Below are 120,398 nucleotides of genomic sequence, written 5' to 3' on the forward strand. Positions count from 1 at the left end.
AAAAATGCAGTGAACGAGGTGAAGTACTGGAAACAACGGTACCGTCTCGAACAAAAGCACACTGCTTGCCTGAAGAGGGAACTTGGCTTCTTTAAAAGCAGAGTTAATTGAGCTGCAGTTGAGTTCACGTAAGTTTATTGCTTTGCGTCTGCTGTGCTAGTCCAGAATTCTAATACTAAAACCATAAACAGAAGACATTCAGAATAAAACAGTGAAAAATGTTTTTTCCTCATTTTGTTCAGTTTTGCACATGAACGTAAAACATCATTTGTGGTGGCACTTTCCCCTCAAATGTTGAAGTCTTTTTTTTAAAGAATAAAACCATATATATAAACGCGCATACACAGTAGTATTCAAAAGCGACACAAAAATACTTCAATGAATGACTTCTATAAAAAAGGGCGCTGGTATGTACATTGTCAGGCATTCATGCCTTTATAGGCAGAACAAGTGCTGCGCCTTTTATTTTGTTCTGCTCAATAAATAATCCAATTCGAAACTTTGCAAGCAATCTTCTAAACATATTATTGATTTAGGATTTATTTATACTCTAATCTGGTATTTAAATTAATCTAGACGGGCTTCTGACACTTATTGTGTGGTATCCATCATTTTTGTAGTGATCACAAGTTTATCTGATAGTATATTCCTCCATGCTTCACCTTTAATGTGATTCAATATATGCTTTAGTTTTCTTGTTTGATTGAGTAACTTAAATAACAACAAACGTCAAGAACTTTCAGCATCAAAAATGAATAATAAGCAACTTATTTCAACTTCTATTTCTTTGTGATGACCAAGTAATCATATGACCCAAGTCCCGCACTCAAGTTCTAATCCTTGCACTCTCCCTCTCTGCATGATCAAAATAACATCCCTGTCAGTGAAAATGAAGTTGGTCTCAATTTACTTCAGCACTGACTTGGATCTTTAAACCTTTTTTTCTATATATACACAAAATGACTTCAATGAATCATTTTCGGTGTGACCATGACTTCCATTCTTTCATGACTAGGTTTTACTTGGTGTATCTTGTGATTTACTTCAATTATCCTGTAGATTGCAATTTATTTTTATTTTTTTCTTACTACCTCAAAGGTCTTTTGATGGGGTATTACATGAGAGAGCAGGTTACAGAGCCTAACATTGCTTCAGTCAGTGATTTGAATACTCAAGGGTCACAATGGAGCACAATGTGCCTGGGCAATTCATTCCATTCTTTCGCAGTGTGCACAAAAATGAAGACAGATGTGTAGATATGCGGGCAGGTGCAAGATAGGTGGTCTTTCCATGGTTTGTGCGGATGGAGGTGTGGTAGACAGGGATGATTATAGACTCGTGCAGAACAAGAAAAATAAATTTGTGATTAGTTTTGCGATATGATGTCGGTTAGTTAAAGGAATATAGACACCTAATTTTGATGCCATGTATCCTTCTCTACAATAATGTGGAAGACACTACTACGCATGAATCACCATGTGAAATTTGCCTACGACTGCTAAATAATTTATAACGCAATTTTTTCTGTCGTGCTTTTTCAGTTTCGGTTTCAATAGCCGAACGATGGCTGTGACGTCAAAGAGTGCTTTTTTTGTCTCGTGAGGCATGGGAAAACGTTCATATATTAATCGCTTGTTCAAGATTTTAATTTCCTGCAGTGCTGACGCCAGCCTTCCTCAAGAGCCGGAATAACAACGTATGTGGAAACAGCGATTATATGAACATTTGACACCTTGACGTCACAGTGTTCATTTGGCTGTTGAAACCGAGACAGCACAAGAAAGAAATGTGATTATAAATTATTTAGCGGTCGCAGGTGAATATGAGATGGTAATCCATGTTTAATAAAGCCTTATGCATCATTGCAAGAAAAACACACTCACCCAAAATTTAGCTTTCTATACTCCTTTATGTTTGTGAGATGACCACTGCTGCATTTTAGTTCCATAACACTTTTATGCTAAGAATAAGCAGAGAAGATCAACCTAGCGGCGTGGTTTTGTATTGCTTCTAATGTATTATAAATGTTGTTTTTATTACGGTGCCAAACAGCCCATGCATACTCTAGTTTGGGCAGCACAAACGTTACATAGGCTAATGATTTCAACGATGGCGGTTAAAAGCTTACAGAGTATAGAGCTTATAGAGTACCATTTGTAAGGAACGGCCACTCTTCATTTCCTTGTGCTGAGCTTGTGCAGCACATGGATCTGCCTTCTCACTGCCACTGATTCCAACTTCGCTCGAAACCCAGCAAAATTTGTGATGTCGATCTGTTGTGGCTCTTATGTTGTGTATATGATGTCTCCGAATAGTGGTGGAACTGTATTTGTATGGTGAAGTGAGGGGAGTATGCTCAGAGAATCTGTGGAAATGATGCTGTTCTCGGTGTTATCATTTATTATTTTTCTACAGCCACAGAGAAAAAGTAACACTCCACAGAGAAGATGGACACACACACCGAGATAGCTGTACTGTTTTTTCCAATTGTCCTGTACCACGGCACTTCCAATGTAGCATGCCACTTTTGAACCATTGGCACTAAGCAATTTCACACATATGAGCCAAGTTGCGAGCTTTACAATGTACTACAAGATTACAATGTTTTTCACAGGCATTAGTCCCACTATTTTTTGTTTTAGCAGCCACGATCCTTGCAGCTTATCATGAACACCTTATGTAAATAGAGAAGGTTTTATCAAGTAGCATCAGCATAACAAAGAAGCTAGTCTAATGTGAAATGGTCACAAACAGCTGGTATTCTGACAGATGAGACAGATTAAAAATGGTATAAAAACAGTGCTCCACAAATATTATGCCATTTATATCCAGCAGAGACAGCGCTCTGAGAAATGGTTGTGAACTCTTTAGTTAGCTCTCGTTTCAAACTGTCAACTCATAAAGCCAACAAACTAACACACACATCAATCTGAGGTTGGACACCTGCTTTTCCTCACCTATTTATGCCACTAACACAGCTGGAACAAATACAAAATGATTCACACAACAGCAAGTTTCCTCAATTGTCAGACAAACATTTATAGGTTCAGTGATATACATGAGTGAATTTATATTGATTGTCACAAAAAGTAACCCACTCAGGCTTCAAGATTAAAAGGAATCGTTTCACACACTTTTAGACCCCCAAATTTCATTGAGGCAAGCTGAAAAACGGCAGCAGCGATAAATATTGGATATAAAGTTTTTGAAAGTCTCGTCAAAAGTAAGTGACGTCATTCATGAATGCTGCGATTTTGCTGTTTTTCATTCAAGTTTGTGAGCGTAGCAGACTCTTGTTTCTTGTACAGGAAAGACTTTGAACGACATTGACTAGAGCCATTAGGAACCAATGCTAGTCCTTGTGTCTCTTCTCCTTGTGGTTGATTAAATATTTCTTCCGACTGAATGTCTTTTGGCACAAGTCACACTGGTAGGGCTTTTCTCCCTTATGGGCCCTCTCATGCCTCCCAAGGGCTAAACGCGTCGCAAAAGCCATGGGGCAGAGCTGGCACTGAAACGGCTTTTCACCTGTGTGAGTACGGATGTGTGCCACCAGGTTTTGCTTGAGTGCAAAGGTGCGACCACAATGTTCACAACAGTAAGGACGCTCGCCTGTGTGTGTGCGCTGATGTCTCAAGAGGCTGGTTTGATGTGTAAAGCTGTTATCGCATTGCAGACAATGGTAAGGTCGTTCCCCAGTGTGAGTGCGCACGTGCGTCTTCAGAGTGGCCATTTGTGTAAAGCTGCTACCACATTCGTCACAACGATAAGGATGCTCGCCCGTGTGAGTGCGCTCGTGTGCCTTCAGATTGCCCTTTTGTGCAAAGCTGCTTCCACAGTCATTACATTGGTATGGGCGGTCGCCGTTATGGACTCGGAGATGCGCCACTAGCTGCGATCTGTGTTTGAATTCCTTTCTGCAGTCGGTGCATTCGTGCAGCTTCTTTCCTGTGGGTTTACCCCGGTGGTTACCCATGCCGGAAGGAGTAGACTTCATGCAGTGGCTCACAGGGCGCCTTTCAGGGGATGAATCTTGCACGACAGGTGTTCCCTGGGAGCCCTGGGTGACAGCTGAACCTGTGTTGTAGAGGCAGAATACTTTAAATAAAATGCCAGACCCAACAATCCACACTTCACTTGGAGTTAGGAAAAAAGTTTAATGTGGAGGGTGCACTCAATAGCTGTGGATGTTGACCAAAAGTTTTATTCAACAAATCGGCTCTAAGGAGAGTTCAGGCCTGAAACAAGATGTCTCTACAGTAAATTCTGCACGCACTCAAAAAACACATTCAGGCTGCAAGAAAAGTTATTGCCACCAAAAAAAAGGGCAGCCTTTCAATCCATCCAAACTTGATGCATTTGATCACTGAACTTACATTATTGGCATCATGACCGACATTGTCCAAAGTCCAACCACGTGGGCCATATAACTGAACAAGTGGCAGTCAACTATGCTAAGGCCAATGCGCAATGCCATTTTTTGTTTTATTAGCTCCTCAGATAAAGTCTAAGGAGGCCAAGGCTAAAAACCTGACAAGGCCTTGGTCCCTTATATAATTTCTTGCATCAATAAACAGAGATCACAGCAGTGACAGTTCGGTGAGTACTTCACATATCACTGTCACTCACCACAGTTCAGTAAATTGAAGCTTCTGTATCTTTCAAACTGGTCTTTCAAAGACACCCTTCAGGAAACATATATGGAGAAAAAGTGCCGATTCTAACCTGGCAAGTTCTGTCCAGAGGAAACACCATGCTTGCGGTCCCTGGAGCTCAGGCCTGCATGTGAAAAGCAGATTACATCCACTGACACAAAAGATTCTCTTCAGTGCAGTTAGAGCATATTATATTTACTCGTTTAATACCTGCGCCTTGAATTTTAGGAGAAGTGAAGAAAGAAAAAGCTGTCTTGATCGAATTTCACAATGCACTTCTAAATAGGGATCAGTTCAATGCACTCTTCTGAAAAAAGATTAAGGTTACCAGCCTTTCTAACACCATGGATGGTACAAATGAAGCACAATCTATTGGAACACCATGATGAGGTGAGGTCATCGGACCAACGAGCGTGGGAGCTGATGAAGACAATGGTGAATTTTCATGGTGCAAGGGCAGCTCTGGCCAAAAAGCACCATGGTGGAAGGCACTTTCGTCTACACAAGGTGGGGTTAATCACCCATTTTCAGGCATTCTGCCCAGCAGGAGCCAGGGACAAAGCTTGTGTATTGTAGCACTGGCGGGTATCCAGTGGCACTGCGAATCCAACACCGCACAACCTACATGTAAAGGTGCATGCTCCAGTGGCTAGACCACCGATGTAGAGTGAACATGGCAATAAGTTGTGAATAAAAGTTCATGGTCACCTTATTATCAGCTGCTGCATTATTCTGGGCAAAATCAGTCCACTACTGGTTTTACAGAATAGTTGTGGTGCATGAAGGCTTGACTCGTGAAAGGGCACCAGTTGGGCAACCAAAAAAAAAGAACACAGTGGGTCAGCAAATCTGATAAGACTGGTGCTACCTTGTAGAACAGATGTGCAGAACAATCAGTTTTGTGAGAAAACTACAAACTTTCTCACAGTACTAACTATACACATAACTGTCACCTGCTCTTAAAAAGCCTCAAAATGGAATAGAAGATGTCAAAATACAGGCTAAATCCATATAGCAACAAATACTGTTTTGAAAGTGTAAGTAATGCTATGCATATCACAAAATGAGCTAATTCACTGGTGATTAACCACATGGAACCATATCATAATCTTCAACAAAGCAGAAAAAATGCACATAAAGCAGTGAACAGCTGCACATACAGTAACATAGAGAATATACAGCATGATACTGACAGGACAGGTTTTGCGCAGCTATAGTTTTCACAAGGCCAGAACCAGCAGACAAAGCAACAGTGCAAAGTGGTGAAGTCACATTCAATTACATTAAGATGAATTTTCATACATTTGAGACCATACAACACAACAAAGAAGATCAAGACTGAAGGGTCAAACACAGATGCACGAAAACTGATTATTCCAGTGCATGCAGATCTTCGTCCTTGATTTTCTGCTTTGAAAAGCAAGAAAAAACATTGAATCAATTTGCACACTAAGCAGAACGATCACACAATGTCCAGCATAATTGCATTTTGTCCTTCATATGAAGTTTAAGTTTTTCACAGTGACCATCACTTCAGTTCCACAGATCTTGCTTTGACCTTTGTTTAACAGGATGGGTTCTAATTCACCTTACTTTGCACCAAAATTAAAGGCGTCATTTTCTACAATTTGAATTTTTATTTAAGCATAATGTTTCGGAATCAATGATCTTCCTTTATCAAAGTGAGCTCCAGCTGCTTATTTTTCAATTCTCTAAGTCACAAAGTTACTTTACGAATGGCATGCAATGTCTCTGTAACACTGGCTTACTTTTTTCCAAAAGAATGAAACAGGTCCTGAACATTGTAACTGCCCTGAAACATACCAGTTTGACCCAGTCTTCTGGAATGCCCCACGGCCATTAGACCTCCTTGCCTCTCCACCCCTTTTTAATGGAGTGCCTGGCTTCTCTAAGATAGCTTCAAAACCAGCGGGCACTTGTTTGTTAGGTCCCACTCCCTCCATGGTGCTTGATTTTCAGTGACCAAATACATTGATTCTAATACTAGTAGTGCTAAGTGCCCACCGCAAGAGCACACAAGTCGGAGGTTGCATTTGATTGCTGTACATGGTCGCATGCTCTGTATGGGAATCTCATTCAGAGCATAATTTAAACTGTTCAGCCAATGTACACCAATGGTTTCTGCTCGACAATCTTTGGGCCAAAAAGAAAAAGAACCTGGTGCCCCCTCAGCATCAGTAACATCTGAAGCTATCCATTATTCTCGTTATCCCCTCCTTCCCTCTCCTTTCCCAACGCAGCTGCCATTTCCGCAGAAAAAAATTAGTTTACGAAACGAGTTCACTAAACAAAACATTTCTTTCGAGGGCAATGCCAATATTCTTCGTTTAGTTTCCATTAATTAATGCAAATACATCAAAACCATTCTCATCTCACTTTGTACGTAAACACAATGCACTGAGACCACTGCACATGCAATTTATCAGGTTATGAATATGAAGCAATGGAGACATGGAAGGTTGGCTGGCATGGTGCTGAAGGTTTCTTCCTCTGGAACGCTGTACACATTCCCTTATCAATAATGCCCTGCAAAATAATGGAGAGAAATGGAGTGTCACTTTACAATGAACATAAATGCCACAAGCACCAGCGGTTTTATGCTTTTGTGTAAACAGTAATGCACAGGGCAGTAGCAATCATTCACAAAAACGAGATCCGACAACACATTGTGTCATTTTCTTTCTTCCCTAAGCACAAAATGTGAAAGGATATGGTCAGAAATAAAGTACAACTGGCATTGTTGTGCAAAATAAGAGAACAAATACATGAAAATGATGTTTTCTACCAGCAATGCCAATTGTGGTATATGCAATGCAATGTCAATTGTGGTATATTTAGCACAGCTGGTCTGAATAGTTGTACAGCACTTATAATGCATACAGCACTTATAATGCAGTACGTACATGTCTTTTTGAAATGCATCTGGTTGTGTTTATGGCTTAAAGCAAGTACAAAGCCAGATACTACTACTACTACTGAAGATGCGAAATTACATGTTTTCAATCATAAGACACAAGTGAAGTAAGGGTTGGAAGCATTTTGAAAGGTTAATGCTTGACAGAGGGGAGTAGCAGGACTACATATGTCTGAAGAAACCAGAGCAAGACAGAAGACAAAAAACCCAAATGCTAATAGCAGAGGTGCCTACATGCTCTATATATTCAATAACCATAGATTGGCACAAGTGTTATGAATTGGGCTTGCTGGTTACCGACAGCAAGGAGACACCACGAGTGCTGCGCATCAACTACTTTTATTCCAAGGTGAAGAACACATGTTATAATATTATAACAGGTTTGGCAAGCTAAGGACAACAAAAAAGATAATTTAAACGTGGCATGATGGAGAAAACGGCACATGCCCAGCTCAGTTGCTAACAAGATCTCAAGGGGGAAGCCACAAAGAGCAACAAAAATTCATAACAGGTCTATATAACAGCTAAAATGTAATGACAAGGCATGCATCAGATACATAATGATGGTGTGAGAGGAAGCAACAAAAGGAGAAAGACAAGTGTAAACAAGAAAAACAAAAATTCACAACAATGTATAAGGAAGCTAAAATCTAGCGTCAGGACGCACGTCATAAATCCGATGATCTGGAAATGCGGCCTCCTTGGGAAACAGGGTGATAGATGGTGTGATCACACAGAGTTGTTCTTCCTGTGATCACACAGAGTTGTTCTTCCTTCTAAATCATGAATGCTTCCCATATATATGGCAAACCTACATATGCTATGACCGTTCTGGAATGAAACCAGTTGATAGCCAGCATTCGTGGCGTCTCCTTACTGCTTCCAGTCCTTGCGCTGCTTCAAATGCGATATACTGGCATCCCTGTGTTGATTTGCAATAGCAGATTACCTAACTTCAACAGCCATAGGTAATAACAGTTATTTGCAGAGGAGCAGCACTTCGAAGATAGACAAATACACTGGGTGCCAGACAGGAACTGTTTTGTTACTGGAGCAGGCATACGTTTTATGACAGTATGAAAAGGGTTGCAGGTGACAGGAAAGATTGCCATGCTTGAAATCTTGTTTTAGTGCCTGTACCAAGTTCCATAAACCACCAGAGTGGACCCAGAATGGACATACTCGACTTTTTTCTTGCCTGTCAAATTAACACTGCACCTGGTTGTTCATAACACCGTAGCAAACTAACTCATTCATTGGGTGCGGGATTAGGATAACAAGAAGATACAGATACATAATAAAGTAAATGCAGTGTCTTTTTTGCCAGCACTCAAGATCACCAGGCCCAAATTCATATTGGACACGCAAACGAGTGAGCAGTTAGGGGAATGTGAGAACAATTTGCTTGTCTCAGACCTATATTTTCTCAACCCGTTTATTGTGGGAGCAGCAGATGATCTTGACTGCAAAAGAACTGTCAATGCATACAGCTCAACACACCCAAAAGCGAGATCAATGAACACAACAGAAATGCCGCAAAAAGTCATAGACCTGAGCTGCAAAATGGCCTGCAGACCGTAAAGAGGTGCTGTCAGATCAAGATCCACCGTATTCATCACAAATTATCCAGTATTTTGATGTGCCTAACTCGGCACATAGTGATCACAAATTCAGAGCAACAGATATGCAGTTTGAAGAGAAATGAGCCTGAGGATATCATCTGCATAGTTTGGCAGCAGTTGTCCATGCAGGTTGTTCCCCCAGAACCTAGCACTCCTTCTGGGAGTACGCTTGATTTCTCTGCAAAAAGGCACACAGAAAAGCATAAAATACAAAAGGGAAAGCCACAATTACACAAAACAAGAGTTTAATACTGCAGCCACTTGTAGATGGAACAGGCAGAGAATATTTAGTGTGATCGATGGGCATCATGGCCCCATAATGTCGGAGAGGCAGCCACTAATAAGCAGGAATACATTTTATATTGCCAAGAAACCATGGCAGCGGAGACTACACTCATGCATAGGATGCCGATGGTGTGATGCATATAGGCAAAGCAGGTGCAATTTTAGATGCACACTCCTGGCAAAGGTTAAACTCGGATCCACTGCCTTAAGGAGGTGTCAGGAGCCAGCAGAGTGCACCCTAAATTGCAGATCAGACATGTTGAGGCAGCTACCTATTTTATCAGCACACACAGCCTCATGCATCTCAAAGCAAAGCTTTACTTGTGTATGTGATCTCTCGTCTTGATAATATGCATTCAGGGGTACAAGGAAGTGCTGACGTCAAAAACTAAACTAGAAAGCTCATTCTTTCTGCTGTGGGCACTGTGCCTGCTCTGTGCCCTTGGATTTACTTCCCAACAATGTCCTCCTCCCTAGTTACTTTAACCAACAAGAGAGGGCACATGCGTTGCAGCAACCCTAGCGCTGATCGACGGAGTTGACTGTTACAGGCATTGAGGAGACAGCGCTCTCTCTTTTTGCCTCAGAAACTCATCGCATGAAAACATGTCAGCGTGACATTCCACGAGGACTTGCGGAAACTTTTCCAGCCACTCGTACTCCCGACGCTAACAGTATAAGGGAGGCAGGACAGCATTTTTTAATCTTTTTCGCATCCGAGCTTGCAGCTTGAGTTTACAGTCCTGCTCAAAGTGTGCATAATACACACGCTTCTTCTCTTTACCCCCTCTAGCCATAGTTTTCACTAGGTGCGTGTGTTAACAGCACTGCTGTCTAAGTGGTCTTTTGGTCCTTGCTTATGTGAGCACCCAGGGAATTCCCAAGTTGTTGCCAATATCCTCCCCCTTCTACTGCGACCACATGCCGCCTGGCTGTGCTATAGTGAACATACAATTAGTGTCAGACTAGAGAAATGACACCACACTACAGTAGTGTCTGTTTAGAAACAATGATTTTTTCTACTTTAGTGGTTTAGTTGTGGTAGCATATCCCAACATCTTAGTTTTCAAAGAATTGAAAAGTGAAGGAAATCGATAGACAATGCAGCTAAGCTAAAATTTATGGACCCTAGAATCAATGAGTGTACAATCACTGCCATCATAATGACATCCTCAGATAGCTGTCGGACCCCAGATTTTTCTAAAAAACATTAGTCATAATAAGTTAGACTTTTTAATGAAGCGCAGAGCCATTTCCTTCATTTGTTGCGTTCAGCAGTGCTTGCATGAATAACCCTACATACAGAAATAAAATGCTTAGATATACTGCTGCAAAAGCAGCAGACACAGTACTCCTTTGGCACACCAGCACAGTTCAAAACAATGGTAGTGCAAATGTCCACCCTAGTTAGTCCTGTAGCGTTGATAAGACTGATAATCAAGTGGTCAGCAGAGCATCTGCCGATGTGTACAGCATTAGGTATGATTATGTACATACATTCTTAAATGTTGTCTAGAGGAACAAGTGATTCTAACATAAAACCAAGCAGCTTTATGAAAGCCTTAAAGAAACCATTATGAAGCTAGTTCTTCAAGAAATTTTGATCTTAACACCTACAAGATTGCCTAACTTAATATTGCTAAAAGTTTGTATTATCATGACACATTACAACCAGAATATGATTTGTGACACATATATAGGCTATTTAATTTTGGCATAATGAAACGCTCACATAGCACTAATCTGTGTTACACTTCAAAATGTGACCTATCCAACTTGAATTCTGTAATATCCAAGTTGAAACCAAAGTGACTCAGTCTATGAGGGATGCCGTAGTTAGATCTCCATAAACCTGGGTTTCTTTCATGTGCACCAGCATCGCACAGTATGGGCCTCTATAATCTCGCCTCCATCTAATTAGACCACCGTGGCCGAGATCGAACCCGCATCTCTTGGGTTAAGAGCCGAGCACCATAACCACTGAGCCACTGTGGCAGCCAACTAGGTAAATTAATATTGGTGAGAGTTCTATTACCATGACAAATTGCAAACAGTATACCATTTCCAACAAATATACAAGCTATCTAATTTTGGCATAAAGAAAAGCACAGATAGCATTATTCTGCATTAAACTTAAAAATGTGGTCTATGGAACTTGAAACCTTTAATTAAAACCTCAGGATACAAACCTAATCCAAGAAGCATCTGAGTAGGAATATTCATTTCTGACCATTAATTTGAATCTTTGCGGCCACATATATGTATATGTAACTAAAAACTATGATGATATTACCAACCATGGAGGAGACAGGAAGCTCCAAATCAAATTTGAACATTGCTACATTATCACTGCTGACTTAACAGAAATATTAAATACTATCTCACAGCTTTACTTATCATGAATGATCAGAGGGTGGTAATGCTTTCTGGCCAAATACACAGCTGTAGAGATATCAGGGGATGATGGGGCACCCCAACATTACGGTTGTTTACCATGCTACTGCCAGACTCGCAGCCTACTATGTGACCCTGTGCTCTTTCAAAAAAAATTTTGACTTCCAAAGACACATCTCTGTATTGATATGTGGTGGATTACGCTGTGTCATCCGCCGCATTGGCCAAATCTATGGGACATAAAAGGAAGCTCAGTGCAATACAGGTGGTTCTTCCTACGCCAGTCATAGAGTGTCAGTGTCTTGGAACTCGAAGCATTGTGTCAGAAATGGGATACCAACGAAAACATCAAGTGTGAGAGGTACAAACTTCATAGAAGAGAGGATACTGCAGCAGAGTTGGCCGGTGCCACTTACTTTATAGTCGGATACAACTTAAGTCTGCAGTGAAGCTCCGCCCAAATTCAGACCGGCGCACAGAATTCCTCCACGACAAAAATGTAGGCCATTGTTAAAACTTCTCTTGTCACCTAAACAAGAAGCTAACCAAGAGAAAAAAGTTATAAGCTCTAGAATTTTGATACCTGGCTTGTTTAATAAAGTCAAATATTAAAAAGCTTATTTCGTTCACTTTTATGACTGGCTAGCAAAGTAATACAGTATGCCGCAGACTGTGACCCAGCGTTAACTGCTGTTTTTTTAAATTGTATCCTACTATAGCAAACTTGATGTCAACTATGGATTTTATCAGATGCCATTAGATGAGCAACCGTCCCAAATCTGCATCCTCAGTACACTTTACGGGCTTTGGCTTAAGCTCCGCATAAGAAATATTTCAAAATGGAGTCAGTAAAGCACTGGATAGCATGCCTAAAGTGAGAATGTACATAGACGACATATTGATCTCGGACACAACAAAGCTGAAGTACGTCAGTCATTTTAGGGCAGTGCTTAAAGCGATTCACGAACCAGGTTTCACCCTGAACAAGGAGAAGTATATCTTTGGTGCTCAAGAATTAAAATTCCTGGGAGACGCAATCACAAAGGAAGGAATTAAGATGGATGAAAATCTCATTCAGTGTGTTCTCAACTTTCCACGACCATCATCCAAGCACGATGTGCAAAGGTTCTTGGGAGCAGTGAGTTACTTAATGAAGTACATTGCCTGTCTGCTGGAAAAGATGAAAGCTCTGCAGAGTTTAATCCAACATGACTTCGCTCTTCCAGTGGAACATGCCTGTGGAACACCAAAAGAAAGAAGTCTGTGAACCCAAGACTCCTATACTCCATTTCATACGAAGCAGGCAATGCTGCCAAAGCTAGCCTGCCTGTTCACGCAGGCTAAGTCTGCACCCAGAAAGTTGTTTGCCAAACAATAAAAGTGAACACAACCATATTTTGTTGCAACAAACCTTAATTGCCGAGGCTGGCACCTATTGGATTTTGTTTTACCTCTTGCCACCATTTCGCTCTGTGACTCATCCAGTCTTCGAGCAGCAAAAGTTACACGAGGCGATATGACACCAGGTTGGCAAGGTGAATCACTCAAACTCAATCCGTGTCCGAAAAGTGGTTCGCTCTGAAAATTACAGCCAGAAAGCCTGAACACTGAGCAATTCACAGTTTCCACCGTGCTTTTCAATGATAACACTTCATTTCACACTGCTCTTAGTTTTCGTCCTAACAATCATCTGAGTTTTGAGAAGAACGAATGATATGTGGCGGAGTATGGTTTCATGAACAGACTACTTCCGCATTCTCCGCAGCGTTGCCAGCTATGTATGAAACGGAGTACAAGCGCAGGAAAAAATGAGAACAAAGTAATTAAGGCGCAAATACAGAGCTGGTCAGACCGAAATCTGGTAGGCAACACTATATAACTTTAGGGTCAGTATCCATGAACTTGAGGCAAGATCAGTTTGCCTTAGAACCAGGAAATATATAGAAGAATGTACAATCAGGGAGATATTTGAGCAGCATCGAGGAGCAGTGCAGAAAATATTAAACATGTTCTGGTAGACTGCAAACCTACTCAACCAGATGTGAGCGAGAACATAGTCAGCCATCCAGTAGCCTTGGGATTCAGCGATAGTGAAAGCAAAATTAACAGGTGATGTAAAAGTAGAATGGAGGAATTGCACAAAACATCACAGAAATTGAAGAAATACAGCTTAGAACATGAAAAACTGCCATGAATAGCAAAAAATAAACAGAACAGGATTCAAAGTCTGAAAGAAGGAATTGGCAGTACAAAACAAATAAAACTCAACACTTTATTTTACAAGGCAAGGTGGCACTCACCACTGGCCTGATAAAAAGAGGATGACAATAGTTATCTATCTTGGGGAGACTTCTTCCCTTACTGAATAGAAGCATCAAGCGATGGTTTAACATAGCTGGCTGCAGTTCCTCTAGAATGTTCTTACCCTGGCTACTGTTACTCCTGCAATGATTGCAAAACGAGGATGCAAAAAACAGGCCCAGCAAAAAAGAAACACCGAAAAACGAAACCAACATTGCTCAATATGGCAGGTAGTCCTGTATTTTAAACTAGACCATTTAGTGCAATCGAAGAGTACCATGAATTTTCAGTCCTGTGTAGCGGCTATTGGGACGCGGAATGAGGATTTTATACTTGTATCCCATACGAGCAAGGAGAAAGGGACTTCAATATAGAGAAAAAAGGCTGGTGATATGCCTAAGTAGTAGCTGTTTGTACCAGTTTTCGGAGTAAACTGCTGGCTGCGGGTACCGCCATCGGGATATGGTTCGCCAGCTTCCACAAGTCATGATAACGCACCACGAACAAGGTTATCACACATACCGCCAAAGAATTCATAAAGCATCTCCATTTTCACAACAAACCTATAGATTGCTAAAGAGCAAAGCGTTGCATCTGCTGTGCAATTAAGGAGATAGAAGAACGCTGACATCCCTTAAGAAATGCGAACGGAGCGATCTCCACGAACGTGTAATCTTTGCTAAGGCACGCTACAAGAAATATAAGGCATGGAGACCTCTATGGCAACCCAGTTATTGAGATGGTCGTGGCTGAATACATGTACGTAATGAATTTAGTTAAATTAATGCCAATTACAGCTTTGTGGCCTATTGTGTCTGCTTGGCCACTGATGCAAGTGTTAAAAATAGCAGGTTTAAAGAGATAGCTCCAGCAGGTTTCACCAAAAGAGGTACGCCTGCTGTTGTGGTTATACACTTATGTGGCTTTCATGTTACTGGTGAAGGCATTAACAAGCCCGACTCTTTCCTGACTGTGCGACGACATTTGTCCAAGCGTGCACAATGACGGACCGTGTCCTCACTAGCACATGCTGCAAGCATGACGTTCACCAGGTCGCACGCACTTCCCCTTCCTCTGCAGGCAGATAGATTTGCTTCTGCAAAGGTTCTTTGTTACACAGACCCACAAGACATAAAAACCAAATTAGTAAAACACAAATTGAGGAACTGTACAACCGGCAACGCACAAAAGTTGTGCGATTGTTGTTGCCACCTGCGATGCAGCTTGCATCCTGCAAGTATGCTCATAGTAGTAGTAAGAGGTTGAATAGAAGAGGAAAGGAAATGAGCACGGGCCTGTGACTGATCAGTTGTCACCACCACCAGTGGCGGCGTGCAGATAGATAGGGAAATAGGTAGAGGGAGAAAGGAAGGAGAGAAAGAGTATAGAGACGTGCTGTAGTGACCATCTGCTGTGGGCTAACAATAGCCGACCAAGCCTGTGTCCTCCAGGAAGGTAAGGAGAGACCAGAGGGCCTTGGAAGCCTTGGGGCCGGTGAGAAAAAGAAGGGCACTTGCCGTGTCCGAAGGTAGTCCTAGGTCCCTGTATCTGGAAGCCAAATTTGCCTGGTGAACGGCAAAGGCGGGGCATTCGAGGAGATGATCTGTTGTCTCCTTCGAGTGGCTCCAGCGGGGGCAATCCGCAGTGAGGGCCAAACAATATTGATGGAGTCTAGCCCCGGTCCATGAGCAGCCAACCCGGACTCTGCCATCTAGGGATCTCCTTGTCCGGCAGGAGTTGGGGGGTGTCCCTTGGGCAACCCTGGGGTTCTCCAGTAGCAGCTGCCGCTCTGTGATGGCTTTGGCAGCATCCAGGGGCACCACTGCAGTGGCGTAGAGCCTCAATAGGCTGCCTTGGCCAGGAATCAGCAGCCTCACTGACCGGGGCTCCGAAGTGGCTGGGGGGATCCAAGCAAGGGAGATGGAGCAGCCACGGGAGGAACAAATGCTGTTGAGCCTGGCTTGCTAACAATAGGGAGCCGGCTCTTGCAGGAGCTGGAGGGCCACCCTGGAGTAGCTCAGGATGGTGGAATGGGAGTCCAGGATGTCAGCAGCCAGGCGGAGGGCAGCCAGCTGTGCTGTGGTGGAACTGGGCATGAGAAGAAGCCTGGCCTGCCGGCTCTCTCCCAATGAGGGGCCAATGCAGGCAGCTGCAGCAGACGGGCAGGCCCCCGTGAGGACCGACCAGTACACGAACAGCTGCGTGCAACCAGCCGCCTTGCGGGTACAGTTTAAAGAGCATGTGATGCACTGCATCACAAATTTCATCCCTTTGAGAAAGAAGGAAACATGCAAGCACAATCCGTGAATTACTCGAGAAATAATCCACATGAACGAAAAATTAATAGGTTAAGGCAACGGAATAGGCAAAGAGCAAACTGCCGGAGGCCAACTTTCTGGGGTGAGGCGGTTTGGTCTGGTGGCAAGAGCACCCAGAACCGGTGGCACAGGTCTGGTCATGGAAGGGGAGGAAGGTGCTCAGGTTGCCCTCCCACCAACTGCTCGAGTGCCAGGGGAATCTTCCCCATCCGTGAATGGGGATGGATGAGGAGGCACTCCAGGAAGGGGCATCGGTTCAGGGCGAGATCAAGTCGCCCAACATGTCAGAGTGCTGCCCGTTGGGCCTGCAGCACTATAGGCTACACCACGGCCTCTGCAAGTGTGGCAGAGACCTGGGAGCCCCGGGAAAGTCCCAGGCACAGACGGACAACAGCCCTCTGGGCTCCAGCCATGGCCTGGAAGAACTGCAGCCAATTTGTGGGGCGATGCCGTTCCTTCTGGCCAGGAGCCTCCAGATGGCAGCACAGACCCTGGCTGCCTGCCTGCAGGTCTTGACAACTGGCCGACACTTGAAGTGACGGTCAATCAGGAGGCCCGGGTAGTGGCAAAAATTCCGCCATGGGAGCTCCCGGCCTGCAATGCTGAGGCAGGTCTTTCCTGGGAGTGCTCCTGGTCGAGTGTTGAGCAGCATGGCCTCAGACATGGTGGAGGAAAGCTGCAGGCCAACTCGTTCCAGGTAGGAGCTCACCCTGTTAATGGCTCGCTGCACGTTCTTGATGACCTGAACCCCCTGGCGCCGTGGTACGCGGCACCAAAGAGCAATGTCATCCGTGTTGATGGCAATGTGGACGGGGAGTCCCAGGCCATCAGGAAGGCAGCAGGGCAACTGGGCCATCACCAGGTTGAACAGCATGGGGCTCAGCACACTACCCTAGGGGAACGAACTGGCGAGGACCTGGGAGACGCTACTAGCACCTCCTGTCCGGATGCAGCACGTGCGGTATGTCAGGAAGCCCTGGATGTACCCCCGGAGGTTGCCAGTGACACCAAGGCAGTCCACAGCCTCAAGGATTGCTTACATGGGTGATGTTGTCAAATTCCCCCTTCACATTCAGGAGTGTGAGGCAGATAAAATGGCGGGAGTGACGTGCCTCCTCGATGCTGAACCGTGACGATGTCTGAGATGGCTTCAGCGGTGCAGTGTTGCCTCAGGAACCCAGACTGCTGCTCAGGCAGAAAGCCGGTGACCCCAGTGATCCACTCCCAAGGCCAAGGATTCCAGGAGCTTCCCCGGGGGCGATGTTAGTGAGAATGGCCTGTATGACTGCAGGTCAGCAGGTGGCTTGCCAGCCTTGAGGACCGAGACCACCAGGGCCGTGCGCCCGACCTCCGGTAGGCAGCCTCTTGTTCCGACCTTGTTATATGTCTGCAGCAGGCTTCTCTACATGGTGTCATCAATGTTCCAGAGCATCTGACACGTGGTGGCATCTGGACCAGGAGCGCTGCGGTGCTAGGAATGAGCAGGGCAGAGGTGAGTTCCCCTCTCGTGAGAGTCGTGGAGCAGATGGCCGTGATGTCAGCAGCATGTCTGCCGGTTGTCTGGATGCTGTTTCAACTGGGGTAGAGACCAGCAGGAGGAAGCTCCCGAGGGAGGAGGGCCTCTGCCAGCTTGTCAGAGAGCTGGTGGTAGGCGAATCCACCAGCCACTGCGATGGCCAGGTAAGAAGCCCGCTGGATGGGAGGCTGCAGTAGCAACCACAACAGGCACCAGGCCCTGGCACTCACCCTGGCGGCCACCAGAGAAGTACAGATCCCTTCTTACGACTCCCTGCGGCATCGGTTGGGGGTCCAACGGTAGTTCGCATACAGCCAGTTGTGCTCGGTCCAGTGTTCAGGCCTGTTCGTGCGGAGGACCCTCCGCTCCGCCCGGCGCCGTTGAGCTCTCAGCTGGAGGAAGTGGAGATCTGGGACGGGCTGGTTGGGGGAACCTCGCAGCAGACCTTGGCTGCCTCAGCACACCAGGCCACGTGTCAGCATGTCGTCCTGCATTGGGAAGCTGCGGAAGAGGTCCTGAAACTTTTCCAAGTGGACAACCTTGCACCTCCGTCCATCCACTCTCTTGCCTGGTTTGGGAGCCAGAGTGACAGGGAAGTGGTCTGAACCCCAAGTGTCTGCCGAGGGGTGCCATCCATAAACACATCACGGCGACCCAATGGAGAGGTAAATGCACGTACGGACGCCCCCTCGACGGACAAACGTTGGGAATCCAGTGTAGAAAACATGCAGCCCAGTACCGCGAAAAGCCGAAACTAGGTCCCGGCCACGAAGATCCGACCTGTGGGATCCTCAACACGAGTGTGCCGCGTTGAAGTCCCCGCAGAGAAAACAGTCGCAGCCAAGCAGACTGACCAGCTGCGGCAAGGATTCGGCAACCCAAGGGGTCCGAGGATGCACGTATACACTTGCCACACCAGTATCAACCCGACCCAGCTTGACCCTCAAACAGACGAACTCCATGGGGGCCACTACCGCATCACTCACCAAAATCTCCATCTGGGCCAGAGACCTGTGGACGAAGATGTCTGCCCGGTAAGGTCCAGGAGGATGGCTGTCCTCTAAGCATGGGTCCAAACAGGAGGGCTGCTGACAGCTGGACCTGCGACCATAGCCGATGGAGCCAGGCAGGTGAAGCTAGCTTGTTCCGCAGCAGGTACACCTCCTGGAGGGCCAGGACGTCATATTCCTCCAGCCGGAAGCAGTCGTGGGGCTCGGAGAGATGGGGACGAAGCACATGTCCTCCGCATTGATGGCAATGTGGACAGGGAGTCTTAGGTCATCAGGAAGGCAGCAGGGCAGGTGGGCCATCACCAGGTTGAACAGCATGGGGGTCAGCACACTACCCTGGGGGAACCCTCTGGTGAGGACCTGAGAGACGCTGCTAGCGCCTCCTGCCCAGACGCAGCACGTGCGGTATGTCAGGAAGCCCTGGATGTACCCCCGGAGGTTGCCAGTGATACCAAGGCAGCCCACAGCCTCGAGGATTGCTTCATGGGTGACGTTGTCAAATACCCTCTTCATATCGAGGAGTGTGAGGCCGATGACATGGAGGGAGTGACGTGCCTCCTCAAGGCTGAACCGTGATGATGTTTGAGATGGCATCAGCAGCGCAGTGGTGCCTCTGGAACGCAGACTGCTGCTCGGGCAGGAAGCCGGTGACCCCAGTGATCCACTCCAGTCTCCCCAAGGCCATGGATTCAACGAGCTTCCCCGGGGCCGATGTTAGTGAGAACGGCCTGTATGACGGCAGGTCAGCAGGTGGCTTGCCAGCCTTGAGGACCGGGACCACCAGGGCTGTGCGCCAGACCTCTGGAAAGCAGCCTCTTGTCCCGACCTCATTATATATCTGCAGCAGGCTTCTTTGCATGGTGTCATCAAAGTTCCGGAGCATCTGACACATGATGCCATCTGGACTAGGAGCACTGCAGTGCTAGGAATGAGCAGGGCAGAGGTGAGTTCCCCCCTCGTGAGTCGTGGAGCACATGGCCATGATGTCAGCAGCATGTCTGCCGGCCGTCTGGATGCTGTTTCACCTTGGGTAGAGACCAGCAGGAGGAAGCTCCCAAGGGAAGAGGGCCTTTGCCAGCTTGTCAGACAGCTGCTGGTAGGCGAGTCCACCAGCCACTGCGATGGCCAGGTAGAGAGCCTGCTGGATGGGAGGCTGCAGTAGTGCCCACAACAGGCACCAGGCCCTGGCACTCCCCCTGGCTGCCACCAGGGAAGCACAGATCCAATCTTACGACTCTGCGGCATCGGTTGGGGGTCCGACGGCAGTTCGCATCTAGCCAGTTGTGCTAGGTCCATTGTTCAGGCCTGTTCGTGCGGAGGGTCCCCCACTCTGCCCGGCGCCATTGTGCTCTCAGCTGGGGAGGTGGAGATCTGGGACCGGCAGGTCGGGGGAACCTCATAGCAGACCTTGGCTGCCTCAACACACCGGGCCACATGTGTCAGGATGTCGTCCTGCATTGGGAAGCTGCGGAGGAAATCTTGAAACTTGTCCAAGTGGACAACCTTGCATCTCCGTCCATCCTCTCCCTTGGAAGTGGTCCGAACCCCAAGTGTCTGCCGAGGGGTGCCATCCATAAACACATCACGGCGACCCAATGGAGAGGTAAATGTACATGCGGACGCCCCCTCGACAGACAAACGTTGGGAATCCAGTGTAGAAAACATGCAGCCCAGTACCACAAAGAGCCAGAACTAGATCCCAGCCACAAAGATCCGCCCTGTGCTATCCCCAATGCGGGTGTGCTGCGTTGAAGTCCCCGCAGAGAAAACAGTCGCCGCCAATGAGACTGACCAGCTGCGGCAAGGATTCGGCATCATAAGGGGTCCGAGTATGCACGTATACACTTGCCACACCAGTATCAACCCGACCCAGCCTGACCCTCAAACAGACGAACTCCATGGGGGCCACTACCGCATCACTCACCAAAATCTCCATCTGGGCCAGAGTCCTGTGGACGAAGATGGCTGCCCGGGAAGGTCCAGGAGGATGGCTGTCCTCTAAGCATGGGTCCGCCAAACAGGAGGGCTGCTGACAGCTGGACCTGCGACCATAGCCGATGGAGCCAGGCAGGTGAAGCTTGTTCCGCAGAAGGTACACCTCCTGGAGGGAAAGGACGTCATATTCCTCCAGCCAGAAGTGGTCGTGGGGATCGGAGAGATGGGCACGAAAGCTCATGGCAGTTCCACTAGAGGAGCCGTGGTCTGGGAATCACCCGTGGAAGGCTAGCCATTGTGGTTTGGTTGACGCTGCTGGGCCTGCACCATGCTCAGTGGTGGCTGGCTGGCTGCTGGGTGGACTGCTGTTGAGGGCTTGGAGGGTTGCAGCCAAGGTCGTCGTCAGCTGTTCCTGCTGGCCGCTCAGGGGGAGAGGTGGTGTGCCGGTCTGGGGGAGGGAAGGTCCTGAGCCATGTCGAGGGATCGTGGGATGCAGGGCCTGCAGGGGTGGCCTGGGGGAGTCTGACATTGATTGCCTGACAGCCTGGGCATATGATTTCTCCCCTGTCCGGAGGTTCGACCGGATGGCCTTCCATGACACAGGCTCCGCAGCAGCTACAACCGCTTCTGCCGCACGTCGTTCCTCCTGCCAACAGGGGCAGGCCGGATTGTCAGCTGGATGGCCTTCGCTGTAGTTCATGCACCGTGGTGCAGAGGCATCACAGGCACCGATCTCCTGGTGGCGTACGCAGCAGCGGCAGCGCCTGGGGTGAGTACAGGTGGCAGTCACGTATTCAAGGCGGCTGCAGCGACTGCATTGGATAGGGTGCGGCAGGGCTGGCCGTACTGGCAGTCAGAATTTGTAGAGTCACATAAGATGGTGATTGTAGCGCCCCAAAGCGGATCTGCAGGGTGGTGCCCTGGCCGCGCCGTACTCCCAGGATGGGCACTGGGGCTCCAGACCTGAAGGCAGTTCAGCCCCCCATATCAACAGGAACGCTGAGAAGATAGTCAGCCTTCCAATAGCCTCCGGGTTCAGTGGTATCGAAAGAAAAATTAAAATGCGATGTAAAAGCAGAATGGAGAAACAGCACGAAACGTCACAGAAATGAAGGAATACATCTTTGAACATGAAAAACTGCCATGAATGGCAAAAAATAAACAAAACAGGATTATAAGTCTGAAAAAAGGAAGGGGTAGTACAAAACAAATAAAACAATTCGACTCTAACTTACAAGGCAAGGTACCTCTCACCACTGGCCTGATAAAAAGAGGATGCCAATAGTTATCTATCTAGGGGAGACTTGCTCCTTCAGTACTCTGTTTTACTGGATAGAAGCAGCAAGCTATGGTTCAACATGGCTGGCTGCAGTTCCTCTGGAATGTTTTCCCCAGGCTACTGGTACTACTGCAATTCCTGCAAAACAAGGACGCAAAACAGGCCCAGCAAAAACAAAAAGACGAAAAACGACATCAACATTGTTCAATATGGCGACTAGTCCTGCACTTTAAACTAGACCATATAGTGCAATCGAAGAGTACCATGCCTTTTTCAGTCCTGTGTAGCGGCTATTAAGACGCGGAATAAGGATTTTATACTTGTATGCCATGTGAGCATGAACAAAACGGACGACTACAATATGAAAAAAGCCTGGTGACATGCCTAACTAGTAGCTATTTCTACCAGTTTTCAGCACAAACTGCTAGCTACAGGTACTGCCATACGGATATGGTTCACCAGCTTTCACAATTAGGTCGCGATAATGCACCACGAAACAGTTGTCACATACCGCCACAGAATTCATAAAGCATCTCCATTTTTACAGCAAAGCTATAGGCTGCAAAAGATCTAAGTGTTGCATTTGCTATGCGATTACAGACATAGAAGGACGCAAAAATCCAATAAGAAATGTGAACGGGGCGATCGCCACGAACGTGCTATCTTTGCTAAGGCCTGCTACAAGAGAAATAAGGCGTGGAGAGCTAACTGGCGACCCAGTTAGTGAGATAGCCGTGGCTGAAGACATATACGTAATGAATTTGGATAAATTAATGCCAATTACAGCTTTGTGGCCTATGGGGAACCTGCGCTGCCAAGGTGGCACTGCAATTGTTCCGTTCAGTGACTCAAAACTGCTTTTGTCAGCCGCTTGAGCCACCGCAAACGCGAGAACACATTCTGCGCGATTAGATACCCGCGTTTGGCTGACAGCATTCATTGCCTAGGTTCTCTCGGCATAGCCCAGATAGCCGACACACGGCACGTGCGCCTTCGACAGAGTGCGGAGGCTCACGCCAATAAGCGCCTGAAGGTGGCACGGAAAAGTACTAAGAGTACGACCCAAAACATCTTAGGTCTCCTCGATTTGGCTGCACTTTCTGTGCCAGTTCATAAAGTGGGACACTCTCGCACTCGATTTGACAGTGCAGCTAGTGCCACCTACACTTCGGCACTCGATTTGGCTTCGTTCTGCACGAGTTCTTCTGCACAGCTGCACTAGCCTCCTGGCGAGTTCTCTTCTCGTGAATGTAATGCAATGTGCTTGGCGCGCTCCGTAGCAGACGGCTCCGCGGCCATGCTACGGTGGCTATGCCTGTTTTAGTGAGCGGCGTTGAGACCATGGTTGAGATGGCCGCGTACCCGTGAAAGACGCGGCATCCGTGCCGGGCCCTCACCAAACAGCTGAAATGACAGTGCATGTACGTGTGGGTATGCGCGCGCGTCTGTGTACGCGCGTAAGTGTAAGGTGCAGATTGTGAGATGTTTTATACTACGTGGGCGATCGCAATGTTTGTGACTCGCTGCGACATCAGTACCTCCGCTTAAGACAGCGACTGGGCTTGAGGTCTCTGTCAGCCCACACCTTCGCCTGCCACTTAGCCTCTGACAGTCACGTCGCTGTCCCCCTCCACCGAAAATGAACACGATTGAGTTGAGTTCGAATAGAGATCAGGCAACTCTTGGCGGACAACCGCAGTCACTTTTCGATAGAACGGAAGCAGCCTGAATCATGCGTATGGACTGTAAAAGATCGTCTCGAGCGGTAATTTGAATAACCTCTCGAATTCATTGTTGACTCTTCAAAGTTCCCGTTGAATCAGTGACGGTCGAGCGGCCTGTGCCACTTTGCACAACGCAACAGAAAGAACGGTGTCAAATTCTTCACCACTTTTGGAATTAACAAATTTTATAGCCGCTCCACGAGATATGCCACTTCGAGCAAATTTGCACAGCGTTCAATGCGGCTAGCACAATCTCGCGCATATGTGAAAACACGCGACAAACACCAACACATGGCCGCAGCAGACGAAAGTTTCTGCACTTTTGCACACGATTTGGCCGCTGCACCGACAGCACTTGTGTCAGGCTACACTCGCGCCGCAAGAGCTGGCACTAGACTGACACGGCAGTTTTATGGACTAGTGCAGAAAGTCCAGCCAAATCGAGGAGACCTCTTGCTCTTCCCGCTAGGCAGTGTGTTATGGGGCTGCAATCGGCACCGCAAACTTCAGCGCGAGGTCCCCGTTGTGTCCACTTGCCCACCGACGCTAGTGTTAAGAATAGCAGGTTTAAAGAGATGACTACGGCCGCCTTCAACAGAGCAAATTCGTATGCTATTGTGGTTGGACATTTCTGCGGCTTGCATGTTACCAGTGAAGGCGTTTACAAAACCGAATCTTTCCTGACAGTGCGGCGACATTTGCCCAAGCGCGCACTAAGACGGAGCGCGTCCTCACTAGCGCACGCTGCAAAAGTGACGTTCACCGGGTCACACGCACTTACCCTTGCTCTGTAGGCAGCCAGATTTACTTCTGCAAAACTTCTTCAAACAGACCCACAAGACACGAAAACCGAATATGTAAACAACAAATTGAAGAACCGCAACAACAGGCAAAGAACGAAATTTGTGCGATTGTTGATGCCGCCCGCAATGCAGCTTGCATCCTGCCTGCACGCTAGGCGTGGACACGTTTAAATATAAACATCATAAGAACCACGTAGACAGCCTCAATTAAATGACGCAGCAAAGTGTGAACTGTGCACATTGTATATTTTTTTTAAAAAATGGCTGTCAGTTGCGACCTTACAGCGCGATCGAAACCAAAACCGAATTTTGATGCGGTTGGTTTCGATATCGCACTCGATGGAGCACAATCATTCAATTTTATATCCGAAATTTATAGCTGGCTGAGCTTGTACGTGCGATTATTTACTCGTTGCCACTGCGTGCTGCTTGAATAGAAATCGTGCGTGGAGAGACTTCTCCACTCTCTTGAACCTACATTCCGCCGATGCATAGCACCCAATTTTTTATTTGCTGAATGCACAGTACTAGAACCCGTCCAGCTCGCTGCTACACAAACACAGTTAACGGGCTCACTTTCAAAGCCTACAGCGCAACACACGCGGAGGAGATTGCCATTGCTCTGGCTCTCACGAATCCCAAGTCAAAACACATCATCCCCGACTCGCGAGGGGCCTGTCGGAACTACGAGTTGGGCTGGGCTCCCCCGCTTGCCTGGCGCATACTGGAATATCGCTGTCGATCTGAAGATCCAACTCCACGCAACCTGATTTGGGCCCCCGGTCACCAGGGCCTCCAGGGAAACGAACAGGCCGATCAGGCCGCCCGCGCACTCTCTCCCCGGGCTATCTCCCTGTCCTTGGAAGGGTACTCCCAATCAGACAATCTGGCCATTACATTCAAACAAATCACCGATTACTACAAGGAGGAGCACCGGCGCTACCCGGCCCCTTGTAAGGGTCTGGATCGCGCTGACGAGCGCCTCCTCATCAAAATTCTCACTAACACTGTACTGTGCCCGGCGGTGCTTAAACACTTCAATACATCCTTTGATGGCACGTGCCAGTTCTGTGGGGAGGTGTCTGACACCTTCCACATGGTTTGGGCGTGTCAATTAAACCCATCTATCCCCCCCAACCCCAACCCCACCAGAGAGGACTGGGAGGCGGCCCTGCTCGGCTGTCAAGACCTGAAGAGCCAAAAGGCCTTGGTTCAACGGACGCGGGCGGCGTTGCTTGCCAATGGGGCCCCGGAATAGGGGCTCCACCTAGTACTGTGAGGGGAAAGGGCCAATAGGGTCCTACCCCAATCACCTTTCTGTAAAAATTTAATTGCTTATAAATGTTTTTCACCACCACCACCACCTACCAAGCGCAACGCATGTCACGCGTATCGTGAACTCTTTGCATGGCCAGGGCCTTTGCAACAAGGACCTGATCATGCGCAGAGTTTTAAATTATGGCCCCTTGTCCGGACTTCATTCCGGAAAACGCGAATAGGTAACGATATGCAAAGAGATCGTTTGGAGCGTACGCTTCGTTGCGGTTGTAGGCGCGCTAACGTTCTGCTTCGGCAATTGTTATGGATTTCAGCGCATTCGAACGTTGCTGTGAAAAGGCGTTAGTTGTACCCTAGGGTGCGAGCTCTGTCCCCTTTTCATCAACTTATAGAAACCTCCGTACAGAAACTTCCCTTAAAGAAATTATTATCCTGGGCGCAGTCTAATGCAGAGTAATAATTAAAGACCAAACATCGCTGACAAGAATTAGCACACGTGTTGTCTTGCGTTGACTTTTATAACGTACGTATAAGCGACGACTATCACGCCCCAATCAAATGATATAAATTGTTTACCTTTAAGAAACCTCTGAGGTATTTAAAATCTCAGTTTGTTAGCATTTCTTATAAAAATTTAAAAACACAAGACATGCATGTCCGCAAGTGCGCTTTCTCCAATGAGCAAATTTACACGAGTGAAAATATCGGAAGACACTGGAAAGTGTTTTTTTTTTTTGCACATGAGCATAAAATACGATATAATGCCTCAGAGCATGAATTTGGGCTAGGTGTAATGGAGGATGCAGTAATGGTTAAAATAATGAACAAAGGCTAGCCGATTTCATAAAGTCCAGTAATGAACGATGGTGTATGGTTCCTGCGTCCAGGCTATATATGAAGCAGGGTTGCTCAGTATAAAGACCCGCTACCTTCAGGTGCCTGATCCTTGTAGGCTAAATTGCGAGCTGTGCAGTCCCAACACAGCAAATGGTGAATGTCGGCTTCAATGTCCTCACGTTTACAAATTGGACACCCAGGCCAAGGAAAAAAACCTCGACACCAAGGCCACTTCAGAGTGAATCCATGCCTTTTCAACAATAACATACGTAGAGACCAGTGCAGTGCCTTTTATTTTATTTTGCTCAATTAATATCTGAAATGTAACTTTGCAAGCACTGTTCTGAACATGTTATTGATTTATGAAAGATTTTTTAAATTGGGAATTTCAATCTTCTTGAGCGGCTTTGGCACTTAATTATTGTGACCTCTGCATCATTTTTACAGTGATCACAGGTGCATTCCTCCATGCTTCACATTTAATGGGATTCAATATATGTTTTACACCGTTTTCTTACTTGAGTAACTTTAATAACAACAAGCACCAAAAGATTTCAACATGAAAACTTAATAAGTAAATTATTTATACTTCTATTTCTTTTTGATGCCCAATTATTCATATGACCTAAATCCTGCTTTGCAGTTCTTTTCTTCGCTCTCTCTCCTTCTGCTATAGATCAAAGGCATCTGTTTTATCTCATTTCTCACTTGAAGGATTTTTAAACGTAATTTTTCCATATATTGTCTATGGTTTGGTGAACTGAGGCGTTAATTTTTGATTATTTCGGTATTTTGGCGGTTCTCTTCGATTATCATTCCAAGGATTCGGATGGAACGCACTTGTCTAATTACTTTTCCTTGCACTTGCATGCTTATGTTGGCTGGCGGGAGGCTGGATTTCTGTCCTCTAGGAATGTCTCTTTTAATTAGGAGTTCCGATTTGGGATGAGAACATTCAAGTCCTACCGCTTTAATGTAGGCTTCTATGGTATCGACGGCCCTTTGTGGGGTCTCTTCTATCTCCCCATCATTCCCCTTCGTAATCCAGAAGGTAATATCGTCGGCATAGAAAGTGTGTCCGAGATCAGTGATGGCCTCGAGGTGTTTCGGTAGTTCTATGAGGGCCAGGTTAAATAAGAACGGCGAGAGTACCGAGCTCTGTAGGGTCCCCCGACAGCCCATGCGTTTAGGATCCGAGATGACCCCACTGAGCGATATCTCTGCCGTCCTTTGGTCCAGAAATGATTCACTGTAATTCAAGGTTCTGAATCCTGGATTTAGCCTCAATAGGTTAGTGAGGATGGCCTCGTGTGACACGTTGTCAAAGGCCTTAATTGTTTAAGCCTATCCGAGGATAGCTCTCGTGTTCTTGCTTTTGGGGATGAATGTCGTCAACTTGCCCGTTCCTTCACGTCTGAAGCCCAGCAGCACCACAAAAGCATCCGTGACCCATCTGCTCTTGTTCCGCCTTACCCTACTGACTCCTTGGTCTTGCTGTGGATCCCGTCTTCCAGTCCCGGCCTCTCCTCGAAGCTCGTAAGCCAGTATCAATCAAGGGCCTTATCGCATCATCCAGCAAACCTCTCCTTTAAATTACCTCACCGAGCCCCTCCAACCGTCCCCGGATCACCGTCACCATGGCTGCGAAATTGTCCACGTCGATCGCCTTAAATTGTACTATGATCCCCTCATCGTCGCCTCTTCATAAGTCGCTGGTCTGTATACTCCCAGCCACCAGGATGGCTTCTTTCGCCCAGGGGGTTGTTGTTGGACAGAAATGAGGCTTTGGAAGTGCCAGCGGCCGGTGACAAAAGAAGATGACGACACAATGTGGGTGTTGTTGAAGAAGCCGACGACGTGCCGAATGCTAAAGACGCTTCTGTGTCGTGCCCTTACCGGATTCCTGGTTTCTGAAGGACCTCTTGGTTGAAGGCCAGTTGACGTCTTATACTACAATATATATATATATATATATATATATATATATATATATATATATATATATATATATATATATATATATATATATATATATATATAGCCTAAAGTACATTGCTTAATTTAATATTTGATGATTTATATAGTGATGGGGTCAGCATATGGAGCAAGACGTGGCTGGGCAAGTCATTCCAGTCTTTCATAGTGCACACAACAAATGAAAACAGATGTGCACATGTGGGGGCAGGCGGAGGACATGTGTGGTCTTTTCATGGATCATGCGGCTGAAGGTGCTGTAGACAGGGATGATAACATACTCATGCAGAACTTGATAATAGCATTTGTAGTACAGACAAAGTTTTTCGATGTGACCTGTGAGTTAAATTTGTGAGAAGAGCATTGCGTTTTAATTTGGGAACACTTCATGATAAGAATAAGCAGAGAAGATTAACTATAGCGAAACAGTTTTGTGTTGCTTTAGTGTATTGGAAAGATTATTTTGATTAGAGTCTCACAGTGTGCATGCACACTTGTTTTGGCCGTACAACTGCTGCATAGGCTAAAGATTTCAACAATGGTAGTTGAAAGAAGCGTAAAGGATTGGGCAAGTTGGTCAGACATGCTTAACGGAATAATGGCGCAGATCAAGTGACAGGTGCAGATCAAGTACTCTCTTGCTGTCCTGTCACTTGATCTGCACCATTATTCCGTTAAGTAAGGTAGTTGAAAGCTTACAGAGTATAGAGCTTAATTTGTAGAGTAGCATTTGCAGAAAACATTCACTCTTTATTGATATGTGCTGAGCTTGTGCAGGACAACGATCACCTTTCTCACTGCCACTGATTCCAACCTTGCTCGGAAACAGGCCTTGTGGTAGAGCCTCCGCCTCGCATTCAGGAGGTGCTGGGGATCGACCCCAGTGCCACCGGGGACCGGCCAGTTTTCTAATTGCAAGCCGATTTGTGGCCCTTTTTTATTGTTTAGTGCCACAGCACTTCCAATGTAGCTTGCTAATTTTGAAGTATCAGCATAAAATGCAGATTCCTCATATTTTTTGCTTCCTAAATATTCTTGCAACAAGTAAGTTTTCAATATAGGAGCTAGGTTGCGGTCAAGTACAGCACCAGGGTGACTATTCTGTTCTGGTGAGTAAGTGCACTCTCGGTTCTAGTCACTGAGATCATGTAGGCCACACACGAGACCTGGTTATGCAATTCTATCGACATGTAGAGTTTATTCTGTAATTTTTTAAACACGGTGGAGAATTTCACGACACTGGGATTCGAACCTTTGTCCTTTTGCATGTGAGTCCGATGCTCTGCCTCTATGCCATTGTTGCCCTTCTTCCTAGTCAAAATCAAGAGGAAGGAATAAGACTGGGCAAGACATGTAATGGAAAGGCAAGATAACCGATGGCCTTTAAGGGTAACAGACTGGACTCCAAGTGAAGGGAAGCATAGCAGGGGCAGCAAAAAGTCAGGTGTACGATGAGATTAAGAAGTTTGCCGAGTTAGCGTGATGACAGCTGGCACAGGATAGGGTTAATTAGAGTCTCAGATATGGAAGAGGCATTTTTCGTGCCGTGGGAGTAGTCAGGCATGATGATGATGAAAAATTCCTCTAATATATGTTTGACCGTTGTTTATTTCTTCTGAAAATGTGTTAATGTGAGTTATGTGCCATTTGCACATACAGTTTCCAGAAAGGCTGTGTGAGCAGCCAAAACAGTTGGAGAAGCAACCGCTGGCCTGGCTTGGCAGGTGGGCGAGTTGTGCAGATTCTCAGAGATGCCATTTTGTTTTCTTGCTAAAATTAAAGCCAAAGGAAAAGCCACCACTCCACTAAGTAAAACATGTTAAAATGTGGCAGTAACCTTCAAAACAGGTGAACAACTCCTTAAGCCACACTTTCGGTCGCTTCCTCACCTAGCAGGTGAAGCAGCCTGTCGGATCAGATACTTGGCTCTCATCTTCAAAATTGTACTCACAGCGAACAGCAGTTTCTTATTAATTTCAGATAATGCAGACAATTACTAATGTTTGTTAATATCTCAAAGAACATATACCACAGTAATGGCTGCCTTGTGGGAGCTGTTTGCATATAATTAGGTCAGTAGCTTACATGCAGGAATTATTTTCAATCCCTCGTATAATTAAATACAGAAGTCTTTGTGGATACTGACATCATTTATGTGAAAATTAGGAGTTTGTTATAACATACAAGTTATCTTGGCTCTGATGCATTACACTAATTCATCAAAGGCACATTCCAATTAGCATTTTTCATCGCAACAATCAGTTTTACAATGAAAACTCGCTGCTGCCTTGCAGTTTTCATTCTATTTTTAATTTAAAATGGGATACGTTCAGAAGATAGCACGGCACAGGGGGGGAACAGAATTACCAGTAGCAAACACAGGAAACTCTGCCTACGGTCTACCAAACTTATGCGGTCATCTTTGTTAGCTTGCCAGAAAATAAAATCTAGCAGACTGCTGCAATTTTTTCTGCTGCAGCATCAAGTCTTTCTCACATCTGTTGAAGATGAACTGCGAGTTTTCCATGTAGCCCTCCTAACCACCTTTTCTCTGTTTGATGCTATTAAAGTTTTGAAAGCAACGTTCACAGGACGGGATGCTCTTCTTGAAACACAAATATTGTTGGCTTGATGGTGGGAAGCATATTGAGTTCCTTCTTTGCATCCTTTGTTCTTTTATGATTTCTTTGCAGGCACACGCTGACAGCAGCATATTACTTTAGGCTGCATTCATAGCCCAATTCTCATCGTTCCACTTTTCTCATTCATTGTTGCTTAGATTGATGCACCACGCCCATGCTTATAGTTTTCATGTCCTTTAAGTAGTGCCTTCCTCATCAGGAGGCTCATTGACTTTGCCATGCGTTAGGAGGATGTATGTAGATTGACAATTAAACCAGCGTGCAGTTCTTCCTGGAGCCCAAGCGGATGCAGACTGGCTGCTTTATTGTCCGTTACTCCAGCTGTTTTAACTGTCCATTTGGGGTTGTTATTATTTTGCCCTTTTATGTTTTTTGGACACGGAGGAAAGACTCAAAGGATAAATTAAGCGTATCAGAAGGTGTGCTCTTAGCCTGTGCATCTTGCATGGTCAAAGGTCTCCGAATAAAATAGCAGTGTTTAGGGCCACTCTGTTGCATTGCGTAAGGTGAACAATAATGTGGCGGCTTCACTGTGACTTCATGGAAGCATGGTGACTTGTATAAGGATTGATGAACATTTTTGCTTCCTTTTTTTGACTCTAACTACTTGCACAGCACAACGAAGGCCTCTTCCACTGACCTCCAGTCAACCTTGTGGTTTGTCAGCATGAGCCACATCATCCTGGCAAACTACCTACCTCCTCATCTAACCAAACTCATTGCCATCCACTAGTACGTTTCGCTTCATTCAGGATAAGAACCTTGTGTAGTATGACCCAGAAGCTTGAAGAAATGTCTGGAAAACACACTACTTGTGTTTTTAATATTCTTTAGTTCTTTCAACTGTAAGTTTTTAGAATTGAACAGAAGAAGCTTTTACTTCCGGCTCCCTTATGCAGTGTCATTGGGTTATCAAATACAAAAGAAATGTTGTTGCAGTGGGTCTTTGTGACATATAGTCATATATTATTGGGGTGTGTAAATAGTGAAATTTTAAACTACAGATTGAATATGAACATCAAGAAAAAATTCCTTTGAATATATCGCATCGAATATTGCATATCTGTTTAGTAAAAAAAATTTCAGGAATGAATCAACTATGTATGGACATCGCAACCCAAGAAAACAAAGTCAGAGTACCTCAGCACCATGCAAAAAAAAAACAAGCAACGTGCACAGCAATGTATACTTCTTGATTAGGAAACATATAACAGTATGCAACCTGTAATGTACGTGATCATGCTCAATAAGTGAAAAATTGAAATCCATGAACTGACACTTAAGTGGCCACTAATTAATAGCATGATGGGCGGTAAAAGCTTCCTATCTCGTATTTCAGGACACCAGAAGAAATTCCAGAACAACACTATGGTCGCCACATCAAAGGCTGCCTTTCCCCCTCCCCTCCCTTTTTCAATAAAATAACTGCCAAAAATGCGGTGACAGGTTGTGAGGACACTCCATGTCCCAAACAGCGAACAGCAAGTGATTGGCATGCTGAAAGAACAAAGTGGACGTAAAAGAGGGAAACGCACCCTGGCATGAAAACTGTGAGAATGCCAGTATGAAGCAACTGTGGCTCAACTCAGACAGGATATACAGAGTGAAAGCTCTGTCAGAAAGCACTGCAATTATATTAGCGAGAGGAAATCCCGGCCGTGATGCGTCATGTGCCACAAGTGTAAGGTCGAGCTTCCGCTAAGCGCAAGAGAAAATCACGTGACACATAACATGCCGCAACTGGCGAGAAGGCGCGGCCGAGCAGCAGCCAGCAAAGTGGCGAACGTGACTGCCAAGCGCGCTGCTGCGGTGTCGGCGAGTCGCATGGCACGATGGTATAGCCACGAGGAGCGCCTCCTGTTAGAGGCCCAATAAAGAGCCAGTTGACCTTCAGATTCAGCATGGGTGGAGTAGAGCCTTTTCACTCTATTGTAGGATACATCTTAAAAATTCGTTTGAGGCACTTAGATTTCTCTTAACTGCGGGAGGGCGAAAGCCGTTTGTGACTCATTGCACTGATTTGAATTTTCAGCACTTTTTTAAGCGAAATTTATTGCCTCAGGGCATATCAATGATGGGTGAAGGTGTGATGAATGATGTAATAGTGATTGAATGAATGAAAAAAGGCTAGCTGATTTGATAAAATTCAGTAGAGAAGGATGCTACGGTCCCTGCGTCCAGGCAATGTATGAAGCAGGGTTGCTTGGTGAAAGACCCGCTTCCTTCAGGTGCCGGATCCTTGTAGGCTTGAAAGCTGGGCAGCCTCACAGTAAGTGATGAATGTCGGCTTCAATGTCCTTGTCTTTACATATTGGACACCCTGGCCAAGGAAACAAATCTCGGCACTGAGACCACTTCCAAGTGACGGCAGGTGTGAGGGCAACCCCGATCCGTATCCTCCTAAGCGCAACCTCCACTGCACGGGTAATAATAATAATAATAATAATAATAATAATAGGCGCACGGGTAAGACCGCGGGGGAGGGTTACGGCACACGGAAGAGTTCCGTGTGCGGTTCCTTTCTTGATGAAAGGAGGGTAAAGTTGTCCAAATGAAGGAGCCGAGGCAGTTATGAGTCTGGATTCGCAAGGCGGGTCGCTAAGTCTGCCTGCGTGGCTGGAGGTCAGCAGATCTAGGCCTGTGGGACCCACTCAATACGTACTGCCTGCAGGATGCGTGCCGCGAGCATGTGGATGTCCTGACTTATATCTTTGGACAGCGGCTAACACGTCGCAGGAACTGGACAACTTGACGGGCATCAGTGCGGAAGACCACGTGGGCCGCAGGGAGCAGAGTGCTTCTTGAACTGCAACGAGCTCAGTACAAAAGGACAAAGGGGGTTCCGTAAGCTGAAACCTAGAGGTTTGATTTAGGGCAAGTCGCCATGGGCAGTATATTGCTGTTGTTGCTGCGCAGGCTTGTATGCTTGCAGACAACAATGGATCCTTCACGCAGGCTAGCATCTTGTTGCTCAAATTTCTGGCGAAGCAACGATGCCGAGTTAGCAGATGTTGGTCGGCGATTATCTGTTGCCTTGTTGTCACTGAGCTGCACAAACTTCTAGTGGGGGAAGAACTGGCATTGGCGGCAGAAGAATTGAGTGTGACGTTGCATAATTAAGTCCTCAGTCCATGCGTGGAGTGCGATAGACTGGCCTTAAGGCTGCGTGCATCACGGCGCTGCTGCACCAGCTCGTGAATAGTTTTGAGCTGCGCATTCTCTTGTAAAGCTATGACTGGTGTGATGCGTGTGAGGCACGTAATGGTCCTCATAGCCTCTTGGTTCACGGCTTCAAGGTGATCCCATGCATAGGGCTCTTGTAGGATGTTGAAACTGGGCTTGATAAACAATACGTGGCTGCAGAACTGCCCTCACCAATTGCCGTGCAACGAACGAGCCTGCGCCACCCGTTTTAGGAGCAATTCTTCTAATCAAGCCCAAAGTCTAAATAGCTTGCTTTTTTGCAATTGAGAAAGCCATGTAGTCGCTGATTCTATTAAGCCAAGGATTTTTACACTCGGACTTTCCTGTAGTGGAGTGCCTAAGCAAAGACGGATTGGACTTGCAGCAAGTTTACGGCATCCCCAGCGGTTCGCAACCGCCGTGTATGTTGTTTTATGCACGGATAGCTGAAGCCCAATGAACAATGTATAATTAGAGATAACATTAATTGCATAATTAAAGGTAACAGAGGCAGACTGAAGGGCAGCCTCCTGTGTACGGAGATCTTGGTGAGTAGTACTCCACACTTAAATTTATGACGGAGGAGAAGAGCAGCGGGTGCAAGTATGGCAGGGAGATCACGTGACATCACAAGGTCACGTGACCTAATATGTAGCGGACGTATGCAAGTATGAGCCATTAAAGGCTATCACCTTAAAAACAGCAGTTGCTGACACTGGGCCATGATCAACGGCACTTTGTATTACTCCGCTGGCCAAACTATTAACAGTAAATGAAATCGGCTTTTTAATCTTTAACTTTTTAAATGAGCCTGGTATCGATTCTACAGATTATTTTTTTCTGGTGATCAGTTTCTTGTTTAGATGAGAAAACTGTTAACTACGAACTAATTTTTTGTCGTGTAAGAATTTTGTATGGTGGTCTTGAATGTGGGCAGAGCTTCACTGCAGACTTAAGTTGTATCCGGCCATAAAACAAACTTTATCAGTGACAAGCGAGTCAGGGTCTAAAAGCGGTGTAGCCGTAGACTATAGTAGCAAATGTCAGAAACCATAATTATGGGTCTAGGCTATTTTTTTGCCTAGCAACAAGGGCCCTCCTATCATTGGCATGCCTTCAGCTATGCACATCAGATGTGCACGGTCTGCAATGCACCATGCAATAGGTGGGATGTTCACGCTGCTGCCTGCACTGTCAGTGTTCCACAAGTAAGCCTTCTCATTCCAGATGAAAATGGAAGTAGGCATTCCAGCTGGAAATCGAATTTTCCGGTTGGATTTGCAGCTGGTTTCCCAAAATTCAACTGGAGTTGGCATTTTACAGCCGGAAACACAAGCACAGTTTGTGCAAACGCAGTGTCAGGTCACAGCGATAAAGAGGCATCCATGTCCAGCAGCGGAACACAGAGCGCTTCTGTGTGCAGAGCTTGTGCAGGAGAAATGAGAGTGATGAAGGAATTCACCAGGTATTTGTAGGTATTGAGCTGCTTATGAGGGGAATTATTTGAATCAGAACAGCACCAGCAGCAAGGTTATTCAGAAGAGAGGGGTAAGTAGATGGTGTAATGTCAGATGAGCAGAGAGACTTCAAACATGAAACAAAAGGATTAGTAAGGGAACAATTCTGAAAGTAAATAATGATTGACATCTTCACTCAACACACACCATATGAACAAGTTTAAAGTGGTGATAGCCCAACTTTTTGAAAGTAGAAAGAAAATCTGCCATGCCCTATGAGTAAAGTAATTAGAGGATTCATAGTTAAACGGATGGAAGGAATATTGAGCGTATTAGGGATTCAGTTAAATAATTCTGTGCCGCCATTTTTCTCTTGCCAATGAGTTCGGCATAGAAGAAGTGAATAATGGTGTAAAGGGGAACGCACGCAACAGTGTGAAAGGGCAGAAGTATGTGAATCGCTATATTGCCCATCATTACCAGCAGCCAGGTCGGCTACCTCATTTGCAGAAATTCTGGGGTTGCCACAGATATCACATAAAAGAAATGGACAAGAGAAGAAAGCGATAGAAATCTTTCCAAATGGAAATTATTGTTGGGGGTAAATGAAGTAACTGAAGACAGGGCAGAAAGCAGAAATAGAGAAACAGCGTATAGATTAAACTGGGCATAGAATTAAGGAGGGTAGCTAGAAAAGTTATCCCTGGCTGCTTCTGGCTTGTCTAGGGTTGTAATACTGTTTGAATCTCTTTTGCCTGCATTTTTCCAATCAGTAACAATGCATGGCTCTTTGACCCTGCCTTTAGACAAAAGGCTGCTGTGCAGCCGAAGCCGTGTGGCAGTTTGTAGTGCCACTCCATTAGTAGAGGTTACTAGTTTTAACAACCTGCCCATGTTTGTCTCAAAGGTGAAGCATCAATATGCCCATAGGAGGCCAAACAAAATAACAGGCTTGGGAACATGCAGTACCTGGTGCACGTTATTTCAATTAGCAGAAACGTAATATTTCACCAGTGGCAGTCACCATTGTAAATTAACCACATATTGCTTTACATACTCTGCAACAGGCCAATTGTTATGATTTTATATCCCTGGCTTTTTTACTCTGCAGTAGACATTAGACAAAGTGTCGCACTAACTGCAGTCCCTTCTCAAGTTGCATGTGTGTTCTATCTTTTTGGTGCAACTGATGGGTTGATAAGTAGGTTAACAAACTGATTTACTACAGTGTCAGTTGCATGCATCATAATAATTTCAAGATCAAATGGATGTGTTTCTTACAAGTAACCATATTTGACAGTGACTGTGTTGAATTATGATGAAAACCTATTTAATGGGGATTTGTCAAAAATGCAATGAAAGATTAGTGAAATTTGACCTTTTCTTTTTCTGGGATGTGCTGTGTATAGTTCAAACATCTGTACTGCATTTTGGGAATCTATTTATGTTTAGGCCAGCAAGAGGTGCAGGCAGAAAATTCTCGACGACACTAGTGAATCGGAAGATGAGTCTGTTGTGTCTTCACATGGATTGAAAAATGCAGTGAACGAGCTGAAGTACTGGAAACAACGGTACCGTCTCGAACAAGAGCACACTGCTTGCCTGAAGAGGGAACTTGGTTTCTTTAAAAGCAGAGTTAATTGAGCTGCAGTTGAGTTCACGTAAGTTTATTGCTTTGCGTCTGCTGTGCTAGTCCAGAATTCTAATACTAAAACCATAAACAGAAGACATTCAGAATAAAACAGTGAAAAATGTTTTTTCCTTATTTTGTTCAGTTTTGCACATGAACGTAAAACATCATTTGTGGTGGCACTTTCCCCTCAAATGTTGAAGTCTTTTTTTTTTAAAGAATAAAACCATATATATAAACGCGTGTACACAGTAGTATTCAAAAGCGACACAAAAATACTTCAATGAATGACTTCTATAAAAAAGAGCGCTGGTATGTACATTGTCAGGCATTCATGCCTTTATAGGCAGAACAAGTGCTGCGCCTTTTATTTTGTTCTGCTCAATAAATAATCCAATTCGAAACTTTGCAAGCAATCTTCTAAACATATTATTGATTTAGGATTTATTTATACTCTAATCTGGTATTTAAATTAATCTAGACGGGCTTCTGACACTTATTGTGTGGTATCCATCATTTTTGTAGTGATCACAAGTTTATCTGATAGTATATTCCTCCATGCTTCACCTTTAATGTGATTCAATATATGCTTTAGTTTTCTTGTTTGATTGAGTAACTTAAATAACAACAAACGTCAAGAACATTCAGCATCAAAAATGAATAATAAGCAACTTATTTCAACTTCTATTTCTTTGTGATGACCAAGTAATCATATGACCCAAGTCCCGCACTCAAGTTCTAATCCTTGCACTCTCCCTCTCTGCATGATCAAAATAACATCCCTGTCAGTGAAAATGAAGTTGGTCTCAATTTACTTCAGCACTGACTTGGATCTTTAAACCTTTTTTTCTATATATACACAAAATGACTTCAATGAATCATTTTCGGTGTGACCATGACTTCCATTCTTTCATGACTTGGTTTTACTTGGTGTATCTTAAGATTTACTTCAATTATCCTTTAGATTGCAATTTATTTTTATTTTTTTCTTACTACCTCAAAGGTCTTTTGACGGGGTATTACATGAGAGAGCAGGTTACAGAGCCTAACAATGCTTCAGTCGATGATTGGAATACTCAAGGGTCACTATGGAGCACAACGTGGCTGGGAAATTCATTCCATTCTTTCGCAGTGTGCACAAAAATGAAGACAGATGTGTAGATATGCGGGCAGGTGCAAGATAGGTGGTCTTTCCATGGTTTGTGCGGATGGAGGTGTGGTAGACAGGGATGATTATAGACTCGTGCAGAACAAAAAAAATAAATTTGTGATTAGTTTTGCGATATGATGTCGGTTAGTTAAAGGAATATAGACACCTAATTTTGATGCCATGTATTCTTCTCTACAATAATGTGGAAGACACTACTACGCATGAATCACCATGTGAAATTTGCCTACGACTGCTAAATAATTTATAACGCAATTTTTTCTGTCGTGCTTTTTCAGTTTCGGTTTCAATAGCCGAACGATGGCTGTGACGTCAGAGTGCTTTTTTTGTCTCGTGAGGCATGGGAAAACGTTCATATATTAATCGCTTGTTCAAAATTTTAATTACCTGCAGTGCTGAAGCCAGCCTTCCTCAAGAGCCGGAACAACAAAGAATGTGGAAACATCGATTATATGGACGTTTGATACGTTGACGTCAGCGTTCATTCGGTTGTTGAAACCGAAACAGCAGAAGAAATGTGATTATAAATTATTTAGCGGTCGCAGGTGAATATGAGGTGGTAATCCATGTTTAATAAAGCCTTACGCATCATTGCAAGAAAAACACACTCACCCAAAATTTAGCTTTCTATACTCCTTTATGTTTGTGAGATGACCACTGCTGCATTTCAGTTCCATAACACTTTTATGCTAAGAATAAGCAGAGAAGATCAACCTAACGGCGTGGTTTTGTATTGCTTCTAATGTATTATAAATGTTGTTTTTATTACGGTGCCAAACAGCCCATGCATACTCTAGTTTGGGCAGCACAAACGTTACATAGGCTAATGATTTCAACGATGGCGGTTAAAAGCTTACAGAGTATAGAGCTTATAGAGTACCATTTGTAAGGAACGGCCACTCTTCATTTCCTTGTGCTGAGCTTGTGCAGCACATGGATCTGCCTTCTCACTGCCACTGATTCCAACTTCGCTCGAAACCCAGCAAAATTTGTGATTTCGATCTGTTGTGGCTCTTATGTTGTGTATATGATGTCTCCGAATAGTGGTGGAACTGTATTTGTATGGTGAAGTGAGGGGAGTATGCTCAGAGAATCTGTGGAAATGATGCTGTTCTCGGTGTTATCATTTATTATTTTTCTACAGCCACAGAGAAAAAGTAACACTCCACAGTGAAGATGGACACACACACCGAGATAGCTGTACTGTTTTTTCCAATTGTCCTGTACCACGGCACTTCCAATGTAGCATGCCACTTTTGAACCATTGGCACTAAGCAATTTCACACATATGAGCCAAGTTGCGAGCTTTACAATGCACTACAAGAATACAATGTTTTTCACAGGCATTAGTCACACTATTTTTTGTTTTAGCAGCCACGATCCTTGCAGCTTATCATGAACACCTTATGTAAATAGAGAAGGTTTTATCAAGTAGCATCAGCATAACAAAGAAGCTAGTCTAATGTGAAATGGTCACAAACAGCTGGTATTCTGACAGATGAGACAGATTAAAAATGGTATAAAAACAGTGCTCCACAAATATTATGCCATTTATATCCAGCAGAGACAGCGCTCTGAGAAATGGTTGTGAACTCTTTAGTTAGCTCTCGTTTCAAACTGTCAACTCATAAAGCCAACAAACTAACACACACATCAATCTGAGGTTGGACACCTGCTTTTCCTCACTTATTTATGCCACTAACACAGCTGGAACAAATACAAAATGATTCACACAACAGCAAGTTTCCTCAATTGTCAGACAAACATTTATAGGTTCAGTGATATACATGAGTGAATTTATATTGATTGTCACAAAAAGTAACCCACTCAGGCTTCAAGATTAAAAGGAATCGTTTCACACACTTTTAGACGCCCAAATTTCATTGAGGCAAGCTGAAAAACGGCAGCAGCGATAAATATTGGATATAAAGTTTTTGAAAGTCTCGTCAAAAGTAAGTGACGTCATTCATGAATGCTGCGATTTTGCTGTTTTTCATTCAAGTTTGTGAGCTTAGCAGACTCTTGTTTCTTGTACAGGAAAGACTGAACAACATTGGCTTGGGGCATTAGGAACCAATGCTAGTCCTTGTGTCTCTTCTCCTTGTGGTTGGTTAAATATTTCTTCCGACTGAATGTCTTTTGGCACAAGTCACACTGGTAGGGCTTTTCTCCCTTATGGGCCCTCTCATGCCTCCCAAGGGCTAAACGCGTCGCAAAAGCCATGGGGCAGAGCTGGCACTGAAACGGCTTTTCACCTGTGTGAGTACGGATGTGTGCCACCAGGTTTTGCTTGAGTGCAAAGGTGCGACCACAATGTTCACAACAGTAAGGACGCTCGCCTGTGTGTGTGCGCTGATGTCTCAAGAGGCTGGCTTGATGTGTAAAGCTGTTATCGCATTGCAGACAATGGTAAGGTCGTTCCCCAGTGTGAGTGCGCACGTGCGTCTTCAGAGTGGCCATTTGTGTAAAGCTGCTACCACATTCGTCACAACGATAAGGATGCTCGCCCGTGTGAGTGCGCTCGTGTGCCTTCAGATTGCTCTTTTGTGCAAAGCTGCTTCCACAGTCATTACATTGGTATGGGCGGTCGCCGTTATGGACTCGGAGATGCGCCACTAGCTGCGATCTGTGTTTGAATTCCTTTCTGCAGTCGGTGCATTCGTGCAGCTTCTTTCCTGTGGGTTTACCCCGGTGGTTACCCATGCCGGAAGGAGTAGACTTCATGCAGTGGCTCACAGGGCGCCTTTCAGGGGATGAATCTTGCACGACAGGTGCTCCGTGGGAGCCCTGGGTGACAGCTGAACCTGTGTTGTAGAGGCAGAATACTTTAAATAAAATGCCAGAACCAACAATCCACACTTCACTTGGAGTTAGGAAAAAAGTTTAATGTGGAGGGTGCACTCGATAGCTGTGGATGTTGACCAAAAGTTTTATTCAACAAATCGGCTCTAAGGAGAGTTCAGGCCTAAAACAAGATGTCTCTACAGTAAATTCTGCACGCACTCAAAAAACACATTCAGGCTGCAAGAAAAGTTATTGCCACCAAAAAAAAGGGCAGCCTTTCAATCCATCCAAACTTGATGCATTTGATCACTGAACTTACATTATTGGCATCATGACCAACATTGTCCAAAGTCCAACCACGTGGGCCATATAACTGAACAAGTGGCAGTCAACTATGCTTAGGCCAATGCGCAATGCCATTTTTTGTTTTATTAGCTCCTCAGATAAAGTCTAAGGAGGCCAAGGCTAAAGTCTAAAAACCTGACAAGGCCTTGGTCCCTTATATAATTTCTTGCATCAATAAACAGAGATCACAGCAGTGACAGTTCGGTGAGTACTTCACATATCACTGTCACTCACCACAGTTCAGTAAATTGAAGCTTCTGTATCTTTCAAACTGGTCTTTCAAAGACACCCTTCAGGAAACATATATGGAGAAAAAGTGCCGATTCTAACCTGGCAAGTTCTGTCCAGAGGAAACACCATGCTTGCGGTCCCTGGAGCTCAGGCCTGCATGTGAAAAGCAGATTACATCCACTGACACAAAAGATTCTCTTCAGTGCAGTTAGAGCATATTATATTTACTCGTTTAATACCTGCGCCTTGAATTTTAGGAGAAGTGAAGAAAAAGCTGTCTTGATCGAATTTCACAATGCACTTCTAAATAGGGATCAGTTCAATGCACTCTTCTGAAAAAAGATTAAGGTTACCAGCCTTTCTAACACCATGGATGGTACAAATGAAGCACAATCTATTGGAACACCATGATGAGGTGAGGTCATCGGACCAACGAGCGTGGGAGCTGATGAAGACAATGGTGAATTTTCATGGTGCAAGGGCAGCTCTGGCCAAAAAGCACCATGGTGGAAGGCACTTTCGTCTACACAAGGTGGGGGTAATCACCCATTTTCAGGCATTCTGCCCAGCAGGAGCCAGGGACAAAGCTTGTGTATTGTAGCACTGGCGGGTATCCAGTGGCACTGCGAATCCAACACCGCACAACCTACATGTAAAGGTGCATGCTCCAGTGGCTAGACCACCGATGCAGAGTGAACATGGCAATAAGTTGTGAATAAAAGTTCATGGTCACCTTATTATCAGCTGCTGCATTATTCTGGGCAAAATCAGTCCACTACTGGTTTTACAGAATAGTTGTGGTGCATGAAGGCTTGACTCGTGAAAGGGCACCAGTTGGGCAACCAAAAAAAAAGAACACAGTGGGTCAGCAAATCTGATAAGACTGGTGCTACCTTGTAGAACAGATGTGCAGAACAATCAGTTTTGTGAGAAAACTACAAACTTTCTCACAGTACTAACTATACACATAACTGTCACCTGCTCTTAAAAAGCCTCAAAATGGAATAGAAGATGTCAAAATACAGGCTAAATCCATATAGCAACAAATACTGTTTTGAAAGAGTAAGTAATGCTATGCATATCACAAAATGAGCTAATTCACTGGTGATTAACCACATGGAACCATATCATAATCTTCAACAAAGCAGAAAAAATGCACATAAAGCAGTGAACAGCTGCACATACAGTAACACAGAGAATATACAGCATGATACTGACAGGACAGGTTTTGCGCAGCTATAGTTTTCACAAGGCCAGAACCAGCAGACAAAGCAACAGTGCAAAGTGGTGAAGTCACATTCAATTACATTAACATAAATTTTCATACATTTGAGACCATACAACACAACAAAGAAGATCAAGACTGAAGGGTCAAACACAGATGCACGAAAAGACTGATTATTCCAGTGCATGCAGATCTTCGTCCTTGATTTTCTGCTTTGAAAAGCAAGAAAAAACATTGAATCAATTTGCACACTAAGCAGAACGATCACACAATGTCCAGCATAATTGCATTTTGTCCTTCATATGAAGTTTAAGTTTTTCACAGTGACCATCACTTCAGTTCCACAGATCTTGCTTTGACCTTTGTTTAACAGGATGGGTTCTAATTCACCTTACTTTGCACCAAAATTAAAGGCGTCATTTTCTACAATTTGAATTTTTATTTAAGCATAATGTTTCGGAATCAATGATCTTCCTTTATCAAAGTGAGCTCCAGCTGCTTATTTTTCAATTCTCTAAGTCACAAAGTTACTTTACGAATGGCACGCAATGTCTCTGTAACACTGGCTTACTTTTTTCCAAAAGAATGAAACAGGTCCTGAACATTGTAACTGCCCTGAAACATACCAGTTTGACCCAGTCTTCTGGAATGCCCCACGGCCATTAGACCTCCTTGCCTCTCCACCCCTTTTTAATGGAGTGCCTGGCTTCTCTAAGATAGCTTCAAAACCAGCGGGCACTTGTTTGTTAGGTCCCACTCCCTCCATGGTGCTTGATTTTCAGTGACCAAATACATTGATTCTAATACTAGTAGTGCTAAGTGCCCACCGCAAGAGCACACAAGTCGGAGGTTGCATTTGATTGCTGTACATGGTCGCATGCTCTGTATGGGAATCTCATTCAGAGCATAATTTAAACTGTTCAGCCAATGTACACCAATGGTTTCTGCTCGACAATCTTTGGGCCAAAAAGAAAAAGAACCTGGTGCCCCCTCAGCATCAGTAACATCTGAAGCTATCCATTATTCTCGTTATCCCCTCCTTCCCTCTCCTTTCCCAACGCAGCTGCCATTTCCGCAGAAAAAAATTAGTTTACGAAACGAGTTCACTAAACAAAACATTTCTTTCGAGGGCAATGCCAATATTCTTCGTTTAGTTTCCATTAATTAATGCAAATACATCAAAACCATTCTCATCTCACTTTGTACGTAAACACAATGCACTGAGACCACTGCACATGCAATTTATCAGGTTATGAATATGAAGCAATGGAGACATGGAAGGTTGGCTGGCATGGTGCTGAAGGTTTCTTCCTCTGGAATGCTGTACACATTCCCTTATCAATAATGCCCTGCAAAATAATGGAGAGAAATGGAGTGTCACTTTACAATGAACATAAATGCCACAAGCACCAGCGGTTTTATGCTTTTGTGTAAACAGTAATGCACAGGGCAGTAGCAATCATTCACAAAAACGAGATCCGACAACACATTGTGTCATTTTCTTTCTTCCCTAAGCACAAAATGTGAAAGAATATGGTCAGAAATAAAGTACAACTGGCATTGTTGTGCAAAATAAGAGAACAAATACATGAAAATGATGTTTTCTACCAGCAATGCCAATTGTGGTATATGCAATGCAATGTCAATTGTGGTATATTTAGCACAGCTGGTCTGAATAGTTGTACAGCGCTTATAATGCATACAGCACTTATAATGCAGTAGGTACATGTCTTTTGAAATGCATCTGGTTGTGTTTATGGCTTAATGCAAGTACAAAGCCAGATACTACTACTACTACTGAAGATGCGAAATTACATGTTTTCAATCATAAGACACAAGTGAAGTAAGGGTTGGAAGCATTTTGAAAGGTTAATGCTTGACAGAGGGGAGTAGCAGGACTACATATGTCTGAAGAAACCAGAGCAAGACAGAAGACAAAAAACCCAAATGCTAATAGCAGAGGTGCCTACATGCTCTATATATTCAATAACCATAGATTGGCACAAGTGTTATGAATTGGGCTTGCTGGTTACCGACTATTATTGAAACAGAGCGAAGACAAGACACAGCAAGGAGACACCACGAGTGGTGAGCATCAAATAGTTTTACTCCAAGGTGAAGAACACATGTTATAATATTATAACAGGTTTGGCAAGCTAAGGACAACAAAAAAGATAATTTAAACGTGGCATGATGGAGAAAACGGCACATGCCCAGCTCAGTTGCTAACAAGATCTCAAGGGGGAAGCCACAAAGAGCAACAAAAATTCATAACAGGTCTATATAACAGCTAAAATGTAATGACAAGGCATGCATCAGATACAAGATGATGATGTGAGAGGAAGCAACAAAAGGAGAAAAACAAGTGTAAACAAGAAAAACAAAAATTCACAACAATGTATAAGGAAGCTAAAATCTAGCGTCAGGACGCACGTCATAAATCCGATGATCTGGAAATGCGGCCTCCTTGGGAAACAGTGTGATAGATGGTGTGATCACACAGAGTTGTTCTTCCTGTGATCACACAGAGTTGTTCTTCCTTCTAAATCATGAATGCTTCCCATATATATGTCAAACCTACATATGCTATGACCGTTCTGGAATGAAACCAGTTGATAGCCAGCATTCGTGGCGTCTCCTTACTGCTTCCAGTCCTTGCGCTGCTTCAAATGCGATATACTGGCATCCCTGTGTTGATTTGCAATAGCAGATTACCTAACTTCAACAGCCATAGGTAATAACAGTTATTTGCAGAGGAGCAGCACTTCGAAGATAGACAAATACACTGGGTGCCAGACAGGAACTGTTTTGTTACTGGAGCAGGCATACGTTTTATGACAGTATGAAAAGGGTTGCAGGTGACAGGAAAGATTGCCATGCTTGAAATCTTGTTTTAGTGCCTGTACCAAGTTCCATAAACCACCAGAGTGGACCCAGAATGGACATACTCGACTTTTTTCTTGCCTGTCAAATTAACACTGCACCTGGTTTTCATAACACCGTAGCAAACTAACTCATTCATTGGGTGCGGGATTAGGATAACAAGAAGATACAGATACATAATAAAGTAAATGCAGTGTCTTTTTTGCCAGCACTCAAGATCACCAGGCCCAAATTCATATTGGACACGCAAACGAGTGAGTAGTTAGGGGAATGTGAGAACAATTTGCTTGTCTCAGACCTATATTTTCTCAACCCGTTTATTGTGGGAGCAGCAGATGATCTTGACTGCAAAAGAACTGTCAATGCATACAGCTCAACACACCCAAAAGCGAGATCAATGAACACAACAGAAATGCCGCAAAAAGTCATAGACCTGAGCTGCAAAATGGCCTGCAGACCGTAAAGAGGTGCTGTCAGATCAAGATCCACCGTATTCATCACAAATTATCCAGTATTTTGATGTGCCTAACTCGGCACATAGTGATCACAAATTCAGAGCAACAGATATGCAGTTTGAAGAGAAATGAGCCTGAGGATATCATCTGCATAGTTTGGCAGCAGTTGTCCATGCAGGTTGTTCCCCCAGAACCTAGCACTCCTTCTGGGAGTACGCTTGATTTCTCTGCAAAAAGGCACATAGAAAAGCATAAAATAACAAGGGAAAGCCACAATTACACAAAACAAGAGTTTAATACTGCAGCCACTTGTAGATGGAACAGGCAGAGAATATTTAGTGTGATCGATGGGCATCATGGCCCCATAATGTTGGAGAGGCAGCCACTAATAAGCAGGAATACATTTTATATTGCTAAGATACCATGGCAGCGGAGACAACACTCATGCATAGGATGCCGATGGTGTGATGCATATAGGCAAAGCAGGTGCACTTTTAGATGCACACTCCTGGCTAAGGTTAAACTCGGATCCACTGCCTTAAGGAGGTGCCAGGAACCAGCAGAGTGCACCCTAAATTGCAGATCAGACATGTCGAGGCAGCTACCTATTTTATCAGCACGCAAAGCCTTATGCATCTCAAAGCAAAGCTATCTTTGTGAATGTGATCTCGGAGATAAATTCAAAGTGACCGTTTTGATAATATGCATTCAGGGGTACAAGGAAGTGCTGACGTCAAAAACTAAACTAGAAAGCGCATTCTCTCTGCTGTGGGCACTCTGCCCGCTCTGTGCCCTTGGATTTACTTCCCCACAATGTCCTCCTCCCTAGTTACTTTAACCAACAAGAGAGGGCACATGCGTTGCAGCAACCCTAGCGCTGATCGACGGAGTTGACTGTTACAGGCATTGAGGAGACAGCGCTCTCTCTTTTTGCCTCAGAAACTCATCGCATGAAAACATGTCAGCGTGACATTCCACGAGGACTCGCGGAAACTTTTCCAGCCACTCGTACTCCCGACGCTAACAGTATAAGGGAGGCAGGACAGCATTTTTTAATCTTTTTCGCATCCGAGCTTGCAGCTTGAGTTTACAGTCCTGCTCAAAGTGTGCATAATACACACGCTTCTTCTCTTTACCCCCTCTAGCCATAGTTTTCACTAGGTGCGCATGTTAACAGCACTGCTGTCTAAGTGGTCTTTTGGTTCTTGCTTATGTGAGAACCCAGGGAATTCCCACGTTGTTGCCAATATACTCCCCTTCTACTGCGACCACATGCTGCCTGGCTGTGTGATAGTGAACGTACAATTAGTGTCCGACTAGAGAAATGACACCACACTACAGTAATGTCTGTTTAGAAACAATGCTTTTTTTCTACTTTAGTGCTTTAGTGGTGGTAGTACATCCCAACATCTTAGTTTTCAAGGAATTGAAAAGTGAAGGAAATCGATGAACAATGCAGCTAAGCTGAAATTTATGGACCCTAGAATCAATGAGCATACAATCACTGCCATCATAATGACATCTTCAGATAGCTGTCGGACCCCAGATTTTTCTAAAAAAACATGAGTCATAATAAGTTAGACATTTAATGAAGCGCAGAGCTATTTCCTGCATTTGTTGCATGTCCACCCTAGTCAGTCCTGTAGCATTCATGACTGATAATCAAGTCGTCAGCAGAGCGTCTGCCCATGCGTACAGCATTAGGCACGACTATGTACATACAGTCTTAAATGTTGTCTAGAGGCACAAATAATTCTAACATAGAAGGAAGCGGCTTTATGAAAGCCTCGGAGAAACCATTATGAAGCTAGTTCTTTAAGATATTTTGATCTTGAAACCTACAAGATTGCCTAACTTGATATTGCTAAGAGTTTGTATTATCATGACAGATTACAACCAGTATATCATTTGTGACACATATATAAGCTGTCTAATTTTGGCATAAAACAACGCTCACACAGCACTAATCTGTGTTACACTTCAAAATGTGACCTATCCAACTTGAAACCTGTAATATCGAAGTTGAAACCAAAGTGACTCAGGCTATGAGGGATGCCATAGTTAGATCTCCATAAATTTCGACCACCTGGTTTTCTTTCATATGCACCAGCATCGCAGAGTATGAGCCTGTAGAATCTCGCCTCCATCTAATTCGACCGCCGTGGCCGGGATCGAATCCGCGTCCTTTGGGTCAGCAGCCGAGCGCCATAACCACTGAGCCACTGCGGCGGCCAACTAGGTAACTTATTATTGGTGAGAGTTGTATTACCATGACAAATTGCAGTCAGTATACCATTTCTGAAACATATACAAGCTGTCTAATTTTGGCATAAAGAAAGGCACAGATAGCACTAATCTGCGTTAAACTTGAAAATGTGGTCTACAGAACTTGAAACCTCTAATAAAACCTCAGGATACAAACATAATCCAAAAGCATCAGAGTAGGCATATTCATTTCTGACCATTCATTTGAATATTTGCGGCCACATATATTTATATGTAACAAAAAACTATGATGGTATTACCAACCATGGAGGAGACAGGAAGCTGCAGAATAAAATTGGAACATGCTACATTATCACTGCTGACTTACCAGAAATATTAAATACTATCTCACAGCTTTACTTATCATGAACGATCAGAGGTGGCAATGCTTTCTGGCCAAATACACAGCTATAGAGATATCAGAGGATGATGGGGCACGCCAACAATACGGTTGTTGACCATGCCACTGCAAGACTGGCAGTCCATTATGTGACCCTGTGCTCTTTCAAAAAAAATTTTGACTTCCGAAGACACATCTCTGTATCGTTATGTGGTGGATTACGCTGTCATCCGCCGCATTGGCCAAATCTATGGGGCATAAAAAGAAGCTCAGTGCAATACAGGCGGTTCTTCCTACGCGTCAGAGTGTCAGCGTCTTGTAACTCGAAGCATTGTGTCAGAAATGGGATACCACCGAAAACATCAAATGTGAAATTTACAAGCTTCATAGAAGAAAGGATACTGTAGCAGAGTTGGCCGGTGCCACTTACTTTAGCAAACTTGATGTCAACTACGGATTTTATCAGATGCCATTAGATGAACAACTGTCCCAAATCTGCATCTTCAGTACACTGTACGGGCGTTGGCTTAAGCTCTGCATAAGAAATATTTCAAAATGGAGTCAGTAAAGCACTGGACAGCATGCCTAAAGTGAGAATGTAGACGACATATTGATCTTGGACGCAACAAAGCCCAAGTACGGCAGTCATTTGAGGGAAGTGCTTAAAGCGATTCATGAAGCTGGTTTCACCCCGAACAAAGAGAAGTGTATCTTTGGTGCTCAAGAATTAAAATTCCTGGGAGATGCAATCACAAGGGAAGGAATTAAAACAAATAAAAATTTCATTCAGTGTGTTGTCAACTTTCCACGGCCATCATCCAAGCACGATGTGCAAAGGATCTTGGGAGCAGTGAGTTACTTCAGAAAGTACACTTTCTGTCTGTCGGAAAAGAGAAAAGCATTGTGGAGTTTAATCCGATAGAACATCGCTCTTCGAGTGGAGCAACTCGCCCATGGAACACAAAAAAAAAATGTAAAACAGACTCCTCTGCATTTGCACCGCAGTACACTGAGGACTGTTTGCCGTCGAGGTGGGTTATCGATGTTACATATTTTATTACTTTCTTGCTTTTACCAACTGTGCTTAGCTGTTTAAGTTTTTGTCACATGTTCATCTTCCTCCAATTGTCCCCCCTGCAATAATGCCCTTGTGGTGCTGCAGGTACTTGTATAAATAAAAAATATACTCCATTTCCTTCATAGCCATCAAAGCTGCCACACCTAGCACACCCATTCACACAGGCTAAGTCCGCGCCCAAAAAGTTGTTTGATATACAACTAAAGTGAACACAAGCACATCATTGTGACAAACTTTAAGTGCCGTGGCTGGCACCTCCTGGACTTTGTTTTACCTCTTGCCGCAATTTCGCCTTGCGACTCAATGCATCTTTGAGAAACAAAAGTTACAAGAGGCGATGCGACACGAGGTTGGCAGGGCGAATCACTCCAACTCAATCCGTGCCCGAGTAGTTGTACATTCAGTGAAAATTATAGCCAGAAGGCCTGAACACAGAGCGCCTCATAGTTTCAACCGTGATTTTCAATGCTAATACTGTTTTACATAACTTTTTGTTTTTGTCCAAACACTCGCCTGACTTTTGAAAAAAATGAATATCTGGTGGAGTATGGGTTCACAAACATACTACTTCTGCAATCTGCAGCATTGCCTGCTATTTATGAAACTGAGTACAAGGGCATGAAAAAAATGAGAACAAGAGAATGAAGGCGCAAATATAGAGCTGCTAAGAACAAAATCCGGAAGGAAGCGCTATATGGTAATTTAAGAGTCAATACCCATGTACCCGAGGCTAGATCAGGTTGTCTCAGAACCAGGCAATACATAGAAGCAAGTACAAACAGGGAGATATTTGTGCAGCATACAGGAGCAGTGCAGAAAACATTGAACAAGTTCTAGCGAACTCTAAATCTACACAACCAGATATCAAGAGAGAACAAACCATCCTGTAGCCTTGGGTTTCAAGGATAGAGCAAAATTATCAGGCGATGTGAAAGCAGAACAGAGGAAATGCATGAAAACTCACAGAAATCGAAGAAATACCACTTAGAAGATGAGAAATAGCCACGAACAGAAAAAAAATAAACAGAACAGGATTAAAAGTCTGAAAAAAAATAAACCGGCACTCTCCACCAGACTGATATAAAGAGGATGCCAGAAGTTATCTATCTAGATGAGATTTTTTGGTGGGTAGTACAAACACACATCCCTTAATACATTGTTTTTCTGGAGAGGAGCATCAAGCTATGGGCCGGCATAGCTGGCTGCAGTTCCTCTGGAATGTTCTTCCCCCTGGCTACTGGTAGTCCTCCAATGCCTGCAAAAAGAGGACACAACAAAGAGGCCCAGCCAAAAAAAAAATGAAAATCGGTTTTTGGGAAAAGGAAATGGCGCAGTATCTGTGTCACATCTCGGCGGACACCTGAAGAGCGGCGCCGTAAAGGAAGGAATAATTTATACCACCTGGGGATCTTTAACGTGCACTGACATCGCATAGCAACGGGCGCACGGCTTAGCGTCTTGCCTCCATTGAAACGCGGCCGCCGTGGTCGGGCTCGAACCGGGGTACTCCGGCTAAGTAGATGAGTGCCCTAAAAACTGAGCCACCGCGGCGGGCAATAATACGAACCCAGCATTGTAAATACGGCAGGTAGTCCTGCATTTTCATGCAGGCCGTTTAGTGCAGTCGAAGAGTAGCAATCATTTTTTATTCCCTTGTAGCGGCTATTGGGACGCGGAATAAGGATTTTATGCGTGTGTGACATGCCAGCACGGAGGAAGGGACGACTTCTATATGGAAAAAAAAGCCTGGTGGTACGCGCGTTAACTAGAAGCTGTTTGTACCAACGTGGTTTGTACCAGTTTCCGGCGTAAACTGCTGGTTACAGGTACCGCCATTGAGATATGGTTCACCAGCTTCCACAAGTCACCATAACGCACCATGAACAATGTTATCATACATGCCGCCACAGAATACATAAAGCATCTAAATTTTCACGGCAACGCTACAGATTGCAAAGGAACTAATCGTTGCATTTTCAATGCGATTACACACACACAGAAGAACGCGGACATGCCAGAATTGTGAACAGCGCGATCTCCACAAACGTACTATCTTTGCTAAAGCCTGCTACAAGAAAAATAAGGCTCGGAAGGCTCACTGGCGACCGAGTCAGTGAGATGGTCGTGGCTGAAGACGCGTACACAAATTAACGGTAATTGCAACTTTGCAGCCTATGCGCCTAGTAGCCTACTGATGTAAGTCTTAAAATAGCCAGCAGGTTTCAACGGAGCAAATTTGTCTGCTATTGTGGTTAGACTTTTCTGCGACTTTCATGTTACTGGTAAAGGCGTTAACAAGCCCGAATCTTTTGTGACTGTGCGGCGACATTTCGGCAAGCGCGCACAAACACGAACCGCGTCTTCACTAGCGCACGCTGCAAAAGTGACGTTCACCGGGTCGCACGCATTTCCCCTTGCTTTGTAGGCACATACATTTCCTTGTGCAAAGCTTCTTCTTGACACAGACCAACAACAACAACAAAAATAATATATATGTAACAACAGATCGGGGATCTGGCACAACCGGAAACGCCCGAAATTTGTGCGACCGTTGATGCAGCCCGCGATGCAGCTTGCGCTAACATACATGGTCCCTGCCAGGTTAGCGTATGCACGTCTATATAATTAAAAACTTTATCAAGACCACGTGGGAAACCTAAAATAAATATTATTGCAGGAGAAAAGTTTGACCTGTTGTAACCTTCCAGAGCGATCGAAACCAAAACCGAATTTTGGCACTGTTGGTTTCGATATCGCACCGATGGAATCTAATGCATGAATTTTACATTCGAAATTTATATCCGCGGCTTAACTTGTACGTGCGATGATTTATTCGTCGCCACTGAGTTCCGCGCGAAAAGAAATCATAAGTGCAGATACCTCTCCACCCTGTTGGAACTACATTCTGCCGAGGCATTGCGGCCAATTTTTTTATTTGCTGAATTCGCAGTACTCGAACTTGTCCAGCTCTCTGCCACCAGGCGCAACGCATGACTCTTGCATGGCCAAGGCTTTTGTTACAAGGACCTGATCATGCGTAGAGTTTTACAATACAGCTTTTGTCCGGGCTTGTTTCCAGAAAACACGATCAGGTGACGACATGTAAGGAGATCGTTTGGAGCTACGCTTCGTTGAGGTTGTAGGTGCTCGCTAACCTTCTACATCGGCAGTTGTAAATGATTCCGGCACATTGGTTGTGCAGAGAAAGAGGTCGCACCCTAGGTTGTGAACCATTTGAATCAGGACAGCACCAGCAGCAGGGTTATTCAGAAGAGAGGAATAATTAGATGGTGTAATGACAGATTAGCAGAGATACTTCAAACGGGAAATGAAAGGAATAGTAAGAGAACAATTCCGGAAGTAAATAATGACTGACATGTTTGATCAACATACCACATACGAATAAGTTGAAGATGGAAATAGGCAAACTTTTTTAAGTGTAGAAATGTAATCTACCACGCCCAGTGAGTAAAGTAATTAGAGGATTCCTAGTATAGACGTATGGAAGGAATAATGAGCATATTACGCATGCAGTTTAATAATTCTGTGCCGCAATTATTTTCTTGGCAATAATTTCGCCATAAAAGAAGCGAAGAACGGGGCAAAGGAGAAAGCATACAATGGTGTGAAAGGGTGTAGAAGTGTGAAAATGGCCATATTGCCCATCACTACCAGCAGCCTGGTCGACTAATTCATTTCCAAAAATTCCGGAGTGACCCCAGATATGAAATGAAAGAAATGGGGCAAGAGAAGACAAACGATCGTGATCTTTCATAGTGGAAATAACTGTCGGGTTCAATGAAGCAATTGAAGACAGGGCAGAAAACAGAGATAGAGAATCAGTGTAGAAATAAAAACGGCATAGAGAAAGGGTTACTAACAGCAAACACAACAGCAGAATGGAAATATACAAGCTCCCCGGCACAGGCACTAGAGGGTAGTTCTAAGGATATGCGATGAACATATAAAATAATTTTTGTGGAGCTAAGAACAACAAAGCACCAGCACAGTGATGAGTGAATGACCCGTCAGTGCAAATATGCAATGCGCGTTGACAAGAAAAGGTCAAGGCTTCCTGATAATTATGCTGAGGAACAGAGAATTTAAATTTCAATGATCGAGGGATGTTAAGACCAGAGATTAAGTACAGGCTGGATTTATACGGGTTATAAAATGCCTTACTATATACAATGGGTTGCTGTAATGTAAAAAGCAAGGAGGCCAGCCCTAGCTGGAGCAAGTAATGTCCAGCTGGAATTTCCTTCTTCTCAGCTGGACTCTTGACTGTTCCAGCTGGAAAAAGACATTTCCAGCTGAATCATCACCACTGCTCCAAATGCAAGCTTTCAAGCTGAATCGGGAAACAGCTAAAGAAAGCAGTTTCCAGCTGGACATTTCAATGCTCCAGCTGTAAGCTTTTCAACTGGAACATGAAACAGCTATGAAAAGCAATTTCCAGCTGGTGAATGCCTTCTGCCAGTTATCACGAACTGCAACCTGCCTTGAGTTGGCCAATGGATGAATGCATATTTCAAATTGCTGAATCATGATTTCCAGCATCACAAGTAAATATATTTTAGCTGCTAAACAAATGTTTGAATTTTCAGGTATATATAATGCCATCAATTATAAATTCACTTATAACTGCCAGATGTGTGTAGTGCACGCATATGCAATAGCAGTTTTGGTGCTTTATAAATATTGCACAAACGACCTCTCTCCCTTCTCATCACCAGTAGACATGGAGAAGCAACTGTGAGGTCAGGATCTGCTAGTAATTAGCCGTCTTTTCCAAGAGAAACATTATGTATTTTTAAGAGCACCAACAGTGTTTGAACATTTTAGGACCTGTTTCTTGCGAAAATTATTTTTTTTTCACAGGCAGGAGAGTGTAGAAATGTATAATGGGAAACATAACGATAGCTGGAAAAGGCTGCGAGTTACTTTGCCTTAATTGTAGATTTGCAAGGCAGCAGTCATGTCCTCAAATTAATGAAATGGTGAATATAAATTGCCTTAAGCTTCTACTGCACCTCCTGGATGACTTAATCCAACTTGAGTGACAATTAAGCACAAGGAAAAACTTGTCAAGAGCCAAGAGGAGAGCGTCAGTCTGTTATCCAACATTTGAAAAGACTTGTCACAAAGACAAGAGCTCTTGAAACAATGGCTAGTGGACTGAGGATTTCTTCCCGCTTCTCCAATTTTTTTGTGCATTGCAAAAAATCTCATCTGCCACGATCACATTTGAATGAGAGATTAACAAATTCTGCTTAGAGGTATGCAACATCTTTTATTGCAACATATCAACAGGCAAACAAATGACTTGCAACTGAAAGGAAAGACTCATTACAATTAACACCCATCTGAAAGCAGCTGCTCAAAATATGTCAGCTCTAGCAATAGAGTTAAACAGAAAAAGTAATTACACATCAAAAACTCACTTTATGCTCTTCAAACGGTTACAATACAAAACAAAAATTTTTTATCTTTGACTTTGGACAATGCAGCATGCTCATCAGCACTTGCATCTGTGCTCCAGCTATGAACACACTATAAGTAAGTAGTAGGGGACTAATAAATAATGAAAGAATATATGCCACTCAGGTGTCAAAGTGAGAGTGCTCAAATTATCAAGAAGGTATGTCAAGGAAACGCAGCGAAATGGGCAGACAAAATATAAAGCAGTCGCTAGCAATCCGCTAAACCAGTAAAAAAGGAATCTGAAAAGTTTTATGAAAGGGCACGGCATTGCTCTTCGAAGCCCAAGCAGTTGCTCGAAACTGGCATGTTAGCTTTAGCCTCCGAGAGTGACACACAGGCAGAGAGATGTGCCAAAGCGGAGGACTCCTGAAAAGTTTCAACTGTCTGGAGAACTTCAATGGACATTTAATTTGCCCAGCCCACAGAATCCATGTGCATTTCGCCTCCATCAAAGCACACCCTACAGTTGAGATTAACAGACTGTGCAAGCAAAGCCCACACTGCTGAAGACAGACTTAAAATAAATGACAAACATAACTGGGCAGCAGTGGAAATCAGTAAATGTAGAATGGTTCTAATCTTGGTGGAAATTAGGTGAAGAGATGAAGTCAAAAGGGACTCTGATACAACTCACTTTGCAGTAATGGACTGGCTTTGAAATTAAACACAATCTTTCATAAATGCCCTAAGGCCAACTAACAGGAGAAAAAGGTTGGAAAGCATAGCTATCTCAGGCATGGCAGCACTTGCCTCTTCCCTGTTTTCGACGCCCAAAAACTAAGCCCAAGTGTAGGTGTGCTAGAAATATTCACGCCAGCATGTTCACTTCAGATCTGGACCAATTCATGCAACAAGTTGGGTTCAAAGCACAAGAAAAATGAGCCAGTGCTGCTCGTTAAACACAAGTTGCAAATAGAGTGAACATGTTTCTCGAACATCATTGTGAGAGAGCAGGGGCTCTTTGCATGCCAACTATATTCAGTGACCTTTGATTGCACCTCTCATTTCCAGCCACTTTGTTTAGTTCTATTTCCGATTTAAGGCAGCCTGTATTTATAGTGAAGTAACCTTTCAGGCAGATTCCACTGTACAGTTCAGTCACTTTCAGTTAAAGCTAAATTCACATTATGCTACAATGAAATACCTTTTTGCATGTGTACAATGCATTTACTAAGGTAATTGCTAATAGAGTCGGGATAACCTTTGACTTTAATCGACCAAATGATCAGAAAGGCTTTCATAACGGAGATTCCACAATAGATCATATTCACACTATCAATCAGGTGATAGAGGAATGCACAGAATATAGCCAACCTCTATATATAGCCTTCATTGATTACGAGAAAGCATTTGACTCAGTGGAAACCTTGGCATTCATACAGGCATTGCGGAAGAAGGGTGTAGATGAGCCTTATGTCAAAGTACTGGAATATATATATAATAACTGTAAAGCTGCCAAAATCAGCAATTAAATTCCAATAAGGAAGGGCGTCACACAATTAGAAGACACGATCTCGCCAAGGCTACTCAACGCCTGTTTACGGGAGGTATTCCGAGGCCTGAATTGGGAACAGTTGGGGATAAGAGTTAATGGAGGATATCTAAATAATCTGTGATTCGCTGGTGACATTGCCTTGCTGAGTCCCTCAGGAGATGAACTGCAAATCATGATCAATGAGTTAGACAGACAAAGCAGTGCGGTGTGTCTGGGAATGAAGATGCAGAAAACTAAAGTAATGTTCAACAGCCTAGCAAGAAAACAGCAGTTCACAATTGGCAACGAGGTGATGGAAGCGGTAGAGGAATACGTCTACTTACGGCAGGAAGTGACAGCTGATCCGGATCATGAGAGGGAAATAACTAGAAGGATAAGAATGGGGTTGAGCACATATGGCAGGTTCTCTCAGGTCATGAATGGCAGTTTACTAACATCCCTCAGCAGAAAAGTGTACAACAGCTGTATCTTACCAGTACTCACCTATGGGGCAGAAACATGGATGCTCACAAAAAGGGTTCAGCTTATGTTAAGGACGACGCAGCGAGCCATGAAACGAAAAATGATAGGTGTAACGTTAAGCGACCAAAAGTGGGCAGAGTGGGCGAGGAAACAAATGTGGGTTAATAACATCCTAGTCAAAATGGGGTTGAGGAAGAAATGGCCTTGGGCAGGCCATGTAATGCTAAGGAAAGATAACAACTGGTCCTTAAAGGTAACGGAGTGGATTCCAAGAGAAGACAAGCATAGCGGGGGCCGCAGAAGGTTAGGTGGGCGGTGTTGGATGGGGGTTCGGAGTCATTCCCGACGGGACCACGGGTCACGGAACGATGCTTGCTCCAATCGCCACCACCACCAGGACAGGACTGCCGACGAGTTAGAGTTGGATGATGGGAAGAAGAAAACTTCGGGGGTTTATTTACATTATTTACATAGGTAGAGGTCAAAAGGAACTTCTCTCCGAAGAGAGGATCTTAAAAGGAGGCTTAAGGAGCCTTAAAAGAGAGCATGATTCCTAAATAGAGTACACAATAGGAGCACCCAAAAGGGAACACGACTTTGCATTACAGGGGAGCACAGAAGAGGAGCACCATTTTTACTGCACTCACTGTCCAGGTTTATACAGTTCTTGCTCCCCAGATTCCCCTGGTTGAGGACGTTTCCGCCAGGGTGAGAGTGGCCTATCTTGTATTATCACGCACAGACATGCATAGGGACATGTCCTCGTCACGTGTCGAGCCAGGGAGAGAGGAGAATGCCCTTGTGTCCACGTCGACAGTGGAGGGGGATGATTCCGTAGCCAGCCGAAAGATTCCACGCACCGCCAACACCTGTTCTTTAGATGTCAGTTGACGCTCGGACAAGAAGGCAGGGTCGGGTCTAGTAGCCAAAAGGAGTCGCTTCTTCATTTGCCATGCCTGCGAAGATTAGCAGACGACGACCGCCAGCTCGCTGCCATATTCCGGGAATGAGGCCACATTGGTCCCCTCACCTTAGTCACGGCCATAGGGGATTAGCTGCCACTCGATCCCTGCGGCGGCCTCTCCGCTTCGCCAAGAGTCTGTCCGGTGTAGTCGCACTCGGTGCTGTCAGGTGCTCGACGCTTGCTGCAGCGACTTTCCGCGGGCCTTCGCTCTACCTACTTGGTTCCCGGAATCCACCTAGGCGACGCTCTCGGTATTCGGTTCTCGAACGTGGAAGCAATTCTTACCGCGTGGCTCAGAACCATACCGAAGAAGCTTAGTGCTGGCTTCCAGCAGGTGAGCATTGCTGATGACGCTGCCAACACAGACGGGCGGGCGCCCAAATGTAACACCTCCGCGGCCCGGAAAATCTCGACTGGCCAGCGCTCCCAACCGCTGGGCATGAAGAGATGGGCTTGCATCCACGTTGATTTCCTGGCTTGCAGTATCAATCCAAAAAAACAGAAAGCACCAAACCACCACCAAAGGAAAGCATAGACGAGATGTTCCGAACAACAAAGCACTGCCCCACGCGCAAGCGCCTGGAATTCACTCCAGACCACCAGGCTTCCTTCTAATGCCAAACGATGTCCTGTTTCCAAATAATGATCCCTCAATTTTGCCCGAATTTAGGGTCAAAGAGAGCGTCCGTGTCACATCTGAGGTTGCCAAGGACAGACTGCCACGTTGTAGAATAAGCGGTAGTGTGTCAAAGCCTACAAATTTTGAATAGAAACTTCATTCCTTATTAATTAAAGCTCTGATCCCCTAAACCACCTGAATATCGAAAGTCTGCTTAAAATTTTGGCCCACACTCAGATTAATTTGAGGTTTTTCTCAGAGAAGCTTGATCGCTCGAGACTGAGAATCAATGGCTCCGGTTGTACTCACAAAGATGCGACTATGCATCACAAACCTTACTCACTCTTGTACTAGCGAGATGCTTCCTTTAAACTAATTTTGTCAATGTGACACCTTGTCACCTTCATCTATACACAAAGCTGCTACAGCTGTTCCCCACAAAATTCTGCAGGTATCATTTCAGTCAGTTAGCCTCCGAATACCACAATCGGCTAACTAACCAGGCGCCACTAAACACAGGTACTCAGATGTGCACAAATAGACGTACTTTCATTGCCTCTGCGATGCTTTAGCTACATTTCCGTGAATGAGACATTTGGTACCTACACAACGGCCCCCCAACCAAATTCGTCCTCCGATATCTGCTAAGGATACAAAAAGAAACATGTGCCAAAATTGAAAGACAAAAACTGCCCGCCCCGAAGGGTTCCAATTAAGGAATCAACGCCTCATCCACGCGGCTCTTCGATGCACTCCTGTGAGTGCCCTTATCAGTTGGTAGCAAGGCAACTTGACATGCTTTTCTAACTTAATGGGAGAATAGCCTCTGTCGAAATTATGACAAAAGTACAGCCTTTTTTGATCACTTCAAAACCTTTAGCCCCAAACGCCTAGCTTTCCTTCCCCGATTTCACGCACCCAAAAAAAAGAGGAATAAAAAAGAAATGGCTGCTTCGAATGGCTACACCGGAGTGAAGGCTGACTCACCTCCCCCCGTTTGAAAGGATTAGCCTTTTCAGACATGCCCGCCAGGGCCACACTCTGACTGATTGAACTGCTGTCAACTCGTGACAAAAGGCAGCTGAAAACCACCATTCTTGACTGCCCTTGTCATCTCCGCACCCCCTCGACGCGCTCAAGAGGCTTTGGGAAAGCATGCAAAGTCGGGAACCGAGGGAGTCGATGAACCGAGTCCAGCTATAGAAGCTACCCTTTTTTCTCGTCTCAAGTAAGCTCGGCTACGCTTTCGCCCTGTGCGCTTCCTGGAATCACGTGCGGAAATTGAAGGACCCATTCTTTTCAAGTGCACGCGCAGAACACCCCTGCATACCTGGTTTCTCGAGGCCCGTGCTCGCCTCCCCGGAATGTCACGCAACTTAGCGTCTTGTGATCTTCCGGGCCGCTTGGCTTTTTTTCTTAGTGCCTTTCTGTCAGCTCGATGTAGTCTCGGTCTTCCCGCAGGCCAATGCTTTTTGCAAAACCTCGCTTCTGTCTTGCTTCCAATGAGCGGTCTTCCCTTTCTGTTACAGCGGTCAGGTTTAAAACCACCTGCGCGTCCCGTCTGACCCGTAACCTTAGCCGCTAATTTGCCAGATTTAATGCGGGAAGCTTTTGCTTTTCCTTCTGCTTTCCCTTTTGCCACATTTCCTGTGCTAACGTTAGCACCTCTCCGCACCCCTGAATTTAGGTCCTGACATTTTAAGTTTTTTCGTCTTGGTCCTAGCCCTTTTCCTTTTTTTCGTCTCGGCTGTGTCGTGCGCGTCTCCTTATCAAAACTAGCTTCTAGTTTTTCAATCGCACCTTGGGTGCCTCCATCCAAGTCTAAATTGGCTTCTTCGCCTTCGCAGCGTGGCGTCAGCTCCACACAGCAGACAGACAGACCTTCCTCTGCCCTAGTGTTCGGCAGTTCACTTTCTAGAAAGCCATCCTCCACCGCCTGCTTATCGCACTCCGTGCTTTCCTCAGAAATGCACTGCTCATTTAGAGTTGGGCTCTCAACATCTGCTTCAGCCTGGCTCTCAGTACTGCATATTAACCCATCTGCAGCTCCACACTTCTCATACGCCCGCTTCGCAGAGTTAGCCACAACTTGTTCACTGACGCCGCAGTGACTCCACAACTCGAAACTTCTCCAGTTTACCAGGCCAAAAGTGTTCACCTCTGTTTCCCTTTCGAAGCCTTTACAGAACCGCCTGTTCTTAGCCTTGGGTTCGACCTGCTCTAGCTCCGCTGCTAGTTTCTGCATAGGCTCTTTGAGAACTCGTTTGCGCTCCTGCAGCTCTGCCTCTTGTTTCTGCCACTCTGCCTCTTCTTTCTGTCTCTGAACTTCCTCAGCTCTTTTACACCGTTGTTTTTTGCCCACTTTTGAGTGTTGTCCCAGGCAATTTCGAAATCATCGTCTAATTCTGTCTCAAAAATTTTGATTGCCTGGATAATGTCCGAATCTGTCGCGCTTTCCTCCGCACCCACTCCTAACTCATCGCACAAAAAACTAAGTTCTGCCCTTGACAACCTCATCAGGTCCACCGTCGCTGCTTTTAAATATTGGTTTTGCTCGCTCTTGGTGATTCTGAGCTACTACCCCTGTGCTACAGATAAACACCCGATCAACCAGCAGTTCAAATTATTAACCCAGAATTTGAAGCCTGGAGGATCCAAAGCAAAAACCAAGCACTCACCCGCAGAGGCAGCACCATGCAACCCGGTTCATCGCACCGCTGCCAACCAGTTGTTGAAGATGGCGATTCTATCCCACCGCTGCCACCAGTTGTTGGATGGAGGCTCTGAGCCGCTCCCGACGGAATCACGGGTCACGGGACGACGCTTGCTCCGACTGCCACCACCACCAGGACAGGACTGCCGACGAGTTAAAGGAGTTGGATTATGGGAGGAAGAAAACTTGGGGGGTTTATTTACATTCTTTACATAGGTAGAGGTCAAAAGGAACTTCTCTCCGAAGAGAGGATCTTAAAAGGAGGGTTTAGGAGCCTTAAAAGGGAGCATGATTCCTAAATAGAGCACACAATAGGAGCACCCAAAAGGGAACACGACTGAGCATTACAGGGCAGCACAGAAGAGGAGCACCATTTTCACTGCACTCGCTGTCCAGTTTTATACATTTCTTGCTCCCCAGATTGAGGACGTTTCCGCCAGGGTGAGAGTGGCCTATCTTGTATTATCATGCACAAACATGCACCAACGTACTTAGGGACGCGCCCTCGTCACGTGTCGAGCCAGGGAGAGAGGAGGACGCCCTTGTGTCCACGTCAAAGGCGGATGATCTCGTAGCCAGCCGAAAGATTCCACGCACCGCCGACACCTGTTCTTTAGATGTCAGTCAACGCTCGGACAAGAACGCAGGGTCGGGTCTAGTGGCCATAAGAAGTCGCTTCGTCATTTGCCATGCCTGCGAAGATTAGCGGACGACAGCCAGCTCGCTGCCGTATTCCGGGACTGAGGCCACATTGGTCCCCTCACCTTAGCTACGGCTATAGGGGATTAGGTGCCGCTCGATCCCTGCGGCGGCCTCTCCGCTTCGCCAAGAGTCTGTCCAGTGTAGCGGCACACGGTGCTGTCAGGTGCTCGACGCTCGCTGTGGCGACATTCCGCGAGCCTTCGCTCCCCTTACTTGATACCCGCAATCCACCTGGGCAACACTCTCGGTGCTCGGGTATCGAACGTGGGAGCGATTCTTACCGCGTGGCTCGGAACCATACCGAAGCTTAGTGTTGGCTTCCAGCAGGTAAGCCTTGCTGACGACACTGCCAACAGAGACGGGCGGGCGCCTGAATGTAACAGCAGATGAGATTAAGAAGTTTGCAGGCATAGGGTGGATGCAGCTGGCAAAGGACAGGGTTAATTTGAGAGACATGGGAGAGGCCTATGCCTTGCAGTGGGTGTAGTCAGGCTGATAACGATGATGATGAACACAAAGTCCGAAATAGTGCTCGCATGAATGTAACCATTACGCTGTGTGACACTAGAACCATTCATATTGATTTACTAAATCACAAAAGAACTCCTGGCCACTAAAAGAAAATTGTATGCAGGGACGAACCTGCTCGTCGATTTTGTGCAGTGTTTCGTGACTGCATGAGCATGCGTGCACTCTTGATGTGCTTACAGGGTAACAAAAGGTCAACACGGTATGTATATTGGACAAAACATAGAAACACTTTTCACCAGATGGTTCTGAAGAAAAATAGAGAGAGGGGGCTAGTTGGTGACTAGTAGTAAAATGCATCTTGAAACCACGTGAAAAACTGTGTGCTGGTTTTCCTTGGGTGTTAATCACGTCTGTGCTAGAGGCCTTTGCCAGTGAAGCTAGGGGCATTCCTGAGCACCGCCGCAGGAAAGGAGCAAAACGCAAGAGACCCATTGCCATCCCACATTACCACCAGATCTCGCATCACTTAAAATGAGTGGCTCAGAAAGGCTACATGCTGGTGGTCTTCACCGCACCCAAAAAACTGCCCGACCTGTGCAATAAGGTGCATGGATGGCACACGGAAGAATGTAGTATTAAGCACGCAGACAGATTTGTCCCCTGCAAAAGAGGGGTCATTTGCCGACTTCTGGAGCACCATGCAGAATAAGGGGCATTGGCGGGGGGGCGGGCATGTGGCCGATCATTGTCGCCACTGCCGTGGTTGCACGCCTCTGTTCCGCAATACCACAATCTTGAATAAGTTAGCACCTAAACTAAGTGAAGAAGTGTACGAGGTCTACTGTATTAAGAAGGAATCCAGCTTGTGTGTCAGCAAAACCTCGATAAACTCGTCTGATAAGGAGTTTTCATGTCTGGATAGAATGATGTCCCGTACATGCCTTAGCACCAGTGTTACGTGATGATCGTTCGTCAGTTTACAGTGTGATTGCGATGATTGTATAAATGTGATGGACCGTTGTAATAAACCAGTTCCACGCTCTGTCCTGTTGGTTTCTTCCTCGTCCCTTGTGTTTTTTCGCACGGATTCAAATGGGTCCTGAAGAGCAAGTGATCCTCTTGGCTCTAGCATATGTGCCATCACCCAAGATAACAGCTGTGCTATTTATCCTGACATGTCTGCTGTGCCTTTCTGATGCGATTACAGCATTACAAACCTTCAATCTTCTAAATTCAAATACTTCTTTTCCGCTTAAATCTGTGCGGCCAGAAAAAACCCCTGGATTCTTCTGGCTTGTATAGAGGTGTAATACTGCTTGCACTCCTTTTGCCTGCATTTTTCCAATGAGTAACAATGCATGGCTCCGTGACCCTGCCTTTAAAGACAACAGGCTGCTCTGCAGCAGAAGCCGTGTGGCAATTTGTAATCCCACTCCATTAGTAGACGTTACTAGTTATAACAACCTGCCCATGTTTGTCTCAAAGGTGAAGCATGAATGTGCCCATAGGGGGCCAAACAGAATAACAGACTTGGGCAAATGCAATACCTAGTGCACGTTATTTCAATTGGCAGAAAGGTAATATTTCAACATAGGTAGTCACCATTCTGAAATTAACAACATATTGTTTTACATAATCTGCAATAGGCAAATTGTTCTTATGATTTTAGATTCCTGGCTTTTTGACTCCGCTGTAGACATTAGACGAAGTGTTGCACTAACTGCAGTCCCTTCTCAAGTTGAATGCATGTTGCCTTTTGGTGCAACTGATGGCTTGATAAGTATGTTAGCAAACTGATTTACTACAGTGTCAGTTGCAGGCATCATGATAATTTCAGGATCAAATGGATGTGTTCCTTACAAGTAACCATACTTGACAGTGACTGCATTGCATTGTGATGACAAAAATGCAATGCAAGGTTAGTAAAATTTGACCTTTTCTTTTTCTTGGATGTGCTGTGTAAAGTTCAAACATCTGCACTGCATGTTGGGAATCTTTTTATGTTTAGGCCAGCAAGAAGCGCAGGCAGAAAATTCTCGACGACAGTAGTGAATCGGAAGATGAGTCTGTTGTCTTCACATGAATTGAAAAATGCAGTGAAGGAACTGAAGTACTGGAAACAACGATACTGTCTCGAACAAGAACACACTGCTTCCTTGAAGAGGGAACTTGACTTCCTAAACAGGAGAGATGAGCAGCAGTTGAGTTCATGTAAGTTTTTGTTGCTTTGTGTCTGCAGTGCTAGTCCAGAATTTTAATACTGGAATCATAAATGGTAGACATTGAAAATAAAACTGTGGAAAATGATTTTCTCCTAATTTTGTCCACTTTTGCGCATGAATGCTGAAACATGATTTATGGTGGCACTTTCACCTCGAATGTTGGTCTCATTTTTTTTTAAAGAATATAACCGTATGTATAAATGCGTGCATACAATATGCAAAGGCGACAAAAATACTTCAATGACTGACTTCGTTAGGAGACAGTGCTGGTATGTACATTGTCAGGCATTCTTGCCTTTTCATCAGCGTATAGGCAGAACAAGTGCAGCACCTTTTATTTTGTTCTGCTCAATAAATAATCCAATTTCAAACTTTGCAAGCAATCTTCTAAATATATTATTGATTTATGATTTATTTATACTATCACCTGGCATTTAAATTATCTAGAGGGGCTTTTGTAGTGATCACAGGTTCATCTGATAGTATATTCCTCCATGGTTCGCCTTTAATACGATTCAATATATGCTTTAATAAGTTTTCTTGTTTGAGTAACTTTAATAACAACAAAGGTCAAGAACTTTCAGCACCAAGAATGAACAATAAGAAGTTATTTCAAATTCTACTTCTTTGTGATGGCCAAGTAATCATATGACCCAAGTCCAGCACTGAAGTTCTAATCCTTGCACTCTCTCTCTGCGTGGTCAAAATAACATACCAGTCAGTGAAAATGAAGTGGGTCTCATTTTACTTCAGCATTTACTTGAAGGATCTTTGAACCTGTTTTTTTTCATATATCTACATAAAATGACTTCAATGAACCGTTTTTGGTGTGACCATGACTTCCATTCTGTTATAACAGGTTTTAGTAGGTGTATCTTATGACTGACTTCAATATTTCATTTAGACGGCGATTTATTTTTATTTTTCCTTCTACCTCAAAAGCCACTTGAAGGAGTATTACATGAGGGAGCAGGTTACAGAAACTAACATTGCTTAAATTGATGGTTTGGATAGTCATGGGTCACTATGGACTACAATGTGGATGGGCATGTCATTCCAATCTTTTGCAGTGCACACAAAAAATGGAGAGATGTGTCGATGTGCTGGCAGGTGGAGGGTAGCTGGCATTTTCATGGTTTGTGCAGCTGTAGGTGTGGTAGGCAGGGATGATTACAGACTTGTGAGGAAAAATATAATGAAATTTGTGACTAGACAGTGTTGTACTCTTTGCCCTCATTAATAAAGATTCAGAGTGTAGTAGCCTAAACAGAAGTTTCAGGATGTACTCTTTGCCCTCGCTACAGCAAATTCAAACAGAGCCTAGTAGCCTAAACAGAAGTCTTAGGATGTAATCTTTCCCTTCGTTACTGCAAATTCAAACAGTGTAGTAGCCTAAACAGATGTCTCAGGATGTACGCTTTGCCCTCGTTACTGCAAATTTAAACATAGTGTAGTAGCCTAAACAGAAGTCTCAGGATGTACTCTTTGCCCTTGTTACTGCAAATTCAAACAGAGTGTAGTAGCCTAAACAGAAGTCTCAGGATGTACTCTTTGCCTTCGTTACTGCAAATTCAAACAGAGTGTAGTAGACTAAACAGAAGTCTCAGGATGTACTCTTTGCCCTCGTTACTGCAAAATCAAACTGAGTGTAGTAGACTAAACAGAAGTCTCAGGATGTACTCTTTGCCCTCGTTACTGCAAAATCAGTGTAGTAGCCTAAACAGAAGTCTCAGGATGTACTCTTTGCCTTCGTTACTGAAAATTCAAACAGAGTGTAGTAGCCTAAAAAGAAGTCTCAGGATGTACTCTTTGCCTTCGTTACTGCAAATTAAAACAGTGTAGTAGCCTAAACAGAAGTCTCAGGATGTATTCTTTGCCCTCGTTACTGCAAATTCAAACAGAGTGTAGTAGCCTAAACAGAAGTATCAGGATGTACTCTTTGCCCTCGTTATTGCAAATTCAAACAGAGTGTAGTAGCCTAAACAGAAGTCTCAGGGTGTACTCTTTGCCCTCATTACTGCAAATTCAGAGTGTAGTAGCCTAAACAGAAGTCTCAGGATGTACTCTTTGCCCTCGTTACTGCAAATTCAAACAGAGTGTAGTAGCCTAAACAGAAGTCTCAGGATGTACTCTTTGCCCTCGTTACTGCAAATTTAAACAGAGTGTAGTAGCCTAAACAGAAGTCTCAGGATGTATTCTTTGCCCTCATTACTGCAAATTCAGAGTAGTAGCCTAAACAGAAGTCTCAGGATGTACTCTTTGCCCTCGTTACTGCAAATTCAAACAGAGTGCAGTAGCCTAAACAGAAGTCTCCAGTCACAAGAAAACTGTTTATATGCTCAGTGTATACAGCATGTATAATGCAGTAGGCACTTGTGTGTATGAAAGGCATCTGGTTGTGGTTATGGCTTAATGCAAGGACAAAGCCAGATACTGCTACTAATGGGAATCTCAATTTACATGCTTTCAATAGTAAGACACCTGTGGAGTAAGGGTTGGAAACATATTGAAAGGTTAGTGCTTGGCAGCTTGTAGTACCAGGATGACACCTGTCTGCCTGCAAAATCAAGCTGAGCAAAACAGAATACGTACGCAAAAAACCCGGATGCTAATAGTGGAGGTGCATATACGCTCTCTAGATCCAATAACCACAGCAGAATAGGATATATAGGTTTGACTAGCTAAGAAAAAAATTATTAAAAAAAACCAATAATGTGGCATGGCCAAGGTAACGGCACACACCCATGTCAGCCACTAACAGGAACTAGAAGGGGAAGCCACAAACAAAGAGAAACAAAAAGTAAACAAGCAACAACAAAAAGTCATAACAACACAAAAGTATAAGACAGCGAAGATCTAACAACAAGGCATGCATGAGAAACATGATGGTGATGTGAGAAGGAACCACAAAAGGAGCAAAAGAAGTGTAAACAAGTAACAAAAAAATTCATAAAAACGTACAAGGCAGCTAAAATCAAGCGGCAGGGGACGCGTCATAATTCTGATGATCTAAAAATGCGATTTCCATGAGAAGCAGGGTGACAGATGGTGTGCTCACACAATATTGTTTTTCCTTCTTAACCCTGAATGCTTCCCATATACATGCTAAGACTATGTATGTTCCTGAGCGTTGTTGAATAAAACTAGTTGATAGTCCTTGTTTGTGGTGTCTCTTTAAAGTGTCCCATCCTTGCGCTGCTTCAAATGTGCTAGATTGGCATCCCAGTGTTGACTGCAATGGCAGATTCAACAACTGTAGGTATTAACAGTTATATGCGGAGAAGCAGTGCTTATAAGAGAAAAATGCACTGGGTACCAGAAAGGAATTTTTTTCTTACTGAAGCAGGGATGCATTTTATAATAGTATGAAAAAGGAAGACTTCCATGCTTTCAATTTTGTTTTAGTTCCTGTACCAAGTTTATGAGCCACCAGGCTGGAACAAGAATGGTGTTGCACATACAATACTCTTTTCATGCCTGTCATATTAACACTGCAGCTGGTTGAATCGAACACCATAGCAAACTCACTCCTTCATTCATGTGAGATTATGATTCCAAAACAATGCACGTACACAAGAATAAAGGAAGAGTAATGTCTGTTGCCAGCACCAAAGATCACCAAACCAAAATTCACCTAGGACACGCAACTGATTGGGTACTTAGGGGAATGGGCGAACAATTTGCTTGTTTCAGCCCTACATTTCGCAACCCCTATTTACTGCGGGAGGAGCAGATGGTCTTGGCTGCAAAAAAACTGTCAATCCATACAGCTCAACACAACCAAAAGCGAGATCAATGAACACAACAGCAAGGCCACAAAAGGTTGTACACATAAGCTCCAAAATGGCCTGCACCCCATATCCATATGCAGCTATCCACCGTATTCATCACAAATTACACAAAAGGATTCTGATGTGCCTAACTTGGCACATAGTCATAAGAAATACCGAGCAACAGATACACAATTTGAAAATATGTGAGCCAGAGGATATCATCTGCACAGTTTGGCCACAGTTGTCCATACAGGTTGTTCTTCCAGCATCAAGCAATCCTCCTGTGAATATGCTTGATTTGCCTGCAAGATGACATACAGAAAAGCATAAGATGCAAAAGGAAAAGCCTCAATTACACAAAAGCAGGGTTTGATACAGTAGCCACTTGCACATGTGGAAAGGTGGAAATATTTAGTGTGATCGAGGGGCATCATGGCCCCATAATGTCACAGAAGTAGCCACTAAAATGCAGGAATGCATGTCATCTTGACAAGCAAGTACGGTAGCCGAGACGACACCCATAAATAGGAGACTGATGGTATGGGCATATAGGCAACACTGATGCAACTTTAGATGCACACCCATAGCTAAGATAGATGTCAGATCCACTGCATCAAGCAAGTGCCAGGAGCCAGGAGAGTGCACCATAGATTGCAGATCGAACATGCTGCAGCAGCTCCCTATTTTATCAGCACATACGGCTTTATGCATTTCAGAGCAAATCTATCTTTGTGGATGTGATCTCAGCGACAAATTCAGTGACATTTGACAATGCACAGTCAGGCGTACAAGAAAATGCAGACATCAAAAACTGAACTACAAATCGCATTCTCTCTGCTGTGGGCACTAAGCCCGCTTTGTGCTTTCGGGCTTATGTCACCGCGATGTCGTTCTTCCTTGTTACCTTAACCGACAAGGGCGAGCACCCGTAATGCAGTGACCCTAACGCCGACAAACGGAGTAACTGCTGCAGGCATTGGTGAAACAGCTGTCTCTTTTGCCTCGGGAACTCACCGCATTTGGACATGTCAATGTGACACTCCGCGACGCCTCGCGGAAACATTTCCGGCGAGCTCATACTCTGGACGCTAACAGTAAAAGGCAGGCAGGGGCGCCTTTTTGTTTGCCATTTCGTGTCATCAGAGAACGTTCAAACGAACTGAGTTATAAAAAAAAGAAATGGTTGTAATAGACAGAGCATCAAAAATTATCGCAGCGGATATCATGAGGTGCATGCGAGGTAATTACTTTATTAATTAGAGCCAAAAATGTCCAAAAAGTGGGCACAAGTGCCAAAAAATATGAAAACACCAGAAACAAGCAGAGCTAAAGCACGGCACTATATATGAAAACAAAGTGTCGTGCCAAGTTTGGAAACTCAAAATGGGCAATCGTGGAACTTGATTAATTTAGGCAAAAAGGGGCAAAGAGGCGTCAATGATTTCGCACTCCTCTAATGCAGGCCCCGCAGTGATCTCACCACTTTTTTTTTTCGTGTCCAAGTTCACAGCTTGAGTTTGCAGTCGTGATAAAATGTTGCATGAAGCATACGTTTATTCACTTTACCCCCTTTTTCACAAAGTGCATGTGTTAACCGCACTGTTCTCGATATCTTTTGGTCCTTGCTTGCGCGAGAATCCAGGGAACTCCTACGTTGTTGCATATATTTGTTACACCAAAGAATATAGGGAACATTTGAACACTACAGGTGGCAACTCAAGCCTGCAACGTAAGGCAGACAAGGCAGCATTGAGAGAAAAGACTTTTTAAATGAGCCCCTCCCTGTTCTAAGTGACCATATACCGCCTGGCTGTGCGATAGTCAATGTACAATTAGTATCCGACTAGACATACGACACCACAATGCAGTAATTTCTGTTAACAAACAAACGATTTTTCTACTTTACTGCTGCTATTCTAACCCAACATCTTAGTTTTCAAGGAATTGACAAGTTAAAGGGACACTGAGGACAAATTGAACTTTGCTTGTATCAATAGAATACCAGCTCCTGATCACAAAAACGCGCTCTTACTGAAACCAAAGCTCTTGTAAGGTAGAAAATAGCAAGAACGAAAATACAGGTATTGCCGCCACAGGCCAATCTCGCAAGTACAAGCATGGTGACGCCATAGGACAAGAGACGCCACCTTGGAGGAATTTTCCGTCCTATATGTTCGCGCAAATCTCTGAGGCTGACAAAGACAGGTTGCGCAGTTCAATATTAAAGGAAGTTTTGTTTTATAACCAATAGTGCACTTTTATAACACAAGGAAGGCAGACAAAAGACAACCTGAATGTTGGAAGCAAACAAAACCAATGCTTGGCGGCGCCACAGGCAGCCAGGAGAGTTTCGATTTATTGTAGCGCTTCGAGTCTATGAGCTTTGAGTGCACTGTGGTTTTGTTTTTGATGCGCCTTGATTTACAAGCACCGAACAGCTGAGGAACTCCAAGTGCCACTTCAAGTGCTAGTTAACCTTTGAGGGACCCTGTTAAGGGCACAGGGTAAGGTAAAATTAGAAAAAAATCGTTTTTTTTTTTCTTTTGGAATTTTAGAAGTTCAATTCTTTCTACACATGTTCCATGATCGCACTTTCCTCAGAAAGCCATATTTACGGCTGAAAAACGCTTTTTCCGAAACCAAGTAGTGAGCGGCCACGCCCCCTTTCAGGATTAACGTCAATTTTTTCAACCAAAAAGTCCACCACCTGATTTCAAAACTTGTCTAAAATCAGCTACATACAAAAAATTGTGTGGCAACTATTGTACAGCTCCTCGTTTTTAGCCAAGACAATCCAGAGACGCTTTGCACGTTTTTTCCACGTTTCTGCAACCTTCATGCAGCTGCGTCCGAGTGCTATCCCTTTCGATCAGCATTGTAAATTGTGCCGGTGTTGGTTGCTGCTGATAAGTTGAGATGCCCAGGGCAAAGAAGGCCTTCGTCAGGCGTGAATTCCACGGCAACCGCTACGCTCATCGTGAAAAAGCAAAAGGATGTCCACGACCGAATGAGATCCCGAACGCCGAACGCGCCAGCTCCTCGACATCGAAGCTTTCAAGATTTTCTCTGTGCTTCCAGGAAGAGGATGTGCTACAGAGCAGCAGCCAATATGCCTTAATGGACATGGACGGCATTTGTGCCGCAATTACACCGATTTGTGTGTGCAGAGAGTGCGGTGGAGGTGTTGAGCTCATCGAAATTGTGACAAAACGGGTAGGTGTTGCAAGCGTTTACAGTTTTAACTGTGAAGTGTGTAGTGCCGCACAACGATTTGAGACGTCGAAGAAAACTACTTCTGGCCTCTATGAAGCCAACCTCAGGTTAGTGTATGCCTTGAGGTCCATTGGTAAGGGAATGGCTGCAGGAAATATACTCTGTGCTATGCTAAACCTTCCTAAGCCGCCGACAAAGTTTGCGAAATACAATCAAGAGCTTCTAGGTCACATCGAAGCTGCTGCTCAGGAGTCGATGAAAAGGGCAGCTGACGAAGCTGTGCAGCTGAATGAGGGGGATAAAGACATCGCAGTTGCTCTTGATGGAAGCTGGCAGAAGCGAGGCCATACTTCCAATAACGGCATAGTCTCTGCGACCAGTGTAGACTCTGGGAAAGTGCTGGATGTGGAGGTTTTGTCTAAACGTTGTCCAAAGTGCAGCATCAAGGGTACAAACAGTGACCCCCTTCATAGAGAGGTGTGCCAAAGCAACTACCAAGGCACCAGCGGTGGAATGGAAGTCGCAGGAGCACTGAAAATTTTCGGCAGGAGTGAGGAGCTTCACGGCGTTCGATACGTCAAATACCTTGGGGATGGTGACAGCAAGGCTTTTATGGCTGTGAAGGCACAAATGCCATATGGTGATTCCGTTGAAATATCCAAGGTTGAGTGCATAGGGCACGTGCAAAAAAGGATGGGCACAAGGTTACGAAGGCTAAAAAAAGGAAACAAAGCAGGAAAACTCTCTGATGGAAAGAGCCTCTCGGGCCGAGGCCGACTGAGTGATGCAGTAATAGACAAGCTCCAGACGTACTATGGTTTGGCCATCAGAAGAAATGTAGGAAACCTGGATGAAATGCAAAAGGCCGTTTGGGCAACCTTCTTCCACTTATAGGCCACAGACGATGACCCATGCCATGGACTTTGCCCAAAGGGACCTGATACGTGGTGTGCCTTCAACAGAAGTCAGTCAGAGGGCAAGCCATTTTTCCACAAGGAGAGTTTCCCTGCATCTGTCTTGGAGGCTATCAAACCCATTTATAGGGAGCTATCGAAGACTGAGCTCCTAGAGAAGTGCCTGCATGGGCGAACTCAAAATGCAAATGAGTCGTTCAACCATGTTGTTTGGGAACGCGCGCCAAAGAATGTGTTTGTTAGGCTTCGGACCCTACGGATGGCAACACTGGATGCTGTTCTTTCATTTAATGATGGTAGCATCGCACGGGCCAACGTTTTGAAGGCGTGTGGATTGAACCCAGGGAGCAACACCATCAAGTGGCTGAGGGAAGCTGACCATAAGCGCATGTACTTTGCGGACCGAGCAACACGACAGCTTACAAAAGAGGCCCGACAGTCAAAACGACAAGCCGAAAAGCGAAAAAATGACGGCGACAGTGACTACGAAGCAGGGGGCTATTAAACCAATTACTATGGAGGCATTTCTGCGAATAAAAAATGGTTTTTCACATCTTTCTCTTAACGCTCTATTATCTCAAAACAGTGTTTTTTCTTACAAAGGTACCATTATTTCCAATGCCTTTCAAGACAGACGGCTGATTTTTTTTAGCAATCATCTACATAAGTGTTGCCAACTACTGAACTAGAATTAAGCAATTTCACTGAGCAGTTATTCTGTTATGAATTTTGAAATGTGCAAAGAAAGGCCAGATTTGTGTACTACCGGAAAAAATTTTATTAAAAATCGAATTTTCAACACATTTCAAATATTCTAGTTCAGTAAAAAGAGCACAAAATTTGGCAAACAATGATATATGTATTATTAGGCTACTGTTATTAGTAAGTGAGAAACATGTACCTCAACATGGCCTAAAATGCATGGGAAGTATAGGGCTTACCCTGTGCCCTTGAGGCTTTTCAGATGATCGCCACGGCCGATGAAAAACTATGATGGCACGATGGTCGGTGATCGTACAAGGCAGCACTTGTTTATTCACACGCTCGCCCGGCAAAACATTCCTGGCTGTGCCAGTCAACTTCAAACTACCTAACGGAAATCGTTTATTCGGGACAGGAGACAAGGTACAAAGCAGTTCAGAAAAATTGCTGACGGCTTAGCTCTGTTAGGCCAGGATATACCTAGCGAAAGCGCGGAGATTTCCGCATAAAAAGAGTGCATTCACTAGATGCGCCTTTATTAATGGTTGCAACTTGAGCCGTCGTGGCAGAGTGCTAGCGTCTCCGCCTCAAACGCCAAAGGCCCTGGTTCGATTCCGAACCTCGGCACAGGATTTCTTTTTTTATTCAGTGAGTGAGTGGGCGGGGTTTCAGTGGCTCCCATGGCTAAAGCAAGACCCTGTATACTCCCACTGCGCTTGACCGCCGACGCGTTCGGTGGCTTCGGCACACTCTGACCGCACTGGTGGGGAGACTTGGAGCATGTCTCTATTTTGCACCGAGTGCGCTAGCCGCCGCCGGCCTGGCCAGACTGATTCGGCTCCGCGGCGAGGTGCGCGCTGTGACGTAATTCAAAAGCGTCGGCAGTTGGGCGGAGCTGTTCTTTTCGAGCTCGGCTAATTTAATCCATTCACAGTACATATCTGAAGGTACATGCAAGAGGGCGAGAGAGCCGATCCAGTGGACACGTTGGATCTAACGGAAGCCGTTGAAGCGTCGTGCGCCAGCTTTAGTTTCAAGACGCCAACTTTAAACCCGACCGCCCTTGAGCACTCATCCATTTTTTGTGCCAAAAAAATCAATAAATAACTTGGCCCTTGCAACCGTGGGAGACCTCGACGCCGCCTGCTGCGCCGTGCAACCGCGCCGCTCAAGAAATCACAATCCGTTGGCCCCAAAGCCCCGACCAGCCTCCGATGGGCGCAAGGCACCGACCTTGTCTTGGCCCCTCGCGACTCTCCGCACCGGGGTTATGACATTTAGTTTGCGACGGCTGCTGAAGAGGAAGGGGGAAACGACCTGCTGGCGCCTAACCTAACCATGCCCCCTCAAAAGCATCGCATGCTCTGTGGGGCTGAGGTCGCTGAAATGCAGGCCAGAGTTTTTGCGAGAACCACGTCGTCGGGTTCGGGAACAGGATCCACCGTAACGCTGTGAAGACGGCAATGCAAACGTAAACGAAGCGACGGTAGCGACCCCCGATAGATGCCTTCAACGTGCGACGGTGGTAGCTTTCATTTCGGCAGCTGCTAGACCGCACCGCTAGCCGCCAGAAATCACGGAGTCTCCGTTTACGTCACGTTTCACGTTACTCCGTCCTGTGACGTCATAAGGGTTCTCCGTGACGACATAAGAATTCTAGAGTTTGAATTGGAGCGGCGGAAAAAACTTTTTCAACTTCGAATCCAAATTTCTTTGAAATAAATGCATCTTTCACTCCCGGACAAGTGGTAACAAAGCCATGAAATGCTGAACTATTGGATTTTGCTAACAAAAAAATGTTATAGGGTTCTCCTCTGTGTCCCTTTAAGAAAATCGATGGACAAAGCAGATAAGCAGAATGTTATGATCCGTAGAATAAACAAGTGTACAATCACTGCCGTTTTTATGACCCCATCAGATAGCTGTTGGATCCCAGACTGCTCTCAAAAACACGAGTCATAATAAATGAGACCTTTTAATGCAGCGCAGTGCATTAACTGCATTCGTTGCGTTAAGCAGTGCTCATGTGACTAGCCCTGCATGCAGGAATAAAATGCTTACAGAAATGCTGCTGCAAAAGCTGCAGACATATTACTCTTTTGGCATGCCAGAGCAGCTCTACATCCTACGTCTTACATCCATGGTTTGCGGCCATTGACTGGGAGGTATTCAACACGAGGGCTTAAAAAGCCAAGCTGCACCTCGTCCGTAGTCACACCGTGAAGAAGGGACCGAGCCGGTCCTGAAACGTCGTGTTTTTCAGAAATTAACCTGGTTGGCGTCAACCATCTTTCTGCTAAGCTCTAAACAAAAGATGGGTAAATGTCCACCCTAATCAGTCGTGTAGCATCGATAAGATTGATAATCGAGTCATTAGTGGACCATCTGCCTATGCATACTGCATTAGGTACGGTACATACAGTCTTAAGAGTTGTCTAGAGCCAAGTGATTGTATCATCACAGCAAGCAGCTTTATGAAAGGGTCAGAGACATCATTAGGAAGCTAGTTCAAGGGATATTAATCCTAAAAGCTACAACACTACCCAACTTGATATTGCTGAGTGTTTGTATTAACATGAAGAATTGCAATCAGTATATGATTATGTCAACATGTCCAATTTAGCATAAAACAAGGTACAGACAGAACTAATCTGAGTTACAATTGCAAATGCGGCTTATACATGTTGAAACCTCTATTTAAAACATCAGAGTACAAACCTCATCCAAAGAGCATCAGATTAGGAATATTCATTCGTGACCATTAATTTGGATCTTTGTAGTCATATATATATTGTTACGGTGTGGGATGCCACGGGGTGGCCACGGGCCCGCCCAGAGAAATATAGCAGCAGTACGGAGGAGAGCCGGCGAAGCACGACCGGCGGCGGCCAAGCTTTCTCGTTCTATATCCCTCGTGCTAGAGCCGCGCGCTCGCCGCTCGCGCTCGCTCTCCGCCTCTTCTTTTATTCCCGTATCACCTTTCCACCGGGGGGGGGGGGGGGGGGGGGGGCGGAGAAGTCAGGCCGTGCTTTGATGCGGGGTTTCCTGGGGCGATGCAATGTGGGCTCGCAGATAGGAAACGGTCACACTCTTCGTTGAATTCGAAGTGTGTGAGCTGGGCGAAGGTGTCTGCAGTCGCCGAAGAAGGTCCCACACCGGTTAGGCTAACTTCAGGGAGTTTTATGCATATTGAGCGGCGATCCGTTTATGGGACTGCATTGCGTGAGGAAGGCATGGAGCCAGCAGGCGACGACGGCACTGATGAGGACCCGGTAGCTAAGTCGGAGTCACCGCAGGCGCCGTAGACATATCGCTTCATGTTTGAAACATGCTCTGGGAAAATGTGGTGCACACTGCATGGTCGATACTCTGGCAGGTCTTCGAGGCGGTATGTCACGGGGCCGAGTCGGGCAACGACACGGTAAGGGCCGCGGTATCGGGGCAAGAGCTTTGCGGCACGGCCAGTCGCACGGATGGTGCGGCGAACGAGGACCAAGTCACCGGGCCGGAAGGGGGGATGTGGTGGTGCTGCCGCGTTGGCCGCTTGCACACGCGCGTGAGCCGTGAGGAGGTTGCGCTGGGCGTCGAGGCGGGCGGAATGAAGTCGTTGAGCAGATTCAGTTGGTGACGCAGTAGGATGGGGAAGGCCCAACTGCGCGTCGAGAGGGATGGAGGGCGTTCTGCCATAGACGACTGAGAACGGCGTCACATGCGTTGTTTCTTGCGCTGCAGTGTTGACTGCAAAAGCTGCAGCAGAAACAAAACGATCCCAGTTTGTGTGGTACGAAGCGACGTAGGATGCGAGTATATCCGTGAGGGTACGGTTAACACGCTCCACGAGGCCATTGCACTGCGGATGATTGACGGATGTAGTGGAATGCGCAATGCCGAAGGAGCGGAGGGCTCGCTCGAATTCATGGGACATAAAGCAGCTCCCACGGTCCGTGATGAGGCGCCGGGGAACACCGTGCCGATGAACGAGATGCTGTTCCACAAACGCGACGGCATGAGCGGACAACGTGTCTGGAACGGGCAGTGCTTCGACCCACTTGGAGAAGAAGTCGATCGCAACCAGAACATACCGGTTGCCGGCACGCGTCTTCGGAAACGGGCCCAAATGATCCAGTCCAACCAGCTCGAAAGGTGAACTTGGTGGCGAAAAAGCCTGCGGGGGTGGCTTGGTTACACCTGTGGACGGTTTCCTGTACTGGCATGTCTGGCAGGACGCCACGTGTTCCTTGACATCTCGGGACATATTAGGCCACCAAAACCGCTCCGACACTCGTGCGTAGGTCTTGCCGCGACCAAGGTGACCAGCCGTGGGAGCGTCGTGTAAGCCGCGCAAGATTTGCGACCGCAGTGTTGCCGGCACAACTGGCAACCAGACGGGTGGTCGACCACGGAGCCGCTTCACATGACACAAGAGGTCGTCCTTCATTCGATAGACCCGGCGTAGTTGGCGGAGGCCTGCGCCGGCGGCGGTGCCAAGGGAGTGGATTATGGCAGCAATGGCGGGATCTTGCGTTTGTGCAGTCCTCAGGTCCGTCAAAGCCGTCACGGAACAAGGGTGGCGAGAAAGGAAATCGGCATCTTGATGGGCAGAGCCGCGCCGATGCACTATTGTGAAATTGTACTCTTGAAGTTGCAGGGACCAGCGTGCAATCTTGGCATTCAAATGTTTGGCGGACTGCAGCCAAGTGAGAGCGCTATTGTCCGTGACTATGGTGAAGTGACGGCCGTACAGGTAGGGACGGAACTTCTCGACGGCCCAGACAACGGCGAGGCACTCGAGTTCTGAAGAGTGGCGGTGGCGCTCAACGTCGGAAAGCTGGCGGCTGGCATAAGCTAGGACTTTGTGGTCACCAGACTCGTCTTCTTGCAGGAGGACAACGCCGAGCCCATCTTGGCTGGCATCCGTATGGAGGACGATGGGGGCCGATTCGTCGTAATGGGCCAATGTAGGAGGCTCGAGGAGGGCGTGCTTGACGTCAAGAAACGCGAGCTGTTGGGCCTGCGTCCAACTCCACGGTGCATTCTTCTTCAGCAGGGCGGTCAATGGAGCGCTGCGCTTGGCAAAGTCCGGAATGAAACGACGGAAATACGAAGCAAATCCAAGGAAACTTTTGAGCTCCTTGGCGGTGGTGGGAGCTTCGTAAGCTGTAAGCGCTTTTAGCTTCTCAAGGTCGGGACGGATGCCATGCCGGCTCACAACGTGACCCAAGTACGTCACCTCCGCGAAACCGAAGAAACATTTTTTTGGTTTTAAGCGAAGCCCAGCAGAGGTAAGGGCTTCGAGGACGAGTTTGAGGCGTCTCTGGTGTTCTTCAAATGTAGCCGCGTAGACAATTACGTCATCCAGGTAGACCAACGCCATAGTCCACTTCAAATGGCCTAAGACTCGGTCCATGAGACGCTGGAAGGTGGCTGGAGCGTTCGAGAGACCGAAGGGCATACGGTTGAACTGGTAAAGGCCGTCGGGAGTCACGAAAGCCGTCTTTTCCGCATCATCGGGGTGAACAGGCACCTGCCAGTAGCCCGAGAGCAGATCTAGCGTGGAAAAATAACGGGCCCCCTTCAGGCGGTCAAGCGCATCGTCGAGGCGAGGCAGCGGGTACACGTCGCAATTAGTAATAGCATTTAGCTTCCGATAGTCAACGCAGAAGCGGAGTGTTCCATCCTTCTTGCGCACAAGGACGACAGGGGAGGACCAAGGGCTACAAGACGGGGCAATGATTCCCTGGTCAAGCATGTCGCACACGTGCTGCTGGATGACTCTCCGTTCGGCTGGCGCTACACGGTGAGGTTGGTGATGAACGGGCCCGCGGTTTTCGGTGTTGATCCGGTGTTGAGCCCAGGAAGTGCACCCGAGTTCACCGGCGCTGATAGCAAGGCAACTGCGATGCTCGAGCAGCAAGGTCTTCAGAGAGGCGAGCTCTGCGCAGGTCAGGCTGGGTCCAAAGTTAAATTCTTCCCATGATAGGATCGCTGGCGCTGGAGGGTGGCGAGGCGGGGCTTCAGGTTGCAGAGACGCCACTGGTGACCCGGGGTCCAAAACTGAGGCTGTACCCAATTGCGTGCCGGGAGTCAGCGCGAGAGGTACGCTGCTGATGTTGAGTATAAATACGTGGTCCTCTCCTTTGAGCACAGGCAGAAGGCTTCGAGGGGAGGTCATCTGACGGGCTGGAGCTGAACACCGGATGGGTTCGAACAGCACGTCTGCTGTGACCGGACTGTCAAGCTTGGCATACACCCACGTTGCCGCACCCGGTGGCAGGGTCACGGCGGACGCCACAGTCACGGTAGTGACGTCGAACAGCTTGACTCGACACGGCCACTTCGTCGCGAGGTCACGCAGAGATGCTGAGGCACGCTTGGTCGCCGACACCAGGGACTGCCACAGGGCGACACCGAGGCTGGAAACCCGGCTAAGCCAGCCCGGCCCACAGAGAGTTCGGCTCGCCCGTGGTTTGGTTCTAGTAAAATTAAGGACGACTCCGGCTTGCTGGCACCACCCGCATCCGAGGACCACTGGCCAAATAGGGCTGTCTGCGACAACAAACTCGGTGGAGATGGTATTTCCAAGTGCTGTCAGGTTGATGACGACACGTCCGACTTGCTCCACAGGGGTGCCGTTAAAAGCTAAGAGCCGGGTTTTGGCGGCTGGCAGAAGCAGGTGGGGCGCGTTAGCAACAAACGATTTGTGTAGTACATTGACAGCCGCTCCAGTGTCAACCAAGGCCTTTACGTGCCGGTCAAGCAGGGCGACGTCGACGAGCACGTAAGGAGCATCAGTGGTAATCGGAGCCGACGAAAGGAGGGGACGCGGAGAACGAAGGAGTGTGGGGACGGACGAACTCCCCCGGAGTTCCGCCAAATCGTTTCCCGACGTTGGAGGGCCGGCACAGTCCCTCGCGTAGTGTCCCCGCAGGCCGCAGCGGAAGCAGGTCATGCGGACGTCGTTACGCAGGCGTCGGATAGAGGCCGCAGTTGGAGCTGCGGACCGAGGAGCCTGCACCCGGACGCTGCTGCGCTCGGCAGACGGTGGCGACCCCCGCGTGGCCAGCAAAGTCAATTCCGCCTCGATGGCGAGCGCCATGGCGGCGCGGACGGAATCAGGACGGCCAGAGCGGACCAAGCGGATGGCGTCGACAAACGCCTCGGTGCCGACCAGGGCCACGGCGCTCTGAGGCGCTCCCGGCAGCGACTGCAGAGCCAGGCGCTCAATGGCGGCGGCGAGGTCCTGGTACGTCTCCCCGGGCTCTTGACGGCGGGCTCGCAGGCGGTGGTACTGCACACGGGGTTGACCTGAGGCACCATAGTGGTCGGCGAGGAGGCCTGCCAGAACAGTGTAAGAGCCCAGCTGGTCGGGCGGCACGTTCTGCAGCAGCTCGGTGGCGCGGCCCCTCAGTTTTGCAACGAGCATCCATGCCTTCATTTGCTCGTCCCTGCCTCTCGCCGCCGCAATACCGTCCAGCTGGATGCGGTAAGCATCCCACGAGATGGTGCCGTCAAATGTGGGCAATTCCACAACGTCCAACGAACACTGCGGCGAGGACGCACCCGCGCCGAGCACGCCATTGGCGGCCACGACCGCAGGCCCAGCGACGGCAGAGCCGTAAACAGCGGCGGCGGGGACGCCCAAAGGCACCTGACCTGTGCTCGGCTCGGCTGGCACCAGGCGACGGAGTTCGCGCCGGAGAGCTTCCATCTCCCCAGCCTGGGCAGTCAGACGGGCCTCCCATGCGTCCATCCGTTGGGTGACTGTATCCAGGAGGCGCTCAACACCGGCGTCCGGCTGCTGCGAAGAGCCGAGCCCCTCCGAGCGCCTAGGTCTAGCGGCGCCGGCCGCCGCGTCGTCGGCACTATCGGCTGGTGGTGGACTCCTGTCGGCTGGCACGTCGGGCGCTTGGCTCTGGGAGCGGGTGAGCGGCATGATCCCACCGCTGCCACCAAAATGTTACGGTGTGGGATGCCACGGGGTGGCCACGGGCCCGCCCAGAGAAATATAGCAGCAGTACGGAGGAGAGCCGGCGAAGCACGACCGGCGGCGGCCAAGCTTTCTCGTTCTATATCCCTCGTGCTAGAGCCGCGCGCTCGCCGCTCGCGCTCGCTCTCCGCCTCTTCTTTTATTCCCGTATCAATATATATATATATAAACTGAAAATTATGATATTAGCCACCCTGAAGGAGATATGAAGCTGTGAAATAAAATTTGAACATTGCTACATTATCACTGCTGACTTTCCAGAAATACTAAATACTATCTCACAGCCTTATTTATCGTGAATGACCAGTGCGTGGTAATGCTTTATGGCCAAATATGCAGCTGTAGGGACATCAGGGGATGATGGGGCACCTCCAACATTACGGTTGTTTACCCCGCCACTGCCAGACTGGCAGCCTACTTTGCGACCCTGTGCTCTTTGACACAAAATCTTGGACTTTGGAAGATCACTGTATCGATATGTAGCAGATTACGCTATGTCGTCTGGCCGCATGGCCAGACCTATCGGGTATAAAAAAAAAACGTAGTGCATTCAAGTACAATACAAGATTCTTCCCACGCCAGTCACAGCGCCAGTGTCCTGTACCTCGAAGCATGGCGTCAGAAATGGGATACCAACGAAAGCATCGTGCTAGATACCAACGAAAACATCAAGTGCGAGAGGTATGAGCTTCATAAAAGAGAAGATATTGAAGCAGACTTGGCTGGTGCCACTTACATCAGCAAACTTGATACCAATTGTGGGTTTCATTACAAACCATTAGACGAACACTCGTCCCAAATCTGCACATTCAGTACAGCGTACGGGGCTGTGGCTTAAGCTCCGCATAATAAATATTTCAAAGGAAAATCAGTAAAGCACTGGAAAGCATGCCTAAAGTGAGAATGTACTGTTACGTTTGGAGACGCCAACATGCCAAGAATATTAAAGCCACTGGGAATCATCAATCTACCGAGGCTTCAAAGGGCCGTCGATGTGGTTGCAGCGCTACGAGTGCAGGTGGTGGCGTCTACAAAGGTCTTTCCCCCCCCCCCCCTGCTGTTTACGGGGTGAAACGGCTCACCGCTGTCTGAGAACGGCTTTGGTGAACCTGTCTTTTGTTCTCAACGCCGGACCCACCCGGGACATTTTTCTCCCGGAGGGGACGACGGGGGAGCCGGCGAGCGGCGGAACTGCAAATCAGCCGTGATAAATGCGGCCGGGTTTGACTAAGCCAACGTCTCCGGAATCCTCGTGCTTCGAAAACAACTTCGACTTAGACTGTGCGTTCCCACGCTCTACGTGAAAGCTTCTGCGAACTGCGGTGGGATCCATTCGCCCCCCACGCTACCGCTGTGAAGTGCAGGTGACTGACCTTCGACGCTCTCAATGGGACCCCCCTTCGGGCTATTCATCACTGAAGCCTGGACAGCGCGGACACTAATCTGCCAGAAGTGGCAAGAGTGTGTGGCTGGGGGCGGACCCGGAAGACTGGACACGTGATCTACATCACAGTGATTCGAAGCATTTTTAATGAACTAGATTCCCCAACTAGGGACCCGGGGACAGCGGACCCTATTTAAGCAGCGATCTGGCGTGTGTTCGCCAGCTCCCGATTCACTCTTTCAATCTTTGTATAAATGTAAATAAACCCTTCAGTCTCTTCTTCACCTCGAAGACCCTCTCATCTCTTCGTCACCCCCACTACAGCAGTCTCCCGATCCGGAACCCGGGGACACCGACCTTGGTGAGAGACGGCACAGGCGAACCAGGGGCCCGCATCTAACAACTGGTTGGCAGCGGTTGGATCGACCATGCGGCGTGGTGTTGCTTCCGTGGGTGAGTGCTTGAACTTTGCTTGAGATTCGCCAGGCTTCAATTGTTTGGGTTAATACATTGAACTGCTGGGAATCGAGGGAAGTTGATCAGTGAGTCTGATTGCGTGTAGCTCACGTCAACAGTTGTTCAGCAAAGTCAAGGCTCAGAGCAGCAAACATGGATCTAATGAAGTTGCTAAGGTCAGATTTGCTGTCATTGTGTGAAGAGTTGGGTGTAGATGTAGAGGAGAAGATGAAAGTCACACATTTGCACATTGCTCTTGGAAACCGCTAATGAAGAAACAGTTAGCGATACGTGGGAACTCCTCAAAGCTGAGCGAAAGAAAAAGGAAGATGAGCAAAAGAAAGAGGAAGATGAGCGAAAGAAAGAGGAAACTGAGCGAAAGAGAGAGGAAAATGAGCGCCAATGGCTAGCGGCCGAGCGAGAGGAACGGGAGCTCAGAAGGTTACAGCTTGCGAATGACCAAAAGAAACTGGAATGTGAGAGTTCGAGAGGCATGACTCCAGAGAGAGTGAGTCAGGCCGAATCGTTTCCTATGGACAGATTGATGCAGCCGTATAAGATTGGCGAGGATCTTGGTTATTACCTCGTGAATTTCGAGAGGACGTGTGAGAAACGGGGTTACTCTAAGGAGACCTGGCCACAAAAGCTACTAATGGTGTTACCCTGTGAGGCGGCCACTATAGTCGTGAGGCTCGACGCGAAAGATGCCGATGACTACGAGAAGGTGAAAGCGAGTTTGCTAAGAAAGTACCGACTTTCGGCAGAAGAATTCCGACAGCGGTTCAGAGGTGCCAGCAAGAGAAGCAGCGAGAGCTATGCAGAATTCACATTCAGTTTGAAGGCCAACCTTACAGAGTGGTTGAAGGGCGCGGAGGCATATGACACCAAAGATAAGGTTGTCGAATGTGTAGGCCTCGAGCAGTTCTATAACAGTATCCCTGAGGCCGTTAAGTTATGGGTGCAAGACAGAGAAAATGTGAGCACAGTGGAGAAAGCTGCAGAACTAGCGGACGAATATGCAACACGGAGAAAGCTGAGTTCCGAGTCAAGCGAGTCTGAAAAGAAAGCGTTCGGATTAAGGAAGCGTTTCATTCCCAAAAATCGATCGCAATTTAGGAATCGCGAGACAGTTGAGGGCACTAAACAGGCCCCAGAAAAAACTGAGGATCATGCCAAGCAGGCCGGAGCTCAGAAAGCATTGACGAAGGAGTTCGAGGCCAGGAAGCCGTTCCGTTGTTTCAACTGTCAGGAAACTGGACATATTGCAGCAAGGTGTACGAAGATGCGATTAGCTTTCTCATATGCCAACGACAGTGATGAGAATTTGGAACTTCTGCGTCCATATATTCACGAACTCCAAGTAAATGGAAAATTGTGCAGGGTCCTTCGGGACAGCGGGGCAACAATGGACATTGTTCACCCCTCATATGTCAAGGAGGAAGACTTTACTGGGGAAGTAGCATGGATAAGACAGGTACTAGAAAATCAGAGTGTGTGCCTGCCTATGGCAAGGGTGGTGATTTCCGGCCCGTTCGGCGAGCTAGTGACAGAAGCCGCCGTCTCGTCGGCTGTTTCATTGCAGTACCCGTATCTATTCTCCAATAAGTCAAATCAGCTGCTTTGCGATCGAGGTCAGAAGCTGGCTGAGGGGACAGTGAAAGCCCTGACTAGGTCCAAATGACGCGAGCTTGCTTCCAAGCTTAGGTACAGCCAGGAATCAGAGGCAACTGGTGAGAGGGAGGGAATTCCCGAGATTGCGAAACCAAGCAAAGAAAATGCAGTTCGAGCACATGAACAGCAGCAGGAACCTGTTACCGAAGGTAACCCCATCGATGCCAGCCTACAAGAAGCGTGCAGTCCAGACTCCATGTTATTACCCACCTCCCTGTGCATGGATCGCTTGTTGCGCGTTGACAGAGACTCCTTAATCACAGAACAGGACCACAAAGGCGGATTGCTGTATCGCCATTACAGGGACAAAAAGGGGAAGACGCTTGATCAGCTGGTCGTGCCTGAAAAGTACCGCTCTGACCTTTTAGGCCTCTGTCACGGAAACAGTTGGTCAGGGCACTTAGGTGTGAACAAAACGAAGGAAAGGCTGCTTGGGGAATACTACTGGCCGGGATGTTTCCGAGATGCTGAACACTACGTGCAGTCATGCGACGCGTGTCAGCGCACCGGAAAACCAGGAGAAAGATGGAAGGCCCCGCTAAACTGGTGCCGCTTATCTCGGAGCCTTTTCGACGTCTGGTCATTGACACCGGCGGGCCACTACCCAGAACTAAGTCAGGCTATAAGTACGTACTCACTATGATATGCCCTGCTACCAAGTTCCCGGAGGCGGTGCCGCTAAAGGAGCTTAGCTCGGCAGAGATAGTGGACGGTCTCCTGTCCGTTTTCGCTCGAATTGGCTTTCCGGCAGAAATTCAGGCTGATCAGGGGACAGTTTTCACGAGCGCACTCACAACCACGTTCTTACAGAGGTGTGGGGTGAGGTTGATTCATAGCTCCGTTTACCACCCTCAATCGAACAGCGTCGAGAAGTGGCACTCAGTGCTCAAAAGAGTGCTACGTGCTTCCTGCTATGAGCACAAAGACGATTGGGAAAGTTGCCTCCCGGCAACGCTGTTCGCCCTGAGAACAGTACCGCACGAAGCGACGGGCTTCACTCCTGCAGAACTAGTGTACGGAAGGGCTCTTCGTTCCCCGCTTAGGATGCTTAGAGAAATGTGGGAGGGGACAGGAGAGAGTCAGTCAGTAGTGGAGTATGTGTTGCAGTTACTAAACCGCCTGAGTGCCACACGAGAACTAGTGGATCGAAATCTCAAAACGGCTCAGGAGACGGCGAAGAAGTACTACGACAAGAATGCTAGACTGAGAACTTTCAAGGCAGGGGATCGTGTGCTTATTCTCAGGTCCGCACGCAAAAATAAGATGGAAGTTCACTGGGACGGGCCAGTGGAAGTTTTGGATCAGATTTCAGAAACCAACTACACTTTGAAAATGCCAGGGAGAGGACAGCAGATAAAGATCTATCACTGCAATTTAATGAAGCCCTATGTAGAAAGGAGCGGGGTTGTAAACATGGCCGGAAATATCCCCGAAGGGCTACAAACCGAAAACCCTGAGTGGAAAGGCAGCATGAAAGAAAATGCTACCAACAGCATAGAGGAAATCGTGTCCCGATCCGCGAGCACCATGGATCTAGAACAAAAGCAACTCCAAGAATTGAGGCAACTGCTGTGGTAATTCCGGGAGAGTTTTAGCGACCGGCCGGGGAAGAAAAATCTCATCACGCATGAGATAGAGCTAACTTCGACCGATCCAGTAAGATCGAAAGCCTACAGAGTTTCTCCAAGGCAGAAAGAAATAATTGAGGCGGAGATAAAGCACATGCTGGAACTTGGCGTAATAGAGCCAGCAGAGAGCGACAACACCTCCCCGCTGATACTCGTGGAGGCACCAGGCAAAGATCCGCGACCTTGCGTGGACTACAGGAAGCTGAATACCATAACAAAGGACCAGCTGTACCCAAAACCGAACATCGAAGAAAGGATCGAGACAGTTAGCGCGGCACATTACATCTCCGCCCTTGACGTAGTGAGAGGGTACTGGCAAGTCCCCCTCTCGGAAAGCGCGAGTCGGTATGCAGCATTTATTTCTCCCATGGGGGTATTCCGACCTTTGGTGCTCAGTTTTGGGCTAAAGAATGCACCTTTTAGCTTTTCAAAGCTAATGGACATCATCCTCAAGGACATGCAGGATTTCGCGCTGCCTTACCTTGACGATGTGGCCATTTTTTCTAACTCTTGGGAAGACCATGTTTCCCATCTCAAGAGGGTACTGACGAGTTTGAGGGATGCTGGGCTAACCATTAAGGCCGAAAAATGTAGTTTTGGCTGCTCACATGTCACCTATCTTGGTCATGTTGTCGGTAGAGGGACGAGAAGACCGTCAGACCTCAAGATAGCCCCTATCGCTGAATTCCCGCAGCCCCGAACTAAGACGGATGTACGGTCATTTCTCGGTCTTGTGGGGTACTACCAAAGGTACATACCCAACTATTCACAGCTAGCAAGTCCTTTGACCGATGCGCTTCGCAAAGAAAAGCCGAATAGCGTTATCTGGGACGCAGCAAAAGAAATTTCGTTTCAGAGCTTGAAGAGCGTGCTGGTTTCGCGGCCCGTGTTACGCGCGCCGGACTACAGCAAGGAATTCGTGGTCCAGTGTGACGCCAGCGACCGGGGTATGGGGGTCGTATTAAGCCAAGTCGGAGACGACAATGAGGAGCACCCTATCCTTTATACCAGCAGGAAGTTAACCGTAAGGGAATAAGCCTACAGCGCTTCGGAAAAGGAATGCGCTTGTCTGGTTTGGGCCGCACAGAAGCTAGCCTGTTATGTTTACGGGGCGAAATTTACTTTCGAGACAGATCATTGTCCGCTTACATGGCTGCGTCAAATGTCGCCCAAGAATGGCCGCTTGCTTCGATGGAGTCTAGCCCTCCAGCAATAAAACTTTTCTGTGCGATACAAAAGGAGAAAATGTCATGGAAATGCCGACGGATTGAGCAGGTTATTCCCATAATTGAGGTATCCGTTCGGTGGCAATTCGGTGCCTTTTCGTATTTTTTTAGGTGCTAGTTAGCTTTGTTTTGGCGTGGTGTCCTATTATCCTTTTTCTTTTGCTTCCAAATTTTCCACCTCTCTTCAAGCCGTGTTCGGCGAATCGGGCTTTGGCAGCGAATTTGGCAGACATGGAAGCTGTTCTTAGTAGCCGAGATTATTGCTGTCAGCTACAAAATTTTGCGCTTACGTTTACATTGACAATGCAGTAGTATTGCAAAACAGCCTGGCGGCTCTCGGGTGAATTTCGTGCACTGCCTGGGGAGTGGCGCCATGTTGAGTGGCTGATTTCGACTAATGCCTCCGTTGTCCGAGGTTTAGGACTCTACTCTGTGCTTGCAGACAAGATGAAGAAGGGCCTCCCACACTACAACTGAAGTCATCTCTCCTCGACCAGTGACTGTGACCACTGGCCGATCGAGATTGTCCTGGCCGCGGAGGAGCTGTTACGTTTGGAGACGCCAACATGCCAATAATATTAAAGCCACTGGGAATCATCAATCTACCGAGGCTTCAAAGGGCCGTCGATGTGGTTGCAGCGCTACGAGTGCAGGTGGTGGCGTCTACAAGGGTCCTTCCCCCCCCCCCCCTGCTGTTTACGGGGTGAAACGGCTCCCCGCTGTCTGAGAACGGCTTTGGTGAACCTGTCTTTTGTTCTCAACGCCGGACCCACCCGGGACATTTTTCTCCCGGAGGGGACGACGGGGGAGCCGGCGAGCGGCGGAACTGCAAATCAGCCGTGACAAATGCGGCCGGGTTTGACTAAGCCAACGTCTCCGGAATCCTCGTGCTTCGAAAACAACTTCGACTTAGACTGTGCGTTCCCACGCTCTACGTGAAAGCTTCTGCGAACTGCGGTGGGATCCATTCGCCCCCCACGCTACCGCTGTGAAGTGCAGGTGACTGACCTTCGACGCTCTCAATGGGACCCCCTTCGAGCTATTCATCACTGAAGCCTGGACAGCGCGGACACTAATCTGCCAGAAGTGGCAAGAGTGTGTGGCTGGGGGCGGACCCGGAAGACTGGACACGTGATCTACATCACAGTGATTCGAAGCATTTTTAATGAACTAGATTCCCCAACTACGGACCCAGGGACAGCGGACCCTATTTAAGCAGCGATCTGGCGTGTGTTCGCCAGCTCCCGATTCACTCTTTCAATCTTTGTATAAATGTAAGTAAACCCTTCAGTCTCTTCTTCACCTCGAAGACCCTCTCATCTCTTCGTCACCCCCACTACAGCAGTCTCCCGATCCGGAACCCGGGGACACCGACCTTGGCGAGAGACGGCACAGGCGAACCAGGGGCCCGCATCTACCGTAAAAACCGGAATATAGGTCGAACTTTTTTTCAAAAAACCATCGCGAAAAGTCGACCCTCGACTTATATACCGGACATTGGCGGAAAAACTACGGAAGTCTTGCAACAATGGGCGGAAGAAGTAAACAGCCGCCATCGACATCAGCAGCGGCGTGGCGTGGCGACATCGTAGCACCGTCGTTTTGCGTTTGCATTGTTTCTTTGTTTAAAAATGAGCGGAAGGCGACGGCAATTCACCGTCGCCTTCAAGAAAAAGGCGATCGAGTACGCGGAAGCTAACGGCAACGTGGCGGCACAGCGCGAATTTGGAGTGGCGGAAAAATGCATTCGCTACTGGCGGAAGCAGAAGCAGCTTTTGGTTGCTTGCAGCAACCAAAAGAAAACTTCATTTCGTGGGCGGACTGCAGTGTACCCAGGACTGGAAAACAAGGTTGCGGATTTCGTCCGGGAGCTTCGTGCAAGATCGCTGCCTGTGACAGCTGAATCCATCCGTTTTAAAGCGGTAGAGATCGCGCGCGCCTCTGGACTGACGAGGGCGCAATTCAAGGGCTCGCCATCCTGGGTGCGGCGTTTCATGAAGAGGAAGGGCTTAGCACTACGGCGCCGTACTTCTGTGTGCCAGAAACTGCCCGAAGAATTCGAGGACAAGCTAATCGCGTTTCAGCGATATGTAATTGCGCTTCGGCAGCAACGCGACTACATGATAGGACAGATAGGAAACGCCGACGAAACGCCAGTGTGGTTCGATATGCCCTCAAGCCGGACTGTTTCCGAGAAAGGAGCGAAGCAAATCAAGCTTCTAACAACGGGCAACGAGCACTCGCGGTTCACTGTGATGCTCGCATGTACAGCTGATGGGAAGAAGCTGCCCCCTTTCATCATTTTTAAAAGAAAAACATTGCCGAAAGAGAAATTCCCACGCGACGTCATCGTCCGGGTTAATGAAAACGGTTTCATGAACGAATCGTTGATGCTGGAGTGGGTCCGGCTCATCTGGAAGCGGCGACCTGGTGCTCTCTTTGAGCGAGCGAACATGCTCGTTCTGGACTCATTTCGAGGCCACCTCACAGCCAACGTAAAGCGGGCCCTGTGCGACGGCAAGACGGACCTCGTGGTCATCCCTGGTGGACTGACACCTGTGCTGCAGCCACTAGACGTGGTGCTAAATAAACCGTTTAAAGATAGAGTGCGCGAACTCTATAATGAATGGATGCTGGGCGATAACCCGACTACCCCCACCGGCCGCCTGCGACGTCCACCGCTTGCGACTGTTTGTGGCTGGGTGTCGTCGGCGTGGAAATCTCTCCCGGAAGAGATGGTGCGCAAGTCTTTCAGGAAATGCTGCATAAGCAACGCGCTGGACGGCACAGAGGACGATGCTCTATGGGACGTGGGCAGCGAGAAGCACTCGTCATCGGACTCTAGTTCGGACGACTCTGATTCGGAGTAGCGATTGCGCACTTTGTGTCCTTTTGTGTACTGCACACCCGGCCAATTTTTAACAGCATCGCGCGACCATCGACCCGCGTGTTTGTCAGCACCTTATCATCACGGCACGGAGCGGCGAAATAGCGAAAGTAAGCGCATGTGTATACATGCGCGTATCTCGTTTGTTTCGCCGCTCAGCGCCGTTAATAAGGTGCTGACAAGCACGCGGGTCGATGGTCGCGCGATGCTGTTAAAAATTGGCCGGGTGCACATGCGAGCAGCATTTAAATAAATACTGTCACCATTGTGCAACCGGCTGAGTCGCATTTGTTTCAAGGTAAGGGTGTCTTTCAGTACTTTTGCCATTGAAAAATATTTTTTTCATTTTTACGATTGGTTAGTTGGGGGGGTCGACCTATATTCCGGTTCGACCTATAGTCCGGTTTTTACGGTAACAGTACATACCGTATTTACTCGAATCTAGGCCGGCCACGATTCTAAGCCGAGACCCGAAAGTTGAAGGCCACAGAAAACAAAAAAACTTACCTCGATTGTAGGCCGGCCGAAAAAACAACACTGTTTATACCTCATTATCACAATTATTTTTATGACGCGACACGACTGTTCTTACGTCGCCGCGCACGTGAAAGTGCGTGGCGCGAAACGACTGCACCATGTGTCTGCGCATAGGCGACTTGGTGTAGAGAGAGGAACTCGAGTGAGACACAGCGGGAAGCATCGTGCCTGCATGCTCTGCCGAAGCGCGATTGATGGCCCCGAGAGAGACCGTTGAAAAAAAAAAGCTGCCAAAGGAGCTTTGAGAGAAGAGGAGGAGGAGAGGCGGCGTTGGTGTTGGTGATAAAAACTACGCACGAAAACTTCACTGCTGCGAATGTGCTCACGCCACCGCACGAGAACAGAACAAGGCCAAAATGGCAGCCAGTGCTCATGTGTGCTTTGATCAGTATCGGCTACGGATAGCAACGGCTACGGATAGCAACGGCTACAGTGCTGTCTTTTGTTGGCGTTTTGTGGGGGCGCCACCTGCGTGCTACATTTATTCGTATTTTACGAATAAGAAACCTCGAAACGAAATCCTCGAATCTAAGCCGACATAAGAGTTCTACATCTCGTTTTTTTTAAAAAACTATCGGCCTAGATTCGAATAAACACGGTAGATGACATATTGATCTCAGACGCAACAAAGCCCAAGTACAGCAGTCATTTCAGGGCTGTTCACGAAGCTGGCTTCACTCTAAACGAGAAGTGTATCTTTGGTGCTCAAGAAGTAAAATTCCAGTGAGATGCAATCACAAGTGGAGGAATTGGGAGGGATGAAAATCCCATTCAGTGTGTCGCCAAGTTTCCACGACCATCATCCAAACACGATGTGCAAAGGTTCTTGGGAGCAGCGAGTTACTAAGTAAAGTACATTCCCTCTCTGCTGGAAAAGATGAAAGCTCTGCGGAGTTTATCCGACATGACTTCACTTTTTGAGTAGAACAACGTGCGCGTGGAACACCCCAAAAAAAAGTCTGAAACCAAGACTCCTAAACTCCATTTCATACAAATAAAGCAATGCTGCCAAAGCTAGCCCACCTGTTCATGCAGGCTAAGTCTGCACCCAGAAAGTTGTTCGCCAAACAACAAAAGTGAACGCAAGAATATTTTGTTGCGACAAGCGTTAATTGCCGTGGCTGGCACCTATTGGATATTGTTTTACCTCTTGCCACATTTTCGCTCTGTGACTCATCCAGTCTTCGAGAAGCAAAAGTTACACGAGGCGATATGACACCAGGTTGGCAGGGTGAATCAATCAAGCTTAATCCGTGTCCGAAAAGTGGTTCGCTCAGTGAAAATTACAGCCAGAAAGCCTGAACACTGAGCAATTCACAGTTTCCACCGTGCTTTTCAATGATAACACTTCATTTCACACTGCTCTTAGTTTTCGTCCTAACACTCATCTGAGTTTTGAGAAGAACGAATGATATGTGTGGTGGAGTATGGTTTCACGAACAGACTAATTCCGCATTCTCCGCAGCGTTGTCTGCTATGTATGAAATGGAGTACAAGTGCAGGAAAAAATGACAACAAAAGAATGAAGGGGCAAATACAGAGCTGGTAAGACCGAAATCCGAAGGAAGCACGATAATAGGGGCAGTATCCATGAACTTGAGGCAAGATCAGTTTGCCTTAGAACCAGGAAATATATAGAAGAATGTACAATACGGAAGATATTTGTGCAGCATCGAGGAGCAGTGCAGAAAATATTAAACATGTTCTGGTAGACTGCAAACCTGCTTAACCAGATATGAGCGAGAACATAGCCATCCAGTAGCCTTGGGATTCAGAGATAGCGAAAGCAAAATTAACAGGTGATGTAAAATTAGAATGGAGAAATTGCACGAAACATCACAGAAGTTGAAGAAATACAGCTTAGAACAAGAAAAACTGCCATGAATAGCAAAAAATAAACAGAACAAGTTTCAAAGTCTGAAAGAAGGAATTGGCTGCACAAAACAAATAAAACTCAACACTATTTTACAAGGCAAGGTGGCACTCACCACTGGCCTGATAAAAAGAGGATGACAATAGTTATCTATCTTGGGGAGACTTCCTCCCTTACTGAATAGAAGCATCAAGCTATGGTTCAACATAGCTGGCTGCAGTTCCTCTAGAATGTTCTTACCCTGGCTACTGGTACACCTGCAATGATTGCATAACGAGGATGCAAAAAACAGGCCCAGCAAAAAAGAAACGCCGAAAAACGACACCAACATTGCTCAATATGGCAGGTAGTCCTGTATTTTAAACTAGACCATTTAGTGCAATCGAAGAGTACCATGAATTTTCAGTCCTGTGTAGCGGCTATTGGGACGCGGAATGAGGATTTTATACTTGTATCCCATACGAGCAAGGAGAAAGGGACATCTATATGGAAAAAAAAGTCTGGTGATATGCCTAAGTAGTAGCTGTTTGTACCAGTTTTCGGCGTAAACTGCTGGCTGCAGGTATCGCCATCGGGATATGGTTCGCCAGCTTTCACAAGTCACGATAACGGACCATGAACAAGGTTATCACACACACCGCCAAAAAATTCATAAAGCATCTCCATTTTCACAGCAAAGCTATAGATTGCTAAAGAGCTAAGCGTTGCATCTGCTGTGCAATTAAGGAGATAGAAGAACGCTGACATCCCTTAAGAAATGCGAATAGAGCGATCTCCACGAACGTGTAATCTTTGCTAAGGCACGCTACAAGAAAAATAAGGCATCGAGAGCTCTCTGCGGACCCAGTTATTGAGATGGTCGTGGCTAAAATCATGTACGTAATGAATTTAGATAAATTAATGCCAATTACAGCTTTGTGGCCTATTGTGTATGCTTGGCCACTGATGCAAGTGTTAAAAACAGCAGGTATAAAGAGATAGCTCCGGCAGGTTTCACCAAAGGAAGTACGTCTGCTGTTGTGGTTATACACTTCTGCGGCTTTTATGTTACTGGTGAAGGCATAAACAAGCCCGAGTCTTGCCTGACTGTGCGACGACATTTGTCCAAGCGCGCACAATGACGGACCGCATCCTCACTAGCACACGCTGCAAACATGACGTTCACCAGGTCGCACGCACTTCCCCTTGCTCTGTAGACAGATAGATTTACTTCAGCAAAGCTTCTTCGTCACACAGACCCACAAGACATGAAAACCAAATATGTAAAGAACAAATTGAGGAACTGTACAACCGGCAACGCATGAAATTTGTACGATTGTTGATGCCACCTGCGATGCAGCTTGCATCCTGCCTGTATGCTCATAGTAGTAGTAAGAGGTTGAATAGAAGAGGAAAGGAAATGAGCACGGGCCTGTGACTGATCAGTTGTCACCACCACCAGTGGCGGCGTGCAGATGGAGAGGAGGGGAATAGCTAGAGTGAGAAAGGAAGGAGAGAGAGAATATAGAGTCGTGTTGTAGTGACCATGGGCTAACAATAGCCGTCCAAGCCTGTGTCCTCCAGGAAGATAAGGAGAGACCAGAGGGCCTTGGAAGCATTGGGGCCGGTGAGAAAAAGAAGGGCACTTGCCGTGTCCGAAGGTAGTCCTAGGTCCCTGTATCTGGAGGCCAGATTTGCCTGGTGGACGACAAAGGTGGGGCATTCGAGGAGGACATGGTCTGTTGTCTCTTTCGAGTGGCTCCAGCAATCTGCAGTGAGGACCAAACCGTTTCAATGGAGCCTAGCCCCGGTCCATGAGCAGCTAACCTGAACAAGGAGGGACCTCTGCCGTCAAGAAATCCCCTTGTCCAGCAAAAGTTGTAGGGGTGTCCCTTGGGCAACCCTGGGGTGCTCCAGTAGCAGCTGCCACTCTGTGATGGCTCTGGCAGCATCCAGGGGCACCACTGCAGAAGAGTACAGCCTCCATGGGCTGCCTTGGCCAGGAATCAGCAGCCTCACTGACCGGGGCTCCGACGTGGCTGGGGGGATCCAAGCAAGAGGGATGGAGCAGCCACGGGAGGAACAGAGTAGCTCAGGATGGAGGAATGGGAGTCCAGGATGTCAGCAGCCAGGCGGAGGGCAGCCAGCTGTGCTGTGGTGGAACTGGCCACAAATGGGAGCCTGGCCTGGCAGCTCTCTCCCAATGAGGGGCAAATGCAAGCAGCTGCAGCAGATGGGCAGGCCCCCATGAGGACCGACCAGTACACGAACAGCTGCGTGCAGCCAGCCGCCTTGCGGGTACAATTTAAAGAGCATGTGATGCACTGCATCACAAATTTCATCCCTCTGAGAAAGAAGGAAACATGCAAGCACAATCCGTGGATTACTCGAGAAATAATCCACATGAAACGAAAAATTAATAGGTTAAGGCAACGGGATAGGCAACGAGCAAACTTAGAACTAAGGGTCAACATAAGTTCGCTAACAAAAAAATTAAAGAATAAAGTACTCGAAGGTAGAAAACAATTTTGTGGCACTACGCTTAACAACTTCATTAAAAATTCCCCGGCCAAGTTCTGGAGGTATGTAAACAGAAAGAATGTCACTGCTAGTTCGCTTACAGGTGGGAAGCAGCAAGCTGATCTATTTAACAATTACTTCCAATCGATCTTCACTGCCGACAATGGTGTTTTAGGAACATTAGTGTGCCATAGTAACGAGTCAACACAACTTTCTGGCGCTCCGGTCATAAGTGTACCTGGGATTATTCCTCTATTGTTGAACCTTGATGAAAAGAAGAGTTGTGGTCCTGATGGAATTCTGAATTAGGCGTTATGCCGAACCAATCAGTACATATCTCTATCTCATATTTTCTAAATCACTTCAGGACAGCTGTCTGCGCGCTGAATGGAAGATAGCTAAAATGTCTCCATTCACAAATCAGGCGACGTAACGTCCCTGTCCACTTACCGGCCTATATCCCTCACATGTACCTGTTACAAAATTCTTCAGCAGATCGTATTAAAATTTCTTAAAGAACATACTGAGACTCAAAACTTCATTCACCAATACCAGCATGGCTTCAGAGCAGGTTCGTCCACTGTTACCCAACTGGCCGGAGTTTTTCATGACCTCGCACAGGTAATCAATGACCTAAGTCAAACTGATATAATTTTCCTCGATTACTCAGAGCCTTTCGATCGTGTGGCACATGCTAAACTGAATTTCAAACTAAACAAATACTTGGTCCCGTTATGAGGTGGACAGCCAGCTACTTATCACAACGCCGGCAATATGTGCAATACAATAACGATGCCTCTGATATCAATCTGTTCTTGCAGCATTTTTGTTCATTTTATACATAAACGACATAACATATCACGTTAATGTGAAGGTGCGTCTCTTTGCAGATAATTGCATGCTATATCAAAAAAAAAAAAAGCCGACCAGGTAAGGTTAAACACAGCTTTGGGCAACGTCATACAGTGGTGCAATACATGGCAAATGGTAATAAATTTGAGAAAAACTAGTGATCTGTCACAAATGAGAAAACAAAAATTCTCTTATGGCACGGGCAACGGCGTTCTCAAAACAGTAACTGAAAAGAAATACCTTGGTGTGATTATTTCTGATGATCTGAGCTCTAAAGCCCAAGTACTAAACATTACCAAAAAAGCAATGAACAGCTTATGCTTCCTTAAACACGCCTTGCGCTTTGCAAATTCAGATACCAAGTTACTCGCGTATAAAGTCCTTATCCGTCCAATCTTAGAATATGCGAACGTCACCTGGTTTCCGTATATGCAAAAAGATGTACACATGCTCGAATCAGTTCAACGAAAAGCTGTTCGGTTTATCTACCACAGGTACCGGCGCACGGATTCTCCCACAGAGCTGCCTTCCTGCGCAGGCCTAGACCCCTTATCAAGCTGCGTCACACTCCATAGACTTAAAGTTTCTTTATCAATTAATTCATAATGCATTCAACATGGATCCTTCTATTTACATTAGTTTTAATGATTCTAAACAAAAACGTCACAAGCACAAATTTAAAATAATGAATATTCTTGTGCTAACAACACATTACGTTTCCTTTTTCCCCCAAGCCGTAAAAGAATGGAATGGCCTGGATAAATCTATAACTGCTCAGGCTTCATTTGAAAAGTTCGCTGAGCTTGCAGCCTCATCGGTCCTATCAACACGCCAAACCTGATTATCATGTACAGTCTTTATTGGTTTTTTGTTGTTGCCCGCTCGTTGTGTACCTAGCTTACTGTATGAAGGAATGTTAAAGGATGGTTCCATCCTGGTTCTTTGTAAGGCTGGCCTTTGCTAATACAGATTCCAATCTTGGGCCAATTACCTGTACTGGTTTGGATGTGTTTGAACGCATGCTTTGAAGACCAGAAGAGCAAACTATCTTCCGTTGACTATGCCGCACTCGATGTGATCGTTTATTGATGCTTTACTATCTTGTTTCTTTAAACCTTATTGCTGACCCTTGTGTTACTGTCTGTTAATTTGTATCTTGCTTATAAATCCACTCCTGTAACAGTCTCAGTGAGACTAACAGTATGATAAATAAAAAAAAAATAAAGTCCTCCTCCAGGGTCACCGCTGCCGCCTTGGGAGGAGAACTGCTGGGGTGAGGCGCTTTGGTCTGGTGGCAAGAGCACCCAGAAACGGTGGCCCAGGTCCAGTCGTGGAGGGGGAGGAAGGCGCTCTGGTTGCCCTCCCACCAGTTGCTCGAGCGCCAGGGCAATCTACCCCCTCCGTGATAGGGGATGGCTGAGGAGGCGCTCCAGAAGGAGGCGTCCGTCCGGGGTGAGATGAAGTCACCGAACATGTCAAAGTGCTGCCAGTTGGCCCTGCAGCACTATAGGCCACACCCCAGCCTCTGCAAGTGTAGCAGGGACTTGGGAGCCCTGGGGAAGTCCCAGGCACAGATGGAAAACAGCACCAAAGGGCAATGTCATCTGCGTTGAAGGCAATGCAAACGGGGAGTCTCAGGCCATCAGGAAGGCAGCAGGGCAGCTGGGCCATCACCAGGTTGAACAGCATGGGGCTCAGCACACTAGTCTGGGGGACCCCTCTGATGGGGACCTGAGGGATGCTGGTAGCGCCTCCTGCCCGGACGAAGCACGTGCGGCCTGTCAGGAAGCCCTGGATGTACCCCCGGAGGTTGCCTGTGACACCAAGGCAGCCCACAGCCTCGAGGATTGCCTCATGGGTGACGTTGTCAAATGCCCCCTTCACATCCAGGAGTGTGAGGCAGAAGACATGGTGGGACCGACGTGCCTCCTCGAGGCTGAACACGACATCTGAGATGGCATCAGCGGTGCAGCGGCGCCTCTGAAAGCCAGACTGCTGCTCGGGCTGAAAGCCGGTGATGATTCACTCCATTCTCCCCAAGGCCATAGATTCCAGGAGCTTACCTGGGGCCGATGTTAGTGAGACTGGCCTGTATGACTGCAGGCCAACAGGTGGCATGCCAGCCTAGAGGGCCAGGACCACCACGGCTGTGCGCCAGATCTCCGGAAGGCAGCCTCTTGTCCCGACCTCGTTATATGTCTGCAGGAGGCTTCTCTGCATGGTGTCATCAAAGTTCCGGAGCATCTGACACATGATGCCATCTGGAATAGGAGCACTGCGGTGCTAGGAATGAGCAGGGCAGAGGTGAGTTCCCCCCTCGTGAGAGTTGTGGAGCAGATGGCCATGACGTCAGCAGCATGTCTGCCGGCCGTCTGCATGCTGTTTACACGTGGGTAGAGACCAGCAGGAGGAAGCTCCCAAGAGAACACGGCCTTTGCCAGCTTGTCAGACAGCTGCTGGTAGGCGAGTCCATCAGCCACTGCGATGGCCAGGTAGGGAGCCCGCTGGATGGGAGGCTGCAGTAGTGACCACAACAGGCACCAGGCCCTGGCACTCCCCCTGGCGGCCACCAGGGAAGCACAGATCCATTCTTACGACTCTCTGCGGCATCGGTTGGGGGTCCGACGGCAGTTCGCATCTAGCCAGTTGTGCTCGGTCCATTGTTCAGGCTGTTCGTGCGGAGGGCGCTCCGCTCTGCCCGGCGCCATTGTGCTCTCAGCTGGGGAGGTGGAGATCTGGGACGAGCAGGTTGGGGGAACCTCACATCAGACCTTGGCTGCCTCGGCACACCGGGCCACATGTGTCAGGATGTCGTCTTGCATTGGGAAGCTGCGGAGGAAATCCTGAAACTTGTCCAAGTGGACAACCTTGCATCTCCGTCCATCCACTCTCTTGCCTGGTTTGGGAGCCAGGGTGACAGGGAAGTGGTCCGAACCCCAAGTGTCTGCCGAGGGGTGCCATCCATAAACACATCACGGCAGACAAACGTTGGGAATCCAGTGTAGAAAACATGCAGCCCAGTACCGCGAAGAGCCAGAACTAGGTCCCGGCCACGAAGATCCTACCTGTGGTATCCCGAATGCGGGCGTGCTGCGTTGAAGTCCCCGCAGAGAAAACAGTCGCCGCCAATGAGACTGACCAGCTGCGGCAAGGATTCGGTATCATAAGGGGTCCGAGGATGTACGTATACACTTGCCACACCAGTATCAACCTGGCCCAGCCTGAACCTCAAACAGACGAACTCCATGGGGGCCACTACCGCATCACTCACCAAAATCTCCATCTGGGCCAGAGTCTTGTGGACGAAGATGGCTGCCCGGGAAGGTCCAGGAGGATGGCTGTCCTCTAAGCATGGGTCCGCCAAACAGGAGGGCTGCTGACAGCTGGACCTGCGACCATAGCCGATGGAGCCAGGCAGGTGAAGCTTGTTCCGCAGCAGGTACACCTCCTGGAGGGCCAGGACGTCATATTCCTCCAGCCAGAAGAGGTCGTGGGGCTCGGAGAGACGGGGACGAAGCGCATGGCAGTTCCACTAGAGGAGCCGTGGTCTGGGGATCATCCGTGGAAGGCTAGTCATTGTGGTTTGGTTGATGCTGCTCAGCCTGCACCATGCTCAGTGGTGGCTGGCTGGCTGCTGGGTGGACTGCTGTTGAGGGCTTGGAGGGTTGCAGCCAAGGTCGTCGTCAGCTGTTCCCGCTGGCCGCTCAGGGGGAGAGGTGGTGTGCCGGTCTGGGGGAGGGAACGTCCTGAGCCATGTCGAGGGGTCGTGGGATGCAGGGCCTGCAGGGGTGGCCTGGGGGAGTCTGCCATTGATTGCCTGACGGCCTGGGCATATGATTTCTCCCCTGTCCGGAGGTTCAACCGGATGGCCCTTCATGACACAGGCTCCGCAGCGGCTACAACCGCTGTCGCCGCACATCAATCCTCCTGCCAACAGGGGCAGGCCGGGTTGTCAGCGGGATGGCGTTTGCTGTAGTTCGTGCACCGTGGTGCAGAGGCATCACAGGCACCGATCCCGTAGTGGCGTCCGCAGCGGCGGCAGTGCCTGGGGTGAGTACAGGTGGCAGTCACGTGTTCGAGGCAGCCGCAGTGACTGCACTGGATAGGGCGTGGCAGGGCTGGCCGTACTAGCAGTTGGAATTTGTAGAGAGTCACATGGGATGGTGGTTGTAGCGCCCCAAAGCGGATCTGCAGGGTGGTGCCCTGGCCGCGTTGTACTCCCAGGATAGGCACTGGGGCTCCAGGCCTGAAGGCAGTTCAGCCCCCCCGTATCAACAGGAACGCTCGGAAGATAGTCAGCCTTCCAATAGCCTCCGGGTTCAGTGGTAGCAAAAGAAAAATTACCATGTGATGTAAAAGCAGAATGAAGAAACAGCACAAAACGTCACAGAAATTGAAGGAATACAGCTTTGAACATGAAAAACTGCCATGAATGGCAAAAAATAAACAACAAGATTATAAGTCTGAAAAAAGGAAGGGGTAGTACAAAACAAATAAAACTATTCGGCACTTTAACTTAACAGGCAAGGTGCCTCTCACCACTGGCCTGATAAAAGGAGGATAGCAATAGTTATCTATCTAGGGGAGACTTGCTCCTTCAGTACTCTGTTTTACTGGATAGAAGCATCAAGTTATGGTTCAACATGGCAGGCTGCAGTTCTTCTGGAATGTTTTCCACAGGCTACTGGTACTACTGCAATGCCTGCAAAATGAGGACGCAAAACAAACCCAGAAAAAACAAAAAGACGAAAAATGATACCAACATTGTTCAATACGGCGACTAGTCCTGCACTTTAAACTAGACAATATAGTGCAATCGAAGAGCACCATGCCTTTTTCAGTCCTGTGTAGTGGCTATTAAGATGCGGAATAAGGATTTCATACTCGCATGCCATGTGAGCATGGACAAAACGGACTACAATATGAAAAAAGCCTGGTGACATGTCTAACTAGTAGCTGTTTCTACCAGTTTTCAGCACAAACTGCTAGCTACAGGTACTGCCATAGGGATATGGTTCACCAGCTTTCACAATTAGGTCGCGATAATGCACCACGAAACAGTTATCACACATACCACCACAGAATTCATAAAGCATCTCCATTTTTACAGCAAACCTATACACTGCAAAAGATCTAAGTGTTGCATTTGCTATGCGATTACAGACATAGAAGGACGCAAAAATCCAATAAGAAATGTGGACGGGGCAATCGCCACGAACGTGCTATCTTTTCTAAGGCCTGCTACAAGAGAAATAAGGCGCGGAGAGCTAACTGGCGACCCAGTTAGTGAGATGGTCGTGGCTGAAGACATGTAGGTTATGAATTTAGATAATTTAATGCCAATTACAGCTTTGTGGCCTATGGGGAACCTGCGCTGGCAAGGTGGCACTACAATTGTTCCATTCGGTGACTCAAAACTGCTTTTGTCAGCCGCTTGGGCAACTGCAAATGCGAGAACACATTCTGCGTGATCAGATACCCGCGTTTTGCTGACAGCATTCATTGCCTAGCTTCTCTCGGCATAGCCCAGATAACCGACGCACGGCATGTGGCCTTCGACAGAGTGCGGAGGCTCACGCCAATAAGCACCTGAAGGCGGCACGGAAAATTACTAAGAGTACGACCCAAAACATCTTAGGTCTCCTCGATTTGGCAGCACTTTCTGCACCAGTTCAGGAAGTGCGGCACTCTCGCACTCGATTTGACAGTGCAGCTAGTGCCACCTACACTTCGGCACTCAATTTGGCTTCGTGCTGCAGGAGTTCTTCTGCACTGCTGCACTAGCCTCCTGGCGAGTTCTCTTCTCGTGAAAGTAATGCAAGGTGCTTGGCGCGCTCCGTAGCAGACGGCTCAGCGGCCATGCTACGGTGGCTATACCTGTTTTAGTGAGCGGCGTTGAGACCATGGTTGAGACGGCCGTGTACCCGTGACAGATGCGGCATCCGCGCCGGGCCCTCACCAAATAGCTGAAATGACAGTGCGCGTACGTGAGGGTATGCGTGCGCGTGTCTGTGTACTCGCGTAAGCGTAAGATGCAGATTGTGAGATGTTTCATACTAAGTGGGCAATTGCAACGTTTGTGATGTGCTGCGACATCAGTACCTCCGCTTAAGGCAGCGACTGGGCTTGAGGTTGCTGTCAGCCCACACCTTCGCCTGCCACTTAGCCTCTGACAGTCACGTCGCCGTCCACCGAAAGTGAACACACGATTGAGTTGAGTTCAAATATAGATCAGGACACTCTTGGCGGACAACCGCAATCACTTTTCTATAGAACGGAAGCAGCCTGAATCACGCTTATGGACTGTAAAAGATCGTCTCGAGCGGTAATCTGAATAACCTCTCAAATTCATTGTTGCCTCTTCAAAGTACCCGTTGAATCAGTGACGGTCGATCGGCCTGCGCCACTTTGTACAACGCAACGGAAAGAACGGTGTCAAATTCTTCACCACTTTTGGAATTAACAAATTTTATAGCCGCTCCACGAGATGTGCCACTTCGAGCAGATTTGCATAGCGTTCAATGTAGCTAGCACAATCTCGCGCATATGTGAAAACACGCGACAAACACCAACACATGGCCGCAGCAGACGAAAGTTTCTGCACTTTTGCACACGATTTGGCCGCTGCACCGACAGCACTTGTGTCAGGCTACACTCGCGCCGCAAAAGCTGGCACTACACTGACACGGCAGTTTTGTGAACTAGTGCAGAAAGTCCAGGCAAATCGAGGAGACCACTTGCTCTTCCCGCTAGGCAGTGTGTTATGGCGCTCCAATCGGCACGCAAACTTCAGCGCAAGGTCCCCGTTGTGTCCACTTGCCCACCGAAGCAAGTGTGAAGTATAACAGGTTTAAAGAGATAGCTCCGGCCGGCTTCAACAGAGCAAATTCGTATGCTATTGTGGTTGGACATTTCTGCGGCTTGCATGTTAACGGTGAAGGCGTTTACAAAACGGAATCTTTCCTGACAGTGAGGCGTCATTTGTCCAAGCGCGCACTAAGACACAGCCCGTCCTCACTAGCGCACGCTGCAAAAGTGACGTTCACCGGGTCGCACGCACTTACCCTTGATCTGTAGGCAGCCAGATTTACTTCTGCAAAACTTCTTCAAACAGACCCACAAGACACGAAAACCGAATATGTAAACAACAAATTGAAGAACTGCAACAACAGGCAAAGCACGAAACTTGTGCGATTGTTGATGCCGCCCGCAATGCAGCTTGCATCCTGCCTGCATGTTAGGCGTGGACACGTTTAAATATAAACATCATAAGAACCATGTAGACAGCCTCAATTAAGTATTAATGACGCAGCAAAGTGTCAACTGTGCACATTGTATTTTTATTTGAAAAATGGCTGTCAGTTGCGACCTTACAGCGCGATCGAAACCAAAACCGAATTTTGATGCGGTTGGTTTCGATATCGCACTCGATGGAGCACAATAATTCAATGTTATATCCTAAATTTATAGCTGGCTGAGCTTGTACGTGCGATTATTTACTCGTTGCCACTGCGTGCTGCTTGAATAGAAATCGTGCGTGGAGATACTTCTCCACTCTCTTGAACCTACATTCCGCCGATGCATAGCACCCAATTTTTTATTTGCTGAATGCACAGTACTAGAACACGTCCAGCTCGCTGCTACCAAGCGCAACGCATGTCACGCGTATCGTGAACTCTTTGCATGGCCAGGGCCTTTGCAACAAGGACCTGATCATGCGCAGAGTTTTAAAATATGGCTCCTTGTCCGGACTTCATTCCAGAATACCCGAATAGGTAACGATATGCAAGGAGATCGTTTGGAGCGTACGCTTCGTTGCGGTTGTAGGCGCGCTAACGTTCTGCTTCGGCAATTGTTATGGATTTCGGCGCATTCGTTCTTGTGAAAAGGCGTTAGTTGTACCCTATAGGTGCGAGCTCTGTACCCTTTTCATCAACATATAGAAATTTCCGTACAGAAACTTCCGTAAAAAAATTATCCTGGGCGCAGTCTAATTAAATTTGGCTGCCTACAGAGCAAGGGTAAGTGCGTGCGACCCGGTGAACGTCACTTTTGCAGCGTGCGCTAGTGAGGACGCGCTCCGTCTTAGTGCGCGCGTGGACAAATGACGCCTCACTGTCAGGAAAGATTCGGTTTTGTAAACCTTCACCGGTAACATGCAAGCCGCAGATATGTCCAACCACAACATCGCTGACAAGATAGCACACGTGTTGTCTTGCGTTGACTTTTATAACGTACGTATAAGCGACGACTATCCCGCCCCAATCAAATGATATAAATTGTTTACCTTAAAGAAACCTCTGAGGTGCTTAAAATCTCAGTTTGTTAGCATTTCTTTTAAAAATCTAAAAACACAAGACATGCATGTCCACAAGTGCACTTTCTGCAATGAGCAAATTTACACGGGTGAAAATACCAGAAGACACTGGAAAGTGTTTTTTTTTTGCACATGAGCATAAAATACGATATGATGCCTCAGGGCATGAATTTGGGCTAGGTGTAATGGAGGATGCCGTATTGGTTAAAATAATGAACAAAGGCTAGCCGATTTCATAAAGTCCAGTAATGAACGATGGTATATGGTTCCTGCGTCCAGGCTATATATGAAGCAAGGTTGCTCAGTTAAAGACCCACTATACCTGCAGGTGCCTGATCCTTATAGGCTAAATTGCGAGCTGTGCAGTCCCAACACAGCAAATGGTGAATGTCAGCTTCAATGTCCTCGCGTTTAGAAATTGGACACCCAGGCCAAGGAAAAAAACCTCGACACCAAGGCCACTTCAGAGTGAATCCATGCCTTTTCAACAAGTGCACATGCCTTTTCAACAAGTGTACATACGTTGAGACAAGTGCAGTGCCTTTTATTTTATTTTGCTCAATTAATATCTGAACTGGAACTTTGCAAGCACTGTTCTGAACATGTTATTGATCTATGAAAGATTTCTTAAATTGGGCATTTCAATCTTGAGCGGCTTTGGCACTTAATTATTGTTACCTCTGCATCATTTTTACAGTGATCACAGGTGCATTCCTCCATGCTTCACATTTAATGGGGTTCAATATATGTTTTACACAGTTTTCTTACTTGAGTAACTTTAATAACAACAAACACCAAGAGATTTCAACATGAAAACTTAATAAGTAAATTATTTCTACTTCTATTTCTTTTTGATGCCCAATTAATCATATGACCTAAATCCTGCATTTAATTTTTTTTCTTTACTCTCTCTCCTTCTGCTATAGATCAAAGGCATCTGTTTTATCTCATTTCTCACTTGAAGGATTTTTAAACGTATTTTTTTCATATATTGTCTATGGTTTGGTGAACTGAGGCGTTAATTTTTGATTATTTCGGTATTTTGGCGGTTCTCTTCGATTATCATTCCAAGGATTCGGATGGAACGCACTTGTCTAATTACTTTTCCTTGCACTTGTATGCTTATGTTGGCTGGCGGGAGGCTGGATTTCTGTCCTCTAGGAATGTCTCTTTTAATTAGGAGCTCCGATTTGGGATGAGAACATTCAAGTCCTACCGCTTTAACGTAGGCTTCTATGGTATCGACGGCCCTTTGTAGGGTCTCTTCTATCTCCCCATCATTTCCCTTCCTAATCCAGAGGGTAATATCGTCGGCATAGATAGTGTGTCTGAGATCAGGGATGGCCTCGAGGTGTTTCGGTAGTTCTATGAGGGCCAGGTTAAATAAGAACGGCGAGAGTACCGAACCCTGCCGGGTCCCCCGACAGCCCATGCGTATAGGATTTGAGATGACCCAACTGAGCGATATCTCTGTCGTCCTTTGGTCCAGATATGATCCTATGTAATTCAAGGTTCTGAATCCTGGATTTAGCCTCGATAGGTTAGTGAGGATGGTCTCATGTGACACGTTGTCAAAGGCCTTGTTTAAGTCTAATCCGAGGATAGCTCTCGTGTTCTTGCTTTTGGGGATGAATGTCGTCAACTTGCCCGTTCCTTCACGTCTGAAGCCCAGCAGCACCACAAAGCATCCGTGACCCATCTGCTCTTGTTCCGCCTTACCCTACTGACTCCTTGGATTGGCTATGGGTCCCGTCTTCCAGTCCCAGCCTCTCCTCGAAGCTTGTAAGCCAGTATCAAGGGCCTTATCATATCATCCAGCAAACCTCTCCTTTAAGTTACCTCATCGAGCCCCACCAACCGTCCTCGGATCACCGTCACCATGGCCGTGAAATTGTACACGTCGATCGCCTTAAATTCTACTACGATCCTCTCATCCTCGCCTCTTCATAATTTGCCCGTCCGTATCCTCCCAGTCGCCAGGATGGCGGCTTTTCGCCCAGGGGGTTGTTATTGGACAGAAATGAGGCTTGGGAAGTGCCAGCGGCTGGTGACAAAAGAAGACGACGACACAATGTGGGTGTTGTTCAAGAAGCTGACGACGTGCCGAACGCTAGACGCTCCTGTGTCGTGCCCTTACCGGATTCCTGGTTTCTGAAGGACCTCTTGGTTGAAGGCCAGTTGACGTCTTATACTACTATATATATATATATATATATATATATATATATTGTAGTGTGGTAATCTTCATCGATATAACCACTGACATGCGTCGCGTGCTGCCGCTCTCAAGGACGAAGAAGTTGTTCGCTGCCTTGCTCTTTCGCCACGCCTGACGCTTCGCTGCGAGTCTCCCCTGAGCGGCTGGAATCATCTGGGTTCACCGAATAAACACACCCCTACAATTGGTGCAGGTGCTGCTGGGTACGTTCCCGTCCACCCTGGAACTAAGAAGCCGCACGTTACCCTCTGCTTCCAGCATGCCGGATGACACTGCCACGACATCGTCGCCCCTCCCAACCACCGTGCTGTGTTCTGGAGCTCTACGGCAGCGTGATCCGTGCTTCTTCAGTGGCACAGCCGACCAGGACGTCGACGATTGGTTGGCGGCATATGAGCGCGTCAGTAGCTACAACAGATGGGACGACGCTATCAAGCTAAGCAATGTAATCTTTTATCTGACTGACGTGGCGAACCTCTGGTTTCGCAACCATGAGGCAGACCTGCCATCTTGGTCTGCATTTAAAAAGAATTTTGCAGAAGTGTTCGGCCGCCCTGCAGTTCGCAAGCTCCGGGCAGAACAACGCTTGCGTGAGCGCACTCAGCAAGTCGATGAGTCGTTCACTAGTTATATAGAGGACATCGTGGACCTATGCAAGCGTGTCGATCCGCTAATGACTGAAGCGGATAAGATCGAGAACATCATGAAAGGCATCTCTGACGACGCGTGCCAAATGCTCTGGGTAAAAAATCCTGCCACGGTGAGTGACGTGATCAAGCTTTGCCAGAGCTACGACGTGCTTCGTAAGAAGCGCGCTTCTACCCGGCGGTCCGGTGTTAGAGACGACGCCATCTCTACACTTGCGCTGGGCGGTTCTACCCCATCAGAGGACAGCCCTTTACTTCAGCAAATCAAAGCCTTCGTTCGAGAAGAGGTCGCCCGCCAGCTATCGCTGGTCCCTCAGTTACAGGATAGTGGCCGCCTTGTTCCTGACATGGCTCCGTCTTTGGCCCCTACCATACGGCGTGCCGTTCAAGATCACATCGCTGACGTTCTTCCTCCCAGCTCCATGCTCCCGCCCAGCCCTGTGCTGCCGCCCAGCCCCGTGCCAGCGCAAGTAACGGCACCACTGACTTACGCCCAAGTTGCGGCCAGGCCGCTCATGCCATCAGCATCTCTTTCCTACCAGGCCGCTCCTTCCAACCTTCCTTCGCCTTTGCCTGGGTCTGCATTCCATGTCCCTATTCCAAGGGTACGCCAACGCCCTACGAACCCTTGGCGTACCGCGGACAACCGACCAATCTGCTACTCTTGCGGGCTGCCGGGCCATGTCGCACGCCTTTGCCGCCAACGCCTTCCACCTTCTCGACCTGAACTATGGAACTACTCCTACAATACAGACCAGCCCTCGCCGAGAAATCCGCCCAGTTCCGAATTTGTATCTCGTGACAATCAAACGTACACAGCTCGCCGATCACCTTCCCCTCGTCGCCGTTCCCCGTCCCCACTCCGACGTTCTACCGGCACCGTTGAGGGAAACTAACAGTCGCAGTTCCCGGGGCAAGAACTGCGCTTGGTTCGAACTCTTCAAGTCCTCGGTGTTCTCCCACTAACGTAATTCAAGTGTTTGTCGACGGCGTCGCAGTACTCGCTCTAGTCGACACGGGCGCTGCCGTATCAGTCATCAGTGAAGCTCTTTGCCGTCGTCTTCGTAAGGTGACCACCGCACTTTCCGACTTTTCGCTTCGCACCGCCTCATCACAGCGCATTCATCCCTCAGCGGCGTGCACGGCCCGTGTTCTCATCGAAGACGTCTTATACACCATCGAGTTTATTGTACTGTCTCGCTGCTCACACGACATCATCCTGGGCTACGATTTCCTTTCCACTCATCATGCCGTTATTGACTGCGCCCGCGCGGAAGTTTCCTTTTTACCTCTTTGTGATACCGTCTCGTGTGACGTCCCTACCCGGCCTGCAAAACTCCTCGTCGCCAGTGACACAGACATTCCTCCATTTTCTGCTGCCCTCGTTCCACTCTCCTGTGAAAGCGTTATTAGTTCGACTGTCTTCTTCACACCTTCCGACGCCGCTTCACGCCATCCCTGCCTCCTGCTTCCATTTGCGGTCCTCAAGATCGAAGATGGCCTTAGTGCAATGTACGTCTCAAATCCATTTTCGTGCCCGTCCGTCCTGCTACGCGGCGAGTGTCTCGGTCGTATTGAAGAACTTGATCCCGCGCTTGTAAATACTCTTCCTGCAACGCCTACTTCATTAGACGTTAATGTGCTCAGCTCTTGCGATACAGCGACCGCTTCGACACCACCCGATGTTCTTCAACACGCTATTGACGCAGATCTCCCACCCGCACAACGCGATCAACTCGCTGCTCTTCTACAGAACTTCACTTCTGCCTTCGACCTTCCTCACACTGCTCTGGGTCGCACGTCTGTCGTTACGCACGCAATCGACACTGGTACAAACGCACCTTTACGACAGCGTCCTTATCGCGTGTCGGCCTCTGAGCGCCAAGTCATTGCTGACAACGTGGACGACATGCTTCGCCGGGGCGTCATACAGCCATCTAACAGTCCATGGGCTTCTCCGGTTGTTTTGGTCACCAAGAAAGATGGTTCCATCCGGTTTTGCGTCGATTACCGTAGGCTTAACAAAATCACGCGCAAAGATGTCTATCCTTTGCCGCGAATCGACGACGCCTTGGACTGTTTACAGGGAGCCGAGTATTTCTCCTCTTTGGATTTGCGCTCCGGCTACTGGCAGGTACCGATGGCTGATAATGACCGCTCGAAAACTGCCTTTATAACACCGGATGGATTATACGAGTTCAACGTTATGCCCTTTGGCCTCTGCAATGCCCCGGCTACTTTCGAGCGCCTGATGGACACTGTTCTTCGTGGACTCAAGTGGCAGACCTGTCTTTGTTATCTGGACGACATCGTAGTTTTTTCTGCCGACTTTTCTTCTCACCTTCTCCGCCTAAAGGATGTCCTCACGTGTCTCGCCGGCGCTGGGCTTCAGTTGAATTTGAAGAAGTGCCACTTTGCCGCTCGAAAACTCACAATTTTAGGCCACGTAGTTTCTAAGGACGGCATTCTTCCCGACCCCACCAAACTTCGCGCAGTTGCAGAGTTCCCGAAGCCAACCTCCCTGAAGCAGCTTCGGAGCTTTATCGGCCTCTGCTCCTACTTTCGACGTTTCATCTTGAACTTCGCCTCTATCATCGCTCCTCTGACCCAGCTCCTTGCCGGCAGCTCCGACCTTTCCGCCTGGACTCCAGCCTGCGATAAAGCCTTTGACACTTTACGCCGCCTTTTGGTTTCGCCGCCCATTCTACGCCACTTTGATCCGGCTGCGCCTACGGAGATCCACACTGATGCCAGCGGTATTGGGCTTGGTGCCGTCCTTACCCAACGTAAGCCTGGTTACAGCGAGTATGTTGTGGCATACGCCAGCCGAACATTGACAAAGGCAGAATCTAATTATTCAGTCACAGAAAGGGAATGTTTGGCCATTATTTGGGCTATCGCAAAATTTCGTCCTTATGTGTATGGTCGACCGTTTTACGTTGTGACCGATCACCACGCTTTGTGCTGGCTTGCCTCTCTGAAAGACCCATCCGGTCGCCTTGCTCGCTGGGCTCTTCGTCTCCAGGAGTTTGACATTCATGTCATTTATCGATCAGGGCTGAAGCATACGGACGCGGATGCTCTTTCCCGCTCGCCATTGCCTAGAGATAATTCGTCTGACCACGTCTGTGCCTACGATATGTCGACTCTTACAACTATCGACATGGCTACCGAGCAGCGGAATGACCCCTGGATCAATGCACTTTTGAATTTTCTCTCAAGTCCTACTCCCGGTCATTCCTCCAAAGCGCTCGTCCGCCAAGCACACCACTTCTCCATTCGTGACGGTCTTCTCTATCGCCGCAATTATTTGCTTGATGGACGGAAGTGGCTTCTAGTCATCCCGCGTCATCTCCGCGCCGACATTTGTGCTGCGTACCATGGTGACCCACAATGTGCTCACGGTGGCGTATTGAAAACCTACACACGCCTACGTCTGCGATTTTACTGGCGTGGAATGTACCGCTTCGTAAGACATTTCGTGCGCGCTTGCGAATCTTGTCAACGCCGAAAAACTCCTCAGAAGTCCTCTGTTTCGTTGCAGCCGTTACCCTGCCCTGCTCGTCCGTTTGACCGCGTTGGCATAGATCTCTATGGCCCTCTTCCGACTACTCCTGCTGGAAACCGGTGGATTATTGTGGCAGTAGACCATCTGACTCGCTACACTGAAACATCACCGTTACCCTCTGCCTCTGCAAGAGACGTTGCTTTGTTCATTCTCAACAACTTGATTCTTCGCCACGGGACTCCGAAGGAACTGCTCAGTGACCGCGGACGCGTTTTCTTGTGCGACGCTCTCGAGGCCCTACTGAAAGAATGTCGCATCATTCATCGCACCGCTACTTCTTACCACCCTCAGACGAATGGCCTGACAGAACGCTTCAACCGTACTCTGAGTGACATGCTGGCCATGTACGTCAACGACGCTCATTCCAACTGGGACCACGTTCTTCCCTTCGTAACCTACGCGTACAACACTGCGATACAGACCACCACTGGATTCTCTCCCTTTTTTCTTCTTTACGGGCGCGAGCCAACCTGCACAATGGACGCGCTTTTTCCCTACCGCCCTGATGTTTCTGAATCGACGCCACTCTCGGACGCCGCCCAGTATGCAGAAGAATGCCGTCAGCTCGCTCGTTCGCTCACAAAGGAAAATCAATGGCAACAAAAACACCATCGTGACACTGGTGAGGCGCCTTCATATGCGCCCAACTCCCTGGTGTGGCTCTGGGTTCCTGCCACAACCGCCGGCCTGTCAAAGAAGCTTCTTGCTCGGTATCACGGTCCATACCGAGTGCTTCAAAAAACATCTCCTGTGAACTACGTAGTTGAGCCCGTTACGCCATCTGCGGACTTGCGTCGCCGTGGACGCGAAATAGTTCATGTGGACCGAATCAAGCCCTACTACGATCCGTCTGTCCTTTCGGCACCATGAGTCGCCAGGATGGCTCCTTCTCTGCCCGGGGGGGAAACTGTAGTGTGGTAATCTTCATCGATATAACCACTGACATGCGTCGCGTGCTGCCGCTCTCAAGGACGAAGAAGTTGTTCGCTGCCTTGCTCTTTCGCCACGCCTGACGCTTCGCTGCGAGTCTCCCCTGAGCGGCTGGAATCATCTGGGTTCACCGAATAAACACACCCCTACAATATATATATATATATATATATATATATATATATATATATATATATATATATATATATATATATATATATACATATTGTAACGTGGGGTTTGTTACGAGGTACTGGGGCGACGGGAACGGCAACGGCAGCAGTCTGGGATCAGATCGGCAAAAGACACACAAGCGTAGCGCTGGCAAAAACTCTCGAGAACACTGTCACCTCGTCTTCGCCTTTTCAAATCATCAGACGCATCTTCTTCTTTAGCCTTACAATCACCCCGGGGACAAGAGGAGCCATCCTGGCGACTTAGGATGATGGCAAGACGGCGGGGTCGTAGTAGGGCTTGAGGCGCTGGACATGAACGGTCTCCCGTCCTCGGCGGCGGAGATCAGGAGACGGCGTGAGGGGTTCCACGATATAATTAACCGGAGAGGTGCGCTCCAGCACACGGTAGGGACCATGGTACTTCGCAAGAAATTTTGAGGAGAGACCGGGAGTTCCTGAAGGGATCCAGAGCCACACAAGTGCACCAGAAGTGTAGTTCGGTGGGGTTTGGTCTTGGTCGAGGCGGGAGCGCTGGCGATGCTGGGTGTCAGTGGTGAGTGACCGGGCAATTTGACGGCAGGCTTCGGCGTGTTGCGCGGCGTCGGAAACAGGCCGATATTCGGATTCATCAGGGCGGTAAGGGAGGATAGTGTCGATAGTAGCGGAGGGTTGGCGGCCGTAAAGTAGGAAGAAAGGAGAGAATCCGGTGGTAGACTGCGTAGCGGTATTGTACGCATAAGTAACGTACGGAAGGACGAGATCCGAATTCGTGTGGTCAGAAGCGACGTACTTGGAGAGCATGTCTCCGAGTGTGCGGTTAAATCGCTCAGTGAGGACATTGGTCTGCGGATGATAGGCGGTGGTAGTTCGGTGAATCGTGTTGCACTCTTTGAGAAGCGCCTTCACCACCTCAGATAAGAACACGCGGCCTCGGTCACTGAGCAGTTCACGAGGTGCACCGTGGCGAAGGATGAATCGGTGCAAAATGAAGGAGGCGACGTCCGTCGCTGTGGCAGCCGGAAAAGCAGCAGTTTCGGCATATCGTGTAAGGTGATCCACCGCTACTATAGCCCAACGGTTGCCGTCTGCAGTGTATGGAAGCGGACCGTATAAATCAATGCCAACGCGGTCGAACGGGCGTGGAGGGCATGGTAACGGCTGCAGCTCAGCAGCAGAACGATGGGGAGGTGTCTTGCGACGTTGGCAGGGAATGCATGTGCGCACGTACTTCATGATAAAGGTGTACATTCCGCGCCAGTAGTAGCGCAGCCGTATGCGGGTGTAGGTCTTGAAAACGCCCGCGTGACCGCTGTGGGGGGCAGCATGGAAGTATGCGCATATCTCCGAGCGTAAGTGACGTGGAATAACGAGCAGCCACTTGCGACCTTCGGAGTTGTAGTTACGGCGATAAAGTAGGGTGTCACGGATCGCAAAATGGGCAGCTTGGCGGCGGAGCGCACGTGACGGTGAAGCAGCCGTCGGGTTGGCGAGAAAGTCGAGAAGGGAAGCGATCCAGGGATCCATGCGTTGCGCTGAAGGCATGTCGCTGAGGCGAAGCAAGGGCAGAGAAGCGTCGGAGGTGGAAAGGCTGGCGATCTCGGCTGGAAGGGGGCAGCGTGACAGTGCATCGGCGTCTTGATGCTTGCGGCCGGTGCGATACACGACGCGGATATCATATTCTTGCAAGCGAAGGGCCCACCTAGCGAGGCGGCCGGAGGGGTCTTTCAGGTTGCAAAGCCAACAGAGCGCATGGTGGTCGGTCACAACGTCAAAAGGGCGCCCATAAATGTACGGTCGAAACTTCGCGAGGGCCCATACAATCGCCAAACACTCTTTCAGTTACGGAGTAGTTGCGCTCTGCTGGTGTGAGTGTGCGGCTAGCATAAGCAACGACGTATTCGTCAAAGCCAGGTTTTCGTTGGGCGAGGACAGCGCCGAGGCCAACACCGCTGGCGTCCGTGTGAGCTTCGGTAGGAGCGGCCGAGTCGAAATGGCGCAGAATGGGCGGCGCCGTGAGGAGACGGCGCAAGGTGGTGTATGCGTCGTCGCACGCTGGAGACCACAGTGATAAATCCGCACTTCCAGACAGCAGTTGAGTCAAAGGCGCAGCAATGGACGCAAAGTTGCGAATAAACCGGCGGAAATATGAGCACAAACCCAGGAAGCTGCGCAGGTCTTTGATGGAGGTAGGTTTGGGAAAGTCAACCACAGCACGAAGTTTCGCTGGGTCGGGACTGACGCCCTGCTTAGAGACAACTTGACCTAAGATGGTTAATTGACGAGCGGCAAAACGGCATTTTTTTAAGTTCAGCTGCAGGCCGGCGTCAGAGAGGCAGGTCAAGACGTGCTTCAAACGGGAGAGGTGGGTGTCAAAGTCCGGGGAAAAGACCACAATGTCGTCGAGGTAGCAAAGGCATGTCTTCCACTTAAGTCCGCGCAAAATGGTGTCCATCATCCTCTCAAAAGTCGCGGGGGCGTTACAAAGCCCGAAGGGCATCACCGTAAATTCATACAAGCCATCCGGTGTCACAAAGGCGGTTTTGGGGCGATCGGCTTCTTTCATAGGAACTTGCCAGTACCCGGAACGCAAATCAAGAGATGAAAAGAGTTCGGCCCCTTGCAAAGAGTCCAGAGCGTCGTCTATGAGCGGGAGGGGATAGACATCTTTGCGCGTAATCTTATTAAGGCGGCGGTAATCTACACAGCTAGAAGCGTATGGAGCCATCCTTCTTTTTGACGAGCCCCACAGGCGACGCCCATGGGCTGCTTGAGGGCTGAATGACGCCGCTCTGGAGCATCTTGTCGACTTGGTCTTGAATAACTTGGCGCTCGGCGACAGACACACGATAGGGACATTGTCGCAGCGGTGCGTGGTCACCTGTGTCGATGGCATGGGTGGCAGTGGAAGTTTGGCCCAAGGAACTTTGATGTGAGTCTAATGATGAGCGAAACTGATTAAGTAAAGTGAGAAGCTGTGCCCTTTGCGGCGCTGGAAGGTTGTCGTCGATGGAGCGAAGGAATGCTTCGGTTGAGGAGGGATCGGGCGCAGCAGTAGGTGGGCTGAGTGCGGCTATGGAGAGGTGCGGCGCGTCGTCCGTCTCTTCGCGGATGAGCAGAGACGCGAATGGTTGTACCGTGCCGAGACATTCACCTAGGCGCAAGGCGTTGGGGAACGAGAATGGGTTAGACACGAACAGTACGGAGAGGCCAGCGGATATAGTCAGTACAGCGTATGGCAGAGGCAGACACTTGCGGTGCAGAAAGATAGGGGACGGAGTGAAGAGGACAGTGTCGTCGCGAAGAGGGCCGCAAGAGAGGGGTACGAGGACTGAAGAGCAGGGAGGCAGGTCAATGTCTTCGGCAACTAGGGCCTTAACACAGGCACCAGGAGGGGCAGTGTCCAAGACAGCTTCGGGCAGGTGAGAGAACTCGACTTCAGCTCGAGCACAATCGATGATAGCAGCATGGCGCGATAGGAAATCCCAGCCCAGGATAACAGCATGAGAACAGCAGGGCAGTACGACGAATTCGACGGCATAAATGGTCCCCTGGATTACAACGCGAGCGGTACACGCTGCTGACGGCTGGATGTTCTGAGCGCTGGCGGTGCGCAGTGAGAGTCCAGCAATTGGCGTCCTTACTTTTCTTAAAGAACTACACAGCTTTGCGTCCATGACGGAAACGGCAGCACCAGTGTCGACAAGCGCCATGACAGAAACGCCGTCGACGGAAATTTCAATGAGGTTAGCGGCTGACGGATGAGGCCTTTCGAAGTTAATTCGTTGTGGACGCAGTTCTCGCCTCAGGAACTGCGGCGCCTAGTTTTCCTCCTGGTTAGCGGTGGGGCGACGTCGCATAGGCGAAATAGACCGGCGTCGTGGAGAAGAGGGCCGGCGGCTGGAGAGGGTAGAACGGTCCGGCGAGGAAGTACGACTTTGCGGCGGCGCAGCTGGTACAGAGTACTGACTCGGTGGGGGCCAGTACCCAGGAGCTTGGGGAGGAATTTCCGCGTCCGGGAGACGACGGCGGCAATGCCGAGCTACATGACCTGGGAGACCACAAAAGAAGCAAATCGGCCGATTGTCCGTTGTGCGCCAGGAATGCACCCTTGGAGTAGCTAGGTCGTCGGTAAGCCACTGGCCCTCGCAAATGCGCCGGAGGCGCACTATAGATTGGCGGCTGCGGTCTTGCTACGACATCGGCATATGTCACTGGAGCCGCGACAGGAGGCGGTCTCGCGACGGCTTCGGCATATGTGAGCGGAGCCGCCACAGGTTGTGGTCTGGCGACAACGTCAGCGTATGTCAGCGGAACCGTGACAGGTGGTGACGGATGAGCCGGTGGAAGAGCCTCAGCAACTTGCTCTTGAATTGCATGTCGGAGCGCTGGAGTCAGATATGATGGTCGGTCGTGAGCGCTCGGCAGAAAGGAAAGTTGACGTGCCACTTCTTCCCGCACGAAGTCTTTAATCTGCTGTAGCAGCGAGGGGTCAGGAGCAGGCGTGAGCCCAGCGAGCGACTCAACCTGCTGTGGCCGCTGGCGTGTCAGAATCCGCTGCTTGCGCAACTGCTCAAAGCTTTGACACAGCGTGACGACTTCAGCAACGGTACGCAAGTCGCGCGCTAGAAGCATCTGAAAAGCGTCGTCATCGATGCCTTTCAAGATGTGTTGGATCTTGTCGGCTTCCGACATACGAGCGTTGACCCGCTTGCACAAGTCGACGACATCTTCAATGTAGCTAGTGAAGCTTTCACTAGCCTGCTGAGATCGTTCACGCAATCGCTGTTCGGCTCGGAGTTGCCTGACAGCCGGTCGACCAAATACGTCTGCAAATTTAGTCTTAAAAATGGACCAGGTTTGAATATCTGCCTCATGGTTGCGATACCAGAGGTTAGCCACACCGGCGAGATAAAAGATGACGTTGTTTAGCTTCGTCACATCGTCCCATTTGTTGTATACGCTCACCCGCTCGTACGATGCGAGCCAATCTTCCACATCGTTCTCGTCAGTCCCGCTGAAAATGGTCGGGTCCCGTTGACGAAGAGAGCCGGCACAGATGACAGCCTGGCCCACTTGTACGGCCTGGTGTTGGACGTCCTCAGGCATCGTGCGCGCCGGGAGAGCACGACTACGGAGCTCCAGGGCCGATGTTTTTACCCCGCACCTCCACCAAATGTAACGGGGGGTTTGTTACGAGGTACTGGGGCGACGGGAACGGCAACGGCAGCAGTCTGGGATCAGATCGGCAAAAGACACACAAGCGTAGCGCTGGCAAAAACTCTCGAGAACACTGTCACCTCGTCTTCGTCTTTTCAAATCATCAGACGCATCTTCTTCTTTAGCCTTACAATATATATATATATATATATATATATATATATATATATATATATATATATATATATATATATATATATATATATATATATATATATATATATATATATATAAGCGGTCTTTTCATGGATCATGCGGCTGAAGGTGCTGTAGACAGTGATGATAACATACTCATGCAGAACATAATAATAGCATTTGTAGTACGGACATAGTATTTCAGTGTGACCTGTTAGTTATATTTGTGAGATGAGCATTGCGTTTTAATTCGGGGACACTTCATGATAAGAATAAGCAGAGAAGATTAACTATAGCGGAACAGTTTTGTGTTGCTTTAGTGTATTGGAAATATTATTTCGATTAGAGTCTAACAGAGTGTATGCACACTTGTTTGCGCCGTACAACTGCTGCATAGGCTAAATATTTCAACGATGGTGGTTGAAAGCTCACAGAGTATAGAGCTTAATTTGTAGAGTAGCATTTGCAGAAAACATTCACTCTTGATTTATTTGTGCTGAGCTTGTGCAGCACATGGATCACCTTGCTCACTGCCACTGATTCCAACGTCGCTCGGAAACGCCTTGTGGTAGAGCCTATGCCTCGCATTCGGGAGGTGCTGGGGATCGACCCCAGTGCCACCGGGGACCCGCCAGTTTTCTATTTGCAAGCCGATTTGTGGCCCTTTTTCATTGTTTAGTGCCAATACACTTCCAATGTAGCTTGCTAATTTTGAAGTAGGGGCATAAAATGCAGAGTATTCCTCATAATTTTTGCTTCCTACATATTCTTGCGACAAGTAAGTTTTCAATATAGGAGCTAGGTTGTGGTCAAGTATAGCACCAGGGTGACTATTCTGTTCTGGTGAGTAAGAGCACTCTCGGTTCTAGTCACTGAGATCATGCAGGCCACACACAAGACCTGGTTATGCAATTCTATCGACATGTAGAGTTTATTCTGTAATTTTTTAAACACGGTCGAGAATTTCACGACACTGGGATTCGAACCTTGGTCCTCTTGCATGTGAGGCCGATGCTCTGCCTCTATGCCATTGCTGCCCTTCTTCCTAGTCGAAATCAAGAGGAAGGGATAAGACTGGGCAAGACATGTAATGGAAAGGCAAGATAACCGATGGCCTTTAAGGGTAACAGACTGGACTCCAAGTGAAGGGAAGCATAGCAGGGGCAGCAAAAAGTCAGGTGTATGATGGGATTAAGAAGTTTGCAGAGATAGCGTGGTGACAGCTGGCACAGGATAGGGTTAATTAGAGTCTCAGGTATGGGAGAGGCCTTTTTCCTGCCGTGGGAGTAGTCAGGCTGATGATGATGATGAAATATTCCTGTAATATATGTTTGACCGTTGTTTATTTCTCTGAAAATGTGTTAATGTGAGGTACATGTCATTTTCACATACAGTTTCCAGAAAGGCTGTGTGAGCATCCAGTACAGTTGGAGAAGCAACCGATGGCTTGGCTTGGCAGGTGGGCGAGTTGTGCAGATTCTCAGAGATGCCATTTCGTTTTCTTGCTAATATTAAAGCCAAAGAGAAAGCCACCCCTCCACTAAGTAAAACATGTTAAAATGCGGCAGTAACCTTCAAAACAGATGAACAACTCCCTAAGCCACACTTTCGGTCGCTTCCTCACCAGCAGGTGAAGCAGCCTGTCGGATCAGATGCTTGCAATTGGCTCTCATCTTCAAAAACTGTACTCACAGTGAACAGCAGTTTCTTATTAATTTCAGAAAATACAGACAGTTACTTGTGTTTAATGATATCTCAAAGAACATATAACCACAGTAATTTCTGCCTAGTGGGAGATGTTTGCATATTATTAGATCAGTAGCTTGCATGCAGGAACTTTTCAATCCCTCATATAATTAAATACAGAAGTCTCTGTGGATGCTGACATCAGTTATATATGTGAT

At 47.2% G+C, this 120,398-nt stretch overlaps 3 protein-coding genes and 1 long non-coding RNA gene across 11 annotated transcripts; all 4 read right to left on the reverse strand.

The window, feature by feature from the left end:
* Positions 1–2,458: 2,458 nt before the first annotated feature.
* Positions 2,459–44,063, reverse strand: LOC144103546 (uncharacterized). The gene is made up of 9 exons (XM_077636239.1): positions 43,040–44,063; positions 42,853–42,929; positions 42,406–42,459; positions 41,027–41,750; positions 27,859–28,141; positions 5,364–5,548; positions 5,177–5,253; positions 4,726–4,779; positions 2,459–4,077 (listed from the first exon to the last, which is right to left on the reverse strand). Exons 1-9 carry the CDS (start codon positions 43,057–43,059, stop codon positions 3,353–3,355), a joined length of 2,199 nt encoding a protein of 732 aa, XP_077492365.1. The 5' UTR covers positions 43,060–44,063; the 3' UTR covers positions 2,459–3,352.
* Positions 44,064–45,256: 1,193 nt separating this feature from the next.
* On the reverse strand, positions 45,257–53,091 carry LOC144103906 (uncharacterized). The gene is made up of 3 exons (XR_013308367.1): positions 52,986–53,091; positions 49,905–51,807; positions 45,257–47,096 (listed from the first exon to the last, which is right to left on the reverse strand). It is a non-coding gene; the product is annotated as an uncharacterized LOC144103906 (long non-coding RNA).
* Positions 53,092–59,578: 6,487 nt separating this feature from the next.
* On the reverse strand, positions 59,579–63,295 carry LOC144103892 (uncharacterized). 2 transcript variants are annotated; one of them, XM_077636597.1, is made up of 2 exons: positions 63,054–63,295; positions 59,579–62,982 (listed from the first exon to the last, which is right to left on the reverse strand). In XM_077636597.1, the coding sequence occupies exon 2, from the start codon at positions 61,819–61,821 to the stop codon at positions 60,712–60,714; it is 1,110 nt and encodes a 369-aa protein (XP_077492723.1). In that variant the 5' UTR covers positions 61,822–62,982; positions 63,054–63,295; the 3' UTR covers positions 59,579–60,711. The 2 variants fall into 2 exon arrangements, with proteins under 2 accessions (XP_077492723.1, XP_077492722.1); XM_077636596.1 differs by having other exon boundaries at positions 59,579–62,432; positions 62,781–63,295.
* Positions 63,296–66,999: 3,704 nt separating this feature from the next.
* Positions 67,000–104,545, reverse strand: LOC144103899 (uncharacterized). 7 transcript variants are annotated; one of them, XM_077636609.1, is made up of 7 exons: positions 104,351–104,537; positions 103,164–103,252; positions 95,938–96,138; positions 95,742–95,878; positions 95,565–95,683; positions 67,957–69,759; positions 67,000–67,829 (listed from the first exon to the last, which is right to left on the reverse strand). In XM_077636609.1, exons 2-4 carry the CDS (start codon positions 103,189–103,191, stop codon positions 95,766–95,768), a joined length of 342 nt encoding a protein of 113 aa, XP_077492735.1. In that variant the 5' UTR covers positions 103,192–103,252; positions 104,351–104,537; the 3' UTR covers positions 67,000–67,829; positions 67,957–69,759; positions 95,565–95,683; positions 95,742–95,765. The 7 variants fall into 7 exon arrangements, with proteins under 7 accessions (XP_077492735.1, XP_077492734.1, XP_077492737.1 ...); XM_077636608.1 differs by having other exon boundaries at positions 67,000–69,759; XM_077636611.1 differs by lacking the exon at positions 103,164–103,252 and having other exon boundaries at positions 95,938–96,187; positions 104,351–104,502.
* Positions 104,546–120,398: the final 15,853 nt, after the last annotated feature.

The sequence above is a fragment of the Amblyomma americanum genome, chromosome 9 (genome assembly GCF_052857255.1).
Source record: "Amblyomma americanum isolate KBUSLIRL-KWMA chromosome 9, ASM5285725v1, whole genome shotgun sequence".
Taxonomy (NCBI): domain Eukaryota; kingdom Metazoa; phylum Arthropoda; class Arachnida; order Ixodida; family Ixodidae; genus Amblyomma; species Amblyomma americanum.

Coding starts and splice junctions, on each gene's coding strand:
- LOC144103899 (XM_077636605.1), bottom strand. CDS start 104,522: ATGCAGGCAGGATGCAAGCTGCATTGCGGGCGGCATCAACAATCGCAC. Junction 96,139..104,350: donor TGGCTGCCTACAGATCAAGG/GTAAGTGCGTGC, acceptor CATCTGCTGCAG/CTGCTTGCATTTGCCCCTCA. Junction 95,879..95,937: donor CCAGCCACGTCGGAGCCCCG/GTCAGTGAGGCT, acceptor ACTCTTCTGCAG/TGGTGCCCCTGGATGCTGCC.
- LOC144103546 (XM_077636239.1), bottom strand. CDS start 43,059: ATGCAGCAGCTGATAATAAG. Junction 41,751..42,405: donor CTCTGGACAGAACTTGCCAG/GTTAGAATCGGC, acceptor TCTACAACACAG/GTTCAGCTGTCACCCAGGGC. Junction 5,549..27,858: donor TAGAAGCCTACATTAAAGCG/GTAGGACTTGAA, acceptor TCACAAAACTGA/TTGTTCTGCACATCTGTTCT.
- LOC144103892 (XM_077636597.1), bottom strand. CDS start 61,821: ATGCAGAAACTAGCAGCGGAGCTAGAGCAGGTCGAACCCAAGGCTAAG.